General features: G+C 59.6%; 13 protein-coding genes across 27 annotated transcripts; 7 read left to right on the forward strand and 6 right to left on the reverse strand.

The window, feature by feature from the left end:
* Positions 1-11,472: 11,472 nt before the first annotated feature.
* CPLX2 (complexin 2) lies at positions 11,473-27,878 on the forward strand. Of its 2 annotated transcripts, XM_074838804.1 has the most exons (5): positions 11,473-11,680; positions 16,338-16,436; positions 25,514-25,621; positions 26,112-26,287; positions 26,395-27,878. In XM_074838804.1, the coding sequence occupies exons 3-5, from the start codon at positions 25,591-25,593 to the stop codon at positions 26,590-26,592; spliced, it is 405 nt and encodes a 134-aa protein (XP_074694905.1). In that variant the 5' UTR covers positions 11,473-11,680; positions 16,338-16,436; positions 25,514-25,590; the 3' UTR covers positions 26,593-27,878. The 2 variants fall into 2 exon arrangements, with proteins under 2 accessions (XP_074694905.1, XP_074694906.1); XM_074838805.1 differs by lacking the exons at positions 11,473-11,680; positions 16,338-16,436 and adding an exon at positions 23,228-23,268.
* A 1,164-nt stretch (positions 27,879-29,042) lies between these two features.
* On the reverse strand, positions 29,043-32,760 carry THOC3 (THO complex subunit 3). The gene is made up of 6 exons (XM_074838286.1): positions 32,530-32,760; positions 31,841-31,997; positions 30,771-30,975; positions 30,258-30,419; positions 30,067-30,167; positions 29,043-29,746 (listed from the first exon to the last, which is right to left on the reverse strand). Exons 1-6 carry the CDS (start codon positions 32,710-32,712, stop codon positions 29,583-29,585), a joined length of 972 nt encoding a protein of 323 aa, XP_074694387.1. The 5' UTR covers positions 32,713-32,760; the 3' UTR covers positions 29,043-29,582.
* Positions 32,761-32,768: 8 nt separating this feature from the next.
* On the forward strand, positions 32,769-40,902 carry SIMC1 (SUMO interacting motifs containing 1). 9 transcript variants are annotated; one of them, XM_074838281.1, is made up of 11 exons: positions 32,828-32,959; positions 33,835-34,059; positions 34,572-35,366; positions 35,604-35,824; positions 36,437-36,551; positions 36,901-37,046; positions 37,494-37,673; positions 38,156-38,284; positions 39,229-39,385; positions 39,467-39,551; positions 40,522-40,902. In XM_074838281.1, the coding sequence occupies exons 2-11, from the start codon at positions 34,048-34,050 to the stop codon at positions 40,740-40,742; spliced, it is 2,061 nt and encodes a 686-aa protein (XP_074694382.1). In that variant the 5' UTR covers positions 32,828-32,959; positions 33,835-34,047; the 3' UTR covers positions 40,743-40,902. The 9 variants fall into 9 exon arrangements, with proteins under 9 accessions (XP_074694385.1, XP_074694386.1, XP_074694384.1 ...); XM_074838282.1 differs by lacking the exon at positions 32,828-32,959 and adding an exon at positions 33,592-33,747; XM_074838284.1 differs by lacking the exon at positions 33,835-34,059 and having other exon boundaries at positions 32,769-32,959; positions 40,106-40,662.
* A 1,737-nt stretch (positions 40,903-42,639) lies between these two features.
* KIAA1191 (KIAA1191 ortholog) lies at positions 42,640-50,527 on the reverse strand. Its single transcript, XM_074838439.1, has 7 exons — positions 50,356-50,527; positions 50,083-50,273; positions 48,611-48,737; positions 46,801-46,925; positions 45,405-45,511; positions 44,950-45,086; positions 42,640-44,487 (listed from the first exon to the last, which is right to left on the reverse strand). The coding sequence occupies exons 1-7, from the start codon at positions 50,381-50,383 to the stop codon at positions 44,279-44,281; spliced, it is 924 nt and encodes a 307-aa protein (XP_074694540.1). The 5' UTR covers positions 50,384-50,527; the 3' UTR covers positions 42,640-44,278.
* Positions 50,528-50,743: 216 nt separating this feature from the next.
* On the forward strand, positions 50,744-54,155 carry ARL10 (ARF like GTPase 10). 2 transcript variants are annotated; one of them, XM_074838275.1, is made up of 4 exons: positions 50,744-51,519; positions 52,093-52,255; positions 52,450-52,625; positions 53,082-54,155. In XM_074838275.1, exons 1-4 carry the CDS (start codon positions 51,334-51,336, stop codon positions 53,256-53,258), a joined length of 702 nt encoding a protein of 233 aa, XP_074694376.1. In that variant the 5' UTR covers positions 50,744-51,333; the 3' UTR covers positions 53,259-54,155. The 2 variants fall into 2 exon arrangements, with proteins under 2 accessions (XP_074694376.1, XP_074694375.1); XM_074838274.1 differs by lacking the exon at positions 50,744-51,519 and having other exon boundaries at positions 51,702-52,255.
* Positions 54,156-54,427: 272 nt separating this feature from the next.
* On the reverse strand, positions 54,428-57,170 carry NOP16 (NOP16 nucleolar protein). Its single transcript, XM_074838843.1, has 5 exons — positions 57,017-57,170; positions 56,749-56,863; positions 55,993-56,056; positions 55,132-55,238; positions 54,428-54,867 (listed from the first exon to the last, which is right to left on the reverse strand). The coding sequence occupies exons 1-5, from the start codon at positions 57,121-57,123 to the stop codon at positions 54,724-54,726; spliced, it is 537 nt and encodes a 178-aa protein (XP_074694944.1). The 5' UTR covers positions 57,124-57,170; the 3' UTR covers positions 54,428-54,723.
* A 141-nt stretch (positions 57,171-57,311) lies between these two features.
* On the forward strand, positions 57,312-58,096 carry HIGD2A (HIG1 hypoxia inducible domain family member 2A). Its single transcript, XM_074838302.1, has 2 exons — positions 57,312-57,509; positions 57,749-58,096. The coding sequence occupies exons 1-2, from the start codon at positions 57,395-57,397 to the stop codon at positions 57,913-57,915; spliced, it is 282 nt and encodes a 93-aa protein (XP_074694403.1). The 5' UTR covers positions 57,312-57,394; the 3' UTR covers positions 57,916-58,096.
* Positions 58,097-59,746: 1,650 nt separating this feature from the next.
* CLTB (clathrin light chain B) lies at positions 59,747-66,735 on the reverse strand. 2 transcript variants are annotated; one of them, XM_074838902.1, is made up of 6 exons: positions 66,448-66,735; positions 64,666-64,712; positions 63,287-63,404; positions 62,870-62,981; positions 62,390-62,443; positions 59,747-61,924 (listed from the first exon to the last, which is right to left on the reverse strand). In XM_074838902.1, exons 1-6 carry the CDS (start codon positions 66,629-66,631, stop codon positions 61,753-61,755), a joined length of 687 nt encoding a protein of 228 aa, XP_074695003.1. In that variant the 5' UTR covers positions 66,632-66,735; the 3' UTR covers positions 59,747-61,752. The 2 variants fall into 2 exon arrangements, with proteins under 2 accessions (XP_074695003.1, XP_074695004.1); XM_074838903.1 differs by lacking the exon at positions 62,390-62,443.
* Positions 66,736-67,327: 592 nt separating this feature from the next.
* FAF2 (Fas associated factor family member 2) lies at positions 67,328-83,294 on the forward strand. Its single transcript, XM_074838901.1, has 11 exons — positions 67,328-67,571; positions 74,717-74,785; positions 75,222-75,356; positions 76,066-76,142; positions 77,291-77,429; positions 78,711-78,796; positions 78,877-78,968; positions 80,400-80,577; positions 81,498-81,669; positions 81,893-82,036; positions 82,506-83,294. Exons 1-11 carry the CDS (start codon positions 67,509-67,511, stop codon positions 82,686-82,688), a joined length of 1,338 nt encoding a protein of 445 aa, XP_074695002.1. The 5' UTR covers positions 67,328-67,508; the 3' UTR covers positions 82,689-83,294.
* Positions 83,295-84,509: 1,215 nt separating this feature from the next.
* On the reverse strand, positions 84,510-103,695 carry RNF44 (ring finger protein 44). Of its 4 annotated transcripts, none has more exons than XM_074838506.1 (11): positions 103,534-103,695; positions 90,748-90,928; positions 90,139-90,261; positions 89,468-89,635; positions 89,099-89,275; positions 88,735-88,896; positions 88,532-88,656; positions 88,289-88,376; positions 88,031-88,152; positions 87,828-87,927; positions 84,510-87,560 (listed from the first exon to the last, which is right to left on the reverse strand). In XM_074838506.1, the coding sequence occupies exons 3-11, from the start codon at positions 90,199-90,201 to the stop codon at positions 87,498-87,500; spliced, it is 1,068 nt and encodes a 355-aa protein (XP_074694607.1). In that variant the 5' UTR covers positions 90,202-90,261; positions 90,748-90,928; positions 103,534-103,695; the 3' UTR covers positions 84,510-87,497. The 4 variants fall into 4 exon arrangements, with proteins under 4 accessions (XP_074694607.1, XP_074694610.1, XP_074694609.1 ...); XM_074838509.1 differs by having other exon boundaries at positions 90,139-90,355; positions 103,534-103,681; XM_074838508.1 differs by lacking the exon at positions 103,534-103,695 and adding an exon at positions 93,904-93,992 and having other exon boundaries at positions 90,139-90,355.
* An 806-nt stretch (positions 103,696-104,501) lies between these two features.
* CDHR2 (cadherin related family member 2) lies at positions 104,502-115,079 on the forward strand. The gene is made up of 33 exons (XM_074838327.1): positions 104,502-104,659; positions 104,840-104,918; positions 105,390-105,448; positions 105,855-105,920; positions 106,012-106,151; positions 106,421-106,474; positions 106,717-106,806; positions 107,421-107,510; positions 107,839-107,961; positions 108,039-108,182; positions 108,326-108,401; positions 108,605-108,711; positions 108,790-109,020; positions 109,112-109,267; positions 109,463-109,630; positions 109,901-109,962; positions 110,056-110,296; positions 110,402-110,638; positions 110,917-110,986; positions 111,074-111,688; positions 111,954-112,025; positions 112,312-112,361; positions 112,475-112,626; positions 112,838-112,940; positions 113,021-113,109; positions 113,330-113,404; positions 113,524-113,601; positions 113,687-113,747; positions 113,851-113,975; positions 114,126-114,239; positions 114,408-114,485; positions 114,585-114,645; positions 114,855-115,079. Exons 3-33 carry the CDS (start codon positions 105,403-105,405, stop codon positions 114,972-114,974), a joined length of 3,894 nt encoding a protein of 1,297 aa, XP_074694428.1. The 5' UTR covers positions 104,502-104,659; positions 104,840-104,918; positions 105,390-105,402; the 3' UTR covers positions 114,975-115,079.
* Positions 115,080-115,235: 156 nt separating this feature from the next.
* GPRIN1 (G protein regulated inducer of neurite outgrowth 1) lies at positions 115,236-121,537 on the reverse strand. The gene is made up of 5 exons (XM_074838357.1): positions 121,409-121,537; positions 120,959-121,058; positions 120,454-120,581; positions 118,787-118,881; positions 115,236-118,584 (listed from the first exon to the last, which is right to left on the reverse strand). Exons 1-5 carry the CDS (start codon positions 121,535-121,537, stop codon positions 117,165-117,167), a joined length of 1,872 nt encoding a protein of 623 aa, XP_074694458.1. The 3' UTR covers positions 115,236-117,164.
* Positions 121,538-124,091: 2,554 nt separating this feature from the next.
* Positions 124,092-131,127, forward strand: LOC141929154 (glutamate dehydrogenase 1, mitochondrial-like). The gene is made up of 11 exons (XM_074838319.1): positions 124,092-124,191; positions 124,690-124,745; positions 125,245-125,308; positions 125,926-126,020; positions 126,227-126,406; positions 128,061-128,198; positions 128,372-128,509; positions 129,215-129,295; positions 129,765-129,980; positions 130,321-130,383; positions 131,011-131,127. Exons 1-11 carry the CDS (start codon positions 124,131-124,133, stop codon positions 131,125-131,127), a joined length of 1,209 nt encoding a protein of 402 aa, XP_074694420.1. The 5' UTR covers positions 124,092-124,130.
* The last annotated feature ends 766 nt before the right edge of the window (positions 131,128-131,893 follow it).

A 131,893-nucleotide genomic window follows, 5' to 3' on the forward strand; every position in this document is an offset into this window, starting at 1 on the left:
ACTCCAAGACTAGAAAACATCTCAGCTTATAAATCATAAAAAAAATCGATATTGAAGATATTTCTGCCTAAAGAAAAAATCTCTCGGCAACCTTTGCTGCCTGCAGGTCCCATCTGCCCCTTCTCCTTGCTTTGGGACTGAACAGGGAAGGGAGGCAGCAGTGTCGTGTCCCGACCCCGAGCTGGCTCTACCGTAGGGGACAACATGGGGACCCTGCCCCCGGCTTCCCACCAGCCTCCAAGCCACAGAGAACCGCAGCAAACCAGCCATGATGAGCAGCTCTCCTCGGTGAGATGGCAGGGGCTGCCCTGCAGCGCTCCGGCTTTCGTGCATGTGCATTTATCACACGTCGGTTCCCCTTAACCGTGAAGAGAGGGTTATCCTCCCCCCCAGGACAGAGCCGCCGTCCCCCTCCCAGCGGGCTGGGGACACAGGAGATTGACACCGAGTGGTCCCCATCCCGCTACCGGGCCGGGGTGGCTGGGTGGGAGGAGAGAGGCGAGTTTGGCTAATCCAATTGGAAGCTAATTGTGTTTCATTGAGGTTTTATCTCTGCAACTGGCAACACGCTCCTTCAGGAGATTTAGTGGGAAGTTGTCTGGTCCCTGCCAAGAAGGCTGTTTTTTTCGAGAAAGCACATTATGCATCAAAGTTGAAATTCAAATCCCTTTTCCTCCATTCCCAGAGTATATTTATGAGGCTCCAGATACTCCTCGGTGCATCGTGGTTTGCGGGAAGCCCCCAGACACTGCAGGAGCCCAGGACCAGCTCAAAGAGCCAGCTTGAACTTTTTCTGCTTTATGATTTTCCCCTTTGCTTAAATTGTTGCTGGGTGAGCAGGGGACTGGGGGCAGGCAAGTCAGCTGCAGGCAGGGAAGAAGCCGCTGTCTCTGCACAGCTCCAGGGCTGGGGACAGACCCACAGTCCTCCCAGGGCTTTCCCACCCGGGGCTGCTCCTCTCCATCCCAGTCCTCATGCAGTTTATGCCCCCCGAGCCCTCCCCGAGCCCCCCGCATCCCCTAAACCAGCTGCAGCCTGGTGTCTGCAGTCACATCCTGGATGGGGCTGGCAGCAAATCGAGTGTTTTTTCCCTAAAGATGCTCTGGTTCTCCTCCCTTCACGGGGGGGGTTAGCAGTTTCCAAGCACAGCCACGCCAGGAGGTGAATCAGCCCAGCCTGGAGCCTGCACCCCCAGGCAGGGATGTGCAAGGGGGGGACACAAGGGCGGGCACGTATGGGAGTGAAGAGGGGGCAACACAAGACCACAGCCTTCTCTCAGCCAAACCCTTTGGGGTGTAAACCCACCCGGTTTGCTGTGGGCAGGCAGGGAGAGGGGGCAGGTGGGGGACTCTTTCTCCCCCCTGCCCCGGCAGCCTGTCTCAATGCGTCAGGACAGGCCCAGCATCTGCAGTAGCTGGAAAATCACGCTCCATTTCCAAAAGGGAAAGGAAAGTGTAAATCTCTCTCTCAGACACACATTTGTTCCTCTGCAGCGAGAAAAGTGGCGAAAGCTTTAATTTCCGAGCTGGGAGGGAGAGACAATGATACATCAGCAGCACCCCGGGTGCAGAGAAAGAAAACATCAATTCTGGGATTACACCAGCGGCCACTGAGATTTCTCCCCCCCTGGCTGTAACCCAGAAATACCGCAGGTTTCCCTGCTGGCTCTGCAGCTCTTACCTCTCCACTGTGTTTGGGGGAGATTCAGACACCTTCATGGTGGTGAGGATGGTTACGGCACGAGTGTTTGCCTAGATGTGCTGCGCTGGGGGGGAGGCAGTAATTCCCTCCCCCGGCTGGATTTTGCATTCAGAGATGGTCGGCCACAGCACTCGGCTTTCCCCAGAGGTTCCCTTCATAACAGGGAGCAAATTCCACTTATCTATCAAGGGGAGATTTGCATTTTAAACATCCCAACTCCAAATATCACCCAGTTTGATCCCCTAAGCTGAACAAATGCAATGGAGCAGGGAGGTGGCCGGGGGCGGCTCACTGGCGTGGACCACAGGGAAGAAAGGAAAAACCCACAGTTAAAAGCATGCACGGATGTTTAATCTGGGCTCAGGTTGAGGGTGGGAGCAAACATGGCAGTGACCTTTCCTCCCTTCCAGGACACGGGGGAACAGGTATTGGAGGCTTCAACCATTAAGGATTACGGATTTCGTGTCTGAGATTTTGTTTACACAATAAGACTTAAGTGATTGCTGCATGGAGTGTAGGTGGATTCTCCCCGATGCCTGCAGAGGGATTAGTGCCTATAAGGCAGCCAGAATGAGCTAAAAATTGGAGAGATCAAAGTGCAGGAAGAGGAATCCCACGTTCTCAGGGATGGGAGGGGAGAATGAGGCCAGTGGTCAAGCCTGAGACAATTATGGCTGCTGGCCCTGGAGAGCCCAGGGAAGGGCGTGGAGCGCTCCTCACCCTGCAGCTGCAGGGGTGCCAGGGGGCATCTCAGGGAGTAGCCAGACCCCGGGTGTTTTCCATCCTCTCCTGGAGCTGCAAAACCTCCTCCCTGGCCAGCTCTAATCCCCAGGAGAGGGATGACCCCAGTCCCTTCTGAGCTCCCTGTGGCCACAGGGCCATCTCTGAGGAGCGCAGCAGAAGAGGGGTGTCCCACCCCAACCCCCTGCTGCAGCGCTGGGGCATGGGGGAGGCTCAGCACTGTGCCCTGAGGGGAGGGGGCCCTGGTCCTGCTGCACCTACAGGGTCCCCCACGACCAAGGTGACACTGCCCCGTGTCAGCCCATGCCACACAAGGAGGGGACACACTCGCCTGTGCCCCTCGGGGCTCTGCCAAAGCCCCAGCTGTGCAGCGCCCAGCCTGCTCTCCCTGCCTGCCTCTACCACCCAGCTGAGCAAATGAGCCTTCTCCTCTTCACCTTATTAAAACCATGAGCTGATTCAATTAAAATGAGGCACCAGCTCTTCTCCCCAGAAGGCAAATAGGATGAATGTTTAAGGCAAGGAGTTTTCTCGCCCTCAGCGCCTTGTTAACCACTCCAGCCCCCCTGCACACAGGGCACTGCCTCCTGCCAGGTCCTTCCCTGCCACCCACAGCAGCTGCCTGCACCTAGGGTCAGGGAAATGCACCCAGGGTGGGAACATGATGCATCTTCCAGCACTGCACTACAGCATCTTGGCCCAGGGACCAAGAGCCCAGCAGGGCCATGCACATGGAGAACCAGCCCAGGCAGGGCAGGCCCAGAGCTGCCTCCAGTGCAGGCAGCCTGCAGGGGTCTCTGGTCAGAGCAGCCCATGGCAGCAGGGCTTATATATCTGCAGGCAGCGCCTTTTCCTCCTTGGCATCTGCAGTGACCGAGTTTACACCATCACTCAGTTTTTTGAGAGGCAGAGGGTGCTTGCGCCCACCCGCGCAGCCGCCCCGCATCCCCGAGCCTCTCCCGCACTCAGGCATGGGACACAAGTTTTATCCTCACCCCCGTCTCGAAACCCGCAGGCAGGCAGGCGCTTCTTCGCCACAAATGAGTCTGAAACGGTTCGGAGAAGGACTAATTCCCTCCCTCCTTAATGCATGGAAGCTTCTTACGCTAAATCTATACAGACACAATTAGCATTATTCATATTCCATATGCTCCGCTCCCTTGTGATGAATATTAATCTGTTCCCTGCTCCCAGGCATTGGAGATAACGGCGTTGCACCGTGCTGTGCTGCGGTGGCAGAGATGGTCTGAAGGAGCAATGCTGCAGGTGGAGGCAGTTTCACCCTGCCTTGTGAAGGGGACACTTGGTGTTTTTTGGGAGGGGGACTTTCTGCTCCCATTCCCGCTGAACTGGTCCCCCCAGGGCTGCCCCAGTCCCCCCAGGGCATGCAGTGGCGTCAGGCAGTTCAGAGAAGCCCTGGCCCTCCCTGCAGATTTGGGAGGTGGGGTAGGACTGAGGCAGATCACGTTTCCCAGCCTTTCTGAGGCCGAGAAGTGGTCACAGGTGTTGCAGGAGCTGAACTGCTGCCCCTTGGCATTCCCCAGGACATGAGTGGCTCTGCCAGCAGCCCCAGGCATCCCTGCTGCGGCGCTCGCCCGTGTCCCCAAGGCCAGCACAGCCAGGCGGCTGTGGCACCTAGGTCCCTGTCCCAGCCCTGGTCCCACCTCTCTGCACAGCACCTCTCCCATAAAACAGGCCATGGGGCAGCAGCATCCACCGGTGCTGCAAAAGTAGCACAAGAAGGGGGCAGAGGAAACGATGCAGTAAATGCAGTTCATCCACACGACTGTTGCTGTCTTGCAGGGACATGGGGGGGAATTTATGATTCAAGGAGCTTTTTCAAACCAGGTGCCATCCTGCACGCAGGCAGGGCTGCATGGACCATCCCCAGCCCTGCGTCCGTCTGTCCGTCCTTGCCCTCCATGTGTGGCTCCAGGCCAGGCCGGGGGTGCTGCGAGCAGGGGGCCTGGGGGCTGCGAATTGAAATGCCATACGCGTGGTGGGGGTGGAAAGGATACAGGCCAAGAGGCACTGCGTCGCTATACATCCATTTGCATGCTTAATCCGCTGCTGGGGAGTATAGCGTCAGGTCCCCCATCTGCTCCGCATCTCGCATCATTAGCTGGCTGGTTTCCGAGGCGGCTCTGAGCAGAGGTGGGAGTCGAGCAGAGAGGGGAGAAGAGAGGCTGGTCCCAGCCCCGTGCACCATCACGTCGGCAGCCCGGGAAGCTTGAGGGGATCCGTCCCCTTGCTGGAGCTGGTGGACAGCACATGGGGAGCTGGGGAGGGGTGTAAGTGAAGGGGGGTCAGTCCCTATGGCTCTCTGGGGTGATGCTGTGCTCCGAGCTCCCTGCAAGTCGGGGGTCCCAGAGTGGCGGGTCCCCTGCGGGCAATGCAAGGGGGACAGGGCATTTCCTCACCTCTCGCAGGTGCTGCCCGCACTCCAGCTCTGCCCAGGGGGGTGCCTGGGGCAGCGATAGTCCCCGTAGCTGGTCCCTCTCCACAGGCAAGCCAGGAAGCACCCACAGCCACCAGCCCATGCATAAGGGAGAGCTCAGCTCCACCACACGGATCCAGCTACATCAACTCACCCGGGGTGATGGCACTGGGGCACAGCCCCTTTAAATCCCTGCACTTGTAGACCGGGCTGGGACACCGTAAAGGGAAAAATAAGGCAAAGAAATTATTTTCTTCTTGCCGGCAAGCCTGGAGAGCTGCCCGTTCCTCAGCAGCGTGCTGCCAGCCCTCCCACGCACCGCACGGCAGAGGACTGCAGAGGCCAGCATGGGCTGGGGGATGCCGGGGGGGCCGGGGAGCAGTGGGGCTCACCCATGCTGGACACCCCGGCTTGCTGGGTTGCCACAAGGTGGCAGGACCTACGCAGCCCCTCTCGCCCTGGGACGCGCAGCACATCCCTCTGCTCCATTACCTGTCCCAACTGTCCCGTTCTCCAGGGCTATTCCCCATCTCCGAGCTCTACAAGGGCTCAAACTCACCCAAAATCCCTGCTAAACTCCCCAGGTTGGGGCTGCAAGAAGCCACCCCAGCCAGCTGTGCTGAGCAAATTGGGGTTCCTCAGCAAGCGGTAATGATGCTCAGAGGGATGGAGGAGCTGGGGGATGAGGAGGGCTGGGGAGGGGAAGCCCTGCACCCCTCCAAGGTTACTCCCCTTCCGCTTTCACGCCTGGCTGGGTTTCTTCATTACTTACTCAAGCTATAAATTGTCTAATTTGGAGCACACCATTTATCCCTGATGTGCACTTGAGCAGTCAGATTTTGTTTTCAGGTGTGTAATTAATTTTTTTAACATGATTTCTCTCCTAGGAAACTGCAAACAGTGCTGGCTTTCGGGGCTGGGTGGCTCGGGCAAGTGTCAGGGCAGGGAATGGGCAGGAGAGGAGCTGAGGCTGGATCCTGGAGGATGTGAGGAGCTGTGGGGCTTTGCCGCAGCTCCCCATGGTCCTGCTTTCCAGCCAGAGCCCCATCCTCCAGCACAGCCCTCTGCCAGCTCCAACACTGCCACGCTCCCCATGGGCACCAGCGAGGGCTTGTGAGGGGAAGCAACAACCCTTCTCCCTGTTTCCAATTCAATCTGATGGGAATTACCATTTTTATTAAGACCTAACATGTCCTCAGCTGCTGGGAATGTGATTTGCTCCTGGAATAAGATTACAGCGACTCCTGAGGAGCCCTCATTGGCATCCGTGTCACCGTGATGATGGTCTCATCCCTGGCCAGAGGCCCTTCCATCGCCGGATGCTCCCAGGCGTCTCCGCTTGGGCATGGTACGGGGGGATCCCTGCAGATGCACTGCCCTGACCTCTTTCCCCTCAACTGGGATGTTCGCTGTTCAAGGATGACACTGGGCTATTTTTGCATTGCCCATCACCTCTCGCAGGCCAGGCACAAGGCGGGATGGAGGAGAAGCAACAACCGAGGGTGGGTAACTTCTGTCCTCACTGCACATCCCTGTGCCCAGCTGTGTGCGGGTCGGGGGGACAGGGGTGCTCGAGCGCTGCTCTGCATCCCGAGCCAGAGTAATCCTCCTCCGATGAGCAGCACAGAGAATCACCTGCTGTGAATGTGCAAGTGCATCTTCACCTCTCCTGCTGCCAGGGAAGTTGTTATATGATTTTTGCTGGTGGTTTTCCAGATGAAAGGAGGTGAAAATCACCTGGACAGAGGCAGGCAGGAGAATCTATGGAGGGAGCACTTTGGTGCTGACTCTGTGCAGGTCCTGACCCCCTGCCCCACGAGCCCCCTGGGCATGGGGTGGCAGCTTGAGGGCATGCAAGATGCTTCTGTGCCACCCCCATGTGGGGATTCAGGCTGGGGCTGATGCTGCAGGATTTTGGAGGTGGCTGGTGCAGAGCAGCCTTACGGCTCTGCACCAGCCGCCCCCAAACTTCTGCAGTGTTGGCCCCCAAGGATGCTCTGCTCTGTACAGGCTCAGCCAGCAACAGGGCTGGGGGGACTAGAGCTGGTGACACCCCTGGGACGGGTCCCCTGCACTTCTCTGCTTGATGTCCTGCCAGCACAGCAGGTCCCACCGGCAGCAGCTGCCTGCAAAATAAAGCCACTGCTGCAGCCCCCCCCCCCAAATGATCCTCCAGGAGTGGGTCTGGCAGCGCTGCGCCCCGAGCAGTAGATGCCACCATGGCCACCACAAAACAGGCAATGACCTCCCAAGGGGGATGCCACCACCCAGACCCCCAGGACCACGAGCCAGACACCTTGGGGATTTTTTTCCTGCATGTTTAATTCTCTGTTGTGACTTTTGGGAAGGGATGGTGCAGTCCCCGGGGGTCGTAGGAGGGGGCTGAGCGCTCTGCTCCCGCATCCTGCTGCCCTTTGTGCTTTGAAACTGCCTTCCAAGGAGCTGCTTAGCATTCAGAGCAGGTGCCCACACCATTTCAGGGCAAAAACTCTCGTTTGCCTTCAAAAACACATTGATCTGCAGTCTGACATAAAGGGCAGCGCCTGCCCTCCAAAACAGGACAGCGGGCACATGGGGGCCTGGCCTGGCTTTCCTAAACACAAATGGGATGAAGGGACCCCGGTCCATACTCCATCCCGCAGCAGCGCCCCATCATCACACCAGAGCCACTCGCCCATCACTGCCCGGCTCTGCAAGCCCCTGGGTTCAAAGAGAAAGGCATCAAAGCTCCAATTTCTTTGATTTCCCTTCGCTCTTTTTTATCCCCCTCCTCCCCCAAAGGAGTTCAGCTCCCAGGTACTGCCTGCACAAGAGCAGAAATGAAAATCCCAGGGAATTGCTGCTGCCCCTGAGAAATTCTTGACAGGGGTCCTGGCAGCTGAGGCGAAGCCGGTCACTCACTGCCCCATGTTTGGCCACCAGCAGGACCGTGGGCAGGCTCCATCCTGGCTGCCCCCAGCATCCCCTCCATCACCTTCTCACCAGGAACTGGCACCTTTTTCCGCAAGGTTTGGTGCCACGTGAGTGTTATAAGCTCATCTGCCTAACAGGAACAGCTGATTTATCTGCCTTCCCTCTCCTGATAAGGGCCTGGCTGCAGGCTCGCCAGGCGGAGGAGGTAATACTTAAATAGCTTCTTTTCTTATACTTCCTGTGGGGATTATAATGCCTGTCTTGAGTCCACCCCTGTGCTGCCAGCATGGGAAAAATCCCCACAGTGGCACCGTCAGCAGCACTGTCACCAGGCAGGATGGGACCGTGTCCCATGGCACTGCAGCCTGGTCCCTGGCACCACGGGCTTCCCTCTGCCACCTGTGCACAGCGGGTACATCCCCCCAGGCACCTGCGGTGGCACAGGCAGAGCCATGGAGCTGAGTATCTCCTCCTGCATTGCACACACCAACGCAGCCACTGCCAGTTGCCACGAAGTGTGAAACCTGTCACCACAGGGAGCAAATTTCCTGAACGCCACAAGCTCGGGGACCTTTGCTCCTAAGAGTTTGCTTACGACTAATCGCAGCTACCCCAGCACCAGCATCCCCAGCCAGAGACTGGTGTCGGCTGTCCCTGCAGCCTCGGCAGAGCCGCCAGCTCCCCAGTGCCCAGTTGCAAAGCTCCAGGCTGTGGTACACACCGTGGCTCTTGAGGATTATAATCCTGCAAGTGCAAAGAAGCGGGTCCCACTTCAACCTGCTATGGCCAGCTCCTCCTGGCCACTCCAGGGAAGTAACAGGGCCAGTGGCTCCCACTAGCAGGGTGAAGGCTCAGGAGAAAAACAACTATTGATCATCCCTGCGAGTTCGGCAGCAAGGCATGCACAACCCACGGCTGTGATCGAAAGTGCTGGGGGAGGCATTTGCTCTTGCTCTCACTGTGGTTTGTACATCCATCCGGGGCTCCGGGAGGAAGCCTGTGCCACGCCACCATCCAGCACATCTCCTGCACAGGTGCATCCCCTATGGTGCATCCTCCACTGGGCTCTCCAAGCCAGTATTTCCCTCCGTAGGATTCAGGAGAGCGGACATGCTCACTCGTGCATGTCAGGGGTGAGCAGGCAAAGGCAGGCATCCCACGACCAGAGCCTCTCCATTCCCTCGGTTCCCACTCTGGTGGCATGGAGACAGCCCCAGGGACCCAGGGGTGGCAGGCAGGGCTCCCTGCTCAGCCAGGGATATCAGAGCCGCACTCCTGGCCCGCTCCCTTTTCCCAGGGCTGGCTGCCCTGGTGCTCCACAGGACAACCAGCCTTGGCGCAACGGGAGGAATGGGATGAAAATGAGAGATTGCCGTCCCTCCAGAAGAGGATGCTGGCAGGGAAGACAGAACTACACTTCCCAGAGTGCTCCTGGCCCTGCCTGCTGCCGGGGGAAAGGCTGAGGGACCCAGCCACCAGCTCCTCCCTGCTCCTAAATGATTCTCCTTATTATTTATTTGTGGTTTTTCTGCACTTAACTGTCTGCCTCGTCCACTTAATTGGGGGATTATTGCCACTACCTGCCCATCCGCCAGAGCCCAACTCATTACTGGGGCTTATTTATTAGCAGCAAGGCAGCAGAAAAGCACCCTGCAGCTCCCTCTCCTCCGGCACAGGCAGCTGGACGCGATGGAGGAAAGCGAGTGGGGCCAGTAATGGTGGGAATGGCCACGGTTCGGCCAGGGCCAGGTCAAAACCAGCCTCTGCTGGGCACCAAGGCATCACAGCAGCCTCCTCCAGTGTCTGGCGTCAGCCCAGGACACCGCTATTCTTGGCAAAGCACGGAAGGAGCAGTGAGAGCCTGGCTGCTCCTTAAAAGTGCTCCCTGAGCTCGGGAAAGGTCAGTCGCACAACGCTGTCCTTTCACTCGCAGCGAGGGACCCTGTCTCCTCGGCACAGTGGCAGCTGAGTGACAGCCATGTGGCAGGGTGATGCCAACAGCTCGCAGGAGCCCACTGCAGGGAGGCGAAGGGGCTGATGCCCCCTGAGCCCAGGAGGAGCTGGCAGCACCCTGCAGCCCCTCTCCAAACTGCTGCTCCCATTTCAAGGCAGGAGAATCCAGGAAGAATGTGGGACAGCAGAAGCAAGCCTGCATATTGAGCGCTTTGATAAATAAAACATGGCGAGAAGGCAATTGGAGCTGCCCACTTGGCTGCGGGCAGCTCTGCAGCGGCTGCATGGGGGGAATTCACAAGCGGTGCCACCCCGGCCATCAGGCCGCCAGCCCCAGTGCTGCTGCTCTGCTCGCATCCAAGTTTTGCTGCCTCAGCACTGAGGGGGATTGATTTATTCATCAGCCTCTCCATCCCGCAGCAGCCCTGCAAGAAGGAGTGGTGCAGTGAGCTGCTGTGTGATGTGACGAGCAGCACGGCAGGGAGCAGGGAGGGCTGACCTGGAGGTGGCTCCCGCCTGACCCGCATCCCACCTGCCATGATGCCTGATGGAGGAGGGACTCCCCAGGGTGAGAAACATGAGCAGCAAACTCCCCCAGGGCCCCGCTGCTGAGCCCTCCTCAGGCACTAAGGCACAGCCATCCCGCACCCCTTTTTCAGGACGGAGAGGCAGGACCCCTTTTTTCAGAGGGCGATCAGAGATCCCCATGGATCAATTGCAGAGACAAGTTGCAAAGCGAGGAGCCAACCCCAGACAGCACCGACCCCAGAGTAACCCCAGGGCTCGGTGGGAGCTGTTCTGCACACCCACAAACCCAAAGCAAAGCCCAGGGGAAGGAGTGCTTTGCCTGCCTGCCAGGGAAGTGCAGGCAGCAGCCTGCGGAGAGGGGCCTGTGGGGGGCTCAGGAGTCCTCGTGGCCACGCTCTGCACCAAGGGCTGGGCGCTGAACACCAAAGTTTTGGCTTCTTAAAACTACTGGGGGCAAGTTCTTGGTCTTTGCCCCACTCCCTCCTTCTGCCGTTCCCTGCCCCACACAGCAGCACACGGGCAGCCTGCCCACATCCCCGGCGCAGCCCCCGGCTGCAGCCCCTCCGCTCACTCCACTCCCCTCAGCTTCTCTGTGAGCCCCGCGGACCCCAATGGGCCCTCAGCTCTTCATCACCCCCCCCCATCACACCTCACAATAGACCCCAGGCAGGGGCTGTGTCAGGTGCAATGGGGGTCTCTGATTTGGGGAGCACCCCGAGACACCCGGAGATGCCCTGTCTAGAGACGCCTCCTCATCTCTGGGGGGCTGGTAGTGCCATGGGAGGGGAATCACTGACCCTGGGGGAGAGAAGTGCTGGGCCCTGGGGGGAAGATGAATATGGGAGGGAGTTGCTGGGTGAGGGGGACTGGTGGGTGGGATGGACAAGTACTGGGGGGAATTGCTGGGTACTGGGGAGATGGAGCTGGCCAAGAAATGGGGGGTACTGGGAGGCATGGCCAGGTACTGGGAGGTGGCTGTTACGGGCACTGGAGGTGCAAGTGCTGGGGCTCAGGGGTGTAGCCAGGTACTGGGAGGGATGCCTGCCTACTGCGGGCAATTGCTGGGTGCTGGGGGGGGCATAGCCGGGTATCGGCGGGGGTGGCTGGAGGAGCAATTACCGGGAACCGAGGGGACCGGCCGGGCAGCGGGGCCACAATCGCCGGGTACCGGAGGGGATCGCCGACTGCGGGGCCGGGAGGCCGGGGCTGGGGGCTGCCGCCGGGGGCGCGGGGCGGGCCGGAGGCGGGCACGGAGCCGGCCCCGCCCGGGAGGCCGTGCGGCGGAGGGGGAGTCAGCACCGGGGGCCCCCCCCGTACCGCTACGGTTCCCGCCTCCCTTCCGGCGGCGGCTCCTTCCCTGCGCCGGGGGCGGTCGGGGCGCACCGGAGCCGCGCTGAGCCCAGCCAGGTGGGTGCGGGGCCGGGTGCGGGGCCGGGGCCGGGTGCCGGGCCGGGGCCGGGGGCGGGCCCGCCGTGCCGCAGAGCCCGGGGGGGGGGCCGGGCACGGGCACGGGGACCGGCCCGCCGAGCCTCCCGGGGCCGCCGGCTTATGTAACGGGGCGGCGGCCGCGGGGATGCGGGATGCGGCATGCGGGGAAGGATGCGGGGAAGGATGCGGGGAAGGATGCGGGGCGAGATGCGGGCTGCGGGTGGAAGATGCAGGGCTGAGCGGCGCGCCCCCGGAGTGCCCCTCCGCAGGGCTGGGGTGTGGGGGGGACACGCCGATGTGGAGGGGATGGCAGGAGAAGGGCTGTCACCCTCGGACTGTGCTTTGCATCCCCCCCTCCAGCCCCTCCGTGCCTGGCCGTCCCCTGCGGGGGAGCTCTGCAGAGCGGGGCCGTGGGCAGGGAGAGGAGGCAATCTACTCCCCACCACCACCCCCTGCCTGCACCCGGGGAGGCTCCGCGCAGCCTTTTGCTGTGGGGAGCTCCTGGTACCCACCGGGCTCTTCCCACGCCTCCCCATCACCGGCTCCTTCCTCCATCCAGCTCTCCGCGGCTACGTCCGGCCACTCGTGGAGCATCCCAGCTGCACAGTCCCCCGGGCTCCAACCCCTCTCCTCACTGCACCGTCCCTACGAGGTCCCTCCTATACCCCACGCTCCAGCCCCTCTCCCTGCCGTGTCCCCAGCGCCGTGGCTGCAGCACACAGGGCAGGTGGCTGCCGTGATCCAGGCCTGGCAGCACGCGGTGGCACTGCCACCCGCATGGCACGAGCGTGACCGGGCAGCTGCTGCCCGAGGCAGGCAGTGCGGTGAGTCAGAGCAGCGAAGCAGTGCTGGCACCTTTGCTCAGGACAGGGCTGATGGCTCAGGGCTTCTCCGCACAACCAGCCAGGCTCTGTGGGCAGTGGCCGAGGTTGGTGAAGGAGCCGGAGTGATTTGAATCAAGCTGAGGTGCTGGGTTTGGCAAATAGAGGATGAGGAAGGTTGGGCCGGGCTCAGGGTGCAGAGAGATGTCCTCCCTACCAAGCCTGCTCTCGTGCCCTTGAGGCCGCAGGACCCCAAGGGTTGCCAGGACAGGCTCCAGCATGGCCAGGGGAAGGAGGGAGCTCAGCCCCCGGGTGTCAAACCCTCACTGTCCTGCGGAAACCGGAGATGGCTCAGCTGAGACAAACCAGCACAGAAAAATGTCTGATAGTCTCCCTTGGCTATGGGCTGGGTGTTTGTTTCTTCGATTGCATCACGTGATAACATCATCAGTATTGAAATGACCCCAACCAGACAGAGCTATTAACACCTGGCAGCGCTGGAGGATGATTGCGGTTCGCACCTTGGCTCTTCCCCGGGTTTCTGCAGAGGCTGCTGCCAGGCGCAGCCCACCAGGCCCAGTGCTGCTTGTTGGGAGCTGTGTTGGGAGCCGAGGGGAGCCACAGTGAGTTGCCCAGCACGGTTTAAACACTGCAGCTTGAGAGGTCCTAGCAGAGGTCTGGTACTGTGGAGAAACCCTCCATGGAAGAGACGGTGATCGTTGGCAGCATGGCACAGCTCCGTTCCCACCACTGGGCACCAACGTGCCCCCATGGCCCAGAGCTCAAGAGGTCTGGTCTGGTAGGGGGGCATGGTCACTGCAGCCCGGGCTGCTGCTTCCCACCAGCACCGAGACCAAGCCCTCGGGCATCACGCGCTGCCTGAACAGCCAGGGCGGGACCCCCCTGCCCAGAGCAGGACCTTCCTGGCGGCCGGAATCTCTGCCCTTGCCCGCAGCCTCCATGTGTTCCTGGCCAGGCCTCCCCATTTGTTCTTATGCCAGCATCATCCTCGAGTTTAAATGATCTTTCTCCCTCCCCAGTGTTTACTCGCCGGGTGTATTTATAGAGAGCAATCAGGCCTGCTCAGCCAGAGTAAACAAGCTGCGCTCCTGCGGGCTGCTCTCGCGTGAGCATTCTCTGCTCACTTGTCCCAGGAGCTTTCCCCTCTGCCTCTCCCGGCTCCACAGAGCCTTCCTGGCTGCGGAGACCCAGACTGCCTCATCCAGCTGTGGGCTCTCCGGGCTGTGCCTCCAGGCTCTGGTATCTCTCTAGGTCTCCCGGTGCCTCGCCAGCAGCCACTGTCACCTTCTCTGTGCCGTTCTGCACCACAGGTGCCTGCTCCTCCTGTAAGCAACCAGGCCAGCCGGTCCATCCCTCCCTAGCTGGTGCCACCAGCTCCTGCTCTAACACTCACCAGAGGTTCAGAAACATCGCTCATCTCAGCCAAATCCCAGGCCCCTGTGATGGTGCAACCCAGACCTTCCACAGCCTGTGGCAAGATGGATTCTGCAAGAGGCATTGAGATTTTTGAGACTGAAGGTCTGCTTTTTGAAGGCAGGGCAGGTTGGCTCAGGTACAGAGCCCCGACTGGGAAATGCCTCTGGGGGCTGCCCGGTGCAGTGTGGCACCCCAAGCCCATTGAATCCCTGTGTGAGAGCCAGGATGGTGCACTGCCGGCACTCAGTCCAGTTTGCAGATATTTTTCCCTAGCATCATGGCTCTGAGCCTTCCTCCTCACCCCAGTGCCCGGACATGAAGCTGATGCCAGCGCCGAGGCAGGTCACAAGAGCATCTCCCTTAGGCAGAAGTGCTTTGAGATGTGGCCCAGAGTTTCCCAGCCCATGCACCCCACTGCTGCCCTTCCCGAGCCCACCCTCCTCCACAGACATTTGGACAGGCTCAGCTATAAAAGCAGGGTGCCAAGAGCCAGAGCTGTGGAATTGCTAATGGTCTTATCTCAAGTATTAAGTTTTCCCTGGATCCTGTGTCTTGTGTCCAGACCTCAGCTGGAGAAAAGCATCCCTGCCAGCACCTGGGAGCGCCACAGTCCTCAAAGCTGGGGGTGTTCTGGCACTGTCACCCTGCTCTGCTCTTCCCTATCTCCGCTTTTGGCTGTGGTTGGTATCTGGTTGCCTGGACAGGCAGACAGACAGAGCTAGTGCAGCTGTCCAGGTGAGATGCATCTTCGTGGTACTGGCAGGCTCTGCCCATTGCAAGGCAGGAAAGAACGCATTTTGGTCTGGCCCATTAAAAAAACACCCTGCAGGGATCAGAGCAGCACCCCCCGGGACCCTCTGCACCCTCTCAGGTGCCTCTCGGACCCTGCTCTTCCCACCCTCTGGGGTTTCAGCAAAGAACGGCTGATTTACACCCCAGGCTATGGCCGGCAAAGCAGGGGACAGATCCTGTCCCAGCCCAGCTCATCTCCTTGGCACTGAGCTGCCCCGAAACCAGCCACCCCCAGGCACGTGTCCCTGCAGCACTCTGCAGCCCATCTTACCCCACTCCCAAACCTTCCCACATCCCAGAGGAGGCAGCAGTTGTCCCCAGTAAAGGTCACCTTCATGCTGCTGCTGAGCCCTTTCCAGGCTGAGCTTTTAGCGCTGCATTTCCCAGGGAATCAGTCACCATTCCAGGATCTCCTTGGGGGTCCCACTGGGGACCCTTTGCCCCTTCCCGGCAGCCCCCAGAGCTCGGGGTCCCCGGGGTGAGCCTTTACCCTCCCCAAACCCAGTGCTGCGCCTGGGGGCTGGCAGTGTCTCCTGCCCCCGGGGCTGGGATGAAGCATCCCAGCTCTTTAATGCTTTTAAAAATGCAGGCTCCAGCCATCCCAGCCCCTGCTTCTCCAGCATCGCTGTTTGCCTGTGTTTCCCCCAGCTCCCCTGGGTCATGTATTTATCTCCAATTTGCCAAAACCTCCCTCCTCCTTCCCCAGGGTGGAGGAAAAGCCTTTGCTCGAAGTCAGGGTGAATTTGTAACTTCCCCAGGAACCTGCTCCTCGAGTAGCAGCGCACAAATCACACTCATGGCACCCATCGTGGTGGCACCGACTGCACAACAAGGGACAGACCACCCCAGAAACTGCCGGCGTGGCACCCAACACCCTGGTACCTGGGTCTCTGCACAGCCCCTCCCCAGGCGAGCGTCCCCTAGGAGCACCCCCTGCATCTCCCCGAGCATCACAGGGGGATTTAAAGGACATTCAGGGAAGGGACAAGATCCCCAGGCAGAAGCTTCCTGAGGTCCAGCAGAAGAGGGGAGCCCAGAGTGGGGCCAGACATTCTCAGATTGCAAAGTCTGAGCAAGGGCTTTTGTTTGGCGGCTTGTTTTAACTTGCCATTATGTTCTCCAAAGAAGAAATTCATCATTTACAAGCTGAGGAAGGCAGAGTTAATGTGAAATTTTAAAACCCTCAAAGAGTTGAGAGCCCTCTAAATATTTAATGAAGGCATCCAAACTGCCGGGTGTCTGCAGAGACAGGCAGGAGCCCTCTGCCAGCAGCGGAGGTGGTGTTCCTGATCCAGGAGAGGACCAAAGACCCCGACGGGCTGCCACCTCCTGCAGCCTGTCACCTTCTGCACACCCTGCTGGGCTCCCACCCTTGGTGACTCTTGGCAGCAGGTTGCTCCCACCCTTGAAGTTCAGGATGTGGGGGGGTGTGCAGACCCACCCTGGGCCCCCCAGGTGGGGAAAGAGGTCAGCAGGCAGTGGTGTGCTCCATCCGTCACCCATCAAGTGATGCTGCTATGTCTACCCTATCCGGTCCTGAGGCCCCACCGTGGAGCTGATCCTCTCGCTGTCGGTGTGTCCCGCAGGCCCTGCTCTCCCTGCGATGCCCAGCCGCCTCCGCGAGCAACTCGTCCCCCTGCATTAGGTGCCGAAGCCTGCAGACGCCCGGCGCTGCACACACCAAGGTAGGCAGCGCTGCCCCAGCTCTGCACGCCGCCGCTCCTGGGGGGCCCATCTCGTTCCCCGCGGTACAGGAGGCACAGGGCAGCCATGGGATGGATGGGGGGGTGCAGAGGTACCGCCCGGGGCTGCCTCAGCGGAGCCAGTTGGGCACCCCAGGATGGGGGATCTATCATGGGCACCCTGGTGAGACCCCAGTGCAGGGCAAGAGGCATCTGGACCAGGTCAGGACCAGGCTGAGGCCATGGGAGTGGGGAACAGCTCGGGCTCTGGGGCGGATGCTGGGCACAATCCTGCCTGAGGAACATGGCAGGTGACGGTGACTGTAAAGCTGGTGCAGGGCCAGGGGGTTTTTTTCTTTCTTTTTTTTTTTTTTTTTTGCCTTTGAAAGCCCCCAGATGGGAAAGGTATGAGCCAAACCCCACTGAAAGCAGCCAAGAATGAATTTTCTGGCCAGAGCCCCAGCAGCTCTTGGATCGGCGCCGTGCCCGCCCGGCGTCACGCCGCAGCGGAAACCCCAGGCGCAGGCAGGCTGGGGGAGGTCTCAGCCGGGGTGGACAGTGAGACCCCCACCCATCCCAGCTGCCCCCCAGTGCGGGGGTCTCACCCCTCCCAGCAACCTGAGCCAGGACAGTGCAGGCTCATCCCGCTCCCACCAAGCCACAGCTTGGCTGGAGCCCAGACACCCAGATGTCCCCCCCACGCTGCCACGGAGCCCCCCACCATGCAGCCATCTGCTGCTGTCAGAGGACAGGGTGTCCCCGGCATTGTGGCTCTCACCCAGCTCTGTTGCCCAGGGCACGGGGCATCTCAGCTCCCGAACGTCCCCTCTCATGGGGTGCGATGGGCCCTTCTCCCCCAGGAAGGCAGATGCTCTCCCAGAGCCAGGCTGGGAGTTTGAATAGAGTAGGACCAACCGTGATGGCATCCCCACTGCTCTCTCCCTCCCACTCTCCAGCCTCAGCAGTGCAGGGGAGGGGGTAAAGAACCCCAGGGTCTCTGCTCTCATCTCAGGAGCCCCAAAGAGCTTGCAGGATCTTTGAAAACCAATACCTCTCAGCACAAGGCTGAACCCCAGGGGAGCAGTGCCCAGGGTCTCATCTTTGAGGGCACTTTGGCTGGAGGGGGGGACAGGCAGGGGCTGCTGCTGCTCTGCTGTGGTCTGGATGCCCGGTCTTGAGCTAATCTTGCCCTTGTCCTTCGTGCCTTTCCCCAGCTGGTGCAATGAGGGTGGGTATAACCCCCCCGCAGCTCTCTGCAGGGAGCAGGTGCCCAGATCCCATCCCAACATGAAGCTAGGAGGGGACTCTCAGACATCTGCTCCCCGCACAGTCCCAACCACCTCCGCCATCAGCACCTGCACAGGCCCTGCATGTCCCTGCCAGGGACCTGGGGAAGGAAATCAAGATGTGCCCAGGCTGGCTGCTTCCCCAAAAGCGATGGCTGGGGCGGCAGGGAGGGATGGGGAGGCAGCGCGGGGGCTCTTGTCTGCTCCCCAAGCAGTGCCTGGTGTGCTGCGCCCAGCTCCGCTCTGCACCGGCCCCTGCAGAGCTGTGCGGGTGTGCGTGCCTGCCATAAATATTGATGGGGTGGACTTAGCGCAAGTGTGCCTTTATATACAGCAATTGGGATGTAAATGCTATAAGTACCTGCTGTGTGGGCAGGAGAAAGCGGAGTAGGTGATAGCACTGAGGCTGAATGCACAGTGGCTTTTTTACAGGGAAGGGGGATCCCTCCTGCGCGGGGTGGGGAGGTGGCAAGTGGCTGGTTGAGTAACCCCAGAGGTCATAAACCTGTTTGGGGAATCGGCCAGACCTGCAGTGAGCCTAAATCTTCCGGCTGAGACTGCAGCGAGCTGCCGCGGCTCCCACAGCCCGCTCCCCGCACAGCCACGCCAGGATAAACAGCGAGGGGCTGCAGTGCCTCTGTTTAATAATGCATGGCACAGAGGCACCGGACGCACGCCGGGAGCTGCGGGGACGAGGAATCACCACTGCAGCACTCGACCGGCGGGGTCCATCCCGGCGTCCCCCGGCGCTCATGGGACGTGGATACCTCAGGGCTCCAGGTGGCCCTGAGAGTGGGGCTGGGTGAGCAGAGCTCCCCGTTGCAGGGCACAGAGCAGTGGTGGCAACACCAAGGCGGTCGGTTGCACAGCAGCTGATATCCCAGCCACGCTGGATGCTTCTTAGCTGGAGCCTGGAGCTGGGTCCCTGTCCCTTTGGGCACTCTTGCTGGCAGATTCAGCCCCTCCATCACTGTTCCTCACACAGATGTAGGCGTAGATGGTCTTTTGGGGGAGCTCTGGAGGGCTGAGCAGCACTGGGAGCACCCCACCCTCTCTGGCATCCTCCTGGGACACTGCCATGCTGGGAACAGCTGGAAGCCGTGGACTCAGCCCCCTCCTCGCCCCATCCCTCCTTCAGCCGCAGCCACCCCGCCTCGCACACTGGCTGCCATGCCCTGGACCAGCAGATGAGTGCTGGGGCCCTGCAGGCACCAGTTCACAACCAGTTCCTGCAAATGGCCCCCCCGGGGGACACACGTCCCTCATTGCACAAAGTGCCGTGATCCGTCCCCACCGACCACCTGCTGCAGCAGCTCCCTGCCACCCACTCCCCAGCCCACGCTGCACCCCATGGCACGGAGCTGGGATGGGACGGACTGGGGGTGCCCAGCGCACCCCCCCTGCCCCCCGGCAGGAGCCTGGCAGGAGGGGGCAGATGGGTCTGCAGGAGCAATGCCGACAGGGCGGTGGTAGAGATGCAGATGGGTCTTCAATACTGATGCCGACGTGGCCGTGGTATTGATGCAGAAGGACCCGTGATAGTGATGTAGGAGAGCAGGAAAAGCCGCAGCAGCAGCCCGGAGCCCCTCTGGCTGCAGGGGTGCTTTGCTGTGCCCGTGCGGAGCAGGGCATGGGGAGGGCAGCAGGCAGGAGCCTCCCCCATCCAGCCAGCAAAGCCCAGAGCCAGGGAGACCCTGAGGCATGAGGCCAGTAGAAGTCGCCCTGTGACCGTGGCTTTGGCCTGTTTTCTCTGTCCCTCACTGGTGAGCTCAGGGGATCCTGCCCCCCCCAGCCCTCCACCGCCGTGGTGCTGCTCCCACGGTTGGGCAGAGCATCGCGGCAGAGCCCTGGTCAAGCTGTGACACAAGTCCACCTCCCTCCCCGCCAGCCCCAGGGCTTGTGGCACGCTCCCACGCCAGCCCCGCAGTGAGACGACCCACGTTCACACCCTGTGCCTGGCATGGGAGCGATAATGGGGGAGTGCTGGGGGGGGGCACCCATGTGTGCTGGAGCAGGCTGTGACTTGCTGCAGGGACAGAGCGGTGGCCCCGGCATCACCAGGGGCTGAACGTGGGCAGCTCTGAGCACCACACGCTCGCTCTCAGCACAGTGGCATAACGGAGTGACCCTGGGTCCCCCTCACCCCGCGCGGTGTCACCGGCGGGAGGGACAGCAGGGGTGGCAGGGGCTGTCCCTGCAGTCTGTACTCAGCCGCTGCGCTGGAGGGTCTGGCTCCAGCCTGACGCTACAGCACGCTGGTGCCTGTCCCCATCCCTGTCCCCGCCGGGTGCCAGCCCCAAGGGGCCAGGGCTGCTCTTCAGAAGCTGCAGCTGCTGCATGTTTTGTGCTGCCTCTTCCCCTTCTCTCCGCTGCTGTTTTTGTTTTGCTTAAGAGGCTGGGTTACGAATTTTAAACAGGCTCCTGAAAAACCCAATTACCTCCAGAAGACAACCTGATAAAAGCTGCCTAAGTGGCACTGTGGAAATCGCCTTGTGCAGCAGCCGAGGGAAAACCAACATAACAAAGCCTTTGGAAATGGAGTTAACCACTTTTAATCCCTTGGTGCGATGAGAAGGACCAATAATTATTTTCTGCAGAGATGGGCGGGGGGGGGGGAATAAGTAAAATAACTGTCCTGTGCTAATGGGCGGCAGCAGGCCGGGCTGGCGGTGCTGCAGGGATGGGTGCAGGTACTCAGGCACCCGCTTCCCTCTGCCCGGGAGCTTTGTGAGGGCCCGCGGAGGCTGTGACCTTGCAGGGTCCCCGTGTGGCTGTGGGGCCCGGGGACGATGCTGGCAGCAGGGTGGGCAGGAGCCGCTTGGGGTGTTGCTGGCAGTGGATGCTGTGGGCGATGCAGCAGCGGCAGCCAGCCCCGTGTCCTTTCCCCAGGCTCTGGCGGGGAGCGGAGCGAGGCGCTGCCAGGGCCCTGGCACCCACACCGGCTCCGTCCCTGCCACGCTGCCCCTGAAAGCCGGCACGGAGGTGACTTGCAGGACTTGGCAGGACTGAGAGCTTCCTCCTCCATCTGGCCACGGCGCTGCCCCCCCATCCCTCCCCATCCCTTCCCTTCCTGCCTTCCCCAGCAGCTCCAGGCAGCCACCCAGCAGGTGACACTGCCCAGGATGATGCCAGGGACAGCTGTGCCTAAGGAGTGCCCGTGCCGGGCGCAAGCAACTTCCCAACACTGAGAACATCCTCCAAACACCTGCCAGAGCCAGCTCGGCTCTGGGACTGCGGGGTTCCCTGGGCCCATCCCCATCCCGGGAGCCGGGGTGTCTGCAGGGCAGGAGGATGGAGGCGATGCCCAGGGCAGGTGACAAGCCCCTGGGTGCCCTTCCTGCGGGAGCCCAGCTGGCAGGGCAAAGCTGGGCGCCCACCAGCCCATCGGCTGCGGTTGTGCTGCCGGCACCGGCGGCTGGAGCGCCAGGGCGGTTGGCCACAGCTCACGTGAGCCTCATGCTTCCCGCAGCAGCAGGGACGGAGGCTGATTCGCCCACCTCCCCCCAGCCACCTCGCGTGGGGTCCCACGCTTGGGGACAGCACTCCAGGCCACTGAGCTCCAAGGTGGGCAATCCTGGCTTAGTGCTGGGCACTGGCACAAGAGACGGCCCTGCTGGCTTGGCCACAGCTCATACTGGGAGCAGTCCCTGGGCACGCTGGGAGCTACTGGGGGAGGATGTGCTTAATGAGCCGAGGCATCTCCAAAGATTGAAAGACTCAAGGACCCATCCCAGGAACAAAAGGAGGCGTTTGTCAGGCGCTGAGAGACGGGCTCGTTAATTCCTCCTGGCTGTCACACTTATCTGTAATGAATTTGTGCTCCACTGTATTATTTTTAATACAATAGGAGCGGTGCCGCCCGCCCACCGCCCGGCTGCCGGGAGCGCTGACGTCAGCGCCCGGAGCACGGCTGCCGCAGGACAGACGGACGGACGGACGGACGGACGGGCCAAGCGCAGGCCTGTCTTGCCACCCGCACACCCATCCCACCAGCTGCCAGCGGGCAGAGCGGGGCTGGGTGCGAGGGCAGGGAGCATTTTTTCCATGGAGGTGGAAAAAGGAGTTGTTGGTCGATGCCGTGGTGGAAGGAGGCTGAGGGCTCAGGGCTGGTGGCGATGGGGTGCGCTGGGGGGTATTTTGGGGAGTGGTGAGAGGGGGTGATGTGTTGTTCCTGTGCTGAGACCTGTCCGTGGCAGCGGCCGTGTGTCGGGGCAGGAGCCAGCAGTGGGTGCACACACACGGGTCTGTGGAGGTGCTGGGCTGGCACTTGCATCCTGGCTTTGGCCACCCTGACTGCCGGATGGCTCCCCACTGCTGCCCCACATCCTGCGTCGCCCCCGTCCTCCCCACAGCAGCCCCAGCGGTGTCCGGCAGCCCCGGCAGCACCTCCGCAGCCCGCATCGCCAGGCTTGTGGGGGCAGCTGCAGCCTGGCTCAGCTCCCCGCAGCCTCCCACATGCAGAGCCGGGGGGGTCCCTGAAACGACCCCACACCCAGACTCTCTCCAGCACTCTGCTGGGCCATAGCTGTAAGATTCCCTGCAGGGCTGCTTCTCCAGAGCCTCACCATTACACACCAGCTATCCCCAAAGCGTGGCTCAGAGCACCACTAATCTGATTTGCAAAGGGCTCATCTTGTTTCTAATAACCCAGGGCTGGATTAATTAGGAGGCGCCGGCTGCCCCTCTGCAGGGTGGCGGGGCTGGCGGTGGGGTGCACGCTCATCCCCAGCACCTCTCCGTGCACTGGGACGAGGATGGGGGAGCCCTGTCCCGCAGCCGGAGGGGGAGCAGGAGGGGCTCCAGGAGCCCGTTTCCCTTTGGGCAGACACAGGGGGAGCCGGGTGGGGTGGTGCCCCCCAATCCCTTCCCGGGGACCCCCCACTGAAGGGGATCCCGAGCTCCGTGGGCATCGTGGCTTCGACGCCACCGTGCAGCCCCTCCCAGCATCCCCTGCCTGAGCACCCACCACCCACCACGGGACCCCCCTGGGGGGGCAGCACCAAAAACCCAAAGCTGGGGCCTCGGAGTGGCGGGTGTTGGCGGGGGGGGGGCCGAGACGATTTATCAGGGACTTTAATTAAACTCCCGCAGCCGCCCTGCACCGCTGCGGAGGGGGACGGGGTGCTGCGGCTCGGGGTGCCGGGTGAGGGAGCAGAGGGGTGCGGGACTGGGGGGGCGGGGGGGCTGCTCCCCGGTGGCTCCGGCTGCTTAATGCCTCGTTTCGCCCATTAATTACCGCGGAGGTGAATCATTAACCCCGCGCAAGCCGCGCTCCCCCCATCCCTCCGCTGCAGGAGCACGGAGCGGGGGGGGGGCTCTGGGGGGGCCCCGTCCGCATCCCCGGTCACCGGGACGTTTCCCCGGGGGTCGTGTCCCGCATCCCACCCCACCGTGGGGGGGGGTGCCGGGCTGCGCGGTGTCGGGGCGGGGGGGGTGTCGCTCCGGGCGGGCCCACGCGTGTCGCCGGGGGCGGGCGGGGGCCGGGCCGCGGCGGGGCGGGGCGGGACGGGAGGGCGGAGCGGCGGCAGCGGAGAGCGGCGGCGGAGCCGGTGAGTGCCGCGCCGCGCCGGTGCTGAAGGGACAGCGCCGCCGCTGCGGCACCGGGCGGCCCCGGGCGGCGGGCGGGGCCCCGCGCCGCATCCACCGGGAGCGGGGGGGGGGGAGCGGCGGGTCCCCGCGGTACCGCGTCCCCTCCGCGACCCCCCCCCTCACCCCCCCGCCGTGGCTGCCGCCCTCCCCATGTCCCTGCGCCCCCCCCCCCTCCGCGTCCCCGGTGTCCCCTGCGCCCCCGGTGTGTGTTCCCCGTCCCGCGTCCCCCCCCCCCCCCACCGCATCCTCCGTGTGCCTGCGCCCCCCCCCAACTCCCCCGCGGTGCGTCCCCCGGGCTCCGCACCCTCCCCCTGCGGTCCCGGTGTCCTCCGCATGCCGGGTGTCCCCTACGTCCCGTGTCCCCGCTGTCCCCCGCCCTCCTGGCGCCCCCCCGTGTCTCTGCGTCGCTGCAGCCCGTGTGGCCCCGGTGTCCCCGCGCCTGCCGGTGTCCCCCCCCCCGTTTGCTGTGTCCCCCCGCACCGCCCGTGTCCTATCACCCCTCGGTGTCCCCCACCCCCCGACACGCTGCGTGTCCCCCCCCACGCGGTCCCGGTGTTCCAGTGCCCCCGTGTCCCAACCCCCCCCGGTGTCCTCTGCACCCTCCCTGCGGCCCCGGTGTCCCGGCACCCCTCCGTGTTCCCACGTCTCCGGTGTCCCCCGACCCCCCGCTGTAGCCCCGGGGCTCAGCACAGTACCTCCTAGAGGAGCCCCCCCCCCCCCCCGGTTTCGCGGGGTGCCCCGGGGCTGGGAGCAACAAACTTCCCCGGGTCCCGGTTCATGGAGCCCCCCCGCAGCCCAGCAGGGTCCCGGGGAGCTGGGGTGGGGGGACCCACGAGGCTGCGGCACCCACAGGGCGCGCGCACACACACACACACACACACACACACACACACACACACACACGCTGCAAACTGCACAGCCTGTAGCCTCCCCCCCCCAGGGCATACGGGGGGCACGGGCACACACACACCCCCCCCCCCCACACACACATACGCACACACTCACACACACCCCACACACACCCTGCCTGCAATCCCCCCCACACACACACAGAGCATGCAAACAGCCCGCAACACTCCCACACGTACACACGCGCGGCACAGTCTGCGAATTTGTGTGCACACCCCCCCCGTACAGCCTGCAAACCCACGGACCCGCACACCCAGCGCCCCCCCCCCCCCCCAACACAGCCTGCAACCGCCCCACACAGTGTGCAAACACACACCCGCAGCACAGACACACCCAGCGCACACAAACACAGCCTGCACACCTCTGCGCGGGCACCCCCCCGCCTTGCGAGCCCTTGCACACTCACCCACAGAGCTTGCAAACCCCCAAACTCACACGCGCGCACACTCAAAGCTTGCAAACAGGCGGCAAACCCGCACACTGTGTGGGCACACGCAGCTTGCAGCTCCACAAACTTATACATACACATCCCCCCCCCCCCCCCATACAAACGCAGCCTGCGGCCACCCACAAACACACCCCTTGGCCAAACACAGCCTGGGCGTCCGGCTCACACGCACACACAGCGTGTGCACACACACACACACGCACACACACGCTCCGTCCTGCACCCACAGTGCCCCTGCACGCCGTCACCCGTCCCCAGCACCCACAGGGATCACACGCACACACCGAGTCACAGGCGCCGCAACCCCTACAGCCCCCAAACACTGTCACACCCTGCCAACAGCCTCTTTGCCATCCCTCTGCAGAGCACACGCATTGCGATAGACACACGCGCACACACACACACGCAGCACCCCGTGTCTGACTGCGCTGCGCTGGGATCCCCAGCCAGGGTCTGTGTGTCCCCCCAAAAGCAGGGGCAATGTGGTGGGTGGTGACGTGGTGGGTCCCCATCCCACCCTGGGGTTCCCGGGCTCTTCCTGCCCCACTGAGGACAGTGCTGGGCTGGAAACCGGCTCTGGGGTCCCTGCCTCGGACCTTCCACAGGTCCCCAAATGCCAGCGGGGATGTGGGGAGGGGGCCGAGGGGAACAGGCACTGCCAGCAGGCAGATCTGCCCACCCGCTGCCTACAGACCCCAAAAGCTCCCTCTGCCCACGCTGGAAGGCATTTGGGGCTGGAGACACAGAGGGTGTGAACTGCAGCCCCAGGGACAGTCCTGTCCCTCGTGCCTGGGCGGTGGGGACCCTGGGCGCGGCGTCCCCCACCATGTCCCTCTCTGCCCGCGCAGGTGGCCCTGGTCAGTGAACCCGGACGGCAGTGGATGAGCGCTGGGCACTGGCCTAGCCACACGCACACACCGGCACCATGGACTTCGTCATGAAGCAAGCGCTGGGCGGTGAGTGGGTGCTGTTTCCCTCAGGGTCCCCCCTCCAGGAGTGACACCGGCCAACACCCTGGGGAGCGCGGTTGGAGGGACATGGTGGGGGGACAGAGCCATGGGGAGAGCCACTGGCAGTGGGGAGCTGCTGCAGGAGCCCTCCAGGGTTCCCATTCCCAGCGCCCGCAGCGCCTGGCTGGGGAATCCCGGCTCTCTTGCCACTAAGTGGGATTCCCCAGCGGGTCCCCTGGGTGCCAGCGTCGAAGGAGCTGCCGGCATCTCCCCCGGCTGACGCTGAACTAGGGCAGCGCAGCCAGCCCACGGCACTCCCTATCCCCGCAGCCACCAGAGCCCATCTGCAGCCGGTTCCGGCACGGGTGGCCCCGGGGATGTCCCCGGTTGTCCTTGCTGGGGGGCTCCGTGCCCTCCCTGGCTCTGCAGGGGCTTCAGCAGCCAGCACCAGGCTGCAGCACCCTTGGGGACCGGCTGGTGGTCTTGTGCTGCGCAGGGGCCACCAAGGACATGGGCAAGATGCTGGGGGGTGAGGAGGAGAAGGACCCTGATGCGCAGAAGAAGGAGGAGGAGAGGCAGGAGGCACTGCGCCAGCAGGAAGAGGAGCGGAAAGCCAAGCACGCCCGCATGGAAGCCGAGCGGGAGAAAGTCCGGCAGCAGATCCGTGACAAGGTGGGCTGTGACAAGGAGGAGGGTGGCCCAAGGCGGTGGTGATGGGCACGGGGCACAGCGCGGGCAGCACCCACTGCCCACCCTGCTGAGGGCCTGTGTCCTCACAGTACGGGCTGAAGAAGAAGGAAGAGAAGGAGGCGGAGGAGAAAGCTGCACTGGAGCAGCCGTGTGAGGGCAGCCTGACACGTCCCAAGAAGGCGATCCCGGCAGGCTGTGGGGACGAGGAGGAGGAGGAGGAGGAGAGCATCCTGGACACCGTCCTCAAGTACCTGCCCGGCCCGCTGCAGGATATGTTCAAGAAGTAACAGCACCGCCAACCCTGCCATGGGGTGCTGGGGCACGGGCGCCCTCTCCCCTCCGACCCCTCCATCAGTTCCCTTGGCCCCGGGGAGGGTCCCCACACACCCTCCCCACCCCCTCCTGCCCTTTCCCCCCCGCCCAACCAGACCAAAAACCCGCCCCGTCCCGTCCAGGCAGGGCCCCCCCACCACGCTGTGCCAAAGGGGAGCGGCCCTGGCCGGACAGGGCGAACCGGGACCAAATGCACTGATGTAACCTCGCGGCAGGCTGGAGGCACCCCAGGCCCTACCAGCCCCCCCGGGGTGGCTGCCCGTGCCCCCTGCCCTGCCCCTCCTGCCCTCCCAGGGAACCCTGGCAGGCCTCTGCTCGCCTGCCCTCGTCCCCAGCACTGCCATCCCGCTGCCCCGTTCCCAGCCCTGGGCCAAGCCCAAAGCACAAAGCCAGGCGCCCTGCCCGCAGCTCCCCCCCCCCCCCCCCATCCCCGGTCCCCGGGCACGGGGGTCCCCCGGGGCTGCCTGGTGTGCCCCAGCATCGGGGGGTTGGAGGGGACCCCCCTCTCCCCGCATCTCTGGCCCCATAGTTAAAGCCATATCAGTTAGACTGCAATACTTCAGCACCGGGAGGAGCAGGCGCCGCGCTCCGCCGACCGTGTACAAAGGCACGTGTGGGGCAGGGACCCCCCTGCCTCGTCCCCCCTGCCCTGTCCCCACCGCTCCCTCGTCCGTGTCTCGGCCCCGCTGGCCCCCGTTCTCGCATTAGTGTCTCTGTGCCAGGGTGCGCCCCGTCGCTCCATGCGTCCTCGTGTCCGCTGCTCACGCTCCCCCCCCACCCCTGAGTCCCTGCTGTCCCCGGGGCCACCCACGGCGCTAAGCCGAGAGCCCCCCGCCGTGCTGCTGGGGCCCCCGCTCTGCCCCCTGCAATAAAGCCAGTGTGGGGCCGAGGGCTGCAGGGCCAGTCCCGGGCTGGGAGTGCCCGGCTGCCCCCCACCCGACGCTGGACACACGGGTCCCCCCGGGCCTGGGAAGGGATCCCTGGGCAAGCGCCCCGGGAACGTCCCAGGAGCTGCTGCTTGCACCCCAAAGGGGGGACACAGGGGTATGCCCTCACCCCGGCCCAGCCCTTGCTGCACCGTGCTCCCCCTCCCCGTGCTTCCTCCGCCACAGCCCCCGGCTGCTCACCAGGGCCCTCCCCGGGGAGGCAGCGGTCAGCTGGGGGCCCCGCAGACATGCTGTGATCATCCTGCTCGAACTAGTCTTTGACAAACTAATAAAATAAAGGGATTTGTACATTGCTCTGGCCTCTTCTCAGCCATTGCTTCCCTGGGGCCCCGTGTCAGCTCCCTCACCCCTCCATTCCCCTCAGGGCTGAGACCTGGCAGCTCATCACACTAGAGGAGGCCACAGGTCCCAAGTAAGGGAGAAGGGAGAGGCCACACACAGCTCCCAGAGCTCTGCTCAGTCCAGCTGCCTCCCCACAGCCCCGTGCCCACCCTGCAGGCACCCTCTACGGGGTTGGGGACACAGTAAAAGGGACGGGTGCTGGTGGGCCCCCGTCCCACAGACATGGCAGAGGGGCTTCTGCCCCTTCCCCCCAACTCTGGGACTCCCCTCACAGAATGACTGGGGATTCCCCTGGGGTACAAGGGATGTTTTGGGGTGTGGGGGCAAGGCTGTGACGCACAAGAGCAGGGGCACGACGCTACGGGCAGGCCGTGGGTAATGGGGCACGTCATGTCCCCCAGCAAAGCAGGGCCCCGGGCAGTGCCCAGGCTTGGCACAGCCCTGGAGATCCTCCATCCAGAGCCAGCCTCGGCTTTGACTGATTTGCCATCATTTACCAGCAAAGAGCTCAGCTGTTACCCAGGCAGCGTCAGCAGAGCAGTCACCTGGAAAAGCTTCTGTCAGAAGAAAATACTAGGGTAGGAAATGATAGAGATCTTGCAGGCAAGGTCTCCATCACAGGCAGGGTGTGCCCGCACCTCCTCTGCGGTGACCCTGCGACCCAGCGTGCCGAGGTTGGGGGGGGGGAATGCAACCCCACGGCTCTCCCTGGGGAGTGGGGACAGGGGACGCACTACTCGTCACCCCAACCCACCCGGGGGCCGGTGGCGTGGGGCAAGCAGTGTCTTCTGCTGGGGCCACGGCCCTGCTGCACCCATGCTGGGGGGTGCTGCCAGGCAGGAGCAGGGTGATGGGAGCAGGACAGGGCCCCGCGGCTGTCCCCATCCTCTATGCAGTGTCCCTCGTGTCCCCTGTCCCTAGCGTGGGGGCACAGCGCCGCCTGGTGGGGTGACAGCGCAGGACAACAGGCGGGGACAGTGGGGACAGGCAGGGGGTGACAAGGGGGACAGCCCCCTGACACAGACCCCTCATCAGAAAGGACCTCACCGTGGCCAAGGGGAAGGAGGCAAGGAAAGGGAGAGCAGCTCAGCACCCCCACAGCAGCCACAGGCACCTTCGTTACGGAAGAGGATTTATCAAAATTAGAAAAAACCACCACACATACAAAAAAAAAAAAAAAAAGCCCCAGCTGGGGAAACATCCCCCAACTCACACCCCCCCCACCGTCCCCTCACTGCCCCAGTGTGCAGAAGGAACAGGGGATGTCTGGGAGGGGAAGGGGCAGGCTGTGCTCCCAGGGCTGCCCTCGTCACCAGAACAGAGCTCCTCTCACGGAGGCTCCTCCTCAGCAGTCACCCTCAGTGACTGACTTTCTTTGGCCACTCACCTTTGGAACAAGCCCCCCCACGCCCCAGGGAGGAGGCAGCAGCCCTCAGACGGCAAGAGGGGCCCTGCTAGAATCCCCCCCATCCTCCCCAGCACACAAGCTGCTTTTTTACAAACGCTCCCGAGAGCAGGACACAGAGCTGAGCCAAAGGTTGCAGCACTGCCAAGGAGGCAAGGAGGGGAGCCATCTCCTTACCCCGACCTACACTAATTAAGCACTCTCCCACCCCCGAGAGCAGGGAAGCACTGCCTCCCCCGGTGCGGTTTCATTAGGAGTCGTTGGGGAGCCCGAAGAGCTTGACGGTGCCTGCCTCCCGGCTGCTGTCGTATTTGCCATCTTTGTCGTCACAGGCGAAGGCCAGCAGCGGCCTCTTCGGGTGCCAGGCCACTGTGAAGGTGGGGGACTCGCACTGCACCTCCCAGAGCTTCTCTCCTGCATGGAAAAGGGGCCACGTCAGCCTGGAGAGCCTCCGGCCCTCCGCTGCCTCGTAGCACACACCAGAGCCAAACACCTGCTGCTTCCCTCCCGCGCAGGGCAGAGGAGGAACAAACGCTGCTTCAGCGCCTTTTAATCACCTGGTGACAAGGCACAGACATGACACGCACATCTACCGGAGACTAACGAGGCAGAGGCTCCCCCTCATGGCACTCTGCTCTTCCTCAGCAGACCCATACTCCCAGTGCCCTCCCAGCTCCACCAGCACTTCTCCATCCAATTCCCTCCTTGCTGTTCCCCAAAAGCAAAACCGTTACCTGTCTCCACCTCTGCAATGTCAATGAAGTGATCTTCTGATGCTGATGCCAGCATCTTCCCATCATGGCTAAAACTCAGAGTTCGTACAGGCCAGTCAAGCCTGCAGCAACAGAGCGAAGCGGGCAGTGAGCCATCTCCCGCATAGTCACCCGAGAGGGGAGGCAAAGAGCTTCGGGACAGCACTACCTACCTCGAGAAGCACCTCACACACACCAGTTCATCCACATCCCAGAGGCTGACTAACGCGTCAGCGCTGCCCGTGGCAAAGTACTTCCCCATGGGATCAAACTTGATGCAGATGCAGTTTGAAGGATGGGCGTTGATAGACTGAATGGGTTTCAGCTCTGGGTAGCTGCCAAGAGGAAGGGAGAGGGCAGGAAGCAGTGAGAGGGGCGTAGCGCTCATCTACAAGCAGGGCAGGCACGAGGCACAGCGGGGCTGCCAGCAAACCAAGCTGGTGCAGGGCCGTGCTCTCAGAAACCTTGAGTGCTGAGTGAATGGGGCAAAGCATCAGGGTCACTCTGGGGGAGCCCTGCCCAGAACTGGGGCAACCTCAGCTCCAGGCAAGTTCATTCCCACCAGAGGGCTGGGAATCACTGGAGTGTGGGACTTTGGCTCCCCAAAAGCAACAAAGGGGCTTGTAGACAGGTATCTGCTGCAGCCAGCCCAGCTACCCTGCCCACCCGCTGCCATGGGTGCCTACCTGAGGATGTTGATGCAACCGTTTCCATTAGTGAGGAAGAACATGTTGTTATCATTGTTCCAGGAGATCTCATTCACCTCAAACTTGAACTGCTCCTCAGCTTTGGAGCGATGCGTCTTGGCATCAATGAAAGTGACCACGTCATCCTTGTTCCCCACTGCAATGGTCTGTCCGTCAGGGCTCCAACAGATGTTGATGTTCTCCCCTGGAGGGACAGAAAGGCAGCAGGTCCCTCTTCCACCCAACAATCCAAAGCAGCCACGAGTTAAGCAGACAGGCAGCTTTTATTCCTGATCCAAGGCCACAACGTACTCCACTAACTCCAACCCATTCCCAAATGGGAAAGATTGCCCAGTCTGCAGTCTAACACACAAACCCTATACAGTAGCTGTCCAGCAAACACACAGTTATCGAAAATCAAACTTGACAGAACTGCAGCTTTAAGCCAACGTGACCACATCACTGCCCTTCCCATTTCAGACAAGATGGGACCACAGCAACCACCAAACAAGGTCAACTCAAAGATCCTCTGAATCCAGTAATCTTTGAGATCCAAAAAAAGCAGAAGCCAACAATAAATACCGATGAATGAGGGTAAGAATGAGGCAGGTTGCAGCGATGCCATCTTACAATGCCATTTCCAGCCCAGACAACTCAAAACTGGGTATTTCCAAGGGCAGAGATGGCATCTAGGTTAACCAGCATATGAGTTCAAGTAATTGTTGTCTGAATCCACACAAACTTCCACCACGGCTCTCTGCAAACATGTCTTTCCCCAGTCTCCAGCCTGGCAGCCCACAGACTCCAGAGACAAGTACAGAGGACATTTTAACAGTCAGCATCGTATTTCAGCAGTTTCTCCAGTCCTGACACCACAGTAAATCAGCCCTCACATTCACTGCTGCTCCTTACAGATGGATGCAGCACAAAGGTAAAAGCAGTCGGCAAAGACGCTCCGATTGCCAATACCCACAGGAAGGGTCCAAAGCACTGTGCCACCGCAGAATGGGTCCCACGCAGCTGAGGTCCTGCTGGGACCCCACAGCCCTCCCGGTAAGACAAGGACTCACCTTTGGTATTGACAGTGGCGATGCACTTGGTGGTGCGGACATCCCAGATGCGGATGGTTTTGTCCCCGGATGCCGTGACGAAGAGGTCAGGGTTGCTGGGGTGCCAGCAGAGCTGATCCACGCTGTCCCCATGGCCCCGGTAGTTGTTCTCCTTCACCTGGAGGGAAAGGACAGCCGTTCACAGGAGGGATGAGCCCACCTCCACCCATCTCCTGCCCCCAATCCCAGTATGCTGCATCCCGCTCCGCGGCCGGTTACCGGATGGGGCAGGAGCCCAGCCCAGAGCCCCACCGCCATTTCAGTCACGCTCCCCACCCTCGGCCAGCCGGGATGGAGGAGCCCTCCCCACCTCCCCAGCCAGCCACCAGCTCCAGGCCCGGCTCCCTGGCCCCGGCATCGGCCTGCGAGGTCCTAGGCGATGCTCCTCTCCCGGCACAGACCCGAGTACCCGCTTCTAGTCCTGGTACCGACCACCGGGGCCCACTCCCGGTTCAAGCCACCTGTCCGAGCACCCAGGCTGGGGGGGGGTAGTCCCTGGTATCGACCTGGTACCGGCCCGAATCACCAGACCCAGCCCAAGTGCTCCTGGGGTGCCCCGCTAACCCGTCCAAGTGGCCACTCCAGGCGTCCCCCAGTGCCCGGTAAAGAACCGCCGCCCCCCCCACCCGTTCGGTGCCGGGAGAGCTCACCAGCCGGTCCTTCTCGAGCAGGAAGACGCTGGCGGTCTTGTCGAAGGAGCCGGAGGCGAGTCGGCGGCCGCAGCAGCTCCAGGCCACCGAGTGCACTTTGGCGCCGTGCGCCGGGAACTCGCGGCTCCGCGTGTTGGCGCGGAACAGCTCCTGCATGGCCTGCACGTAGGGGGACAGCGCCATGGCGGCGGCGCCGCGACCGGGCCCGCCGCCGCGCCCCGCCCCGCCGCCGCGACTGACGCAGCTTCCGCCGCCCCCCTAGGCCCGGCCCGGCCCGGCCCGCGGCCCGAGCGCTGCTGCCGGCCCGTGGGGGGCGGAGCCGCCGCCGCCCGCCGCGAAGATGGCTGACAGCGTCGTCCTCATAAGCGACTCGGACTCTCAGGGCAGCCGCTCGCCGCCGCCGCGGCGGCCCCCGCGTCCGCCCGCTGCGGTGAGTCGGAGCGGCCCCTCGGGCGGGGAGGGGCGGCGGGGCCGCCTGCCCCTCACCAAGATGGCGGCGCTTCCGGGGGCGCGGGCAGGGACGCGAAGCCTCAGGGGCCGTGGAGGGGCGCAGCGCCTGTCCCGGGGGCGGCGGACCCGGAGGCCCGGTCGTGCGTTCCCGGGGAGCCCGGTCCCCTCGGTCACGTCTTTCGCAGGACGGCCCCAGCCCCCAAGCATCCCCCCCAGTCTCCCCCAGGAGGGCTCCTGTCCCCTCGGCCGCCTCCCGTCAGCAGAGGTCCGGTCCCCAAGCGTGTCCCCCCGGGGTTCCAGCCCCCTCGGCCGTGTCCCCACAGGAAGATCCCAGCCACGGAGTGTCATGGTCCCCTCGGCCGCACCTCGAGGAGGGTTCCAGACCGCCGGGGCTCAGCCCCCGGGCACCCGGTCGGGCGCAGCCCCCCTCGGCGGGGCGGCCACCGTCCCCCTCACCTGGGCCACCCCGCGGCCGGGGGGACGATGGGCCGGTGCGGCGGCAGCTCGGGACACGAAGGCGGCTGGCGAGGCACAGCCCTGGATAGAGGGGGAACGGTCTGTCCGCCCCCCCGCACCGGGTGCCGTTGGCCCCGGTTCTGATGCAGTTTTCAGATACCGGCAGCTCCGCAGCGTCCGGTGCAGCAGGACCGGCCGGAGCCGGGGCAACCTCCAGCTGTCGGCTCCACCGGCTGCCCGGAGCACGCCAGGCCTGCTGGGTCCTGCCACCTCCCCGGGCTACATGTGGCCCCTCCTTGGGAAAGGCAGCAGGTCTGAGTCAGGGGAAAAAAATGGATTTAAATTGTCCGCAAAACGTGTTCCTGCTTTAAGATGCTGAAGGTTTTTTTTTTTTCTAAGAGCAAACAGGCTCTGACCCTTCCCAGGCATGTCGAGATCCTGAGAAGTGCCGTGTCCTGCCTGCCGGTGGTGCAGACAGAGCTGCCTTCCCCTGCCTGCGCCTGCTGCCCCTCGGACAGGCACGTCCTTGGAGCTCCGGGTGCTGCATCACCTGGCGTGTCCTGGATGGGAGTCCCCAAAGTCCTGGGGCTGCTGTAGCTCTGGCTTGGTGCCATGGATGTGACGGTAGCTCTGTTCCCCGCTGCTTGTGTCCGTGTAGTGGGTGAGGTCGTGCTGCAGGGTGGGATGCTGAGGGTCAGATCCTGCACTGTTCCTGCACCCCAGCAGGGCTGGCATTTCCCCATCCCAGGAAGGCTCCCAGGCCTACTGTGGGTCAAAGCGAGAGGTGTTTGGAGCAGAGGACACAGCCATTTGCCATAAGGAGCCCCGGGGGAAGCAGGGGGTTTGTCTCTGCCTGGAGCAGGGAAGAAGAGCCTGGGCTGGGCTCAGGCTCAGCCGTGCTGCCGGGGCAGGCTGACACTAGAGCTTGGGGCTGCTTCCCTGCAGGCTGTCCCATCCCCTCGGCCAGGCAGTGGGGTTTTTGCCCCTGGTTTCTCTTCCTGGGCTGATGCCAACGAGCCCCTTTTCCTGCTTGGGCTGGGGCTACGGTGCCACCATAGCAGAGGTCCCTGGCAGGGGAGGACCGAGGCACCCAGGTGCCACTGTTGCTGACAGTGCTGACCTCTCTGTCCCCACAGGAGATCATCGATCTGACCTGCGAGGACACGAGCACAGGCCCAACGCCGTGGAGCATCCTCACCATCATTGACCTGACGGACGACACACGCAGCCCTCCCCACAGCCCCGGCTGTACTGACCAGCACCCCGAGCAGGCGCCTGCTGTCCCTGAGCAGGCACCTGCTGTCCCCGAGCAGGCGCCTGCTGTCCCGGCAGCACACACATCCCATGTCCAGCTCTCATCCACCACAACACAAGAAACGGAGGCAGTGGTGGAGCCGAGCCCTCTAACACCCTGGCACGGTGCTCCCACAGAGCCCAGTGCCACCACGGACACAGCAGAAAGCACGGAGAACTGGAGCTGCTACTCGCCCCCCTCCAACTGCCACAACTCCTCCTGCAGCCCGGAGCAGAGCTGCAGCAGTACCACTTCTAACAGTGACTTGGGCTCCCTGGCCAGTGCACAGCTGGACTTAGAGCCGCTGGTGCTGGCCCTGTCCCCCTCCAGCCTGGACAGCAGCAGCAGCAGCTCAAGAGATAGTGGCCCAGAGGAAGAGACTCCCCACCTCTGCCAGCAAAGGGAGCTCCCGCCGAGGCTGAGCCCTGCCCCAGCCGTCCCCACAAGCCCAGAGAAGGCCCAAGAGCCTTTGCTGGTAGCAGATGACTTATCACCACACAAAGCAATCCAGCAAGTGACCCCAGTCAGGACCAAGGCTGACAGCAAGGCCTGGCTGAACAAACTGCACTATTTCAGGAGGAGCGGAGTCCAGCACCTCTTTCTCCAAGGCATAGCATCCAACAGGGAAACACAGCAGGTAAACAGGGTTCAGAGCAGCTGCTGCCAAGCCCAGCCAGAGCCCGCTCAAGTAGCCCCTGTGGTAGAGGATGGAGCAGGGGCAGCCCCTGCTCTGCTTCCCCTTTTGGGGGAAGCTTTGCCAGGCAGTTGGGATCTCTGGTTATTGCAGTTCCCTTCATGGTGGACCCCATGTCACAGCTGGGTTCCTCTGTGTCAGGGGAGCTGGCTTTCACCCATTGCTTTGCCTTGTATGCAGCAGGAACCTGAGCTCATCCCCAGAGGGAAGCTGAGCATGGTGCACACCACCATGGAGGAGAACTTCCTCGAGGGCACCTTGGATTTCCTGAGCGAGTTCGTCTCCTGCCAGCACTGTCCCCCCAAAGAAATTATCTCCCACCTGATCAGACAGATGCTGTTGAACTCCCACCAAGGGGAGATCCTGAAGGACACCTACATGTTGCTGATGAAGATCCAAATGTACGTGTTCCCTTTGCCACGGTGCCCTGGGGCTGGCTAGGTGTTCCCAGGGGCCTGCCCAGCATAAAGGTCCATGATCCACAGAACAGGGAGCAATTTCCCCTGTAGTCCAGGGTGATCCTCCTGCCTCCTGGTATCCACACAGGCACACCCTGGGCTGTCTGAGGGTGAGTCAGGTATAGCCTGTGACACCAGGGAGCCCTCTAGGACAGAGGAGTGTGTTTGCCTTGCTCCTGAAGCACGGATCTCATTCTTCACTGCTGTGACATGGTAGAAATGCCTTCCCTGGGCTGCAGCAGGGTCCATGGGCTGGAGGTGGCTGAAGTGGTTTCCCTGCTGCCCTCAGGGTTCCCACAGAGAGGCACAATGTTTTGTGAGGCCACAACCCAGGAGTCCTGAGCCTCTCCATGGAGTACAGCCCCAGTGAGGTGCTTCCAAAAAATGAACATAGTCAGGGGAGGAGAAAGGGAGAGGGCAGAGATGGAGAGGAGAAGGCAGGGCAGGCCCCTGAGCAAGTGGGGGTGGGAAGGGCTGGGCAAGGGCAAGGGGCTGCCATGCCTCCATGCAGACAGTCAGGGAGTTCAGCACAAATGGACAGTGCTGTCCTTGCAGGCTCCATCCAGCCAACGCTGCCACAGTGGGATGGGACTGGACGCTGCTGAAATACATCATGGAGGAACAGGTACTTGGCACTGCGTGTATTACATCCAGGACACAGCACCTGAGGGTAAGCATTGCCCCAAGGCCTCACATGGCTGTGCTCTGCTGGAAAATGGGCCGGTCCAACATGTAGTTTTATTGCAGCCGCTGAGGGCCGCAAGTCCGAGTTGGATATCCCACATGCATTCGCAGTGCTCCCTATCCTGCTGCACAGCTGGAGGCAGGTTGTGTCATCTGAAGAAGGCACAGCAACACATAAAGCCCCTGTGGGTCACAGTGGTAGAACTGAGCCAGGCAGCCCTTTCTGGAGCTATTCCTCAGTCATACACATCTGCTTATTCCCAAGACAGACAAATTCCCTGGTGCTCCTCACTCTGTGGCTCTGCCAGGCTCATACTATCTCCATCTGCCCTCAGAAGAAGCCCCCTGGCTGGCTCCTCTTCCTGCAGTACGTGGTGCAGACCCTGGAGGACGACTTCCAGCAGAACCTGAGGTTGCGCCTGCTGCAGAAGTCAATTGCCAAGAAAGTGCTTTCGTGTGACAAGTGCTTCAACAATGTCAAGTAAGGGATGCCTCCTCCTTCCCCCCATTCTCTAACCAGATGCTGAGAGGCAGGAGCTCAGGCAACATTTGTTGAGACTCTAGGTCAGACTTTCCAGGAAACAAGTTTGGGAGACAGAGGGAGGTGTAGGGCCCAGGTATAAAGAACAGGAGCAGGTTTACAAAAGCAAACTAGCAGAGAAGATGCAAGTCATTTCCACCTGCAACCTAGTGGGTTTTTCCCAGGAATGAGGTCAGATTGGCATTGCTTGAGACAGGACTGAGGAAGAGGCAGGCCTGTTGACAAGTGTATATATCTGCTGCTCAGCACAGCTGCTCCCTAACCTATCCAAGTGGGTGGGATGTATTCTTCATCCTTGGGGTCTTTCCTCAAGCTGCAAGTGGATCTAGAGGTCAGAATGCAGCACAACTGGGCCCATCCCCACTAAAGTTCCTGTTTCTGTCCCAGGGAGGTGGTCGAATGGTTGGTCATAGCAGTTACGGGAGTCGGGTTCTCCAAGCCCCAGAAGCAGCCGCAAGAAACTACGCCCTGTTCAGCAGAAGCAAGGGCCGAACACAGCTCATCTGCACCATGTCAGGCCAGCACTGACCAGGCAGAGGTGGCTCCACCAGCATTCTTCACCCAGAAGTAAGCCCCAACTTCCTGCTGGCATCATCATGGGGCCCAAGTCAGGGAGGAGCTGGAGTGGCTCCCTGTCAGGTCAGGAAGCCAGGCTGTACCTGTGACCGGTTTTGCTGGGTCTCCTTTGGGGTAGACATAGATTTGGTGAGCAAGAGACTTTCTCACCTGGTAGGAAACTGGCTCAGTAAGCATACTTCTCTTGCATGTAGCATAAGGCTGGAGCTCTTGTTCCACAGCTCAGGCTGCCCAGTGTTGCTCCACCAATGCTCAGTAGAGCCACTGAGACCTCCCGAGGGCCCATCTGGGGATTAGCTCTGCTTCCAAGAGCATCAGATTCAAAAGCCACCAAGAGATATCAAATCTAGCCTACTATGTTCCCTACGTCCCTCACTGCAAGGCACGAGGCTGAACAAGGTGCCATCCCTACCGCTCTACTTTTGCAAGCTGAGGGGTAGCGTCTCCTAGTGTTGACTGTCTCTCTAACCCAGGGTGATGCTCCTGCTCCAGCGGATGTTGTCCATCGCAGTGGAAGTGGACAGATCTCCCAACTGCAGCTCCTGTAAGATCGCAGATGTGATATTCCCGTTTATACTGAATATTCCCCTGAGAAGCCAAAGGTGAGACAAACATACACAAGGCAGCATCTGCCTGTGCAAGCAATCTTATTCCCGATTTACATCCAAGTCTGGATGCATAAAATACCATAGGGTATAGAAAGACAGGCTCGTGTTTGACCCAGCCAGCAAACATATGGCTGTTGGACTGACAGATCCCATGGAGATAGAACAGCACCAGCTGAACCCATCTCCCTAGCTCCTGTGTTGCTGAGAAAAGTTGATTCTCCCACTTGTTAAAGTTGCAGGACCTTAAAACTGTAAAGAGGGTCTGAAAAGCAGCACTCTGCATCAGCATGGTCACATACTGGCAAACATCACAAATATAATGCAGTTCTTGCAGCTCTGCCTTGACATGCTTTTGTTTGCTTCTCTAAGAAATGCAGTGTCTGAAGCCAGAGCACAAGGGCCTGACTGGTTCTAGTGTAGACACGAGACCACTAGTCCCACAGACATTTCAAACCCATGTTTGCCAGCCCCAGCAGTCAGCCCTTTTGACCCTTTTAGCAGAACTTTCTCTAAGCACACATCAGGTCTAATCAAGCCAAACTAACTCTAACCAAGCTATCGCTCCTCCCAGGACAGATCTCCTAGATCCGGCTGGCTGCTGACCCCACTTCACACTTGCCTGGCTGTGCTCCCTGCCAGTCAGCAGGAATGGGTAACTTCTGCACAGGCTGCTGGGCAGGGTGAAGTGAAGCAGCTAAGCTTGCTTCACAGACTGTACCGACCTCGAGTTGCCACAGGTCAGACTTAAGGATGTAAATATGTCCATGGCCAAGCTGCATAACAACGGTCTCTATCACATCTGGTGGTTTTCCTTCCACTGCACTGCTGGGCAGCCCCTGCAGCAGATCAGCACCAGTAGGACACCACAAACATGGCAGAGCAGTTGTCCCAGGTCAGGCTGTGCTGTGTCCCTCAGAATAAATCCCTTTGTCTTCCAGGGAAGCTTTCTTAAACACCATGGAGAGCCAGCTCCTGCGCTGCAAACTGCTAGAGCTGCTGTTCCAGCATAGCTGTGAGGTGCCCACGACCTTGCCCTTGTCTCTAGCCAAGATCCTGTACTTCCTGAGCCACTCCTCTGTGCTGCTGCAATACCAGGTATCTGGTCCAACTTCCCCTTTGCCTTGTTTTCTTATGGGAAAACCTCTTCTAATAACCAGATACTGTCTTCTGTCATAGGATGAAACAGCAACATGGCAAAAATGGGATGAGATGCTGCAGTACTTGAGTTTGATGCTGACGAGTTACCAAAATGTAATACTGGGTAAGCAGCTTGTTCTGGCCTTAATAAACATGGTCTCATCAAGAGGCTGCAGTAGAACAGCCGAAGTACCCTTCCTCTTCTCTTCCCATCACTCTTGAACTCATGGCAACTGAGTCTTAGAAATATAATGTGCCTCTGTCTGTGCTAGTAACTATTCCCAGCAGTCAGAGCAAAGAAGTCGTGTCGCATCAAGCAGAGCGCCCAACTTGCTTTGCCAAGTTTAGCCCCTAAGAAATAGCCTACTTCCTAAAGGATCTGTCCCAGCACTGAGAATTACACAAGGGTGTGCTTTGCACCCACTGTTGTCTAAGTTGCACACGCAGTGGGTGGAAGAAGAGGGTGGTTTAGGAGGAAAAGCAGAAGGCAAAGGGATGATAAAGCCAGGATACACTCAGCACTTGGTAGACGGGGCAGGGAGCACCACCCACAGTAGCCATGGAAGGAGCAGCATTTCTGACCCCGGGAGAGCAGCAGTCAGAAAACACTCCCGAAAACTTTCTGAAGTCATTTTACCAGAAAGTTCTGAAGTCTCTTCCCAATTTCTGCTGCTTTAGCCCAGGGTTAAGGCTCTCATGGAGGAATGCAGAGGAAACCACCATCTCATGTGCAGAGTCTTATTCTCCATGAAGCCCTAGACGATTACTGTTGTTAAGCTCTTTGGAGACTCTCCTCTGCAGCTGGACAGCTGTCCAGTCTGTCACTAGCACAGGAGAAAAGGATGCTACAAGCCCTGCCCACTCCCCACTTCTTGGGCTCTCTCCACATGCAGACTGACTTCCAGGAGGGGACCTTCTTCCACCAGGCTAGTCTCGTGCAGAAGCATCAAGGATAACCATGAGAGGACCAAGCACAGTTGCCAACCGCTCCTCACCGCAGCTCAGCGCTGCCTGCCACTCGCTGCGATCTGTCCCTGAACAGGTCAGGCAGCCCACTGTGCGTTGCCTCTCCCCACCAGCATTTCCTCTTGCAGAGCACTTGCGGAGCTCGCTCAACGACCGGATGGACTTGATCGTTCAGAAAGCCAAGCCCAAGCTCCAAGACGATGATGACATCAGCCATCTGGACATTCAGCTGAAGATAGAGGACTTCATCAGCCGAATGCAGCAGGTTCTGGGGCAACCTTTTCCCCTGCAGATCATGGAGAAGTTGTGCATGCTTCGGGAGTTGTTCCTCATTATCACCGCTACCTGATGGAGACCACCACTGCAGCAGGAGGCACAAAGAGCTTGGTGGTTCTTTGGAAAAGTGTCTCATTTACATGGTCTTGGAATTTCCTTTTAAACTTGCTTCATCCTACAGTTTCACAAGGCACTTTGTACACTTTTAAAAAATAAATTATTTTCATATTTGCTGAGAGTCTTCTATCTTGGTGCCAGCTCTGCCCAAATGAAGTGCAGAGCTCTGTCAGCTGTACCTTGGGATAGCATTAAACCAACACAGCCATAAACTCTGACAATAGTTTGCACAGCAAGCAAAATGCCAAATTACCTGTTCAATATTTAGGAAAAGGTAATATTATTTAAGAAAAAAAGCAGGTGTCAGCTGCAGTGAGGGCACTCACAGTGCAGCAATCCCCAAGCAATGCTGCTCAGTCCTCAGGAGAGGAACATTTCTGTTCCCAATCAAATACATCTACATGACTTTGCCCGAGGTGATTAGCATGTCAAGAGGGAGGACTGGATAGCAGCATTAGCTGAAAAGGCTGCGCCTCTTCGGGAATGCAGGGAAGTGTCTGCACTGCAGGCAAGCATGCGTGATGAATATTCAATTCAAATACACTGCCATCAACGCAAATCACAGCTGAGGTCAGGCAGCAGTTAGGCATTTCTACAGGTCTCTTCAGACACTTCAGAAGCAACACAGGTTTGCAGTGGGAGAAAGATCCCTGTAGCTACCCCCCACCCCTTTATCTGCCTCTGGGGTAGTCAAGCCTTGGCAGGGTCCTAATGAGGAGACCAGAGCCTCACAGCACAGCAAGGCCTCATCCAGAAACCTGGCTTCAGTTAGCCCAGAACTGGAAGGGTCTGACCTGGGGCTCACAGGTTTGCTCCTTGTTCTTAAGGAAGCCTCTTCCCAACTGCCAGATGTAGAACAAACGACTCATCTGCATGACACTGCCCCTCTAATCCAGGGCTAACCATCCAGGGAAAAGTGAAGGTCTGTTTTGGGAGGAGTAGCCAGAAGCATTCCCAACAGTAACCTCCCAATACTCCCTGCTCTAGAAAGCTGCTCTCCCTCCATGGTATGCTCATTCACATATATTTTCCAGTTAGGTCCTTTTAACTGGATTAGACTTCTATAATTAGATTAGAAAAGAAGCCACATTCCAGCAAGAGGTCCATAGTTGTGGATGTTACTTTTTGATCTGTTGGTCATATCCCCAAGAATGATGCTGGAGTAAAATACAGAAAGTAGAATATCACACCAAGAGGCCACACTTTAATCCCAGTCTTTCCAGACTGAACTATGAGATTAGTCTGTGTAACCTAGACATGCAGCAGCAGCCTGTACCAGAGTACCTGGGTGCTTCAGGATCTATTTCATCACTTTTAGTTCTGCGAACAGTCTAGGAGCACAGGAAACACCAGTGTTCAGCTCAGACATCCCCAGCCCTGGACAACTGTGTGCTCTATCAGCAGTACCTGGGCAGCTACAAATGCTACAGCAGCACTCAGACCAGAACTTAGAGGAAGGCAAAGCAGAGGTGGCCACACCACCGGGAGCTGGGCACCTCCAGGCAAATACCAGCCTGGCTCCCACACTTGTGCCCACCTCCACCGTACAGGTGCACATACAGCACACAAGCTGCAAGAGAAGAAGTCTCAGGAACATGAAGAATCACCATTTGAATAGCTTAAGAAAACACAAAGATTTCATGTTTAGTTTCATCTGCACAAGCCCTAAGACAGGTCTGAGTCTGGCTTTAAACCTAGTTTCCCTGTCAAAAGGGAGTTTTACAGAGCAAACATTCTACCCTAGCACAAGTGTTGCCAGAGCCTTGTTAGGCAGAACCTTGACCCCATGCTCACTGCACAGCCCCACATTTCTTCCACAGATGCTTCGCCAGCACCAACACACACCAAGAACCTCCATTCACAGGATTTTATTTTCTTGTAGCAAACAAACAAAAAAATCATACACATTAGAGACATGAATACAGACAACAAATAAATTAATGTCAAATGAGTCACTGATTGCCAAGGTGCAAATGAGTGGTGACACTGAAAACTGCTGAGTTGGGTGGGAGACTTTCAACACAACACATCACTGGCAGTGTTGTCAAAGCTCAAGAGGAAGCAAAGCCACAAAACGTGCTTCTTCAGAGGGGACAGCAGCTAGCTGAGTGAGCCAACCCTGCCTCAGCCTCCGGGAGGAATGTTTGGTTTAAGGCAGCAGAAACCCCAGAGCTCAACGGTTACCAGTTGTTAAGTAACCTCTGTATAATGTCCTGGCAACAGAGAAGCTCCCAGTACCAGATGCAAGGCTGCTGCTGCCACCTGGCAGCTACAGAAAGCCTGCTGCTGGCTGAAGGAGCTCTGCAACAACCATGAGATCAAGAGAGAGGAGACCTGTTTGCCACAGGACAGATGAAGATTACAGAGCAATGCTGCCTATATCGCTTAAGGGATTAGATGGCAGCCAGGAGTTCCTTCCACTTCTCACGAAAGCAAGTGTTAGTTGTTCCCAGTAACTGGTTCTGACTAGACCAAAAATTACATATAGCTGTATCATAGCCAGGAGGGATGTTTAACCTTGATCCGCCCTCAGTCCTCTCCCAGCCCTGCAAAATGCATTTATTTAATGTTGAGGAAACAAAAAAACCCTATTTGGGAAGTGCCACTGGTGTCTAATACACTTCTACAGAATTCATAGAGGATGTTAGGGGGAGAAAGAAAGAAAAAAAAAAAAAAATCAAGCAGCACCCAGAGTGCCAGAACATCTGTAAGTCTGTCATCTAGGAGCCAGCAGGCCAGTGTTGTTTTGCAGAAAGGAGAGAGGATTACCTCATTCAAGCCACACCAGCTCTGGTCATTTCCTTGTTTTTGGAGAAACATGAAGAGTTGGAAGAGAAGCAATTCTTGCTTGTTACTGCCAAGTCCCATTAGATTCTGCTCCCGGCCTTTCTAGAAAGTGCCTCAATGGTCACTGCTCCACTTTTCCTTTAAAAAAATTCCAAGAACAAGTACCAGGTGTTGAACTATAAGGTCACATTGGATAGTAAGGGAGTGCCACATTTAAAACTGACCCACCACATTCCCAGAGCAGCTTCCTTCTGGCAGTTAATGTTGCAGTTTTCAGTCCTTGCTTGTTTTCATCATTTTCTGCTGGTGGTCTCCACATGCCAGACAGAACCACAGTACTGCAGCACTGAGCAGGACAACAATCAGACTACAGGTAGACAAGCCAGCCTGCTTGCACACCACATGCAGTCCTGTCCCATGGAACATGATTCAAGGTTTGACTGTGGTGTAGAGTACTGGGAAGCACGTCTAGTGCAGCCTAGCAGACCGAACTGGTGCAATACAGCAGACAGGATGGTTTACATTGGTTTAGTACTAGTGCAGGAGTTTTTCCAAGACTGGCTCTAGGAGGACAGTCTTAACTGTTTTTTTTTTCTGAGATGAAGAGCTGAAGGGAGACTTTCCTATTTTACTGCAGCACAATGGGACAGGGAAGCAGAACCTAAGACACCCTGTAGCCCACTAAAGACACCAGAAGCATTCTTCCTAGAACCCAGTAGGAGTGAGCACGTTCAGATCCCGAGGCTTGATATTATGGGAACGTGGAGATTGTTTCCTCCCTTCTGCAACTGGAATGTCCATTTTGGGGGGCTTGAAGGTGACTGGATCCTCTGGCATCCTAGTAGCCTGAGCACGCATTAGCTCCATTGGGGATGGCTTCTGGGCACCCTTATAGGATTGGATGGTAAATCCTCCTGATGAAGATAAAAATCACAGCACATAAGAGCTAGGAAAACTAGCCAAGTCCTTTTTCCACTGCTGCCAGGAGTGAGCAGTGTCACTGATGCCCAACACTGCAGAAAGCCTATGCAACACCCAGCAGCTTCATGTTATCTAAAGCCTATTGCATATCAGTGGCTGGCACCTCCAGGTCTCGTTCCACCAGAGAGCAGAGAAAGACTAAAAAGTTGTCACCTCCACACCCTGTCCTTCCACTGCAGCTCAGTGCAAGTTGTTCCTACTTTCGGATCCTTGGCACAGGTTTTACCTAACTGCTTTATATTTAGGCAAAGAAATTATATGAATAGCACACATTCACAGGGTGATCCTAGAAAGTAACAAGGCAAGCAGGATAAAGCTCCAGAAATAGCTAGCAAGTTTGTTGCGTGACAGTTCGCCCCTAGCTCTTGCACAGTGGGAGATTTTAGAGGACGTACCTGGATCAGTGGTGGATTTCTGGATGGCTTTGGGTCCAAAAAAGCTCCATCTTTCTGATGGCAATTTGTCTCCACCAGCTTCCATGGCAAAGTCTGGGCCAGGGAGAGAAGTCGAGGATCCCTGACTAAACCAACCCCTAGGGAAAAATCATTGAGATGTATAAAACACGAGAATACATACTTCAAGTGGCCCCACTGTGTCAGGAACTTTACATGTAATTATCAGGGGCAATTTAAACTATCTTAATAGGTTTGTTACCACCCAGGACGAAGATATGTTTGTTTAAGTTCCACAGGCTTTAAACATTTGAACCTATTCAATACAGATCCACAGCAAGCTCTGAATTTCACCCCACAGCCAGTCCCTCACTGGGTAAGAAGGTTATTTGTAGCAGCTCCCACCTCACCAACCTGTAGGAAACTGAAGGAGGCAGTGGTCTGCCAGAACAGAGTACCTGTTTTTATGCTTAGGAGAAGAATGGGGAGTGCTGCTTGGAGTGGACTGAGCAGAAGAAGTCTGTTTGTCATCTTTCGTCATCTCTCCACTCTGCATTTTTAGCTTCTGTTAGGAGAGGCAAGAGAAACACAGAAGCAACAAAGCTTAAATACAAGACATAAGGAATAAACAGCCTGTTTTATTGTCAAAACTGGACAATTGTTTATATCACAGGTGATAAAGGATTTAAATGTCACTTCACCTAAAGCTAAACCCAGTATTACAATACTTGCATACACCCCTTAAGCTTCTTTCCACATCAGATATAAGCATTTTGGAAGTCTGCTATGCTCAAGACACATCCTCCAGGCTAGAGAAAGCAAAATAACACCTACAACTTACTCTGCAATTCAGCATCACTACCCACCAGTAATGCACTGCTTAATACCAGCATTCATAGGGAGGCTGTAGATGTAGCAGAGCTAGGCAGTTCAGCTACCTGGTAACAAGCCCAGGTGTCACAGCAGCCATTTGTCTGCAGCACTTCTCAGAGCAACGAAGCTTTCAGTCCCACAAGTTCTCTAATGAAGGTGAGACCAGACCTTGTATAGAAGGTACAAGGTGTATGAGTGCTAGACCCTGAGAAGTAATTCACATACAGCAGGATGGAAACACTGCTCTAGAACACCGAGATGAACCGCATTTGAAAAGCATGCCTGGTCATAAAATAAACAGGAACTGGGCGTATGTGAACCAGGTTATTACAAGTCAGACAGTACAAATTGAACTTTGAAAAAGTCACTTGAAGGGCAGTTATAGTTCAAACACCGACACAGGCACCTTCTCAAAATGTTTCCTGTGGCTATCCAAGCCACACTAATGCAATTTGCCAACACTGTTATTGAAACTTTGACCTTGTGGGAGTACACTTGGAGAGTTCACTATTAAACTCCAACTGCAAGATTACTGGGGGCAACTGAGCTCATCAGAAGCATGTTGATTCAAGACTTTTGTCTTTATTTCCAGTAAGAGGCAAGCCCAATTTCATCTGCTAACTTCCACATCAGAAATACACGGTTTACATGTTCTCTTGGGACAGTTACACAGTCAATCACAGGGCACCAAAGGTACAGCAAGAAACTAGATTCTGTGTAGGGATGTACCCACTTGGAAAGACACTGACAGTCTGACATGGCTGTGGAATGAGATAGATTTCAGAAAAAAGTTTGTTTCAAAACTATAAAGGCTAGCACTAACTTTAAAATATAAGTAGGTAACCTTTTTTTACACAATGAGCTAAAAGCCTTCAGTGGAAGCAGTTTAAGCAGAGTTCTAGTGACGTGCTCCAAAAGTTACGTCACCAGATAGGCGTTAAGCTAGTACAACAGAGGAATTCAGTGCAAAACAAGCCTTACGTGGACTGCCTCAGCCACCCGGTGATACTTGGTCTCCTCAGTAGTGAGGCCTTTGTGGGGAGTGTAGCCAGCGTCTCTCAGCCCTGCCTGCTGCTCAAAGCGCTGAATGCTCTCCTGAGTCTGCTCTGGAACGGACAAGAGCACATATTCACACAGAAATGCCACCACAAGCAGTTCTAGCACACAAAGGCAACTTAAGCAACTGAATGTAAGACCCTTTTTTCATCATTCATACCTACATGTCATGATGAGTTGACAGAGGCAGCAAGATAAAGCTAAGGAGATACTCTGAATTGAAAACTATCCTGAGTCATAGGGCTGAGTCAGATCAACAATGATTTGTCCCAAATCACCAGATGTATTACAAATGCAACACGTGTAATTAAACCTATCTCACCCAAGAAGCTGCATCACTCCTAATTATAACTTTCTAAATCTAGGAGACCCCAATAAACTGGATATTAAGTGATCCTCTAGATTCAAGGCAGGTTTTTTTGGCCAACAAAAAAAACGAAGTTTTTCACCACCCCCACTATGTAATCTGACAGTCACAGCCTTGCAGAACAGGTGGTAGAGACTCCCAGTGATTCTAGATGAGGTAAAATAAGCTATTTCAGCCAAATAGAGAACCAGCATCTAATACACTGATATCAACTTCCATTCTGAAAAATATAAGCACTTCCCCCCCACTACCATCATAAGATGTTCACTCCCTAGTGGAACTAAGAAACAAGTCAAAAGGAATTAGAGCACAGAAAGATTACTGGAAAAGCCCAACGTCTTCTTTAAAACAGATAACACTTCCCATATTAATGTTATTTGCAGGGATAATGCACTGTATATATAAGAAACCTAAAGGACCTTTGTTAATTTCTAACCTGTGACTGAATGTTCTTCCTGAGAGCCATAGGCTGGGGCTCCTGACTTCTTATAACACAAGAAGATTTTTAGGCCATCATGGTTTTAACTAGATTAGTATTTTATCATTAGACTAGAACAGGAGCTGCTGTCCAGAAGAGAGCCTATGCTCCTGGACGTTATTTTCTGATATGTTGGTTGAGTTATTTTTGAGCCAAGACTGAAATAAGTGCAAATGTATAGCTATTCTAAAATGCTGGTCTGAAAAATCCAGAAGCCTTTACAAGCACAGCTTGGAGGAAAAGATGAAGCTCATATCCCAGCTACTAAGAGGCAGCAGGGACAGATTAACACATGAATAATTCCTCATTGCAAATGGGCATGTCTTCTCTGCACACATAACTGACCCAATTTGATTTTAAAGGATCATGCTTTAGGAGGTTTGTTTTTTTTAAAGTGTTACTGTTAAGAGACAGCTGCTGCTGCTATTAACTAACATAAATGCCAGCAAGTGCTCCATTAGCACAGTATGTCAGCTCTCCACACCACTTTGGTTAATTTTAGAGCTCTACCTGTCATTCAGAAATAGAAAGTTAATAAGCAAACAGAGCAGCAGCAGCCGCCGCCTCTGCACTCCAGCAACAAGGCGGCACAGACTGCCATGTCCTATCAGCAGATAATGTGCCCTGCACGCCTCCCCGTCACCCCCCTCCAGCGCCTGGAAACACGGAGGCACTAACTGTGGCCTATTCCCTAGTTCCTTGCTTCCTTCTAGAAGCATCCTCCAAAGAAAACCTCATACAGCTCAAGAGGAAGTCTGAAGGTTCAGGTTCAGGTCCGAACCCACAAGCTCTCCAGTAACTCCGGTAGTTACCTTGAGGTGTTACCAAGCTATAGAGCACACTCATGCCCACACCCCATTAGCCACCACATCAGAGGTGAGCATTCTTACTTGTAATGAGAGAGTTCATGATGATATGAGTGGCCTTGGCCTTCACCACAGGTATCTTGTTCACACTTTCAGTAGACGATGAAGGAGTTATGACAGGTGCATTCATATTGGCATCCCCTTCCTCAAGCTGCAGGGAAGAAGGAGGGGACAGTTTAAGATGAGAAAGTATCTCAGCACCTTGCCAGGACACATCTTTAACTACTCAAATGAGACAAGGCCAAGCTGCCCTAGCAGCTAGCCTACATCCCACGGGAGAAACCCGCACACTGTTCTCACTACAGTGCAGGAACATCTAGAGCTTGAACTTTGTAATTCTTAGCCATGGACAAGCAACTTGCATCCAACATCTGAAAATCTACCAGGCTCAGAGCCAACAAGTTGTTAGCCTAAGTATAAAAAGGTCAACAGGAAAGAAACCAGAACATATCTACTTCCATTTTAATAACTGCAAATCAGACTTCAAGGTCAACTGGGCAAGAGCACCCTTCCATGGACAGCTCAAACACAAGCTATTTACAGAACAGCAGTCACACAGATGAGAGGCTGGTGTTTAGATCTTGTTTTCCCCCCTCATTCCTTGTATCAGTTTCCTGCTCAGTGTATCTAGTGGTCACAGCTCTACCACTGATTATGAGACCCTAGCAACAAAGAACCAGACAATGAATGGTAGAAAACAAGAAGTCCTGTGAAACACAGACTTCCTCCTCCTAACACAGGAGTTACTGTTTCCTGACATGACAGTTTTCTTTTTGCGCCAAGCCACAACTTTAGGTTTTCTTCCACGAGAAAGATTTTAAAACAAAATAAGGTGAAAAGTAAAGGTTAAACTTAAAAGGATGCAGAGTTATCTACTTCCATTCAACATCATTTAACTTCACTTCAAACTTAGAAAACAGCCTCTAAAGTTAGAAGAGTTGGTCCTGCACTCAAAAGCATCCCCATAGTAATTTCATACAGTTTGGGTCGGAAGGGACCTTCAAAGATCATCTAGACCAGCCCCCCTGCTGCAGGCACAACATCTTTCACACAATCAGGCTGCTCAAAGCATCATCCCACCAGAGTCTGAACACTTCCAGGGAGGGGGTATCCACAACCTCTCCGGGCAACCTCTTCCAGTGCCTCACCACCCTCACCATAAAGAATTTACATCCAACCTAAACCTACTCTTTTGCTCTGGTTTAATTACACCTGGTTACAGCTTGAAGTTTCTTTACCCATAAGCAAGGAGGCTCACACAACACACCTATCTCAGCCATACCTCAGGGTTCTCACAACTGGGCCAGGCAGCAAAGCCAGTCTCTTGTCCCCAGCCCCTCCCGAGGGCTCCCAGGGCCCAGGAGGTCTCTGCTGCGGAGCCTGGGGGGCGCAGCTCACCCGGTGCGGGGCACCGGCCAGGCAGGAGGGCTGACGGGGGCACAGGGGCCGCTCCCAGGCCACGGCCAGGGCCACCGCGGCAACCGGCCGGCCCGTACCTTCGAGAGCTCCTGGTACTTGCGCTCGGGGATGACCGGCTGCTTCCAGAGGACGTTGGCGCACAGGTCGGCGGGCGGCGGCGTCATGGGCGCCGTGTCCTCCAGGGCGTCGTCGTAGCTGAAGGCCCGCCGCGGCACGCCGACGGGCAGCGACATCTTGCCCGGGCGGGCCCCGCCGCCCTGCTCCAGCGCTGCGAACAGAGAGGGCAGCGCTCAGCGCCGCCGCGGCCTACCCGGGCCGGTGGGGAGCGCGGGGGGAAGAGGGGGCCTTACCGGGAGCGTCCGGCTGCCGCGAGTTCATGGCGGCGGCAGCGCCGCGGCTCGGCTGAGCCTAGCGAGGCTCGGCGGGGGGCGGCGGGCCGGGGGCCGGCGGGCCGCGCGGTGCCATGGCGGAGCCCGCGCGGTACCGGGACTCAGGGCCGCAGCCTCCGCCACCGGAGGGGAGGGGCGAGGGCACCGCCCCCGCGGGAGCGCCCTTGTGGGCGCGCGGATCTCGCGAGAGCTGGTGGCGGCGCGCGGGGCACGCCGGGAGGTGTGGTTCGGGCCGGGGGGTGGGGCCACGCTGAGGGGGCGGGGTCGACCGGAGGGGGCGGGCCCGGAGGGCGGGGCTTGGGGTGGGCATGGCTGCCCGTCCCTGCCGGACCTCGCTGCCCGCCGCTGCCCGCCCTGGCACCGCACACCCGCCGCCTGCTCCTGCCCGCTCCCATCCCCTGCCTGACCGCTCACCGGCTCTGCCGACAGAACGTGCGGCCCCGCCCGAGGGGTGCCCAGTCCACCCATGGCCCCACAGCGGGGCTGGGGGTCCCTTGCTGCCCTTCTGCAACCGCCCCGAGGGCCGCGGGGGGCGGGCATGGTGGCTCCAAGGAAGGTCCCGCAGCCCCTGGCGCGGGGCAGGGACGCGTTGCGCCACTGGGGAGGACGGAGGACTAAGGTGTCCCGTGGGCAGCGGGTGCAACCGCTGGGCCTGTTGTGCTGGGTGTGGGGCCTGGGGGCGGCTCACGTGTCAGCACACTGGACGGCCTCCCTCCCCCCTTCTTCTCCCCACCATTTCTTCATATTTCTTCATATCCATCCATCCACCCATCCCTCCTTCTCCCCTGGGGTCGGAGCGGCCCCTTTAAGCGTGACCGTGACGTCAGGGGCGGGCACAGCTGGCTCCCGGCCCGCGGGCACAGCTGGCGGAGGGGGGGGCACAGCTGCGTGGCGGCCGCGTGCTGCCGGTGCCGGTGCCGGTGCCGCTGCGAGTGCCGCATGGCTCCGCCCGGCGCCCTCCGAGACCTGACGCTGGCCCTGGGGGCCGCCGTGGCCGCCTTCGGCTCCCTCCTCTTCATCGCCTGGAAGATCTATTTCCGCGGCATCGGCACCGGCATCGGCTGGAGCGACTGGTGGGAGCGGGAGCTGCAGGAGCTGCGGAACCGAGCTCCCCCCGGCGACGCGGTAAGGAGGGGACGGACCCTCGCCGGGACCCCCGGCCCATCGCGGGGCGGGAAGGACACAAGGTCGGGATCTCCCCGGGATCCCCTATACCGGGAGCCCCCTACCGAGGACGGGTCAGGGGGGCCGGGATCCCTCCGGGTTCCTCACACCCCGGAAACCGTGAAGCTGGGGTAGGAGCAGGGAGTCGGGATCGCCCCGGTGATCACCAGGCTGGGGAGGGCTCTGGGTGGCCAGTGGGATCCCTCTGAGCACGTGGGGCTGGGGAAGGGGGCACAGGGTCAGAATGCCCTTGGGATCTCACACCGGGATCCCCGAGCCGGTCAGCCTGGGTTTTCCAGGATATTCTGCAGGGTGATGGCCCTTGGGGACCCTCCTGCAGCCCATCCTGCTGGGAAGGGGTCCTCAGTCTGGACCACCCCTGGAGCCCACTGGGTTGGAGATGGGTGTGCAGAGGCTGGGGGGGCTGGCAAGGACCCCTTGCTGCCGGCTGGTCCCTCAACCAGCTGCCTGAGCATCGGGCTGTGGGTCCTGGGACCGGCCCCCCCCCACCCCACTCCCTGTGGCACCCCACAGCTGGACTGGCGGCAGGTGCTGGTGCTGGGGCTGGACGGGGCCGGGAAGAGCAGCGTCGTGCACTACATCTGCAGCCAGACGGCCAGGGAGCACATCGCACCCACCCGCAGCTTCAACTCTGCCCAGCTCTACGTCGAGGGGCTGGAGATGGACCTGCTGGAGGGTAAGGCTGGCCTGGCCCCGCCGTGTCCCCTGGGGCTGGGTCTGTACAGCCTGGAGGGTCCCCCCGCCTGCCGGCACCAGGCTGGGGTGCAGAGCATCCCAGGTGATGGGAGTTCTGTCTCCCTGGGGTGCTACGGGGAGGCGGCAGCCCCGCTCCTCCCCATACCAGTGCCTGATCCTGCCCGTCTCCCGCAGTGGGTGGCAGCCAGAACCTGCGAGTGTACTGGCCCCACTACCTGAGCCAGGCCCACGTGCTGGTGTTCGTGGTGGACTCGGTGGACAGGTCGCGCCTGCTGACGGCACGCCAGGAGCTGCACACACTGCTGGCCGCGGAGCCCCGGCTGCCCCTGGTCGTGCTGGCCAACAAGCAGGTGGGTATCCATCTGTCTGCCCGCCTGACCCCACAGCTGCTCCCGGGGCTGTTTCCAGCAAAACTGTCTATCCCCAGAGCCCCGAGGGGAAATCCTAATGCCCAGAATCTGCCAGCTCTTGCAAAATCTGATTTCTCAGGGCCTGTCTTCTTCAGTCTTCAACAGGCGGCGTTGGCTGCCATTACCAGTGTGACAGTTAACGAGTTTTAGGAGAGCACCCCGGTAACAGTGTGCAAAATCCCCAAAGGGAAATACATTCCCCAGGCAGGCAACCAAGCGCATGCCTGGTGCTGCTTAGCATTAGCTTGCGCCAAAGCCACACCAACGCAAGAGCGAGGCAGCCCTGCCTGTGCGTGATCCCTGCCAGGACCACACAGGCAGGACGGGCTCCTGCCAGCCGGCAGCGCTGCTCCTGGCGCTGGTCCCCTCCCGAGCAGCCGTCTCTCTCCCCTGCAGGACAAGAGTGATGCCCTGAGCGCGGCAGAGCTGCGGGAGGAGCTGGCCCTGCACACTCTCAGTGAGCAGCGGGAGCTCTTCCTCCTGCCCACCAGCGCGACCTGGGCCAGCCTGAGCACTGCCACCAGCGTCCTACGTGTGAAGAGCCTGTTGGTCACCCTGCTCTCCCAGCCCTGAACCCATGCTGGGGGGGGACAGGCTCCCACCTCCGGCACGGTTCCTCTTTGGGGTCTGTGGTGCAAGGATGGAGGTGGCTGGGTGGGTGCAGCTGAAGCTCAGACTCCCTGGTAGCAGGCTGACAGTCCTGGGGTGTTTGCTGCACCCCATGAGGTTTGGGGTTGAGCTGCGGCACAGCTGCCCTCAGGGAACACGAGCAGCAGGCTCTGCTCTCTGCTGTGGGGAGAGGGCAGCCGCCTTCGCCACTTCAGGGACAAAATCTCCCTTGGGATGGAGGCACAGGCACAGCTCTTACCTCCTGGTGAGTGGGAATGTGCAGCACAGGGCAGGGCCCCACAGCTTCATGGCAGCCCTGCAGGATATTAAATGAATGGGGCTGAATAAGCGAGGTAACCCTCTCATCCGCTGGCACAGACAGGCCATCCCAGGAGATGGGCTCTCCTTCCTGAAAAACTTGAGGAGTTACTGGTGGCGCAGCCCTGCCGGTACAGTGCGCACCAGTGGAAATAACCCGCTCAGGACGTCCCTCACTGGGGCTGAGCACAGCTCTCAATTCCCCCACTATTTAAAGCCCTGTTTAGGGGAGATGAAGGCAGGTATCAGGCAGCTCTGCACTGTCCCTTCACCCTGAACAGGGGTAAAGACACTGTTTGGTAGGAGCAGCACCCAGCAGGCATTTCCCCCCCTGCCTGGTCTCCCTCCCTCTCAGCTGCCCCAGGGAGAAGGGGAAGGAGCTGGGCTCAGGACCGCAGGAAGCCCTGCCTGCAGGCAGCAGGAAAACTGACTGTGGAGGCCAGGGAGCACATCAGGGACAGGGAGTACGCACCGGCCAGTCTCTGCTGCGAAACCTTTTGTACAGTCGCTTCCTTTTGTCAATAAAAGAGGCTGATCACTCTGCGCTGCTCTCCAGCTCCTTGGCAGGGAAGGGGCCCCCAACCCGCTCTCCCAGGCTGCGGGCAGGAAGGTTGCTCACGGAGAAGGAAGCAGCATGTGGCCCAGCTCCAACTTCTGCTGCCTACAGGGAAATCAGCAAAGGCTCAAGTGCTGCCTGCACCCCACGGGCCCCCAGCCCTGCTGCTGCAGAGGGTGACATACACCCGATGCCCATGTCCCACAGGTTGGCACCGGGAGCTCTCCGGAGTGGGACTGCGCCGAGCAAGACGTTCACACCAGTTTGAAAGTCATTTATTTTAACAAGGTGAAAGAATTGCTGGCTGCCACACAGAAAGGGAGTGGCACAGCACATTCAGTCCCAATGCCACAAGCCACAGCCAAGAGTTTTCCATGCCTGGTTATAACTGTCTCTGTCTAATGAAGGTCCTTCCTCCATCGCCAGAGGCTTTGCATAGCTCAGCTTGCAGGCACCGAGCCCGTGAGTGACTGTCACCTGTCTCAGGTCCTGCTTGCTTCAGAAAATGGTCATGTCAAGCCTGCAGTTGCAGGCAAACTTTAGGAAAAAGGGCAGTCACTGCACATCCATCTTCTCCTGCTTGAGTGATGCAACGAAATCCTTGTACTCCTCGGGATAGAAGTTCTTGTACACGTTGATCTTTCTCTTTATCTGCTTGGGAGTATCCTGGTAGTAGTTCTTCTCATCTCGAGCCATTTCCTGTGACAAAGGAGAGGGTAAGCCAGAGGAGTGGCCCCAAGAGCAAACACCAGCCCAGCCACACTCCAAAGGCCCACGCAGGCCGGCTGCGATCACTGCCTGACTCAGACAGGGATCTGGCCAAGGTTCAAAGCACTTCCCCTTAACAATCTGCTGATTGCAAAACAGGATCCAGGACAGAGAGGATTAGCGATACCCATCCTGCAGAAGAACCAGGAGTGAATTGCTCCAGGTGCTCCTCACTCTGGGACAGCCAGTACATACCTTGTAGTTCTCCCCGTGGTTCTGTATCATGTACCGCACGTAATCAATGAGGTCTCGTGAGAGGGTGTTTGACTTCTTCTCAGGGAGACTGGCCTCATATTCCATCTCTAGGCAGAGAACAGACACCATGAAGCAGGGGAGGGAAGCGAGTAGCACCTCAAGAGTTCCCCAGCCTCTTCCCAAGATAAGCCCTGCCAGTACTGTAGAAAGGAGGTGGCTCCTGCAGCACAGCTCGGCTGCTCACACACACAGGGCTGCTTCCCAGCACAATCATGCAGGGAAACAAACAGGACAACAGCCTGCTGCGTAGGTTGCGGGCTCCCAGGCCTGTACTGCAGCAACTCTAGCTCCCACCACGAAGAGTGGAGCCTTTCTGCCCAGGCTGCAGAGCAAGATTGCTCAGAGCTGCCCAGCCCACCACTAAAACATGCTGGGTACTGCAGCCACAGTTTCTTATCACCCTGGTGCCACACACCAGCACGTTTCAGAGTGTTAAGAGCCCTCTTGGGACTGCAGGTAGAAATACTGCGAAAAAGGCAGCACAGAAGGGTAAAGGAAATTCATGAGACAGAGGACACACAGGAACAGCAGAGCTGCTGTCCTGGCTCTTGGCTCAGCTCCAGCCTGGCTGGGAACCCGCAGCTGACTGCTGCCAGGGGGGTACTCCCCTACAAGCCCACAAGCCTGGACAAGAAGTAACACCCTTCCCTGCTCCTGGCACAGCACAGAGATGAGAGACAAAATAACCCACAGGGCCTTGGGAGAACCCCAAATGCAATGGCAGTGCTGCAGTTCAGCAGGAAACCTGCCAGGGCTGAAGGTGGTGAAGCACTTCTCGGGGAGGACAGAAGTGGCACTGACCGTTCACCACGTAGGGCTTCCGCACTATTTTCTTTCTTTGTCCATTGCTTTCCACTTCCATCCCCTGTGTTAAATGAGAAAGAAAGCAACTCAACAAAAGCCCATTTAAAAGAAAGCTGTGTCCCCATATTGTTGTTCCCAAAACTCCAAACTGCTTATACAACTGCTGCTAGGACCAGGAAATCTCAGCTGACTTAAACAGAGCCTTATCTGTGCCATTAGGCTAGCCCGTGGGCAAGCCTATTACTCAAGCAATACTGTGTGAAGAGAGACAAGTGGCAAACAAGTCTCTGCTGGTTTTTCACATGAGTGTGACATTTTGTGGGGCCACCTTTCACCTGGAAGCATTGCCACTGATGCAGGCAGGCCGGGCTGGCACTGCTGTACACCAGGAGGCTTTCTTTGTTATCAGAAGCAGCTTGGTGCAGCGTTCCCAACCCCACCTCCCTCTGGCAAGTCCCAGGAGACTGACTGATGTTATTTATACTTGCTCCAAAGCCCATTATTTCCGTGTGACACTCTAGCCTGTTCTCACTCCAGGATCTTGGCAAGAAAAGCTTATTAATAAAGATAAGAAACTCATCCACCTATAGAGACTGATCCAGACCTGCACTCCAAGGCAGGCTGCTCTCCACGCTGCTTTTCCCCAAGCCCGGCTGCGTGTCCAGGGGGAGGCCTGACCTTCCACCCCCCACAAAGGAGCAGCCCCAGCCGAGCCCCCCTTACCCTTCCTCGTCGGCCCACGGCCGCACTTACCAGCAGCTTCTTCCTGGGGATGGGGACGGCCTTGTTGGGATCCTCGGCCAGGCCCATCTCGGCCAGATTCTGCGCCACCGACTTGGTCGGGTCCCAGGCATGGCGGATATGCGAGCTGCGCGGAGACAGGCACCGGCATCACGGGCTGTGCTCACCCTCCCCACAGACAAGGTCCCCCAGGGGCCCACCGAGACCTTCAGCAGATCCCCACACGGCCGCCCTGCCCGCAGCCCGCGCCCCGCTGTGTGCCCACCCCCGCGGCCCTCACCAGGCGATACGCGGGGCGGCGCGGCGGCGGGCGCTGCGGTAGAGCCGCTTGCGGTTGAGGTTGTAGGAATACTTCTGCCGGCGGCTCTTCCCCTTCGCCTTCGGCATGGCGGCCCCCACGCTGCTGCCGCCGAGCGCCGGGCCGGGCCGCGCGGGGCTGGGCCGCGCCGCGGGGCACCACGGGAAATGTAGTCCCGCGCCGGCAGCGCCCCCTCTGGGGCACCCGCTATGGACTACAACTCCCGGTATGCTCCGCGGCGAAGGGGCGGAGCGTGCGGCCTGACAGGAGCGCTGTGCGTCCTTTGACCGCCGGGAGCGCGCGCCGGCTCCTGGCTACGGTAGCCGGGGAGGGTCGCGGGTGGTCACCTTCCCTGCAGTCATGGCGGCCGCGCCTCCCCCGCCGCTGGAGCCCAGCCCGCTGCCGGTGTTCAGCCAGGAGGGCTTCGGGGACAAGTTCCTGCGCAAGACCCGCGAGAACCCCCTGGTGCCCCTCGGTAAGCGGGGAGGGCGAAGGGCTAGGGCGGTGGAGGCTGGTGACGGGGGAGGGCCGTGAGCCGTGGGTCGGTCCCTCTGGAGCCCACCCTCAAGGGGCTGCCCCCAGGGGAGGCACGTCTCCTGTGTGTCTAACAAGCCAACAGCGCTCAGGTGTGGGGGGAGGCGGGAAGGAGGCATGAGCTCGTCCTCTCAGACCCTGCCCTGCTCCCCTGAGCCGTCCTTCTGTCTTTCTCCACAGGCTGCCTCTGCACTGTCGGCGTCCTGACCTACGGACTGATCAGCTTCCAGAGAGGCAACACCCGTCACTCTCAGCTGATGATGCGGGCACGTATCCTGGCCCAGGGCTTCACCATCGCAGCCCTCCTGGGAGGCATGGTGGTCACAGCCATGAAATCTAGAAAGTGAGATCAGGCAAGAGGGAAGCTGCGGCCGTGGGTGTGCGCCTGCCAGCCTGTGCCCCAGCTGGCAGGATGGATTCTGGCTTTTCTGAGAGACATTTGTGATGCCTGTGGAGCCAGTGTCAGAGAGCCTCTGTGTTCCAGAGCACTGGAAATGCAGCTAATACACCTCTGTGATTAACCTGAAATATGGGCTGTGCCATTTTTTGATTCCATGAGTGCTTATCCTCCTGCAACACTGGAGGTTGCGTCTCACTAAGACTCTCCACCCGTCAGACCTCTTGTCCCTGCTTGGTGCTGTCACAATCTGTTAAAGTTGTGGGTTGTGGTCTGCACTGAGGTGTGGCTTTAGTCAGGCGGTGCACCAACATTTGAGAAATGAGCTGCCCAGGTAGGAAGGAACAGCTCTGTTTATGGCTTGATCTTGGCAGGACAGAGTTCATAAGCAGTGGGTGAGTTGTTTGGGGAGAATGTGTAATCTGTTCAGTTGCAACTGGTGAGTAATAAAGTGAATTGGAGCAAGGTTCTGACTGATGCTGGATTGCAGAGCATTGAGAAGCCAGAAGAGTAAACAGCATAGTAAGGAAAGGGAGCAGGCACGGCTGTCTCAAAGCTGTGGTGATGCAAGCAGGATGGGAGAGATGTAACTCCCTGTGAAAACAAGTTGGGAACTCGCATTTCCAAAACGGGGCCTGGCCACGTTCTCTGGGACGCGCTGCTGTTTCAGCTGCTTTTGCCGGGGAGTCAGTTCCTGCGCAGCTCGCTGCTTCCTGGGAGCTGGAACTGGCTGCTGAGCAAGTGCCCTCTTCCCAGAGGGAGCTGCGCTGCCTGTGTCACGACAAACGCTGTGATGGGCAGCTCCAAGTCCCACTGTTGGCTTTGGATTGTTTGGATCGTACCAGGGGTGTTTTATGAGCAACGAGGCTTTGCCCTCCCATGTCAGGGCAGCAGAGCGAGGAGGAGATGGAGCCGTAGGCTCTGTTTGCTGTGTGGCTGCAGCGCTTGTACCTGCCTGTAGGCAGAGTGTGTCTCTGCAGGGGAAAGGGGCACAGACACCACTAACCCTGCTGCAACGCCGCCTTGCGCTGAGCTGCCTGGGGTGTTCCCAGGCTTTGCTCTCTGGGTGTCTGCATGTTGGTGCCTGCGCCCCGGCCCTCCCTGGTCTGTGGTGGCTTTGTGGCTTGGTGAGACTGCTTTGCCCTTAGAAACTTCTCTGAAGGACAGGGTGTGAGGCGTAAATGTGCTTCTTGCCTGCAAACAAGTGCTTGGTTTCTCCTGTCCAGCGAATTGTGCTGGTGAGCCTCGGCAAGGAGAGAGAGAAGGCTCTTCTTGCCCACCGGAGCTGACTTCTGAGATGTGAGGGTAGGGGATGAGCCATCGCTGGCACTGAGCAGGGTGAGCTTCGGCACCGGCGAGCCCGGGGCGCTGCCTGCCTTCCCTGGCTGGCTGCCTAGAAGCAGCCGCTTTTGGCTGCCTCGCTGGCACTTCCAGCCCAGCCAGCTTGGGGCAGGGGTGTGAGAGGCAGCCGGTGGGCAGACCTGCGAGCGCCATCCCTCAGCAGCCCTGGCAGCCTGGAGACGGGCGCAGCAGGCTGGGGAGCAGCTCAGCCTGACTGGACAAGCAGGAGCTCACAGGGGGCAAAGCAGAGCCCCCCAGTCCTGCTGCCACTGCTTCTGCCCCGGCCTAGCACAAACCCTCTGGCCCTTCCCCTTGCTCCTACTTTTTCCTGTAGGATGTGGTTCCCCTCCAGCCCCGTCCTTTCCGCAGGAGGCTCCGTGGCCACGGGCTCTATTAAACACACACGTGTGCTGCTGAAGCAGAAAGACAACAGTGCCCTGTAGGATTGGTGATGTCCGTTTATTGTAACAGGTAATTTGAACAGTCACAGATACCAAAGCCGAGGGGATGTAGAACAGCTGTGGGCACGGCTCCCCGGGAGCTGGCTGCCCCTGCCTGACATGGGGGGCACAGCAGCTGGGGGGCCCAGGGGCCCAGCTGCCTGCAGGGGCTGGAGGGACAGAGTGCAGGGGGGCTCCCCGCCCCTGGGAAGCAGCCCGAGGCGCTTCCCGCTGCGCTGCAGCGAAAGGTAGAGGCAGGCAGGCGAGTCCCGAGGTATCATCCTGCATCGGTGTCCATCCCACACCGCAGCAGAGCTGCCTACGCATGCTGGAGCGCAGGGGGACAGAGTAGGAGCGATCAGCCCTATGGACAAGGGGGCACAATCCCAGCACACACCACCCAGTGACTCCCTACACACCCATTTCCCTTCCCAGCCTGCTGCTGAGCCCGTGCCCCAGAGCCGAGGTGTCTGGTCACCCCACAAGGGCTGCAGCAGCAGGGCAGGTGACCTTCCTGACCTGTGGAGCTGTAGCTGCAGGGCAGGAGAGCGCTGCATACTTGCTTTTTGACTGAACAGGGCTCTGCAGTGAGGCTTCAGCAAACGTTTTGTGGGCTCTGCTCCATGTCCCCCCAACCTGCTGCTGCGAGCCCTTCCCAAGCCCCCGACGGGCCGGACCCTGGGCACAGGTTCAAGGCTGCCCGCAGCAGGGCATGTGCAGGCCTGCCCTTGTCCTGCTAGCCAGGAGTTTTGCAGGTTTCCGGGGCTGGTGCTGGCCCCGCCAAGCAGAGGAGAAAGCCAGTGTTTGGGCTGGAAAGCGTGTGCTGTGTGGGGTGGGGAGCTGGGCTGAGGCATCTTGCCATGCTGCCTTAGGCGTGTCCAGGGGAGGACTGAGAAAAGCCACAGAGCAGCTGCAGACAGATGTGTGGGTGGTTCTCCAGGGACAGCACAAGCCCCAGTACCAGAACTCTGCCCAATCCTGCTCTGGGCCCCTGGGTTAGGGAGCTTGGGGCTTAACTTGCCCCACAGCAGCTGGACTTTCCTACCTCCGCCCCTGCAACCACACAGCCTCCATCTCCCATCCTAGTAGGAGGGGAAGAAGCAGAGCAGAGCCAAGGGCCCCTGAAGGCTGGCACCCCACATTCCCAACTGCTGGTGGTCTGGGGGGAAGCACAGAAAACATCCTGCACGCTCATCCCGCAACCCCTTCCCAGTGCCCTGCAGCACCGTGCTGCCTGGCACCAGCAGCCCCACAGGACGGATGGAACACAAACACACTGCAACTGCTGCTCAGAGCCCCACCAGCTTTTTGGGGTGCACAACCAGGCTGGGGAGAGTTCTGCTAGGCATAGGGCAACTGCTGGCAGTCCCAGCCCAGCCTGGGTGCCTGCACTGACATTCCTCAGTCCCTGCTAGCCCGGAGCATCACGCTGCAGCCGTGCTCCCGGTAGGACCGGGCAGTGCGGAGCTGAGTCAGGGCTGTTCCTCCACCCTCGCAGCCCCGCACCAGCTCTGCTCTAAACCCCGCGGGAAAGGCATACGGCAGCCCGGGGTCCCACTAAGATCTCTGCCTCGGGGCTAGGACCCAGGCCCAGACACGGGGCTGCCATGCCTGCAGCTGCCCAATGCCAGGACAGCCGCAGGCAGGTTTATTCCCAGCATAGGGGTGAGGTGGGGAACACGGGGTCGGGTGTTCCCCCTCTCAGTCAGCCAGGCCCCTGGGCACAACCTGGCCAGAGGCTCCCCCACTAACTCAGCTCTGCCACCCAGTGTCGCTTCCCGGGGAAATGCCACCATAATAAATAAGTGTAAAAAGAGACCGATGCACCTTTTAAGCAAAGGAAAACCATGGGGAGAGATACAACCAGTGACTCGAGCACAGCCGAGGCGCGCACCAGGGAGCAGCGGGCAGGCAGGGTGAGGCCCCTCCGGGCTGACCCCATGAAGCCGCCCGGCTCGGTGGGCCTGGCCTTGCCCTGCTGCACTCCCGGCTGTGCCAGGCGGCAGCTAGCGGGACAGGGGTGTCTGTTTGAGGGAGATGAGCACCGAGCGCATCCGCGAGACATCCTTGCTCTGCTTGCTGCTCTTGGGGTTGAAATCACAGAGCTGGGCCACCTTCTCCCACTCAGAGCCTGGGCTTTCCTCCTTGGACTCCTTCAGGAATGCTTCCTCTGAGGCCCTGTGGAGACATTGAGGGTTGTCACTGGCGGAACCTTTTCCAAGGAGACCCTCCCCTCTGTCTGGGAACCCCTCGTGTCCCCCTTCCTGTCCCCTTGCTCCAGCTGATGAGCTCAGCATCCTCTGGAATCCAGAGACACACACTGCTCAAGGCTGCTGTTGGCTGCACTCACCCAAGACATCATTCATCCAGGGGCACTTCCCCATCCCCAGAGCCGTCCCCCAAAAGGCACAAGACCCCACAGTTTGCCTCTTCAACCAGCCCCTACAGGGGCATTTTCAGGAGCTCCACTTGCCTCCTAAGACTTCACTATTTGGAGACACTCAGCTGCATTATCCTTTCTCCAGAACCTTACCAGGGCCCAGTACCTCCCAGCATCCCCCCTTCCCTTGGCTGGGCAGCCAGTGCTGGGGCCAGGACCCCCAGACCCTGCGGGGCAGGATACGGTCTGTAAGAGGCACATACACATAGCCAATCACATCGGCGTCCGGCTGCTGGTAAAAGGCTTTGTCAGCGATCCTAGCCCCCGAGGCACAGAGAGAGAGAGAGCCAAGAGCGGACAGGCAGGCAGAGGGTTAGAAAGAGAGAAACAGAAAGGGGGTTAGCATTCTCCCGCAGAGTGTGACCCACTCATCACAGCGTACACGACACCAGGAAAACCTGCCGCTGACGGCAGGGCTGCACAGGCAGCGCCCCAACCCTGCCCCGATGCGAGGCCCAGGCCGGGGGCAGGAGGCACTGAGATCCCAGGGTGGTCCCATGGTGATCCCAGACAGGGCGGCTCTGCACAGTCACTGGAGCGGCTCAAAGCCCTGGGGCCTCTCCCCTTGCCTGGCAAAGCTCCGTCCCTGCAGGGCTGGAGACCCCCAGACATCCCAGGAAGGCAGATCTGGCTGCACAGCAGCTCCCATCACAGCCCACATGGCTGTGCTGACCCCAACATACCTGTTGTTTGCCCTGTTCTTCTCCATCTGCTCATTCTGACGCAGGTTCCACTCCTCCAGGTCCTTCTTGGCTTTCTCACGCCATTCCTGCTCAGTCACCTTCGATGCCGCATCTAAGGCCAGAGTGAGACAGACCCCATCAGCCAGACTGGCACCCGCTGGGTCTGCCGGGCAGCCCCTCGGCAGGCAGGACAGCTGCAGCCCCCCAGGTCTGTCCCCAGTCCCCACGAGTACTGTTTGAACGGCATCACTGCTCCAAGGACAGCAGAACTTTGGCAGGGGCACCCACACAGTGTGGGGCACGAGAGACACCTCTCAGGGATGCAGCAGGGTCACCCCCACGTGAGGGACCCCAAGAGCCCTGACTGCTATGTCACGAGGTGCCACAAGCGTGGCCACACACAGCCTTGGCTCTCACCCAGCTCCTCCAGACGCTTCTTCTGCTCCTCCCTCCACTTGCGGATGCTCTCAGGTTCCTGGGTCAGCCGGTCAGCCTTGGCTATGGCTGCGTAGGCATCGGTGGGGCCATTGGACTCCTGCAGGACATGAGCATCTCACCATCAGCAACCAGCTCTTCCCACAGCCCAGTCGCCTCAGAGGGCTGGCAGCAGGGCAGGACTCCACACTCCCAGCACTCAGACAAGCCAAGATAGGAGGTAGGGAGGGTGACAGCCTGGGACATCTGGGACAGTGTCCCCGAAGTGCTGCTCAATCTGCTGTCCCAGCTCCCAGCCCTAGGCCCTGTCACCCAGAAAGACTTCCACTCCTTGACTTACCACTTGCTGCCAACGCAGCTCTCGCATCCTCTGGGCAGCCCCATGGCAGAGGACAGCCACCAGCTTTGTGACATGCTCCCCACCAGGATTCCCCAGTCCTGACTCGGGCCAAGGCAGCCCCAGGACTGGCCATCATTACAGGCTTGGTCACAACAGACAGGGAGAGCCCAGGCGAGAGGCAGGGCTACCGCTCTCTGGGGAGACACTAGCCCACAGGCAAGAGCCTCCCTCGCTGCTCTGAGCTGAGCTGCCTGTATGGCTCCTGCCAGACCCAGCACCACGCTGGCTCAGCACTTCTCCTAACACCTTCCGCTGGCCAGCATGTCCAGCCCGACACCAAGCTCAGCAATGGGATTACAGCTTTTCTCCAAGATCCCCAATCTAATTAAGTGTGTCTCCTTTCTGATGCGATTATCATCCCGTAAACTAGGCACGAGCAATGCACATGCCATACAGCTGGGCACTGAGTGGGGTGAAGGGCTTGTCAGATGTTGGCACGGCTTCTCCTGTAGCAAGCAGAGCTGGGCTTCAGGCTCCCAGAGGATCTGAGACCCACGTGGGTGGCACCCATGAAACATCCTTGGCCATGAGGAAGTGGGTTTAATGGGAAATGCTGCTGAGTCAGCAAAGTAAGTGTCCCATGGCAGCCCTGTCCTGCTTCTGGCCTCTACCACAAGATGGTCCTGACTGCTCCGGAGGCCTCCAGGAGCTACCCAGGCTGCAGAGAGGGGGCTTCTGTGGGAAACAGAGGATTTTTCATCTGCTCTTAGGGCCCAAGCCACCTACAAACAGATTTGGGGCAGGTCAAAGCAGATGGGACCAATCTTCTCTTTAATGAGGGGTGAGAATGGAGCAGCCAGGACTCCTCCATGAGACCCAGACCTTTCCAGGAACACTATAGCTGTTTTGTGGCTGGATAGCAAACCAGTCAATCCTGGGGTCAGAGGGTTGGAGTGCTGGCCCCATACCCACCCAATCCCCCTTAGAACCACTGGGTTGGGGCAAGGGGCTGAGTTCTCACCTGAAAGACATCTCCATTGACAGTGGCTCCTCCATTCTGGAAACCAGCTAGAGAAAAAGAGAGAAAGAGAAACACAACTTTGGCAGCTGCAGGTGATCCCAGAGGGGCTGGTGTTCATGACACTGAAGCAAATCAGTTCCTGGGAGTTTGTCTGTGCCATTTCCAGCCCAGCACACCCATCCACAACAGCACCACGTATGTGAGCCAAGCCCCAAGGTCTCCTGTCCTTGGTGGGACTCAGACAGCACCTCTCTCTCCCCCAGACAAGCCTCTCCAGGCATTTATGTCTTTACGATGTTTTCACTGGTGTTTTATCTTATCTGAAGGTTAGGGAAACTGTTTCAGGCACGAGGCTGGACACAGGCAGGTGCTCTGACTGTAGAAAGACAACCAGACCAAGCTCAACCAGCAAGTAGGCAGGCAGAGGCTGCCGATGGACACAGACAGCTGACCCAGAAGCTGTCGGCCGAGTGCCCAGCAGTGCAGGGCTGTGAAGGGAAGGCAACCCTGCCAGGGACAGAGCCCACAGAAACACTGCAGTGTGCTCCACCAGGAGAGAAGGGCAGGCATGCATGCCAAGGTCCTGGAGAGCCTACCTGGGGGAATGCCCTTGGGAAGAGCTGCAAGGTTAGGGCTGGGAATGAGGCACCTCCGATGCCCACAGCTGGGGTACAGACCCATCTGTCCCCAGTCCCATCTGCCCCCCAGTCCCAGAGAACACTGTGAGCTGCACACCAGGGTCACAAAGCCAGCCCCAGGCAGGGAGCTCCACTGCCAGGAGAGAAGAGACTTTGAAAGAGGTGTACTCAAGGCCCTGAGCTCTCCTCAGTGATGACCACAGGGCTCCTACCAGCTGGCTAGGTGGAAGCACAGGCAGCCGCACAGCCACAGCATAGCTGAGGCAAGCACAGTCCCCATGGTGCTCGCCCCCATGGTGAGGCTCCGACTACACCCAGTTCCAGCCTGTCTGACTGCATTTATCACTGCGGCTGACAACACCTCTCCGAGCCCAGGTCTGCCTCCACAGCGGCAGTGTGGAGAGGTGAAACCACTGCTCCACAGCCCTGTGGGCCTGGGTTAGGGGAAGGAGCAAGAGTTTGGTGGCAAGAGCATCCCTATGTCCATGTGGAGAGCAGAGCCCTGAGCCCCTGCAGACTGGAGGCAAGAGATCGGGATTAGCACCTTCTACCTCCAGGGCCTGGGACCACAATGCCCCCAGTGGAAATGCACACCATTTTGCACACCAAAGGGCTCTCCTGTCTGTGGGGACAGTGACGGGGATGTCATCACTCCTCAGCTCTGCCTGGATGCCTCTCACATTGCCCTAGCTGAGGGCACTAAGACACGGAGATGAGGATCCACCCAACCCCGGGAACCCAGCCCAAGCACACAGGGGAGAAATTGCCCCACAGCTGGCAAGTCCCAGCTCAGGTTTCACCCCACATCCTGAGGTTTGAGAGGGAACCCCAACATCAAGCCCTTTGGGACCAAGCACAGGCCCCACAGAGCCCTTGCTGGGATGCAGGCCTGGTCCCCTGGGGAACCCATCGCCTGCCCACCAGGGGTGCAGCATGGACGCCATCACCCACTGGGGATGCTGTGCATCCCTCGGGGAACCCCAGTCCCACGGCGGGTGCAGCCTGGAGGAAACCCCTCCCCGCCCTCGGGGAAGAGGGGGCACAGTCCTCCTTTACACCCACGGGGGTGGCAGCTCCTTCCGTGCCCACCGGGCGCGCAGCCAGGCGGACCCCGCGGGCCCCCCCGGCGCAGCGCGGCGCTCACCCGGTTCCGGCGGGGCCGCCTGCCCGGCCGGGGCGGCGGCCGATTCGCCGTCGGTCGGCCCGAAGCCCTCGTCGTTCTCGATGCCCGCGATTTCGCTCTCCTGCTGGGCCAGGAAAGCGGCGGCCGGGTCCTCCTCGGCGCCGGCCCCCTCGGACGAGGAAAAGAAGCCGAAGTCGTCGGCCATGGCCGGCCCGCCCGCCCCGCTCCCGCTCCGGCTGCGCGGCTCGGCTGGGCTGGGCCCGACTGGGCCCGGGCGGAGCTGTCACTGCGGCGGCGGCGGGCGGGGCGGCCGCGCTGACATCAGCGGCGGGGCGGCCCCGCCGGGCGCGTCCCGCTCCCCCGCCTCCCGCCGCATCGGCAGCCCCCGCCGCAGCCCGCATCGCCGCTGCCGGCCGGAGCCGGTACGGGCCGCGCGCGGCCCCATCGCGGGCATGGGGGGCCGGGGCTGCTCGGCCGCCTCTCGCCAGGCTCGCAGGACCGTGGTCCCGGGGCGCCGTCCCCCCCCACGCGCGCACTCGTAGCTCTCCGGGGTGGGAGCGGGCGACCCCTCACAGCCACCATCTTGGCTTGGTGGCCGCCATCTTGGGTGGAGCCGCGCAGGTGGACGGGCGACCCGGCGGGACGGGAGGCGGCCGGGCAGGACCCACCCGGTGGCTGACAGGCCGCCCACCCAGCTCCCGGAAGGCTCCGGCTCACATCACCCCCTCGGGCTCCGCTCCCACAGGGGACCCGCTCCCACAGCCCAAGGCAGCCACCCCCCCAACCCCGGCCAGCTCCGGAAACGCCCGAGCGGCCTTCGACACACTTCGGAGCTCTCCGTGCGCCCAGCGGGAACACCCGCGAGCAGCGAGCCCCCTTAATAAGATTCGGGCATTTCCGGAGAGGTCCGGGAGCGCTTCGGCTTTCTCCGGAACGCGATCGAGCATTTCCGGTTGCGGCCGATAAACGGCCATTGGCTTCATAACGGTGTTCTGCGAGCGCGCGCCCCGGAGCGGAAGTTGCGGGGGGGAGAACGTCAGTTCCGGAGAGTGACGGAGCGGCGGGTCAGAGGCAGCGGCAAAATGGCGGCGCCTGAGGAGCGGGAGCTGACGGCGGAGCAGACCGAGAAGCTGCTGCAGTTCCAGGTGCCGCGTCGGGGGGGGCTGTGCCGGCCGGCGGGAGCGGAGGAGGCGGCGCACGGGCACGGAACGGGCTGGGCTGGGCCGCCCCACCGGCGTTGGGGTCCTGCCGGCCTGCGCCGGGCCGGGGGGGGTATGGGGCTCACTGAGAGCTGGGGCAGGCACCGCCTGGAGAGGGCCCGGTGGTGCGGAGGTGTCGGGCCGGGCTTGAGTGGGTGGCGAGAGGGGAGAGCCCCGTGGTCCCGGTCCTGGTGGGGGCAAGAGTACTTCCCGTGGGGGTCCTGTGTGGGGCTTGGGCTCCCCGGGCTGGGGTCTCGCTGAGGGGCCGGCTGGTGCTATGCATCCCCGAGTGCTTCATTAGGAATGGTGTTCTGTCATCGCTAATTGGCGAGGCAGGAAATAAGTGATGAGTAAACCCCATTAACTCTGTACGGGAAAAACTCCTCGGTAAGTCCCGGCCATTTTAATTAGGTGGTCTGAAAAATTCCATTTCTCGTCGTTAGTGGTGAATGGGAAAGCCTTTCCTGGTGTCTTGGGAGGGTTAGCCAGTGGGTTCTATGGAATGTGGTTTCTCAGAAGATTGTTTCTAACCCTCACAGTTTGGTAATGCCTACCGGGGGGAGGCCACTGGGGATTGTAATGATCTAATCTTGCTGTCTGCTGCATAGCATGGGCTGGGTCCCTTAACCTTTAGTTTGCCAAGGCATCAGGGCTGTGCAGCAGCTGAATAATTAAAGAAAAAAACCCCAATCTGTAGATGTGGTTTATTGGTGAGAAAGCAGTGCTGTGGAGTTGAAATACTAGGGTTGCTCAGTGAGAAGTAATTAAACATGCTGGCCAATGAAAATTATCTTCAGGTGTCTTGGGTTTGTTTTTGAATTGGATCATGTGGTGTTCCTTGGATTGCAGTTTTTTTACAGATATGATATTTACTTTCAAGAGTCCTTTGTCTGATTTTGTTGCTTCATGGTTTTTTAGGACTGTTTTGCATTTTTTGATGTGATGTGACTGTAGAGTTACAGGATTTAAAGGGACTTCAGAGGCATGTAGCCCTGCCTTCCACAGCTGAGATAGATGCAGGTGTTCCTCATCATTCCAGACAGATACTTGCCAAGCCTTCACCTCTGAGCCAGCAGGATTCAACAACTGTCTGAACTAACTAATGCATTACAGATATCCTTTCTAAATCTTTACTATAAATAAAGCTGTTAAGGCAATCTTAACTTACAGACAAAGGAGGCAGAGCAATGTTAACGATTGCTTTCCCAATGTTACCATTTCCCTGGTAAGTATATGAGGTTTAAGCCATTGCCTTATGCTGCACATATATATGTGCAAAAGCTGTCCTCCAGCTCCCATTCTCTTGCTGTAAGATATCATAGTGCTTATTAATCTACTGAATCTGGACAGATAGGACCAGCTGCACTCATCAGTGCCCCTGTTGCTATTTTCAAACCCCTGTGGGCAGCTGTGAAACTAAAGAATCCTGTTTCCTAATGCTACCTGGTGTTGCCATGGACAGCAGGCTAGGGGCTGGAGGGGAATGAGAAGGAGTCAGAAGGAAGGATTCATGGTTTAGTTCAGCTTCCTGTTGAGCCTTGATTTGAAGTGGAGGGAAATGCTTCTTAGACTGTAAAGGGGAGAATTTTTTTCAGTTAGAGGATGGCCACTGTCCAAAGCCTGATGTGAAAGCAGTAGTCCAGAAGGCTTGGATACCAGGATACTCTCATTCTTCTGTCCCCTGGGGTATATGGGATTAGCTTTTCACCAGGGCTGTGCTAATGACAGACTTCACTGGTGATTCCTTCTCCTTTGGTACTTCACACCTGGCTGAAAGGGGCTCAGGTGTGCAGTTGTCCTTGTTTCTTTGAAATGAGATAGAGTAGTAAATCAGTCTACCTGGAAAAGATTTTTTTTTTCTTGTTTCCTTTAGCTGGACTCCGTTAAATATTATTTGCTGTTTGGAGAGGATGGCTAAGTCTCACTAAAATAATTTGTACATTGCTTTTTCTGCAAAACACTGTTACAGTAAGCTTGTAAACCTTTTGGGGATTTCTGCTGTCTTGGCAGGGAGCACTTAAATGTTTTCAAAGATAACTACACTTTCATTGTGATGCACTAAGTAATTTGTACAGTATTCTGTGGTGGCAGAGCACTCTACTTCCACAGAAGGTGGCATGTCACTGCAATGTGAATAAAGCTGGAGAGCAGACTAAGAAAGGAGTGGAGGTAACAAAGATGAGGTAAGTAATAGCCCTCAGTAGTCTTAGTTAGATGGAGAGCCAGAAGGGAAGCACTGAGCAAGTGCTATAGACTGCTATTTGCCCAGCAAACAGCTGGTCTGGCTGAAGATGCTGTTGCCCTACACTGTTCATCTTACTTCTGCTGGAAATTGCTCTTTCCAAGGTAGAGAGGTGAATGTGTGCTGTCCTGTTTGTGTCCCAAACCATCAGGGTTACAGTTTAAATACACGCTTTGTATTAATTCCACTGATGTTTGCTTGATGCGTTTTGATAGTGCTCGTACAAACAGCTCTGCTGGCAGAATGCTCAAAATAGCAGCTCTCTTCCTATGGACAGGGCCGGAATAGGACAGTTCTCTGCCACCCTGCTGTGGCAGGTTAATGGAGTAAAAAAAAAGCACCGTTATGGAGAGATAATTGGGATAAACTTGCAATAAAAGCAACAAAGCACTTTTGCACGCTTTCAGCCTCCTTTTGACTGCAGAAGCATTGGCTTATAAAGGAATAAAAGCATCTAAATTTTTCATCTGTCAAGGCTTGGCTGTCTTGACATCTGTAGAGAGAAACTTGATGTGTACAGCTTATGCTGTGGAGATACAGTTCCATTTGGGAGACAGAAGAAACAGCAGAGCAGCTTTTGTAGGATCTTGGTATTGATCTGTGCTCATTACACTTGGGCTGATGTCTAATGTTATAATATGCTAATGTAAAGTAATGGAGTGTTATTTGCAAAGGAGAAAGTTACCACTCATGATACCATCTCTTAACTTCAACTGGGGAAAACAAGATGCTCAGGACTGAAAACATCTCTAATTTAAAGAGGAAGGAGGAAACAAACTCCAGGCATGTTACCTACTCAGTGTATTGCATATTGATCAAAGCCCTCATAAAGGCATTTGCTGTTATATGCAAAGAGAAACTGCCTCAGTAAAGGCTTTTTTCTGCTTGAAGTCAGATGTTCTTTACCCTTGGAAACATAATTCTCTGGAATTTGGCAGTGGGTTGGGAATTAAGAGCAGTGCCAGTTACAGTCCTGTGGATTTGCATCTCTTAGCTGTGTTTCAACATACAAGCGTATCTGCGGAGGGAACAGTTTCGTAAGTCCAGTTTACAACCTTTATCTGCTCAGGGGTATTCCTTCATCTTTTGAAGCATGGAATTTCACTTTCTATTACTTCAGTATTGAGATGATTTTAGCATTCTGAACAGTCTCAAAGGTGAGAGATGCAAATAATTGTATCCAGCAGCAGCTCTAGGGTAGGATTCTGCTTTGAGTAGTGTTTGGGAAGGCAGTGTTGAACTTTCCTGGCATTTGTGGTACTTAATGTTTTGTTTTCTAAATATGAGCCACTGCCTTGAGCTTGGATCTGTATTTATTTGAAGGTTTGAGGGTGCTGCTTTAGTGGGATTAATTTTAACTACAGGGGGCTTTATCTTTTTATTACTTACTATGTCTGTGTAAGGTGTATGCTCTTCGAGACAGCTGAGAGACTACAGTGAGTAGGAAACTAGCAGTTAGTGACTGATCTGAAGATACTGTTTGTTCTCTTAGTCTTAATGATACTTAGAACATGCTCGTTTGTCTGGCACATGAATAACACCGTTTGCAGCTAGCCATGGGATTCACCAGAAATGCTATGAGTGGTGCTGTGGAAATGATGCGTTTCAAGTTTCTAATCTATTTCTGTGACTAAGGTGAAGCAGTGGCCGTGAAAGGTACCGAGATAACAGTACGAGTTGTCATTAGGAGTGATAGTGAACAGTATTGGTGTTTAACAGCAAGTGTTCTATAACTGACAGTTGAGCTGCCTTCCTGCAGTTCCTTACTTCATGTGCAAGTTGTTCTGAACCCATGTGTCCTCCAGAACATCCTGGAGCTACATGTAGTGTGTCTGTCTTACAGAGCACGTCAAAGTAACGTTCAAAAAAGTGTTCAGTTTTAAAAGCTGCCTTCACACAGGCAATTTCTTTTTCCTGCAGTGTTTAATTGTGCAGCTTCACTGATCAGAAGAGTGGTGGGAGCACTAGGCATGGTGCTGCTGGGGTGGTTTTGTCACTTGTGCTTCATGTTGAGAACAACTGTATTAAGATGCTAAGAAAAAAAATGTAGATTCACCTCTACGGAGAAGTGCTGTTGAAGAAGGCTGAGATCTGACCAACAGTGTGCCTGTCGCTGTAATGATGGTCGGGAAGGGGTGAAGTTAGCTGCCCTGTAGTGTGTCTCTGAAGCTCAGTAGATCTTGCAAATGCTGCAGTGATTCAGTGCTCATTAAATGCTTGTTGATAGTTCTGCATGGCTGTTAATTTGGTGCTGCTTTCTGACCGAAAACTGCTAAAGCATTTTGCATAATTTAAAAAGGAGGGAATGTTCAGTCATGACACCCTGTTATTAGTGCTGAGCAATAATCCAGACATTTGGAGACAAAGGTGTGAATGAGTTTCTGAATCTTGTAAATTTTGCAAATGCCAGCAGAATTTCCAAGGTGTTAAGGAATGGTGATCAGAAGACTTTCAAAGCTTTGAAATACATGCATTGTGACTCCATTGTAAAATCAAATACTTGAGTAAATTGCAGGTGCCTTTTAAAATGTCCTTCTAAAAGGACAATGAAGTGCCTTCTGTAGGAGTTTAGGTTAAAAAAAAAAATCAGAATGTAAACCCTAAATTGTAAGTAGTGAAGCACATCTTTAAAGAAAGGTAGTTAAATTAAAATACTAAATTGTGAAGCTGAGTGATAAACAAAGGTATTCTGGCAACAACAGCTGACTTCACTGACCTTCATTTCTTCTATGAAATTCACTTCTGTAGTGCTCCCTTGCAAGGCTTGCTGCAGAATTAACTTTTTAATAAACATTTATACAGCACTGGGCAGTGACTTGAAGTGCTTTTTTCTGAGTGACTGCAATCATGTGGTTAATGTCAGCAATGCTTTGAACAGTCTGGTTCCATACAGTAGAATGAAGCAATGATTTTTACCAGTTAGACTGGGGAGGAGGTAGAGATCTGTGGAGACTTCGTCAGGAAAAAGCCAAGAAATGCTCAAAAGTTTGAACGAGCCCAGAGATTGAATAGGGCATTTGTCCACAGTGTGACTCGGGTGGAAATAGCATGTGGAATGTATGAATGGGGGCAGGGAAGGAAATAGGTGCACCATCCTTCTACAGTTAAAAAAACCCAATTGTGTTCATTCTTAAATGGTCAGCTTGTCAACACTGCCTTAGGGGCTTTTAAATGAAGCAAGAAATGGGGGAGATGACGAGCAGAATTAAATAGGATTGCTAACAATGGATTGGATCACAAGGTGCGATAGAAGCTGCGCACAAGGATTTATATTGTCACTGCTCTGTGTTGGTGCTCATCATAGGCTGCCTTCTGCAGAAAAGCTAAGCTCTGCTGTATGACAGACACGGGGAGCAAAAGTTCCCTGCTGCTTGCCGAACTCCCGCGTGGCTGAGATCTTCTCAGGTGCTGCGGAGAAGCGTGTGTGGAACCAGCCTTGTGTAGGTCGGCTCACAGAACCTCTGTAGGTCAGCAGGCGCCGGCTGTCGCCCTGTGTAGCAGCAGTCCAGAGGGGAAGCAGCCTACTTCACTTCTCAGCGTGTCCCTGAGCCGCCCAGGGAGGTGCACCCCTCTGTTGTGTTACACCAGTGGGCTGGGGAGGGGTCTGGAGAGAAATCCACCAGGTGAGGACGTGAAGCATCAAGAATCTGCAGAGTTCTCTTGGCAAGAATGATCTTGCTGGAGGGAATTGTCATATTTCAAAAGTCTCCTTGTATCGCCAGCACATTTTAATGTTGAATTTATTACACTGCTTGTGACAATTATTGTCATTGCTTCTGCCAACTTGGATACAAGCTTAATAATTGTTTCTGAAGGTATAAGTGTTTTCTTGGCTTTCTGTAGCCCATTTATAAAAAAACTTTTTTACTCCTTTTAATTTTAAAATAACAGCAGTTTCCTTCAAAATGGCCAGCATTGTTAATGGTGTCACCTGTAATGATCTTTCACTGACCAATTCAAAGGATTGTTGTTAAAAGGGTAGCAGCAACACATTTGTGGCTTGATGCTTTCCCATGAAAGTGTGTGCTTTGGCTCCATGTTGATAGGTGCAGTACACAACCCTGAAATATCTGTTCAAGCACCTTACAGTGAGTGGTGTGGGGAGATGTGTTTCTGTGGCATGGTGACAGGGATGTTCGCTTCAGCAAAGATTTGTCTCTATTCAAGAGGTGCTGACATGGCCTCCTGTGATAACAAATACAGTTGTTTGATCTCTTGTGCAGAAGTTCTGATTGGCACGGGTTTAAAATACGCCTTCCCAAACACTGACGTGAGAGCTCAGGGGCTTTGAGGTCTGCTGGTGTGTTTGGACAATGTTTTCTGGTTTGGGCCCTGTCTCTGGACTGCAGTTTTTTTACTGTAGAATTCCCTGTGATGCTGGATGACACTACCTTCATTGGTACCTGGCGTATTCTGGTTTTAGTCTCTTATGCTTTGCAGTGAGTGAAGTAATGGTCATCTTGGGTTTTCGGAAATGCTTTGCCTGTCTTAAGTTGATGCTTTGAGGGGACGTTTGAGGGCATCAGCCTGGCATATCCTTCCAGAGTGAAACCTGTGGGCAGCATTATGTTAGACTCCTGACTGGGCTGAGTGCAGTTGGAGTAACAGAACTTGGGCACTGCTGAGACTTGGCTAATGCTCAAAGAGTGCAAAGGCCTGTTTGAGGCCTCCTGTGTGTCTGTGGATTTGGGTTGGCTCAGGTTGCTCTTAAACTGAGAGCAAAGCACTTAAAAAAAAAAAAGTATTGTGGTAATGTATTGCAGTAATTCCTGTCTGCTCACGTGTTGCAAAGAACAGTAAAAATACAGCACTTCCCTGGCACTCATCTGTGTTTATTCTCCTTCTTTAGGACCTGACCGGCATAGAGTCCATGGACCAGTGTCGTCACACACTGGAGCAGCACAACTGGAACATAGAGGTACCACTGCAAATAAGATTTGTAGCAGTTTCCAAGTACCTGGGTTAAATGGAGTACTCTGTGGAGAAGGGGAGCCTTACAACTAAGATGCAATCCATCAATTCCTGAGTTTACACTAGTAGCTCTGTATAGCAATAGCTTGATACATCTGGAGAGCTGGTTTCAGAAGTACACAGCAGAGTTGTTACGGCTGTGAACAATCACTTGCCTGGCACTTTGTGTAACTCCCCGTAGTGCGTGTGTGCAGGCTGCCACGGAGAAGGCTTTCCAGGCAGAAAAGAGTATTGGAGGTTATGGTTTGTAATGAGTTGTGCTTATCCAGTGCTCTGGGGCTGTGGACAAATAATACCTACTGTTAGCGTCCAAAGTATAATAAAGGTATTTCTTGCCATCCTTAAATGTCTGAAACCTCTCTTTGCTCTTTCTTGTGTCAAAGGCAGCTGTACAGGACCGACTGAATGAGCAAGAGGGTGTCCCAAGTGTCTTTAATCCTCCTCCATCACGGCCATTGCAGGTCAATACAGCCGACCACAGGATCTACAGCTACGTTGTCTCAAGGCCACAGCCAAGGGCAAGTTATCTTACAGTGGATTTTTTCCTGCTTCTTGGGTGATTCTTTGTGAACAACAGAACTTGAAAACAGGGAAAGGAGTTGTTTTCTTTGTATGCTGTTATCTCCTTTCTAAATATTTTATCTTCTGAAAACATAATATTAGAGCTATTCCTTCAGCCTCTGTTACTGCTGTGGATATTTTCTCCCCAGTGTGATTCACAGTATGAGACGACCTTTGTGTCATAGAATGTCTTGCTGTGGCACAGTAAAGCTTTTTGATCAGTTCAGTAGGAACAAAGGACTGTCCCCTCCTCATGGCAGGGTGCCAATATATTTGTGTTTTTAGAACACCTCAAAAATTTATATTAACTTGAATACAGTGTCACTTGCATTAATGTTTCACAAACAAAATTGCCTGAGGACCTGTAAGACTCAGTGCTGTTAATCATTCTGTACAGTTAAGAAAATTAGCACAGAGCAAAAGCATTGCTGCTTGAATAGTCAGTGACACCAGTTTTTTAGATGTGTCACATTGAATTCTGAATAAACCAGGTTAGTCACTTAAATTTAATTTGATGTGTCCAAAGCCATGAAATATTGCTGAGCTCTTTTGCAGTGGTTAGAGCACTGATACTCCCATGTGTGCCTGTGATGCTGGTGGACACTTTGCTTTAGCAGGCCTGTTCCTGGCGTGGAGACTGTTCTAATTCTTTATTTGTAATTGCAGGGCCTGTTAGGATGGGGTTACTACTTCATAATGCTTCCATTCCGATTTACCTATTACACATTACTTGATATATTTAGGTAAGTACCTTTTTGTGCTGACTCATGTATTGACTGCGTCAAGGCACACACTAGCTTAGGTTTGGCTGTACCTCTGTCACTTGGATCTTTAATGACAGATTTTACATTTATTTGCTCAGCTGGCTTTATCTGTAGCCTTGTAAAGTTCCTACACTGTTTAGTAAGAAATAAATCTTATTGCAGCGAAAAAGAGCATCTTACAGCTTTATAAATGAAATATTTAATTGGGAGTTTTAACTCCATGTGGCTTAACAGTTTGAGTGCCATGCAAAGGGGATGCAAAACAGTGTCAAACTGTCTGGTATTCCTGAACAAACAACTTGATCAGAATCATGTCCTGTTGGGCTGGGCTGCAGGTTAACCTGCCTTAATCCCTGTATGTTATTTGGTAAAACCTAAACTGTAAACACCTCTGCTTTCTTCCCCTTTGGTGTCTGTTGCCTCTTTTCCCTTTACTGCTCTGAAGGGCTAGTTCATCTCGCCTCCTTACAGCATTGATAGAGGGGAAAGAAAATATTGGAAGGTGATAAATAGCCAGTGGTCATGCATCTGCATTGTTTTGGCCATTTCCCCTGTTGTATTACTTTTTTCCCTGTTAAAGATTTTTTCCAGAGTTCAGTGTAACTTCTATGCATCAATAGAACTAAACAATATTGATATCTGCTTTGCAGTTAAGCTTTTTCAGCCTCAGAGGAATGACTGTTTCTTCTGTTTTCATTGGACTCCTAGTGTAATATTCTCTTCTGCAGCTCTTTGCACTCCGGAATTGTTAGTCTTGGAATAGCAGAAGTGCAGTTTTTAAAGCTATCTGGACAAAACTGTGTGGCTTTAGTCTTTGACTAAATTCCTCAGACCTCATACTGTTGGTGTGGCTTATGCCTGATGCTCCAGAGGAAGTCAAAACTGTTAATCACACAGAATTCAGATACTTGTTGGTGCCTGGCATGAGATATTTGACTGGGGGGCTTCTGTAGCAGTGGTAGCAGTTTGGAGCAGGTGGCAGTTTAGGTCATGATTATAAATGTTCAAGGGTCCCAGCTCTGACTTTTTTCCTCCTTATGAATACCAGTGACTGTCTGTGGAAAAGAAAACCTGTTCTTCAGAAAGTCAGTAAGCTGAATTTCCAGTGTCCTTTGCTTCTTTCCTAGGTTTGCTCTGCGTTTTATACGCCCTGATCCTCGTAGTCGGGTCACTGACCCAGTGGGTGACATTATTTCGTTTATTCATATGTTTGAGGAAAAATATGGGAGGATACACCCTGTCTTCTACCAGGGAACTTACAGCCAGGTCAGTGTCACATGTTGGTGCATAGATCCTGGGGAGATGGAGAGTGGGGATTTTGCCAGACTGTATCAGGGCCTACATGGCAAAATCACTTTTAATTTAAAAGCCCAGTGTTTGTCCCCAAACTCTCTAACAGGGTAATGGAGAGCTAGTGAACAAGTGTATTGGAAAACCAGTGTCTGCCAGGCTTGATGACATGCCAAGCCTGCAAAGTTGGAAAGCAAAGCTGCTCTGACTGTTCCTCAACTGTCTGTATGGCTCTGTAGCCAACAGCTATTCTTTGTAATCCTGCCTTTGTTTTTATAAACTGATGTAGTATGCCAGAGTCTGTCCTTCTGTTGACCAAATTGGGATTGACTGCCTGGGTTTGTATTATAATGCAACTCCAGAACTTGGTGCAGGACCTCAAAATTGAGAGAGGAAGCCCCTGAAGAAATTATGGGAGGTGAGAGTCCATATGTTAGATGTGGGCTGATGGCTCTCTCTGTAAAAGAGGGACATCCTAGTGGGTGCTGCCTCTTCCGCACCTTCTCTCAGCCTAGCCAAGGGAAGGGCCTCCTGCAGTGCGTCCCAGCAGACAGTTGGATCAGCACTGCTTCCCAAGTGCCAGGGAAGAATGTGGAGTCTGTATCTGTTCCACACTGCACAGCGATGGAGCTCGCCGCCTCCGCAGCTCTTCTAGGCCCCTCTGTCTTGCCTGGAATCCAAACTTAAATAACCACGGAATGGTTAGGCTACCAAAACCCAGTGCCAGTAAAACAGGGAGCCTATTGTGCACTTATCCTGTGGTCTTGTTAAGAAATGCTCTCTGGTGGGTGGAATCCAGAGACTGTAGATGCAAAATGTTTTGGTTTTGTTTTGTTGGGGCCTGCAGCGTTATTGAGTTACCTTTTTTAGTAGTGTTTTCACTTGATGTGGTCTGAAGATTGTGTCCTGTACAGGCTAGAGTGGAAAGCTCAGCCTTGGCTGCTGCGAGTCTGAGGGGTGAAGGAGGGCTCTTCTCTGCCAGCTGAGTCTGGTGGAGCGGTGGGGGGTGTCAATCCACACAGTTGCCTACCTGGCTTCGCTCTGACTTCAGTGTTCTCCAGCGCCACATCCTGAAATGAGGTTTTAATCAGAAGGTCTGACAGGTTCATCCTCCACTGCTGCTTCATTAAAACCACACTAGTGGCAGAGTCATGGCCCGAGTAAATGTTGCTGAGCTGTGTCATGCAAGTCTTGTGGGTGCCACTTTCCCCTTGCCTAGAGACCTTGTAACTTTACCTTCTCTGCTCTTATGCCAAGGCACTGAATGATGCCAAGCGGGAGCTGCGCTTTCTGTTGGTTTATCTTCATGGAGATGACCACCAAGACACAGATGAATTCTGCCGGTAGGTAGGACAGTTTTCCAAATAGTTATCTTTGCACTTGAAATGCAACTTCATTCACATGATCTCTTCTCATCTCCTAGCAATACACTGTGTGTACCTGAGGTGATCACCCTCATAAACACTAGAATGCTCTTCTGGGCTTGCTCAACCAATAAACCAGAGGGATACAGAGGTGAGTGTGTCCCTCCTGGGCTTTACTTATTCCCTCCCATCTCTAGACAAAGCCAAATGCTCTTTGACAAATTTACATGTTTGAACACACAGTTGGTTTTTGTGCAGACAAGAGATTTCAGGATTGCATGGGGAAATACGTGTTGTTTTCCATGTAGTATCTTAGAGGGCTTGTTTGGATGCCAGGGAAATACCTTCTGCTCTTCACCTCCACTGTTCCATATGTTCCTGGGCAGTCCTAGTTGCGTGCTCTTTGCTGTGGGCATTCAAGCTGCTTTCAGTGCCTTGTTAATGGGAGTTGGTGGGTGTGTGCTGAGGATTAAACTGAGTGCAGAAACAAGTATCTAAATAGCTGTGCCCTTAACACCAGCTCATACTGTGCCTGAGGTGACACTTAGGTGCATTCTTTCCTTGAGACAGTCATCTTTACTCCACACCCAGTCTCACTGTCTCCTCAAAAGCCCACAATGAGATCCTTTTAAGTACTGTCTTTCCAGAGCTGTTGGTACCTGGCCTGCCATCGTTTTGATAGGGTTTCGCTGCAAATGGAGCCTTTTCCCAAAGTCCTGTTCAGGTTTTCTGTGTCACTTCTGACCCTTCCTGTTTCATGGCAGGAGAGGCCAGGAGTTCTGGCACTGAGTCGTTCTTGGCTTCATAGTTCAGCTACCAGCTCTCCACCCCTTGTAAGAATGGCTTTCTAAGGAGACATTCCTGTACTTACTGCTGTTTCATTGCTGCAGTGCTTTGGAGTCACAGCCTAGAAAGCAGAGCTGGAATGGATTGTGGCCTTTCATTTAATCCACGGAGTGCTCTGATTTAGTTTGGAGGGCTCCACTGGTATGACTCTCAAGTTGTGTGATGTACTATGCATGTTTTAAGGAGGAGGTGGTCAGCAGCCACGGGCAAACTGTAATTTAAAAGTCCCTGATCTGCTGCATTCCCTGCCTCAAGACAGAGCCTGCCTCTGGCAGAAACAACCTAATTTTCAGAAGAATCCAGGATGGACTCTGGCACCTTCCCCATGACAGTATCTTCCAGAGTCGGGCCATCCTTAATCATCTTAGCAAGTGTTTCCCTGTGCTTGACCTGTGCTTCTCTTCCTGCAGTTTAACCCAGGGCTTTTTTTGTCCCATTCTGAATGGACATTCAGAGCAATTTACTTCCTTCCTGCTTGAATTAAAGAACCTTTTTGGTTACTTGAAAGCTTGTTTTCTTCCCCCTCGGTCTCTACGTTCCAAGCCACTTCCTCCCTTTGCTGATTTTTAGGGTTTAGTTTGACAAAATGGAGCCTGAGACCTTTTCTGCCTTGGAAGAGATCGCAGCTGTGGGAGCTGCTTTCCTAGGCCCTTGGTGATGGAAAGGCTTTGTGCTGTACCCCTTGCTGACCTTCTGGATTGGGGCAGTTATGGTGATGTTCGTGCCTGTTTCCCAGTCTCCCAGGCTCTGCGAGAGAACACATACCCATTCCTGGCTGTGATCATGCTGAAGGATCGCAGAATGACAGTAGTTGGACGTCTAGAAGGCCTCATCCAGGCTGATGACCTCATTAATCAACTGATGTTCATCATGGACGCCAACCAGACGTACCTGGTGTCCGAACGTCTGGAAAGGTATGACAGGACCTGAGCTCCAGTAATGCAGACCTTGTGGAGGCAGGCTCTGCCCCTTCCTCCCTCCAGACACCACTGTAGGCAGGTAGCTCAGCATCTCCATTCTGAAACACAGCCCCTGGGCTCTCCTCTTCCCAGTGGGATCATTGGTCCATAAATTCAGGCCACCCTATAGCCAGGGAGCTGGATGTGTTGCCCACTACTGAAAGGTGGGTGTGAGTGCTCTACTGTGTTCCGCAGGTGGAGCACACCCTTAGCGTGCTGGAGCTTTGCAGGTAAAGCTGGGACAATAGCTGGTAGGAGCCAAGTGGGAGCAAAGCAAGGCAGGAGGAGAGCTGGCGTCCACAGCCAGCCGGTGGGCGAGTGTTGCTGCCTGGACTGGCTGTCCTGAATTCCAACTGTGTTTTTGGCAGTGCCTCGCAAGCGTGAGCTCCAGTCCCTGGTAACTGTAGGGATTTGCAGGCTTTGTCCAAAGTAGGATGCTACCTTCTGGTGTTCTGTCTGCCGCTCCCCTGCCCCGTGGTCTCTGTGGGGGACCCAGTAACACATTTTGATATCTCTGGTTTCTGAAACACACGAGGAATTACCTGAAGGAGATAAAACCATGAAGAGTCTCAAGTATGAGTCAGAAATCCTGGGCACTGCTTATGTGCTGTCTGTCCACCCTGTCAAGCTGCAGTGGGTGAGAAATCTCTTGTGTTCAGTTCATTTTCACTCAGGCTAGGGAAACAGTTTGTGCGCTGGGGACTGTGGAGACCGCTTGCATTTTAGGAGCTTGTGGTATTCTAAATGAGGCATTAGCTGATGTGTGTGCTCCTATGAGTTTGAGGCTGTACCTGCACCCTCAGGTCTGCCATCAGCCTGCCGTGCCCTCACTTTGGGGCCTGCTAACCCTGACCGCTCCCTGCTCATGTCTGCAGGGAAGAGAGGAACCAAACCCAAGTTCTGAGGCAGCAGCAGGATGAGGCATATCTGGCATCCTTGCGTGCGGACCAGGAAAAGGAACGCAAGAAGAAGGAAGAACGGGAGAGGAAGAAGAAGAAGGAGGAGGAAGTGCAGCAGCAAAAACTAGCAGAGGAGAGGCGGCGACAGGTGAGAGCAAAGTGACTGCTGGAGAGGCTGCTGTGCCCCATTGGACGCTCACCCTGTGCAGGAGCAGTGCCTGCAGCAGAGCTTTCTTGTCCGTTTGGAGCTGCTTGTCTTGCTCAGGGCTTGAGCATCCTCTGAGCCTCCTGGAGCAGCTGTGCTGCAGGGGACAAGCGCAAAGGTCAGTTCAGTGCACACCCGTTGCTCCTGCTCCATCCTTACTTTGCAGACGCTGCAGGAGGAGAAGGAGCGGAAGTCTGAATGCCTTCCTCCCGAGCCACATCCCGATGACCCAGAGAGTGTTAAGATCATTTTCAAGCTGCCTAACGATTCCAGGGTGGAGCGGCGATTCCACTTCACACAGTCATTGACGGTGAGCTTGGGGCAGAGCTGATGGGCTTCCCAGAGTAAAAGAGAGGTCGAGAGGTTCTCTGGGTGGCCCAGCAAAGCCTTGGTTCCATTGGACTTTGTCAAATGGTGACCTTTGCCAAGAGCCTTAGCAGTCAGTTATTCCTGGGTAAGGACGGTGTCATGGGGCCTGGTCCCACTAGCTTAGAAGAGAGATTAGAGAAAAAATGGAAGAAACTACTTCTCCTGAAAAGCTGAAACTTTTATTGCTCCCAACTAAATAATGGTGTAGGAAGTGCCAGAAACACTGTGTGGACTCCCCAGGTACTCTGTGACAAGTCGTGTTTCATGTATGCTAAGAGAGTGGCTGTCCCGTGTCTACAGTGCAGTGATGGTGCAAAATTGGTAACCTTTCCCCTCTGAGATGCCACGGATGCAGTCTGGCTGTGTCATTGCTCTCCCAGCTGGCAGTTATTCCTGTGCTTCTTTCCCAGGTGATCCATGACTTCTTGTTCTCCTTGAAAGAAAGCCCTGAAAAGTTCCAGATTGAGGCCAACTTCCCTCGCCGTGTCCTGCCCTGCCTCCCGACAGAGGAGTGGCCCAACCCACCCACGCTGCAGGAGGCCGGACTCAGCCACACGGAAGTCCTCTTTGTGCAGGACCTCACGGACGATTGACACTTTTCCAGAAGACACAAAATGGAAAGAGAAATTCATATTATTATTATAATACAATATTTTTTTTAAAAGACTGCATACAAACGAGGGATCAGAGACCACATCGCCTGTGCCAGCTGTGCTGTGTGTGTGCACTGGCGAGAGGAAGTGTGTGTGCGTCCTCACACACCCGTGTACACAGCCATCCCCTGCGATGGGAGGGCAGAGAGCGAGGGGAGCTGGTGTTGCCCCTCCGCCCTCCCTGGGGAGGAACAGGAATGGCAGCTCTCAGTAATTATTGCTTTTATTGACAACAATAATAATAAAACCCCAAGAACCTGATATCTTGTGAAGATTTGATACTCTGCTGCTCCTGACAGCCAGAAGACTGGGCAGCTGAATGTGCTGGGAGTGGGGTGGGGGGGAAGGGCTGGACAGAATCTCTTCAGCTTCCCTCTGTGTATAAATATCTTTCTTTTAATATTTCTCTTGCTTTGTAATGACCAAAGGAGAATGGGGTTGACTATAGTATTAACTTTTTGATAAAGAGCTGGTTCGATTCTTACCCGTGTGGGGTCTTGCCCAGGGTTCTTAGCCTGCGTAGTGTAATAAACTCTGCCTCTAGCATGTCTGTGCCGATGCTTTCTGCCTGTGCCCTGCCACAACCAAGCGCTGGGGAGGGTGTTCCAGTAGGTTACTGCTCACAGCACTGGGCGTACACTTAACTTCTGGCCTTGAGTTGGTAATTTTGGGCCAGGGGAGCTGCTGGTGTAAGGCAAACCAGAGTGTGTGCACCATGGGGAAGGCAGGGCTGGGGTTGGTGCTGTGCTGCCTGCCTGGGGCAGGAACTCTGGGCTGAGGCTGGGGGGAGGGAGATGGCCCTTCCTTTGCCCGGAGGGCTGGGGCAACCCTTCTGGATCAGGTTAGAGGTGGAAAGAAGACATGCAGGGTGGAGAAGGGTGGGTGTAAGCCCCCCCAGAGGCTTGGTCATGACTGTGGAGTGGGGCTATCGGCTCCTGCCCACAGCAAGAGGGGCTGGAGCCTGTTCTTCCCTTACCCCTGTTTTGGACAGGTAACTGTGCTCACTCGCCTGCTGCAAGCACAGAAGGGAGCAGGGAGATCTTCCCCCCCCATTGCTGAAGCCTGCAGGCACTAGTAAACCAGCCACCTTTCCTGGTGGCTCCAGGGCCTGGCATGGCTTCTTCAACAGGGAGAAGAGCGCCTTCCTCTTCCTCCCGAAGGAAGAGCTGTTCCCTTTCTGGCCACAGAGCCTTGGGGAGCAGCAACCTTGCTCTTATCCTTGGGGAGCCTGAGCTGTCCCGTGGAGGTGGATGTGTCTGGCCTGCCCAGCCTGGGGCTGGTGAGGGTCTCTGGGGCCAGGCTGGTTCCCCACCCAGCTGGGGAGTGCAGGGGTCACCTCTTCCCTGTGGGGGCACGGCCATGCTGGAGGGTTGGGCTGTAGGGGAGGGGGAGGCTGCTGCCCCCCCAGTGTTGCTGGAGCCCCCCCAGGAAGCAGTGCTGTCCCAGGACAGGGATGCCAAGGGCCTCAGGGTGGGAGCGAGGGGGACACAGACCCCCCCCTCTGGGGCAGCGGGCCCAGCCAGCTCCTGCTTCCACCCTGGGCTCTCCTGGTCTCCTCCAAAACCCCTCTGGGGCTCTTCCAGCTGCTGCACCCTCCTTCCACCTCTGTGGTGATGGCCTGGGGACCCCCATCCTGGACCCCCATCCCTGACCAGAGTGTTAGCCCGGCCTCAGCCCCCCAGCGGGGCCACCTGTGGTCACCCCAGGCCGCCTCAAGCCCTCACCCACCCGCACCGAGACAAGAGCGGGGGCACAGCGCACTGGTATACATCATACATTTATTAGTGAATATCCCTCTCAAAATCAGCCACAACATTAAAAAAAATAATGATTGCACTACTTGGTCAAGCAGAACTAGCAACTTTCATTTTAAAAAAAGTACAAATCTGTTAAAAATTTCAATCAGTATAATACACATATATATAATACAACATACTAGTTATGTTAAATGCTACAAAACCAATATGATTCCAATGGAATGGAAAAAAAACAAACACTTTTAGAGCTTTAAGAACCTTTTTTTCTATATATTAGCCTTTTTTCAAATACATACATGGGAAAAATGAGGTAACTGTAAAATGTGCAAGTAACAGAGCAAAAAAAATTATATATATATATTTATATATATATATATATATATATAAAAACTTTCTAACACAGAACACACGTCCTAGCACCTTCCGGGGAGCCGCGGGGGCCGCGGGGGTCCCACCGGAGGGCCCGGGGACTGGTATAATAGAACAGTAAACAGTCCACTATCCCACCACAGGAAATCATTGGTAAACAGTGGTATCTACAGCGCAGTCAGCAATCACAAACACCCTAAATAATTGTTTTTTAGTATTTTTTTTTTGTAATTTTTTCTTTTTGTTATTTTTTTTTTTTAAATGATACTTTTAGCTGCTCATTGGAATAAATTCTGCAGCACACGAGCTGTGAGCTTTCGAGTCGCCGTCAAAGGACCGTAAGGCTTTCCTGGCTCCCTGGGCACCGCGAGGGCGGGAGGGGGGGCGTCTCTGGGGGCGCGAGGCCGCCGCCGCGCGGCACGGGGACTCCTTTGGTTATCTGTCACTGAGCGAGGGACGGGGAGGGGGCCGGGGTCCTGCCCAAGGGGCACCGAGCCCAGCGGTGCCAGCGCCCGCGCCACGGCGGAGCTGGTGGCGCCGGGCCGGGGCCTCGGCCTCGACGTTTAGCATGGAGGGCGACGCCGGAGAGGCTGGGAAAGAGAGGCAAGGGGGAGCCGGCCAATAGCGACACGCCGCTCGCTGCCCCCCGCGCCTGACTGGCTGGGGGGGAGACCGAGGCCCGCCCACCGGCGCGCTGGGAGAGGCCTGCCGATTGGTGGAGGCGGTGCACGGCCCCTCTGCCAATCGGGAGCGGGCCTACCTCAGCGGCCCGGTGATTGGCAGCGCCCCTCTGGACCTATGGCGTGGCAGCGCGGGGAGCACCATCCCGCCCACCCACCTGCCGGGCGCAGCCCCTCGCCTCACACCCAGCCCCAGCGTGGCGGCCAGGGCCAGTGCCGGGGGCCAGCCCCGCCGCCTGCCCCCCGCCCCGCGGGGAGCGGCCCCCCCTACCCCCCCCACCCCCGTCCCCTTGCACACGCCGCCACCGCGGGCGCCCCCCATGCCGCCGCCTCCCGCTCGGAGGGGCGCAGACCCCGCGGGGACGGCCCTGAAAGTCTCACGGTCCTGCTGTGGCGTTGCGGACATGTGCAGTACAGTGCATGGCAGTATCAGCTGAGCACAAAAACCCCTCTCCCCACCCCCCTCACCCCACAGCCGGCTAGACGTAGCCAAGACCACGTTCCAAGCTGGTCAGACATGCATGCATATTTGTGAACATTTACATAGGGCTGGCGTCCGCTCGGAGGCTCCCAGGCGTCAGCAACACGCGCCGCGAGGGGAGGGCGGTCCTCTCACCACCACCCTCCCCGCCACCGCCTCCTGTCACCCTCCTCGCTAATTAATCATGCAAAACAACGGCCACGCGGGATTGCTGGAGCCGGGCGGCGGCTTCTCTCCCAGCCCCGCGCCCCGGCCCTGGCGCGGGCAGGGCGGGGGGGATATGGCGGCGGGGGGCTGCTCACAGCTCCCCCCGCACCAGCCGGGCCAGGGCCAGGGGTAGCACTGAAAATACACCATGAGGTTATGGATAAAAACGCCCCCCCCCGCTCTGGGGGCCGGGGGGCATCCGCCGCAGCCCAGCCGCCCCCCCGCTGCCCACCAGCCGGGGGGCACCACGCCGTGCCGTCCAGCCAGCAGGACGGGGACGCGGAGCTATTTTGATTTACGGCAGCGGGACAGAGAAACATCAGCGGGAGCCGGGCAGCACACCGGGGACACCGCACGCCCATGGCCGCAGGGACGGGGACGGGGTGTCCCCCCCCAGGCTTGGCTGCCTCACGGGTCGCCACACGGCCCCGGGGCGCTGCACCGCCGGGCACGGGGGAATGAACGGGGAGAGGGGCCGGGGCCGCGCCAGCACCATCCTCCCACCGGGGAAAGACCCCAAGCAGCCATAACCCTCCGGGGCTCCCCAGGGCAGCCGAGGCGGGAGAGGGGCCGCGCCGGGCTGCGTGCGGGAGCGGGGACAGAGGCGTTCCTGCCCCGGCCACGCTGCGGGGTTGCTGGTGTCCCACCTTGGCCGCACTCCGCCGGCCACCTCCTCCGGCTGCCCCCGGGGCCGGCCCGGCGCTCCGGCTCGGGGTGCCGCCGGCATCAGACCCGCGGCACTCCCTCCTCTCTCCTCCCCGCGTCCTCTGTGAGCAACGCCGAGGGGAGGAGCCGCCTGCACGCCACTGGGTCAAACGGCCACGGAACCAAAAACGCGACGGAAAAGGAAAGGAAACGGGAGAAAAAAAAACCCAACCTACCATGAAAAAAAAAAAAAAGTGACAAAGGGAACAAACACTAATTCCCTAGAGGAGTACAAAGACCTGGAAAGTGATGGAGCAACAACAGCGTCTTTGGAGCGCAGAGGGCACGGCCACGCGCCTCCCGCCTCCAGCACAACACGATTCGGGGCCCCGGGAGCGCAGCGGGCAGGCGTCTGGCCGAGTCCGTGCCCCGGCGGGGAGGAGGAGGGCTGGCCGGGAGCCCGGACTGCTCAATGCTCACCACATCCGAGGAGAGGCTCTGGGGAGGGGGGGTAAGCGCAGGGTCAGGCCCTAGCAGCGGGCAGCGGCCCCCGCCCCTGGCCCGGCGTCCTCGTCCTCTAGCAAATTGTGCGGCACAGCGCCTGCCAGCCTCAGTCTGCCTCCCGCTGCACCTCCGACGCGTCCGCCCGGCAGATGGGGCAGGTACGGTTCGCCTACGGGCAAGGAAAGGCAGGGGCAAGTGAGCGGGTACACCAGCTGCACCCAGGGCCCCCCCCAACCCCACCGCCAAGGGCTGGAAGCACCCCACAGTGTGCCACAGCCCAGGAGTGCCCGATCCAGCCCGGCACGGTGCTCAGCCCCTGCTCCCAGCGCATCCTGTGTCGCATGGCACCGAGGCCACCCGAAAGGCAGCAGCCTGTGCCTGCAGCACCCCACGAAGCCGCCCCACTCCCCGCAGCGGGCATAGGCACGGGCAGTACCTTTAACCATTTGTCGACACACTTGGCGTGGAACTCGTGGTTGCAGGGCAGGACGCGGAGAAGCTGCCGGGCCTCAAAGTCGCTGAAGCACACGACGCACCTGGAGAAGGCAGCCATCAGTACGGCCCCACCGCAGAGCCACGGCCCCCAGCCCCCCACCGGGCACCCCCCTGCCCCCCCGTCTGCGCCCCGGGCTCACTCACAGGGTCTGCTCAGACTGGTGGCTCTCAGGGTTGAAGCGGTAGGACGGGAGGTGCTCAATGTCTGCTTTGGTGAGTCCCCGCGGCTTGGCCTCCCCCAGCCGCTCAGCCAGGTTCAGCAGTGCCTGGAGGGAGATGCAGAGGCTGGCTCAGCTTGGCTCGTGCCCCGGCACAACACCCTTCCAGGCTCTCCCCACCCAAACCCCTCCCCTCCTGGCTCCCCCATCCCGTCACCCCACAGGGAAGCAAAAGCCGACACACCTCGTAATTCTCCATCTCCACATCATCCACGTCCAGGTCTAGGCTGATCGTGGGACCCACGGCCGTCGGCGACACAGGAAGCATAGAGCTGGTGGGTGGGAAGAACGGGGCGGTCAGAGTGGGGCCACAAACCCCAACCTCTGCCCTGGCATCCCCTGTGCCAACGCCGGGTCGCTGTGCCCCCCCGTCCGCAGTGTCCCCCCTGCCCCGCGTGTCCCACCATATCCCCCCCCCGGTACTCACAGGAAATAGGGCAGGAAGCTCGGGTAGTACGGGGGGGGCGGCGGAGGGGGTGGCGGGGGGGGCAGCGCCTGCTGCAGCCGGTACCGCTGGGTGTTCAGCCGCCGGGGCATCATGTGGGGGTATGGCTGTGGGGAGAGACGGGGCACTCAGAGCCGTGCCAGCCCCACAGCATCCCCCCACCCCTCCACAAAACAGGGACTCACCACGCCAAATGGCAGTTCTTGGTGCAGCGGGTCGTGGGGGAGGTAATGCAGCGGCACCGAGGGGGACAGCGTGGGAGCGTGGTGGGACGGGGGGTACGTGAAGCCCGCGATGGGGTGCTGCTCCCCTCGCAGGTCCACGTCATTGTCTATCCTCTGCAGAGGCTGTGGGGGAAATAGTTAGGCTGGGAGGGATGTCCCAAATTACACCCCCCTGGACACTAGCAGGACAGAGGCACCCTGGGCATCCCACACATCAACTCCAGCTCAGGCCCATGGGCGCTACAGAAGGACAAGACCCCAAGGTGGTCTTCTCTGGGCTGTGGGGTGCACTGTGTCCTCAACCCGTACCCCCACCCCAACTCACCATGCGCGGGTGCTGGGCTTGGAGAGGTACAAACTGCCCCAGGGGGGCCATGTGGGGCGGCTGGTGGGGGGGCACTGGCGGCGGGGGCGGGTGCAGGATGTAATGGTCGCTGGAGATGATGGGGGGGAACGTCTGGTAGGAGACGGGGAGCTGTTGCATGGCGCATGCCTGGATCAGCTGTGGGGGGAGCGAAAGAAAAACGGGGGTCAGACACCCACCGTGGGCATGGCTGCACCCCTGCCCCCTCCCCAGGGCCTCCGACAGACCCCGTGCCCCCAGAAATTTGCACTCCAGTGGGCTTGGGTACCCAGGCAACCCCCGGGCACCCACAGCCCAGGCTGTCCCCAGGTGTCCCCCGCTGTGACTCACCGGGGGCGGGAGGCAGCAGAGCGGGTAGTGCTGTCCACTGAACATCACTGAGCATGCTGGGAGCTGCTGCGTGCTGCACCCAGGGATGTGCTGGCCGGCGTGGATGGGGAAGCCTTGCGTCGTGACGGTGGTAACCGTGTAGGAGAGAGGGACAGGTCCCTGGTGCACCTGAGGACAAGGCACCGAGGGCACGGTCAGGGTACAGCCCCGGCTCAGCTGTCCCCGTCCTGGCAAGGTGGCAGCAGGGTGCTGAGCACTGGGACACAGCCACGCGGCATCTCTGTCCCACTGGTGGGGGGGGAGGGTCTGAGTGCAGGCTGGGTTCGAGGAGGGGTCTGGACCCCTCTTTGCTCCCTACAGGCTGGCACAGCCTCCAACCCAGAACCACCACCACGGTTGATGGTGACAGTCGTGACATAAACAACCATATGAGGGGGACTGTCCCCAGCCCCTGGGAGCAGGGACCACCCTGGGCACACCCAAGCTGACAGGGGGACCCCAGGGTTTAAGTGCTCGGAGGACAAGAGCACTGGCACCCTCAGGGCTGGGTGCTCCCAGCAGCAAGCGACTGGCCAGAGGGGACCCAGGGACGTGGCTTGGGACCACCACCCCAGACACCAGCCCGGGACCACCGCAGGGTCACCCTTAGGACTGGGGGCTGCAGCACCTACCTGGTCATGCAGATCCACCATGAATGGGTTCTGGTGGGGCGGGTGAGCGGCCGGGTGAAGCATTCGTGGCGGCGTGCTGGGGAGAGCGTAGGAGCGGGGCTCATCTACAGGGATGTGCGGCTGCTGGGGGAAGGCAGGGTGCAGCTGGGGCTCATCCTGGCCCAGCAGGGTTGCCAGAGGTCGGTCGCGTCGTCCCCACTGACGCCTGGCAGGGGGGCTGCGGGGCCACCGCGGGAGAGAAACAGAGCAGGAGTGACCCCCGGGCCAGGGGCACCACAGCCCCGGGCAGGGTGGCTGCAGGTGGGTCAGTGGCAGCCCGGCTCCCAGGGCATCGTGCTGGGCCAGGGTCCCTGTCTGGCTGGGGAGTTCCAGAGCTGGTTTCTCTGCTCACCCTGCATGTGGCCCCCCCACACCCCGTGTCCTCAGCACAACAGGGACCCCTGCTCCCCAGGGACCCATTGGCTGGGCCAGGCGGATGTGCTTCCCTGCTGCAATCTCCCCCCCATGCCCCCCAGGAGTCCGTAGCTTGCCCCAGCAGGACCATGGAACTGGTCCCGTGCCCCCACACACCATGGGTGACAGGGTTTCACACCACCCTGCACCCCGTACCTTCGCCGGAGGTGATCGGGGCTGCTGCAGGGTCCCCCCGAGAAACGGCGCTGGTTAAAAGGGGCAGAGGGTGGCCGCCTATTCACTGCCAGTTCCCATGGTCGCATTGGTGACGTCGGGAGGCGGATGGGCACGCGGGACCTCAGGCTCCAGGCAGGGTGAGACACCAGCACCTTGGATCCTGCGAGAAGGACAGGGGGTCACAGCACCCCAACCCCCGGGGCTGCAGGAGCTCCAAACCCTCTCCACGGCACACCCCAGCCCACTCCCTCACCACCTACTTTGGGAGAGGGAAGGGAGGAGAGGCACAGGGCGAGGCTGGGGCAGCCACTGTACCCACAGACATGCTGGGGGGATTGCAGCCCGCCTGGCTCCCTCCCCGTGGCCCCTCCACGCTGGGAGCTCAGCCACCCACACCACACAAGTGACTCTGAGCCACCCCAGCACCGCTGTCCCCCCACGGCTCAGCCTGCTGCTCCCTCCCCGCAGGGATGGTAATGCTGATGACTGGAGCTCTTGCTGCTCCGGGACTAGACCTGCGCTCACCCCATCTCCTGGGGCTGGATGCAGCCCTGGGGGGGGCTAGAAAGAGCCCACCCACCCCACCCCCCAGTTACCGTCCCTCCACTGCGTGGCCAGAGCCACCCCTCCATGCAAGACACAGACACCGAATGAGAGAGAAGCACTTGTTTTTGGCACAGAGAAAAGCAAGCAGCAAAGGGCCCTGTGGGCTGCGGCAGCGTCCCAGGCTGCGTGCCGGCCGACGGGGAGCCTGAACCGTGGCGTGGGGGGGTTTCCAGTGTGTCCTTGGCCGAGACAGCTCCAGTGCTGCTCCCCCGTGGGCTCCTGCACATCCTACTCTGGACTGACACTGCCGCCCCAGTGACAGGCACAGGGCGCTGGTGGGGGACAGGGGGGCTCAGTCTGTGCATGTCAACTCCCCGCGGCACACGGGGCACAGCCACCCGTCCCCGTGGAGCAGAGGGACAGGCATGAGCTGCGGCTGAAGCCCAGGCAGGCAGGTCTGCACCCCCATCCACCTCCAGAGGTGGGGGTCAGCGGGAACACAGCCCCTGGCCCAGCCCCATCTCCCTGCCCGCACCCAGCCTGCCTGGTGTCCCCGTGCCAGAGCACTGCAGCCTGCCTGGTGTCCCCATGTCATAACCCCCCAGCCTGCCTGGTGTCCCCGTGCCAGAGCACCCCAGCCTGCCTGATGTCCCCACACCAGAGCCCCCCTCTCCCCACACAGCTCAGCCCCCCCAGCCCCAGTCAAGGGCACTGCACAGAGCAGACATCTGCACAGGGGCTGCGCCTCCCCAGGCTCTGTCTCCCCTGGCCCCAAAGGGCTCTCCCCCAGTTCCGTGTGTGTTCAACCCCCCCCTCCGCTGCCCAGCAGGTCCCTCTGCCAGCCACCCTCGGCTTCCGCAGCCATGGCCTTGGCACTGCACCCCACGTGCCCCTAAATCCAGCCCCCCTGCAGGCTGGTGGTGTGCCCTCCCAAAGCAGCTCCTTCTTCAGCCCAACCTCCTCCTCAGTGCCAATGGCAGAGGCACACTGGGGCCAGGAGGGGCACCCCAAGCCCGGGGAGCGCTGCTCAGCCCCAGAAGGAGGCTGGGGGGGTCTCACCCCAGCAGGGAGAAGGCTCAGTGTCACACCTGGGTGACAGGCACCACAAACCACAGTGGGAAGTCACCAGGGCGAGCCCTGGGCCACACACGGGTCTCTCAACCTCACCCCCGGCTACCATACCATTTTGGAAGCTGAAAACAAAGTTCTCTCTCTGTTTTGGGGGGAAAAGGTAAAAAAAAAACACAAAAGACACAGGCCGAGCCCCCCAGGAGCCTGTCTGCAGCTGCTAATGGGGAAGAGGCCGCGCACAAGGACAGGGGTTTGCCCCACGGATGTTTTATTCTGCCCCTGACCTTCTACCCAGGTGCCCCACCAGCAGGCTGATGGCCCAGGCGCAGCAGTGGCCCAGGTTTAACCCCGCTCCCCAGGAGCCTCCCCGAGGTGTTACCGCTTCCAGCTCCACATCGCTCCACATCCTCACCCTCAGAGCACACATGGTACAAAGGCCCTTCGTGACCCAGCGGGCACCTTCCAGACCAGACACCCCAGCGATGGGCGTGGGGCCAGGGAGCGCCTCCGCAGAGGGACACTAAAGCCATGCAGGGGTTCGCCCGTTCGAGGGACCCCCGGAGCAAGGGGGATGCCCGCAGGCAGGACGTCCCCGACTGGCCGGTGGCCGAGGGGCAGGGGGCTGGCACGGGCCCCCCGTCCTGCCACAACCAGCACCCCTCTACGCACCCATCCTCCTGTCCCAGGCGGGCACACCCGGCTCCCTCCCTCGCCCCCGTGGCTAGGAGCCAGCGGCCACCCCGGGCAGGGTCACCGCGACCCCGCAGAGGCCACCGCAGCCCCGGAGCGAAGGGGACCCCGGGCCCCGCAGTCCCTCGGTGGGGCGGGGGGCGGGGGGAGGCGGCTCCCGGGCCCCGCCGAGAACAAAGTTAGCAGCGCGCCAGCGCTCACGCCCGGTACCATCTGCTCGGGCAGAGCCGGGCTCCGGGGCTGCCGGGGGAGCCGCCCGCCCCGCCACCGCCTCCCCGGGGCTCCTGCCACCCATCGCCGGCTCCGTCCCGGCACCCCGGGCTCCCCCGCCCCCGCAGCCCCTTTCCCCGCCGTTTCCACGCCAGCGCCGCCAACTCCCCCAGGAGCGGGGGGTCACCGCTGGCCCCGCCGCACCGGCAGCCCCTTCGGAGGGCCGCCCCGGGGACCCCAAACCCGAGCCCGGCCGCTGGGGTCTCCGGGACGGCGGCGCACGGCGGGGCGAGCGGTACATCCCGGAGCACCTCGACGGGTGCAGCACCCCGACGGGGCGCCCCACTTTGCAGCACCTCAGTGGGGCACGCCAGCCTGCAGCCCCCCGCCGCGGGGGCACCGCGGGGCCGGCAGCCCGCGGCCGGTGCCGGTGCCGGGCCGGGCGCGGAGCTGTGGCTTTAAGAGCGGCCGCTCCGGGGCCATGTGCTCGGCGCCAAACAAAAGCAATAACAAAGGCGGCCGCCGGGCCCCGCCGCCGCCGCCCGGGGCAGGTGCCGCCGGGGGTCCGGGGGGCCCCCCCCGCCCCGCTCCCGCCCCCCGCTTCCCGCCCGGACCTACCTGCACCGATGGCCTGGGCCGCCGCTCCGGTGCCGCTGCGGCGCCCCCGCCCCCTCCCGCCGCTCTTTGTTCGCCGACGCCGGGCCCGGGCCTGCCCCCCCGCCCGCCCGCCGCCGGCCCTCCCTCCCTCCCGCCTCCCGCCCCCCGCCGGGCCGGCCCCCTCCCCGCCGCCGCTGTTTCCGGTGCCTCTTTTGTTTTCCGCGGCGCGGGGCGGCGGGGCCGCCGCCGTGGGCCGGGGCAGCCTCCGCCGGGTCGGGGGGCGCGGGGGATGCCTGTCCCTTTAAGAACCGGCGGCGGGACGCACCGGACCGAGTCACAACACTCGGGAGGCCCCGGGGGCGCGCGCGGCTTGTGAAGGGGGGGGGGAACGGGGGAGGGGGGGGGGGGGGGGGAGGCGCGGCGCGCGCGCGACCCACGTGACCAGGCGTGTCACGCTCCGCAGCCATCTTGGAGGCGCGGGGCCGGGCCGCCACGCGGGGCAGCGCCGGGCCCCCGCCCCGGGGGGCGGTGTCCTAGCAACGGTCTCCACGGAGAGGGGGCCCCTAGCAACGGGGCCCGGGCCCGGGGGCGGCCCGGCCCGGCCGGACCGAGACACACATACACATACACACACACACACACCCCGGGCAGCGTCCACCCGGGGCGAAGGGACCCGGCCCCGGTACCGGCCGCGCCGCCTCACCCCGCCGGGCCGGGCACCGGGGCTCCGCGGGGCCAGGCCGAGGTGGCACCTTACCTGCGGCTTTGCCACCGCTCCCGGCCCACCAGGCCCCAGCCCACCGGGTTGGCAGCTCCGTAAGCCCGGTGGGGACGGGCAGCACCGTGTGCCCGGGCGTTCCTGGCCAGCCCGCACCGTGCCGCCATGCTCCTGCTGCCAGGTGGGCAGCAAAGCCCGGGCAAAGGGGAAGCTGAAAGCAGGAGCTCGGCTCCCCGCCACCCTCCTGCGCTGGGACGGGGAGGGGATGGAGAAGCTGCTCTCCTCCTGCTCAGCACATCCAGCCCTCGCCTGCACCGGCAGCCTGCCAGGCCCACGCAGCCCTCCCAGGGCATCTCTACCCAGCTCAACTTGCCAGGCACCAGAAAAGCCCCTTTTGCGTCAGAAAAGCCTCCTGCTCTCTCCACTCGATTAAACAAGGAGCAGGAAACTCCTCGGAGCATCTCCCGCAGGTCAGCAGAGCAAGTCACCCAGCTTGTCACCGAGAGGCTGTGCCGCTGGCTCCCCGCATGCCCCCGGCAGCACCGTTCAGCGCCAGTCAAACCCCTGCGCTCAGGAGAGCGCATCGCGGCAGCTTTGCTGAAAGCCAGATGCTGCATCCAAGCCAAACTTCCCCGGGTTACAACGCACACTTAGAAATTCCCAGGTAGGCAAGCGAGCCAGCCGGCAACCCTGATGTAATGCCTATAAAGCAGCCCTCCCCTGACAGCTGGGCTTTAAAGGCTAACAACCAAAAGGGAGCTAATTAATTTGTATCATCACCCCTTTTAAAGAAAACCTCAGATCGGTGGCAACGATTTAACGATTCAGTAGGCTCATCATTCCGATGAGCAGTTGGAGTCAGTCTTGCCCCTGCCCAGCTCCTTCCAGGCCCCTCTCAAGGCCAGTTTGTCGGCTCTCACCTCCTCACCCCGAATACAGGTGCCCAGGAGGAACCACAGCAGCCTCGAGGATTCCCTGGGACATGGAACATCCTGGGGTGAGCTCCCTCTGCCACAACTGTCAACAGCACCACAGCCAACTGCTTCTGTCCCCATGGTAGGGGACACACAGGACAGGAAAGCAGCAGAGCAGGGCATGGGGCAGACCTGTGACAGGGGCAGACCCATGTGCTTAAACAAGCACCCCAGGAGGAAACAGCCAAAGGACTGAACTGTCAGCCCAGACCTGAACGATCACCCTCAAGGTCTGCTTCATTCCTGCCTCTTTGCTTGAAGAGCTGGGGACTAGAGGGAAGAGGAAGACAACAGCACTCTGCGCTTTGACCTTGCCACTGCTTACAGGCAGAGGCAGCACCGCACCTTTACAAGGCTGCCAGGACACCGTCTGATCCTGGGCAGCACACCGAGGCCACAGATGGTGGATATCCATGCAGACACTCCCTCCCGACCCAGCGTCACCAGCTCCCACGCGGCCAGCAGCTATCGATGTCCTCAGGACGGCATCGGGAGAAGCCATCAATGGAGCACGGCTCGCCGGCGAGGCGCTGCTCCTGCTCCCTGCCCAGCCAGTCTGGACGGTTCCTGTGGCAAAGCCGAGTCCTGCCACGCCACGTGCGGCCGTGCCGAGCCTGCCCAGCCAGCTCCCGCGAGGACGGGGCACCGCACACCCAGCCGCAGGGTTAGAGCGCACGGAAGCAGCTCAGCCCACGCCTGCCCCACGCTGTCTCAGCCACACAGCCACGTGCACAGCCACCAAACATCACGCTGCCCCAGGTCCACGAGCTCTGCCTGGAAGAGCCACGTGAGGAGCCCAAGCGATGCCCCTCCGATGCTACAGCAAGGCTGGCCACAGACAGCAGCACTGCTCAGTGCTTCTGGGCCAGTACAAGGGGTCCCCAGTCCAGCCACCGAGACCAGTGACACCCCCGGTGAGCAGGACCGCCTGTGCCAGGCAGCAGCCTTAGACAAGCTCTCTGCTGTCAGGGGCTGCTCGGGCTGAACCCGGCTGCTCCGCAGCCAATGGGCAGCCCATCCTCTCCCTCACGAGAGCCAGGGGCCGGCAGAACCAAAGCCTCCCCGAGCCCTGGCTCCTGAAGACACCATCTGCTGCCGCAGACGCGTCGCCTCCCTTGCCCCAGATATAGGTCAGGTCTGTCACAGGATTAGCTGGGGTGATTCGAGTGGCGTGACCACGTCTCCGCCAGAGCCACACTCTGCCCTGTCCCCTCCCCACACCCAGCATGCCCACAGCTCGCCTCCACGCTCTCCTCCGGCCTTTCCCCAAGTCCAGGGAGAGGAAGAGGCCTCGGATCTTTCTCTCCCCTCTCCAGTGCCTGGAAAACAAGTGGGAAGAAACCAGCACCAAGCACCCAGAAGCTCCCAGGCTGCGGAGAGGGGCGATGCAGCAGGAGTGTCCCCACCCTACCCAAGGCCTGACACAAGCACCGGGGGACATGGGACACCTCAACATCAGCAGCTAACACAGGGTGAAGCGTTTCTCCACTGGGGAGACGGTGGGGCGAGGAGCTCCCTCCCTGCTCCGCACACCCCGGCGGAGCCGAGTTCGCTGGCAGCGGAGGCAGGACGCCTCTGCCGCGATCACACGCCACCCACTCACACCCCCGGACTGACAGCACTCCCGTCAAACGCCTCCAGCCACACACACGTGGAGGATGCTGACATGAGGAGTAGCTGCACAGGCAGCGGAACTGATAACGCCCGGTTTCCTGTCGATCTCTCCCACGTGGATTCTCTGATGTCTAATAGCAAGGCTGAGCTGCACTGCAGAGGGAGAACTAGCAGCACCTTCCTCCCCAAGAGCCAGAGCCCGCAGCAAGCCAAAACCTTTGAGACAGCTACCACACCTGACACCTACCACAATGACACCATCCAGCAAGTTCAAAGCAGAGAGGAGGAGACTCGCAAATAAACAGTACGCTTGCACAAGCCTTCGTTTCCTCAGGACAGGGTAAATAATCTGCAGAGATATCTCCACCTTCCTTCATTTGCCCTGGAAACACCGGCGTGACCTGAATAGCATGACCAGAAGGCTGCTGGTGCAGCGGCTGGGCCCAGCTAGGGTACCTCTGTAGCTCAGCCACATCAAGCAATGGGTTGTGTCCTCTGCTCTCCTGGGTGGACTCTTCTCCCCCAGACAGCAGCACATTGAACCACACTCACTTCTGTCTGTCCTGGTGTCCTGCAGCAGCCAGTTACACAGCTCAGTTGCACGTAGGTAGGGGGAGAAGAGCGAATGCTGCCATGTCCGTTCCCAACCTGCTGCCTGGGCAGCCTCTCCGGTCCTCCCCTTCCTTCCTACCACAAGACATGACAGTTCAGGACTCTGTACTCCTTTTCATGTTTTAGTTCTCCTTTCAGACAGCTCTTTCCTAAAACAGACCCAATCTCTCCTCGGGCAGAGCCAGCCCCCTTCCCCATCCCTACACAGCATCCCTGTGAGTCCCCAGCTCATCTGCCACCTCTCCTCAAGCACCCCTCCGAGTCCAGCCCGCTCTCTACACACTGCGGACAGTGTTAATAGCATCTGCCAAGCGAGCGGCCAAGGGCAGGAGGGGCTGGGCTCCAGACACCTTCCCCACTGCTCTGCCGGCTGGGCTCAGGCAGAGCGGCAGTCTCTGGTGTCGTGGCTCCAGTGAAAGGATACGAGCAGAGCCAGAAGCTGGCTGGTGGATGGCAAAGAGCAATTTCGTTACTGCTCAGCAAAACGAAGCGTCTCTTGAAAGCACTAGTGACAGTCAGGAAGTTGGGTTGGGTGTTTTGTTTTGCATTTTAAGAAGCCTGCAGGGACACCAACAACCTGCGACGATCTTTTTCAGAAAGGAGCTCAGAGAAATCCATGATTTTCAGCAACCATTTACCCTCTTTTGTCCTTGATTTAAAAATTGCCAAGAGGCTGCTTACAAGATGCACCAAAACAGGCAGTGTCCACTGCCTTAAGTGTGAAGAAGGCTTGCTGCAATACCTCCCCAGTACAACACTCGCAGAGAACCCCACACCAGTGCCTGGGGATGGTTTTAAGAGCAAAAACATGACTTCCAAGCTGACAGCCCCTGTGCACAAAGCGCGACTGTGCGGTGACAACAGAGCAGCCTGGGGCACAGGAGCTGGCTGACCTCTGCTACTGCTCTCGCCAGCGGATTTTTATTGTTCACCACTTTCCCAAAGCGCAGGCACAGAGGGAAAAGCAACTAAGACACTCGGCTCAAAATGCAAACACAGCCAGGGAGCCCCATCAGCACAGCAGGGAAAAGACAACCTGCCAGTGGAGACCTCGGCTCAGCACTGCCAGGCTGGGGGGAGGAAGGACCAGAGCACAGGCCCTCCCTTCGCGGGGGTGACAGCAAGAGGTGCTGGAGCCCTGGGTCACCACGACACTGGCTCACCCGAGAGGAAGCAGCTCCTAACACACAGCATCACAGGCCTCTCCTCCGCTCTGCATGGTTGAGCTGAAATCCCTTATCCTGCTTTCCAGGGTAGCCAGCTCTAGCTCCGCAGCCAGCAAGGCCAGGTCTCCAGGGACCAGGCTGCAGCTGGAAAATAATATTCCCAAGGCCTGTCACGAGCGTTGCTTGCTGGGGACACTGCTCGCCTCGCCTTCTGCCATGCACGCAGCGAAGCGGGGAGCCCTCCCAAACCACCCCGCTCCAGAAAACCCAGACATCCCATATTGGACCCAGGCTCCCACTGGCTGCTCATGCCCTCCAGGAAATGCCTCCTGCCCTGAAAGGCTGAGGACTTGCAGGTGCAAGGGCAAAGGAAAGGGTAAGCTCCCTGGGGTGGCTCTGCTGCCCAGAGAGTTGGCCAGCTGGCTTCTCCCAGCACCCTTGCGAGCTGACAGCACGGATCCACGCTGCTCCCCTCCAGAACTGACCTGTCCCAGGGAGCCACGCAACATCCTCGTGCAGCTCCATGACCACAGGGCTCAGGGCCTGGTTGTCCTGAGTTCCTGGCATGCCAACGTCAGAGGGCCTCTGGGAGGGCTTCCCAGCACCAACAGCTTCCTCAGACATTTTAACAGCCTCTGGACACATCAGACTGGCACCCTATGGGCTGTGCCTGCCTGGTAGGTGCGCAAACCCCTTGGCCAACCATTCACCTACACAAGGCAGGTGACAAACCACGTTTCTCCAGCTCGCCCCGAGCAGGGAGCCAAGGGACAGTGGGAAAACAACGTGCACCAGCTCCTCGATTCAGAGATGAAAACCCAAAAGCATCCAAAAGCTCCATGCTTTTCTGCCGAAAACCAGCACCGTACCGCTTGCTGCCAGCTGCCCAGCCACCACCTCCCCAGCCATGCCCCGCGGCTGGCCTCACGTGACAGTGAAGTGGATGCACACAGTAGGAGTGGCTGTAGTGACAGCATTACAGCTTGTGTCCGACACACAGCTAAGCCCAGCAAATCCCAGCGCTCTGCAGCTCTCATTTACAAACCCCACACGCTCTGCGCAGGTACACAGGCTTCAGTGAGAGCTCGGTGCCCATGGCCCCGAGGAAACGACACCTAGAAGGAGACAGCCCAGCGAGCACGGGGCTCCCAAACTCTCTGATGTCCACCAGCGCGAGGACAGGCCCACACCAAGCCCCAGGGACAAGCAGAGCTCTTCTTACACCAGGCCCTGCTCAGGCTGGGAGCCCACTTCCCCAGGGCCAGCCCCTCTGCTATTTCAGCACAGCTACTCCTACCGGGGAAGCGAGGACACCTGGCAGGACAAGCAGGACTTCACCCCATCCTGCTCAGCTCTGACCGACTTCACTTCACTCCCCACTGCTGCCCCGGGGTGACAGGACTTCCCCAGCTCTGCAGACACCTGGAAGAAGTGCTGCGAGCTGAAGCCCAGGCCCTACCTGCCGGCTGGTATTTCATTCCTCTAACAGGTCCATAAAACAGGCATAATTAAATCTCCCCTAAACTCTCTTCCATTTAAAATAAAAATCTATAGTCCCTATTTCATTAGCTGGCTCTGGGTTTTACAGCTTGATCAATTCCCCTCGCAAAGCCCTGGTCCCAGGCACAGGCAGATGCAAACACACAGCGGGCAGCTTCCACGGTGCAAATCAATGGGGATTCGCAGAGTCTCCTCTCCCTGTTCTTTGTTCCTCGCTCACCAAAGGGGAGCCACACGGCGCGGCAGGTAGGGACAGTGTGTTTCACCTCTCATGGGAACATCACTGCCATGCACGGCCTCAGAGGTCAGGTTTAGCGCCTGGCAGGAGCAGAGGCAGCGGCCATGCTCCCCCTCCAGTGAAGGAAGAGCGCAGCACGGGGCCCCAAAAACGCAGCCATGACCCTAAAGGCGAGGCAGCCCAGCACGCAGGCGGGGTGACGCCTCTGCGCTTGCTCCAAGGTGAAGAGGGACAAGGCTCAGCTCTCACGGCTGACAGCCGGAGTCAGAGCCCTCCGCCAGCATCAACTGGGAACCAAGAACAGCCACCACCGCTCTGACCTCCCCGCGCCTGAAGCGGAAGACGCTCATCGCAGCGCCCCAAGCGCATGGGCTCACCATTTCCTGCCCTTCCCAGCCCTCTGCTGCTGCCCTGTCACACACCGCCTTCCCCCTGCCAGTGTGCCAGGCCGGTGGCTGGAGCAGCTGGGGCTCCAGATGGCTCTCGCCACCCATGCAAGCCTCTCCCTCTGCTGCAGTGGGGAGCTACCAGCTCCTGGCAGCAGATGGAGGGGCCACAGAGCAACAAGAGCTGCACAGACAGCGGACGGAGCAGAGATCAGCACCCAGCACCCATCACACCATTCCCCTCCGCTCCAGACACGCGTCCTTCCCTCCCGCCTTTGCTCAGCCAGAACACAGCAAGATGCCACCATCCCCGACCTGCCGGTGCCAGGACACGGCAGGGAGGCAGCCCTGGGGGAAAGGCCTGGCAGCCCCGGCCCCAGCGAGCTCTGCCCTGGCTGCACAAACTGGCGATGGACAGATCACACTGCTGGGGCCTGAACCCCGATCTCCACCAACCCGCCTGCGGGCAGGCCAGCACGCTGCTACCTGCCGGGGGACATCAGGGCAAGTCACCAGGACACGGGAATAGCCACTGGCCAGAGTGCCCAGCTCCAAGCAAGGCCTGGGGGGACAAAGCCCTGCCACCCCACCGCGACTCCATGCACGGCTGTGCACATGGGGGGTGACACTGGAGCCTCCCAATCGCACCCAGGTGGCTCCCACCTCACCTCCCACACCGACACCTGCCCCGGCTCCGCTGGCGCCGCTGCCCGAGAGGAGGGGCACGGAGGGGTGCGGGGGGGCACGGAGGGGCCGCAGTTCACCTGCTAAACCAAACCCACCACCCGAGGGGCATGACACCGCAGAGCGTGGCTCCCGCCACCCGCCCGGCCTCAAAGCAAACACCCAAAGGTGACAAACAAAGGCACCCGGCAGGCACTCCGCATTAGCTGTATTTTTAGACACCGCTATGGAGCCGGCCTTATTATTTTCATTGCAACGTGCATAATTACCCACCATGCACCGCAGTGACATCAGACGCAGCCTGCTCCCCTCCGACAGCCGGCGAGGCCGGCGCCTGCTCCTCCTCCCGGGGCTCCTGGCCTCGGGGACCGACCTGTCCCCCCGGGCTCTGCCCTGCGCATCTCCCCAGGGCACGGGGGCACTCGGGGTCCCTGGGGAGTTGGAGCCGGCAGCAGAGCAGAAATGGGTGCAGGTGGCAGAGGGACGGGGCAAGGCGGTGACACGGGACAGTGATGAGGCCAGCACGGGGACACGCTCCAGACCGGCAGACACGTACGGCCAGCAGTGCCGGAGCACAGGGCCGAGGTGCCAGCCAAGCCATGCTCGTGGGTCGAGGGGCTGTCCCCGCACAGAGGGACAGCACCTGCCTGGCCACAGGCTGCCCGCAGGGCTCAGCTCCTGCCCAGGAAACAAGCCCTGGCGCACACCCCAGCTGCCCACAGCCCGGTCCCACACGTCCTCCGTGGGCTGCCACGGGCCCCGCACGCAGCTGGCATGGCCAGCACGCACCACAGGGTCGGTGGCACGACCTGTCCCACGGCCCCGGGTGCCACCGCCACTACCCCATCATTTGGGGCTTGTTTCCTACCTCTTCTCCACTTAAAACTTTCCACAGAGTTTCGCCACTTCCCCTCCCATCCCCTCTCACACGCCCGGGGCTCGTCCCCGGCCGGGCCCCGCTCACCGACCCCAGGTCAGGCAGCGGGGCCCGGGGGCTCCAGCAGCGGCGGACGGAGCGCCCCGGGGTGTCCAGCGAGTCGGGGACACAGAACCAGCCTCGGCAGGAGCCACCGTCTCACACCCGGCCCGGGGACGCGGGAGCCCCCCGAGAAGGGGCTGCGGCCGGGGCAGGCTCGGGGCAGCCCCCGCTCTGCCGGCGAGGCCCGAGGGGCGGCAGGACTCCGGTTCCGCCGCCCTCCCCGGTGCCCCAGGCAGCCTCTGCCGCGGACACGCCACCCCCCCCTCCCCGCGGGTCTCCCCGAGAACCGGGGGCTCCTCCCACCGGCGTGCGGCTGCCGGTGCACCGGGCCCTGCTGACCTTTACGGTCACCTCCCCCGAGCCCCGGTGCCCCACGCAGACACCACCCCCGCGCACCGGGCCCTGTGCTCGGCCCCGATGCGCCAGGCCCCCGCCTGCCCCGGCCATCCGCCCCCTCCAAGCACCGCGCACCGGGCCTGACCCGGCCCGGCCGCCCCCCCGCCGCGCACCGGGCCCCGCTCGCTGCTTCGCCCGTCGCACCGGGCTTCGCCGGACCGTGCACCCACCCCCCCTCGCACCGGGCCCTGCCCGCGCCCTGCACGGGGTCTGCCTGCCGCCCTCCCCGCTGCACCGGGGCCTGCCCGCCCTGCCCCCCTTGCACTGGCCCTACCCACCTCCTTCCCCAAGCCCCGGGCCCTGCCCGCCACCTCCTCCCGGTGCACCGGCCCTGCCCCGCGTAGCCCGGGCCCGCGGCCGCCGCCGCCGCGCCCCTTTACCTACCGGAGGCGCGCCCCCCCCGGCGCTCGCGGGCCGCTCGGTGCCTGCCCCGGCCCTGCCCGCCGCTCAGCCCGCTCGCATGGCGCGGCGGCCGGGCCCACCGGGCTCGGTGTCCGTCCCGGTGCCGCTCCCGCTCCGGCCTCGGCCCGGCCTCAGCCCCGCCTCATGGCGCCCCCGCGCCCGCCGCCCCGATGGAACCGGCCGAGCCGCGCCGCCCCCCGCGCCGCCACGATGGGCGCGCCCGTCCCTCTCCCGCCGTATTGCGCCCAAGAGCGGCGCCGCACAAAACCGCCCGGCGGGGCGCCGCGACCGTAGTGCTCCGAGTGGCAGGGCACGACAACGCTGGCCCGGGGGTGTGCTGGGGAAGATGTCCCGGGCCAGCCCTCGGGAGGCGTGAGGGTGTCCCGGGACAGCCAGGGGCAGTTTACAGAGGGGTGTCCAGCACCAGCCCCCGGGGGCTCAGGGGGTTCATCCTGGGCCAGCCCTGGGGGCTCCAAGGGTACCCCAGGCAGCCCATGGGGTGTCTCTGGGGGTGTCTCAGGGCAGCCTTCGCAGGGGCTGGGGGGATCCTGGACCAGACTTGGAGGGTCTGCTGAGTCCTCTGTAGCCCCTTCTCTGCAGGCTCCCTGACCCAGGTGTGGGGTGAGATGGGGACCTCGGAGCAGGGTGGGTATCTTCGGGGGGACCCCAGAGCTTCCCAGACATCCACACCACACGGGTTCCCCAGGGAATAGGGGTGAAGGGGCCCAGGGCCACAGACGCAGGGGTCCCACAGGCCAGGACTGGCAGAGCCCCCCCACCACCACCTCCCAGCCCTCTTCTGCCTGAGCGGAGCTGCACAATCTGCCCTTGTCCCCAGTGGGACCAAAGTAGGTCAGGAAGGCTGGGCTGAGCTCCCGTGGAGGGGAGCGGGTGGCAAGGGGGTGCAGAGGGCCCCAGGAACCTGCCCCAGTAGCCACAACACTGGGTTGGTGCCCTCCCCCTGTCCTGGTGGGACCCCGGTGTCCCCAGCCCAGGGGATGTGGGGCATTTCCCCATCCCCTCTCCGGTCCTGTGGGGTGTTTCAGGATCCCTCTGCATCGCCACAGGCACTGCATCCCTCCTGGGGGCCTCAGTCCCATGGCTGCAGGTTGGGGTGGCTGAATCTTGGGGGATGGCACCCGGTGTGGGAACCTGGGGGGCTGGGTTTGGGGACTGTGGGGCTGGACTGGGTGGAAACTGGGGGCTGAGAACAAGGAATAAGGAAGATGAGAGAGGGATTCCTCACCCCTTAATTACAGTTAATAATTGATGGACTTGTTTACTGCAGGAGGCAAAGGTCTCTGGTGGTGTCAGGGTGTGAGCGCAGACCAGCCCGCCCGGCAGCATCCCCAGTGACGCAGCCACAGGTAAGGGATGTCGGCCCCTGCCACAACCCCCCATGGGCGTTGTGGTCCATCGTGGGGGGAGGCGGGGATGTCTGTCGGCTGTGGGGCTGCCCACAGGCTGTGGCACAAGGAGGGGGACACTATGGTGGTGTCACGGATTGCTCTTGGGCTCCAAGTGCTGCTTGGGGTGGCTCCGTTGAACCAAGCGATGGAGCCATACCCAGGAGAGGCTCCTGGGGTCCCCAAGCACCCCCATGGTCTCCAGCACTTGGAGGCCAATCCTGTCCCCCCATGTCATGTCCCCCAGAAGCTTGTGCCCAGGGGTGTAGAATGGAGCCTGGTTCTTACTCACCAGCCTGGCTCAAGAGAGGGGACTGTCCCCACCAAAGTCCTTCCTGCCCCGGTGGCTGTTTCCCAGGAGGGATTTGGGGTGGCTGGTGGGAGTAGGCAGCCGTCAGCCCCAGGTGCTTGTTCTCTGGTGTGTGCCCACAGGCTCGCTGGCAGGATGGCATGGCACTCGTTGCTGCTGCTCCCCTTCCTCCTGGTGACAGGTGAGGACTTTGCTCCGCAGCTGGCAAGAGTGGGCAGGAGGCATTGGATGTGCTTTCAGCCCCCCCAACACTCATTCCAAATTCCCTGAGGGCAGCTGGAACCCCCAAAACAGCTGCCCACCCTGCTGGCACCATGGAGACCCAACGGCAACCTTGCTGCCCTGGGGCAAGGCAGAGCGGGCAGGGGGCTGGGCGGTGGGGATAGCAGCCAGCACGGGTGCTGCAGCTGGAGGACAAGCGTGGGCTGGAGGTGGGATGTGGGGGGGGTGGTGGGTTCCCCTGCCTCCTCTGGAGACCCAATCCATGGCTGGGAGCTGGGGCTGGAGCTTGGTGGGTGCTGCTAGGGGTGCAGGGTGCAGGCAGAGCCCAGTACAGAAGTGGTGCTCAGCACAGCTCGTCCTTGTAGTTTCAGGCAACACAGCCCCCTTCTTCAACATGACCATCGTCTATGTGCCTGAGGACCTGGAGTTGGGTGAGTGGGACAGTCTCGGGGAGGCCCCGGGGTGCAGGAGGAGCGGGCGGGGGGGTCCTTGGGCAGAGGCTGACACTGCCTGTGCCCCCAGGCCAGTATGCTTTCCAGCTGAAGGCTATTGACATAGACGGGGACCCGCTCACCTACAGCATCAGCGGGCCAGAGGCCTTCTACTTCTCTGTCAATGCCCAGACGGGCAACGTGACGCTGAGGAACTCCCTGGACCGCGAGGTGAGGGCAGAGACCACGACAGATGTCCCTGCCCGAGCTGGGGGGTCTGGGGTGACGGGGATGGAGGGCAGAGCTGTGAGTCCGGTGGGAGAGCTGCTCATGGCGGTACTGGGGGTCACTCCCTGGTCCCGAAGCCCAGCTCCGGGTGAGAGAGTTGTCTGGGAGAACCATCCCCCGCAGGGCTGGTGGCTGGGAGGGTGTTGGGGCTCAGCCATCCAAGGATCGAGCTCTGCCTGGCCCAGACCCACCCCTGCTTTGTGTCCCCCCAGCTCCAGGCCAGGCTCACCATCACCGTCGGAGTGTTCGATGGGATGAACGATGCAGTGAGTGCCAGGGCACGGGCTGGGTGCCTGCAGCGGGTGACGGGGACAGGGAGGGGAGCAGGGTCTCAGTGGGGCCGTGGATGAGGCTTGGTGGGGAAGGGGGCTGGAGGTGGACTTCGCCCAGGGGTGGGTGGTGCTGGCTGGCTTCAGAGCCAGGGCGGGCACGGGGTGCTGAAACTGCACCCAGCTCTGCCAGGCACCATCCCCCACACCCATCCTGCACCCTCCCTGACACCCGATAGGTCTCCAGAAAACTCACAATCATCGTGGAGGACCGTAATGACAACGCCCCAGTCTTCCAGAACCTGACGTATAAAGCCTCCATCCCTGAGGTATCTCCCTGGGCCTCCCCGGCTCCCCCAGGCAGCAGGACAGGGGTGCTGGGTGGCTCCTGTGGTATGGGTGTGCCAGCAGCAGGAAAACAGTGTGCTGGGAACGGAGTGACCCCACGCCTGGGTGTGCAGTGACGGTGTGTCTGGGCGTGGGGCGATGGTGCAGCCGACTGACTCGGGAGCGCTCTGTGCTGGGGCAGTTCCCGGCCAGTGCCTCTCTGCCAGTCTGAGGCACTGGGGCATGGCTGGGACTCTGCCCCTGCCGTGAGTTTCTGATCAGGGAGTGCCCGAGCTGCCCCTCAGCCCAGGCCAGGGTGAGGCCGGATCAGGGTGCAGATGGGGTGTGGGGCTGAGCTCGACCCTCTTTGAGCAGCCCCAGAGCTGGGGTGTGGTCTCTGCCCCCAGGGAGCCCTGGGGAGGGTGTCAGGAGGGATCCAGCCTCTGCCCAGCGTAAACAAGGGCAGCAGCTCATCCCTGCTTGGCCCATCGCACTGGGCAGCCCCTGGAGCCCTGCGGGGCTAGAGCACCCCAGAGCAGAGGTGGCAGGGGCCAGGCCCAGCACCACCACCCCTGCTCTCCCGGGTGATGCCACCACCCCCTCCCCGTGTGCCCAGACCACAAAAATCGGCAGTGTCATCTTCACCGTGTTTGCCAACGACAGTGACACCGGGAACGCCTCCAAAGTCACCTACAGCATCGAGGAGGTGAGCACAGTGCATTGCAGAGTGGGGCATGCCATACCTGAAACCCACCCCTGAGCCACCCCCGTGGGACAGAATGTGCTGGGGTACCTGGCCAGGGGCAGCCCCATGGCTCTGGGGGAGCAGGGGTAGGTGTTGGGTCAGGAGGGCTGGCTCTGCACCCGCTGGGCAGTGGGTGCAAGGTGCTGAACGGTTGCAAGCTGGGGACAAGCCAGGTGGTAGGGGTTCCCCATGGCCCGTGGGCCAAGCCTGGCAGAAGGATGGGGGTTGAGCTCCCATCTCTACGGGGGCACCTCTGCCTTGGTGACACAGGGTGATGTCCCCTGCTCAGGTGATCCCAGACAACACGGAGAATCATTGGCTCTTCTACATCCTGGCCAACGGGAACGTGGTGCTCAATGGCTCACTGGACTATGCCAAGAACACCTTCTACCAGATCAAGATCCTCGCCAAGGTGGGGGCGAGCCAAGCTGGGTGTGCAGGGCTGCCAGGTAGAGGTGCCATGGGACTAATGGGCACTCTGCTCCCCAGGACGGCGGGGGGATGCTGCACAACGTGTTGACCTTCCATGAGACCTCAACCTACCTGTCCCTGACCATCGAGGACCAGCCCAACCTGGACCCACGGTTCCTCAGTGAGCCCTACTCTGGCTCTGTGCCTGAGAACTGCGCCTTGGTAAGGAGCCCACCTGCCCCAGTGGCATGTTCCTACCCCTGGCCCTCCCTGGGGGCTCTGATGGCCTGGGGTTTCTGGGTCACCAGGCATGGGGGCAGCTGGAGACATCACAGGTCCCTGCCGTGATGGCCATGTCCCCACAGGGCACCACTGTGTTGACCGTCACCGCCATGGACAGAGACACAGGGGTGAATGACAAAATCTTCTACAACATCACCAGTGAGTGATGGGGCAGGGCGGGATGGGCAGGGCATGAGCAGTGGCAGGGTGGGATAGGCAGGGGGAATGATCAGGCAGCAAGGGGCACCACAGGGACTGGTTCTGGGCTCCCAGGTGCTGCCAGCCTGCCGCGCTGGCAGAGAGAGGGCCAGGCTCACATTTCCCAGTGGCTGCAACTGATTCCTGCTTTCCCCTCGCCCTAGATGCCAGCGTCCCCTTTGCTATCAATGCCATGATGGGCGTCATCACTGTGAGCGGGCCCCTGGACCGTGAGCAGCTGCCAAGCGAGGAGGTGCTGCTGGAAGTCACAGTGAGTAGGAGGCATCAAAGGGAACTCCATTCTCTTCCTCTCCCTGGGCCCTCCAACCCACTCTCTCCTCCTGCCCAGGCACGTGAGAAGAACCTGGATATCCACAACAAGGTGGCCCAGGCCAGCACCCTGGTAAAAGTCGTGGTAACCGATGTCAACGACAACAAGCCCAAGTTCTACCACTGCTCCCTCCCCAGCTGCAACTTCTCCACTGGTGCCCAGAACAACTTCAGGGGCAGCATCATAGAGCACTCCTCCTCCAGACTGCCTGTGTCCAACCTCAACATCGTTGCCCACGACCCAGATAAGGTGGGAGCCCGTCCAGGGCACTGGGCCAGGGTGCAGGTGTCTGTCCTGGCTGCACCACCCACTCTCACTCCTGCATGTCTCTCCCCAGCAGAGCATCAACAGCAATTACGAGCTGTACCTGCAGGGTCCGAATGCCACCGCCTTCACTGTCTCCCCCCCAGAGATTGTGGGCACAGGGGAAGTCCAGCTCCTGGTGCAAAACCCATCTGCTGTGGACTACGAGATAAGCCATGTCATGGTGGTGCAGGTGGGATCCATAGGGCTGCCTCGCTGTGGGGAGAAGGGGGACACAGCCCTTCTCCTGCAGGGTTCAAAAGCCAAAGCAGAACATGGCTCTGCCCTGGCAACTTGTTTGGTGCAGGGGAGCTGAGCTGGAGTGTGACAGGTCTCTTTCTCATGTTTGAGGACCCATGTGAGACAGTGTCTCTTCTCTGTGCTGCAGATCATTGCTAATGACATGGGGAACCCCACAGACTGCTGCTCCACGGCCACCGTGACCATTGACCTCATTGACAGTAACGACCACATCCCTGAGTTCCCCCGGAGCACCTACAACCTGAGTGTGATGGAGAACAGCCCTGCTGGCACCATCATCTCCTCAAACATCACGGTCAGGCGCTGGGCAGGGGGCGGGCACAGCTGATGTCCCCCAAGCAGGGTGCTGGCCATGCCTGGCACTGCTGGTGCAGCTCACGTTGAGGGCACTGGTCTCTCCATGCACACAGGAAGGAGGTGGTGCCAGCGGGCACACAGGGTGTGGGACCCCATCCCCATCATGGCCATGGTCTTGGGGTGCTCACTGCCAGTGGCTGGTGCCCCAGACTCATCACTGCTCTGGGGGCTGAAGCAGGTTGACCAGATGCTTCCTCCTCTCTTTTAGGCCTACGATCCGGACAGCGGTGCCCTGGGACAGATCACCTACCAGCTGCTCCCGGAGAGCATGTACGTAGGGGTGCAGTCAGCCACAACCGGGACATTGTCCTGGCGAGGGGGCTCCAGGCCTGAGCCCTGGTGACTGCTCTGTGTGTGCCGTAGCCGTAAAATCTTCACGGTGAACGCCACGACCGGGGCAGTGCTGGTGCAGAATGGGAGCTTACTGGACCGGGAGACTCGCTCCATCTACTATGCCAACCTCCAGGCCAAGGATGGGGGCAACCTGGTGGGCACCACGGTGCTGGAGATCACCGTGCTGGATGACAACGACATGGCGCCCATCATCACTGGCTCCTACTTCATCTCAGTGGAAGAGGGGCAGAACATCAGAACACAGATCCAGGTATGCACTGACAGAGGCAGAGGGGATGACGGGAGGCTGTTGGAGAGGAGCAGGGACTGTCCCCGAGGTGCCAGACAACACCATTCCAACCCCTGACCTTTTCAGGCCATCGACAACGATGAGCCTGGCAACCGCAACAGCAAATTGGGCTTCAAGATCTTGCCAGGACCATTCAGCGACAACTTCACCATCAACGCAGCCACCGGTGAGGTGCGCAGCAAGGAGCCGCTGGACCGTGAGGCCTTGGAAGATGAGCGGGGGCAGATTGTGGTGACGGTGGAGGTGTACGACCACGGCGTGCCACAGCTCAGCACCTTGGTGAACGTCACCATCACTGTGGGGGTGAGCCCTGGGCACCAGCAGGGACATGCTGGGGCCATCCAGGACTTGGAGCTGGGATGGATGGGCAGGGAGGGGACATGGCATCCCTGGCCGTGGCAGGGGCACCGTGTCCCCAGGCTCTCTGTGGGGGCAGAGGGAATAGTTGATGCAGGCAGGCAGGAGAGGGCTTCTGTGTCTCCTGCCTGCGGGCAGGCAGGTGTCCATGCTCCTGTCCCCAGCCTGCTGTGGGGCACCCCATTTTCTGGAGCAACTCCAACCATGGGCTTTGTCTCCTGCAGGATGTGAACGACAATGCACCCATGTTCCTCAACCAGTCCTATGAGTTCTCAGTCTTTGAAGACTCTCCAGGTAGATGTTGCGTGGTCAGGCTCGTGGGACCAGCGGTGTCCTGGAGTCACTACCCACTGGCTACTGAGTGTCTGTCTCCACCTGCAGGGTCCTTTGTGGGTGAGGTGGAGGCCACAGATGCCGACCGGACAGAGATCAATTCCCGCATTTCCTTCCTACTTCAGAGGGGCAGTGGCTCCAGCAACTTCTTGATCCGCTCATCCTACCTGGGGACAGGGTACTACAGTGGTCAGCTGTCCATGGACCCCGACATGTCCCTGGACTATGACAGCCTGCAGCAGAAGTTCTTCTCCTTGGTGGTGCTGGCGGAGAACACGGCCGCAGACAACGTGGGGGACACTGCCAATGTCTCGGTGGTGGTCCACATCCTAGACATCAATGACGAGCCCCCCACCATCCTGCCCGATTCACTGCAGGACGTGCATGTGAGCGAGAATGGCACACAGCAGGGTCTGGTCCGCACGCTGGCTGCTTCCGACCCAGACACCAACCACTCGCTGGTCTTTGAGGAGCTGGCGGTCGCCTGCTTCAAGGGGGCGAGCAGCGCCGGGGAGGTGTGCTGGGACTGGTTCATGCTGGCACCCAATGGCTCAGTGCTGGTGAACAGCTCGGACATTGACTACGAGCTGTGTGACAGGGTGGTGCTCACGCTGCGGGCTGAAGACCTGTACACCGAGAAGGGCAACCGCTACAGCCAGAATGGTATGGCACCCACTCCCTGCTCCTTCCACTGCCACCGGGCACAGGGGGAGGTGGGACCTGCCTCTCCCACCTCCCAGGAGGAGCTGTGGGGAGCAGGACAGGAGCCAGGTGGTTTGGTGATAGAGGGAGGGTGTCCCCAGCTCTTTTGGTCCCTGCCACAGGGACCTGAGCGTGCTGGGAGGACAGGACTCCCAGGGGAAACAGAGGAGGATGCTGCAGGGCTGCTCTGTTGGTGACCAGAGCTCTGCTTTTGGGGCATTTGTAGAAACCCTGAGGATCCTCATCACCGATGTGAACGACAACATGCCCGTCTTTCTGCCCATCTCAGAGACCTTTGGTGAGCAGCCAGGCCTGGTGCATCCTCTGGGCTGCTCTCTGCACCCACACATGCTCTGCCATGCTCCCTGGTGGTGGGGACCTTCCCCCAGCCAGGGCAGGGCTGTGAGAGGTGCAGGGACCAGGCTGGGGTTACTCGATGCTTCCCATGAAGGCTGTGGGGCCGAGGGCAAGCAGGGGGATGCTTGGAGCTCTGCTGAGCCCCAGGGCTGTACGGCTATGAGGTCTGCAGCAAGTCTGGCTGCACATCAGCATTACCGTGTTGTCTGTCTGTCTGTCCCCGGCAGTGGTTGTCCCCGAAATCTCTCCTGTGGACCTGCAAGTGGCTACCGTGAAGGTGAGGAGCTGTGTGCATGCGTCTGTCAGCCTGAGGAGCCAGGCTCTCCCGTCCCCGCCGTGGGCAGGCAGTGCCTGTTCCCATCCACGCTCTGCCACGCTTTGTCCCTGCAGGCCACGGATGCTGACTCAGGGCTGAAGGGAACCATCACCTTCTTCATCATCAGTGTGGTGCTTGTGGAGGACAACGGGGTCAGCCGGCCCTTTGAGAATCTCTTCAAGGTGGTGACAACACCTGAGCAGAACAGCTACGTCGGGAGCATCCAGTGAGGCCATGGGTTTGGGCCAGGGCTGGGGGAACGTGGCTCAGCTCCTGCCTGCTGCAAGGCAGAGTTGCAGGCAGGGCCAGCACAGGCTGGCAAGGGTCAAAGCCATCCTGGGGTCCTGTCCTGGGCATGCAGGCAGGGTGAAGCTTGGGGGATGGTGATGCGCTCCTGGGGATGTCCCATGGCATTGCTGATGTCCCCGTCCTCACAGGGTGGCCAGCAACCTCGATGGCTCACTGAAGGGCGAGTACCAGGTGACGGTGGAGGCTCGGGACGGCGAGGCACCAGTGCACACAGCACAGACCGTGCTGAACGTGAGTGTCACTCCTGTGCCCCCATCCGGGGACACCCTGTGCCCTGCCCAGCCCCACCCACCCCTGCTCTCCCCATGCAGATCTTTGCAGTTGATCAGAGCTACCGCGTTCGCCTCCAGTTTGTCACAGCGGTGGATGAAGTCCAGAGTAATTCTGAAAGCATCAAAGCGTAAGGGGTGCTGGGCTGGGGAGGGGGGGTGCATGGCTGTGCAGTGAGGGACACGAGCATGCAGGCCAGGACCCACCAACCGTGTCTCCCAGCTTCACAGACCATGAAGGGGACAGAGGCAGGCAGGTCCCCACTGGAGCCAGGGGCTGCAGGGGGTCCAGCTGCTTCCCGTGCAGAGCGGCAGCACACCCAGCCCAGCCTCCCTCCCTCCTGTTCCTAGGGCCCTGACCACCGCGACCAAGGCAGGGGTCTACGTGGCGGCCATCCGGAGCATGGAGGACACCCGTGCTTCCCGGTGAGTGGGGCCACGCAGGTGGTGGGGAAGGGGACATTGCAGTGGCATTGGAAGGGGGTCACCCTGGGGCAGGACACCATGCCCTGTACCCTGCTCACCCCATCTCTCTGATCCCACAGGGTGAAAGCCAAGTCGGTGATGGAGGCGTACTTTGTCTACAGCAACGGCACTGCCCTGGACGTCAACCAGCTGAGCGTGTGCGTGCCGGGGCGGTGGCCACGCATGGGCACTGCCACGTGCCCAGACTGGCCCAGCCGCTCACCCCTCCGCTTTCCTTGGCAGGCTCATACAGTCCAACCCGCTGGTCCTGGCTGAGCTGGTGAACCTGGGCCTGGCCGTCATCGTGAGTGGGGCCGGGCAAGGGGCTGCGAGAGGCCACCAGCCCCATGTGGGGCTGGGGGAATTCTGCCGGCCAGGGCTGTGCCCTCACCCCTGCTCTGTACCAGGGCCCCGGGGAGGTGGCAAAGCCCACGAAGGAGACGGAGCTGATCGGCATCATCGCAGGGCTGGCGGCGTTCCTGCTTGTCTTCATCCTCATCATGACCCTGGTCTTGGTTCTTACCACCAAGAGGTACCGCACCCCCTCCTGCCTCCCCCCACCACCCCCATCCTCACCAGCACCACCAGACCCATCCTTACCCTCCATCCCACTCCTGCCCACCCCATCCCACAGCCAGTTCCCCCCTGCCCCTCTCACCCGCCCCATCCCTGGGTGTTGCAGCTACAAGAGGAAGCTGAGTGCGATGAAGGCTCTGAAGGTGGCCACGACGTTCAGCCCTGCCATGGCACAGCAGGGAGCTGGCATCCCTGGGACTAACCAGTACAATGCAGAGGGGTGAGTGGGGGGCTCCCTGTGGCAGGAGGGGAGAGCCCAGGCATGTCCCCACACCCCAGGGCTGTGGGGCTCGCTGTCACACCCCTCCTGCCTGGGGGACACGGCTGCCCTGGGCTGACCCTGCAGCCCCACGGGACAGTTGCTCACCTGCCACCCATCCCTGGCCAGGGCCAACCCCATGCTGAACCTCTCGCTCACTCCCTCCCATGACCTGGGCTTCCACGAGGACTCCATCTCCGTGGCCAGGTGAGCCCTGTGGGCAGGTCCCGAAGGCCATGGGGCTGTCACCCTGCGTCCCCACTCTGTCAGTGCCTGAGCCCCCTTCTACCCCCCCACTCTCCACAGCATGAATTCCCTGGATGAAAACACAGTAAACGCACCCTGGGACAACAACCTCAAGGCCAAGGTGAGTGTGCAAAGAGCTGCTAGTGCCCAGTAGGGAGTCCTGCCACCACACCCCACGTCCCCTCCTCTCTGCTGTGGTCCCCAGGCTCCTGGACCCCTCACGTCCCTTCCTCTCCATCCCCTGACAGCCCCCAGCTCCCAGGAAGGACAGGAGTGTCCCTGTTCCCTATCTCTGTCCCCATCCCCTCTGACCACACTCTCCTCCTGCAGCAGGACGACATGCAGCTCACAGACTCCAACAATGAGGAGGTGCTGGTGGCCGCCCTGAACATGAAGGAACCCAACAAAACAGTGTACATCAACACCACCTTCACCACCACAGACTTGTGAGCAGGCGCACGGGGTGCAGCGGGGCCAGAGCGGGACTCGGGCAGCTGCTTTGCTGATGTTGAGTTCAGAGGTTGACAATAAACCTGTCCCATGGGGGTCACAGTGTCCTGTGGCCATCAGCCTGCCTGCCCAGGGGGCTCAGTCAGCTTGGGGTCATCTCACCCAGCATGAGGTGCTGGTTTTAGTCCAGGCTGGTGCCAGAGGGGAGGTGAGTGCCACCAAAGGGCTTGGCCTGGCTTCTCATCCCTGGGACCCCTTCCCTAGGCTGCCCCACTGTCCCCTGGCCCCACTCAGCCCTGTGGGAGGGAGGTGAAGGCAGCCCTGCGCAGAGGTTTGTGCAAGGTTTTATTACCCAACATCCACGTTGACAGGTTGGTCCTCCCGCCCCCCTCCTCCCTCCCACCCCCAAAAAAAGAAATGAAGATGAAAAAAAGATGTAGGTGATGAAGCCGCAGCGCCGGTGTGCCGCAGCTCGCAGCTCGGCAGCGTGGGGCTGGAGGTGGGGGACGGCCGGGGGTAGGGTGGCAGGTGGATGCCCCAGGGCTCCTGGTCTTCCCCGAGTGGTGGTGGCACGGCTCCTGTAGCCCAAGGCACTGAGCAGAGCCGGCTCCCGGTGAGCGCCACGGCACAGGGCGGGCACTGGCCGCTGCCAGCTGATGCTTCAGCAAGCCCTTCGCAGCCCACCCCCCCTCCAGAGGCAAGAGACAGCCCCACAGGGCAAAAAACAAACCCAGGATGTACAATGGGGGCTTGGGGGGGGCCAAGACTTGCCCCTTAAAGAGGGGAAGCGGCTGCACTGATGCCCCCGGTCCCTCAAGCCCTGAGGGGATGGGACAGCTCCCCAAGCACCCCCCATTTGCAGCCTCCTGCCCATCAGGCGCTGGGCACAGGCCTGGGCCCCCCTCGCTGCGGCCCTGCGGGGCTGGTCCTCTGCACAGGGCCAGGCTGGAGGGGCCAGGACCCACGTCTCAGCAGGACACCGCGGTGCTGCCGGCACAGGGATGCTCATCCAGCGCGGGGATGCTCAACCCCCTGCACACCAACCCTTCAGTCCCAACGCTCTTCAGCCCGGCGGGGCGCAGGCAACGCAGGAAAAGTGTTTGAAAAGAGGGTCATGGCCCCGCAGGCCACCGGGGAGCAGGTGGATCCAGACAGGACGCGCACGGCTGAAAGTGTCTTTTAAAAAGCTCCAAAAATGCAAACACGGTTCAATAAAAGCCCCCCTCCCCCCCATCCTGTAAAACCCCAGCTGTAAAAAGTGGCAGCGCTTTGCAGCCATCACATCCCCAGCTGCCATCAGAAGAGAGCAGCCATCGGGGCCAGAGAGATGTAGAGAGCAGCACGTGGGGCCTCTCCGGCACCGGGGTGGCTGGACGGGCCCGGCGGCAGGACAGGCTTCATCCCCACCACCAGCCATGGCGAGGATGTGCCCTGGGCTCTGATGGCAGGTCCCCAGGCAGGGGGAGCTGGGGGCCATGGGGACAGACTCCCCAAGCACTTCCAGCCACAGTGATGGGGAGGAGCGGCTCTCCCATCTCTCCCATTTGAAATCTGTCCTGGTGCCCCACATGGCCACATCCTCTGAGCTCTGGGGCCCCCATGGCAGTGGGGCACAGGACAGAGCTGTGGTGGGCTGGGCTGAACACTCCTGCCCCGGGTAGCCACGGGGACCCACGCGTGCACGGCTGTGGGCTGCTCAGAGCATGGCTGAGCCCTGGGCAGGGGAAGCAGTGTCACAGCGACGCACCAGTGTCTCTCCAGCACGGGGAGCGACGCTGCTGCCTGGGGTGCAAGCGAGGCCAGAGCTCGGGGGAGCCAGCAGTGACCTGCCCATGCCCACCCTGAGCCATCTCCACACCCTGTGCCCACAGGCAGGAGATGCCTCAGGCTGGAAGGAGCCACGTGCTTCCTCATGCTGAAAAAACCCACCAAGCCCAGAGATGGGGCACCAGCCTCATGTCCCAGGGCACCTCCATGGGGCTAGGCTGGTGGGGGGACCCCGGGCTGGCGGGGGGACCCCCGGTGAAGGAGATGCCTTGCCCCAGCGTGCAGTGCTCCATCACCTCCTGCCCCAGCCCCCGGAGCCCCACACGCTGGCAGCGGGCATCTCAGGACGCCGGGGCAGGGATCCCTCCGCGCTTCCCCCGAGAAGCCCTGTGGCACCCCCACCCCACCGGTGCGAGCAGCAGCTCACTCCGTGGCGGGGCCGGCGCGGGAGCAGCACCGGGGCCGCCGGACGTTTTGCAGCAGAGCCCGAAAGATGCTGGGCTGCCTCTTGGCCTCGCCTTTGCGGGGGGCTCCCTTGATGGAGCCGGTGCGGGTGCTCTGGGGGGTCATCACCACCTGCCGCCCGTGCTCCTCGATCTGCTTCTCCAGGTGCTTCTGGATGGCCATGCCCAGCACCTCCACCTCCATGGAGGCCCCATACACCTCCCACGTCATCCCCTTCTCGTCCCAGCTCACCTCCCGGATGGGCTCCGGAGCCTCCTCCACCACCGTCCCTTTCACGTGCACCTCGGGGTACGAGGCCTGCGGGGACTTGGCCACTGGTGTCATGGGCCCGGTGGCCACTGAGCGGGTCTCCACGGGCATGGACACCTGCATCTCTGCGTCCTTCTTGGAGGGCTCTGGGCGTGGGGGAGCAGCAGAGCCTGGCTCTCTCTTGGGGAAGGTGAAGGCAGCAGCCCCGCCCAGGGGGCTCATGGGGCTCAAGGCCACCGACACCAGGGACGCTCGGCTGTCCACTTGCGTCCCCATGTCCTGTGTCCCGGCATCCTGTGGTGGGGTCACCTCGAAGGAGTAGGACTCGCAGAGCAGCTTGGCTGTCCGGGGCTGCTGGCTGCTCCCGGCATCCGCACCCTGGGCTGGGCTCCCCTCGGCTCTGCCCTGGCCCAGGGTGGTGGGGCTCAGCCCTGCCTCGCCTCGGCTCCCGCTCCCCACAGTGCCGGTGCCAGGAGGGTCCGCTGTGCCCCCCTGGGGGTGCATGGGAGCCTCACCACCCCTCGGCTGGGGTGCAGCACCCAGGGATGTCCCTGTGCCACCCTGGGGCTGCTCCTGGCTTGGAAGCTCAGCTGCTCCGGCGCCCACGGCAGGCTCCACGAACACCACATGTTTGGCAGGAGCCGGCGTGCTCCCCACGTCCTTGCTGGGCGCCTTGAGGCAGGGCTCAGGCAGGGGGGGCACAGGGGACATGTTCTCCATCTGGGTACCGGGGACCCCCATCCCTGCAAGACCACAGGCAGAGGCAGTGCCACCTGGTCCCCCGCAGCTCCCCATCGCTGCCGCCACACTTGGCTCCACGCTGGCGTCCGGGAGAAGCGTGCTGGGAGACGGTCCTGTTGACGATGGCACCTTCTTCTCCGCCACTGGGCTGGCCGTGGTGGCCTGGCTCTCCGGCTCAGCCACGCAGCAGGTCCTCATGGCACGGTCCCCTGCGGCACAGCCAGAGCCGGGCAGGCACTCGCCAGCCGGCAGGCAGCCGGGAGAGCTGGCGCCGGGCTCGCAGGCGTCCTCGGCCCCGGCCTGGCGGCTCAGCAGCTGCAGCCCCTCGGGCTCCTTAGCACTGCCCATGCCCGGGAAAGGCTTCTCCCATGCTAGTCCTGCCGTGGGTCTGCAAGAGAGAGGATGGGACAGTGAGAGGGGAGCAGCACATGGATCCCCAGCCCCTGTCAGTTGCCAACTGTTTTTCTTCACACCACCCATGACAACAGGTTGGGCAGCTGTCCAGAGCACCCACTGGCCCCGGTGCAGCCTGCGTGGCAGCACCCGGTGCCCAGCCCCACGGGAAGGGAGGAACGGTGCCGGCCACCTACCGTAAAAGCCAGCCTTCCCCCGGCGCGGCCCGACCGGGAGCGAGATCCAGGAGCTGCTGCAGCTGCCGGAGCGGGGGGACGTGGCGCAGGCACCCCTGCGGGGAGAGCAGCAGCTGGGGCATGGTCCCCGGCACCAGGCAGGGAGCCTGGGGGGGCTCAGCACCCCCCGCCTGCCAGTGGGGAGCTGGGCACAGCATGGGGTGACAGCAAGCCAGGCCCGGGGGCCGAGGGGTGGCTGCAGGGCAGCCCGAGCCCTTCCCTTCACAAACTGGGATCAGCATCCCCAGAGCTGGGAGTGATGCGTGTTCCCCAGCCACGGGAACCCCCAGCTCAGTGCCTACACCCCACGTCGAGGGTGCACCGAGCTGCCGGCCACGCTGGGCAGAGCTGGCTGCGGGCAGGCACCCCGACACGGGGTGGGGGGACACAGGTTCGTGTCACCCAATCGGCCCCAAACCCTCCCCGGCGCCGCGGGGCAGCCCTGCGGCAGGAGCACGGCGGGAAGCCCCCAACTCTCCGGGAGCCCCCCCAGCTCTGCCAGTGCCAGCGAGTCCCCCCGGAGCTGGGAGCACACGGAGTAGGGCACTCCACGCCTCCGGCCACGGCCACTCGTGGGTCCCGGGAAGGGCAGAGCCGAGCAGACACGGCTGGAGTCGAGCGAGTTCCCCCCAAGGGAAGCGGCAGGAGCAGGGACCAGGCTGGCACCGACCCCCCCGCGGCCGCCCAGCAGCGCCGGGGCCCCGGAGGCAAGAACACCGCCCCCCCGCCCCGTCCCTGTCTTCCCACGCAGCGCCCCGTTCCCCGGGGGGCCGTGCCGCCCCGCAGCCCCGACCTGCCCCGCCAGCACCCTCCGTCCCGGGGGGGGGCTGTGGGCGCCCTGCCCCGGAGGAGCTGCGAGCCCCGGCACACGCGTGTGCACACGCACAGGCACGCACACGCCAGCACATGGCCACGGGCACACCCGCACGCACGGACACGCGTGTGCACGCCCCGGTTCCCCGGCCGAGCCCCGGACAAAGCCGCTCCCCCCCCCCCCGCCCCGACAGCCCCAGCCGGGGGGAGGCCGCCCCCGCCGCCCCGTCCCGGGGGCCCGCGGCGCCGCCGCGCCCCGCCCTGGGGGTGCCGGTACCGGGTCGGGCGGCGACGGCAGCGCCCGGCCGGGCCCCGCCACGTGCGCCCCGGGGCCGCCGTTACCTGGCGGCGGCAGCGGATCCTCCCGACCCGTCCCGCTCCGCTCAGCTCCGTCGCGGCGGCGGCAGCGGCGGCGAGCATGCGTGGGGCGGCGGCGGTGGGGGCGGTACCGCGCCCCGGGCCGCTCCCCCCCGGCTGCCGCCCGCCCCGGCGCCACCGGGCAGCGGTGGGGAGGCGAGGGAGGGCCGGCGGCCGCGGGGAACGTGGGGGTCCCGGCACACACACACCCCCCTCCCCTCCCGGTGTCGTCGCTGTTACCGCCCCGGGAGCCCCCCCCATCACCCCCCAGCCCCCCCGACACCCCCCAGTATCCCCACCCCGTATCCCCCAGGGACGGTCCCGCCGGCACCCCCCGGTGCACCCGGGCACAGCAGGACACGTGGTCGGCACCGGCCTGGTCAGGGGGTCCCCAACCCTTAGCGTGAGTCCCGTGAGCGGGGGGGTGACAGTGACACAGAGCCCGGTCCCCCTCCTACCTGGTGATGGAGATGGCCGCTTCCCTCCCAGGCATCACCGGGGCGGGGGGGGGCTGCACCCCAACCAGCCCGCGGGACGGGGACAACGTGCCACCGCGGCGGGGATGGAGGTGGGCTCCCGCGTACCCCTCGCCCAAGGGTGGGGGAGGACGGGGAGGGGAGAACGTCCCCGTCTCCCTCCCAGCAGCGCTTGCCTCTGCTCCCGGGCTCAGGCTTTGTCTAACTCCTTCCCACGCGCTCCCGCTCGCGCTGCAGGGGGGAAGGCGGCCTGCTCGCCTCGCCTGCATCCCTGCATCTCCCCCAAACCCTCCAGCATCCCCCCAAACCCCCCCCAGCTGCTCCCCATCACCCTATAGGATCAGCATCCCCCCCCCTGCCCCAGGGATGTCAGCGCCCGGGCAGGAGCTATAGATCTATAGAGTCGAGGAGGAGGGTGTGCTAACATTAACCCCAAGACACGGAACCCCATCTTGGGGCTAACGTTAGCACACACGCCCCCCCAGACCTATAGATCTATAGGGTGAGGCCAGTGTGATGGGAGCTGGCACACCTGGTTGCTTGGAGACAAGGGAGGTTGGAAATGCTCCTTCCAGTAAACAGCCAGGCTGGAACAAAACCCCGAAGGCTAAAAATAGGGAGGCAGGATATGGAAATAAAATAAAAAGCGTTGCTTTACCCACCCTGGGGCAGAGCAGGGCACCCCCATGTCACCGCCAGGCACCCTGATGGGGGAATGGGGTGGATGGTGTGGGGGTGCATTGCTGCACCCATCAGCATGTCCCCCCCTCGAGGTGTTTGTCCCCACCCATATGGTCCTGTGTGCTGGTCCCAGTCTGGCAGCATTGACTGGGCCCAGTTGCCTGCTTGCAGTGGGGGGGAGCACAGTGTGGGGCATAGGTCTGGGTTTATAACCCACACTGCATGTGTGGGATCAGACCCCAGGCTGGGCACAGACCCTGGGGGGCACAAGGGACACCACGGGCAGGATCACGTCCTGGCAGAGGAGGGGACTGAAATGTCCCCCATGCCCTGGCTGGGACTTTGCCACAGGGTGGGGGGCTGTGGGGTCGCATCCTGCTGCCATTTGCTTCTACCCGCTGCTCTCCACTCTGCTGGCAGCTGCTCTCCCCATCCCCATCCCCATCCCCATCGGCATCTCAGCACCCCACACGTCCCCTGGCCGGGGGCGGGTGGGTCGTGGGGAGCATCCTCCCCTCCCCACAGGCAGCCTTCATCCCAAGCCGGCTGCCTCTCCCTCCTCCTCTCCCCACCCGGGCACTTCGGGGCTGGCAGGAGAACAATAGCGAGGAGGATGAGTAAGATGGTCCCCATTGCCTTGGCAACGCACTCCCGCGCTGCCGGCGCGCGAGGAGTCAGGCAGCTGCCTGAAAAGCGCATTCTCTCTCTCGGCGGAGGGGGCTGCCGGCACAGGTAGCATGGCAGCCCCCTCCCTCGGCACCACGGCCCACCTCCCACGCCCGCACGGGCAGCGCCACGTGAACGCGCCGGGCTCCCCCACAGCCGCCAGCACGCCGCCGGCGTCCGCACACGCCGGTGCAGGCAGACACACGCGCCCGGCACACGGCTCGGCCCAGGCTTGGCCCCACGCCATGCGGCTCGCCGGTGCCCGGTTGTGCCGGGGAGCGATGGAACGCAGCTGACAGGGTCTGGCTGGGAAACGTGTCCCATCCAGGGCTGCCCGGTGGGCAGGCGATGGGTTTCCTGGTGCCGCTCACGGCCACGCCACCTTCATGCACGGCTGCCCACGTTATCTGCGGGCAGGGCGGTTGGGCTCTGGAGCTGACGGGGTGCTGGCAAATGGGAGCAGCAGAGGATGCTCAGGGGCACCGGGCTGCCATTGCCACCTGTAGCCGTGTGCCCCACACCGCCCCCGGGCTCCCTCCCCAGGACAAGTTGTGCCGCCAGCAGAAGGACCCTCGGCATGCCCAGAACTGCGGGTGCCTTGGGATGGCAGCGAAGTCAGACCCAAAAGCACCAAGCGCCCTAAAAATAGCTCTGCCTTCCCAGCCACCTTGGCGCGGAGGTGCTGGGAGGGGCCTGATCCCTGCCAGCACCCTCCACCCTGGCTGCCCCAACACGCGGCCCATGGCTGGGGCTCACCTGCCCGAGCCCTGCGGGGTGGGAGGGCCCCACGGCCGGGACACCGCAGCCCAGTGGCCAAGCACATCGCCCTGGGTGCTGCTGGCGCAGGCAGGGCCCCAGGCGCAGGCAGGGACACACCCCCAGGGCTAGCTTGGGGCACAGGGAGGGACGGCCCCTACTGCTGGGATGGCGGCGTGGGGCTGCGCAGGCGCCGGGAGCTGGGCGAGCACCCCAGGGTCCCCCAGCCCCACCGCCCCGCTCCCCCCTGCACCCCCGCACCCCTCCGCTGGCCCCGGCCCTTGGGGCCATCTTCTGCCTGTGCAGACCCCGCCCCCATCATCTTCCCACCTCCCATTGGCCACAGAATCAGCCAATCAGAAGAATCTTGAAGTACCCACCCTGCCCATGCCCCGCTCCACAGCGCCCCCCCACGGCCACCCCATCGGGGATCAGCCAATCAGAGAGCCGTTTGCTGAAGGGCGTGCCCTCAGCCACCCAGGGCACCCCTTATTGCCCGCTGCCAGGGCGGCAGGGCGGGGGCAGCCATGTTGAGGGTAGCAGGGAGGCGGCTGGGCCGGGGGGGCCCCATGGCAGCGCCGGGGTGGTGCCGGGGCACGGCCGGCCTGGCGGGGAGCAGCCACAACGACCCCGGGCTGCTGGCCATGGTGGAGGCCTTCTACGGACGGGCGGCCGCCATGATAGAGGCGGAAGCGGCCCAGCGGGGCGGGCTGCCCTGGGTGCGCGTGATCCTGGAGACCATCCGGCGCTGCAGCCACGTCCTGGAGGTGGCCTTCCCCCTGCGCAGGGACAGCGGCGCCTGGGAGGTGGTGCGGGGCTGGCGGGCCCAGCACAGCCAGCACCGCCTGCCCTGCAAAGGGGGTAAGGCAGGGAGCCACGGCCCCGCTGCACACTTCTGTATCCCGGCCCAGCAGCGTGCGGCTTTGCTGGGCTCACCCCCGCCCGGCCTGGGGAGCGGGGAGGCTGAGTGGGAGGCATCTGCGTTAGCGCGGTGCTGGTCAGGATGTGTACAGAGGTGCCCAGGAGGACGCTGTCCTTGAATGCATCCCACAGAAGGACAGGACGCACCTGGGGGAGGCAGCTCTGCCAACCTCAGCTGCAGCCCAGCTGCTCCAGCTCGCACCGGAGCACAAGAGCTGCATGGCTGGCAGCCAACCCTGTGTGCGTTTGACTCCTCATCCTAAATACCATACACTCGCTGCCCTCAATATACCTCAAAGCAGCGACAGTTGTTCTGAGCCTGCTGGGTCCCAGCCTCCTGTCCCTTCGCCCTGAGCCTGAGGCTTTTGCTGTGCTGCAGCTGCACTGTTTGAGGCGCTCGCCACAGCAAAGGCCTGTGTCTGTGGGATGGCTGGCTGGTAGGAAGCTGCTTTTCATTCTGTGGTGATCTGGAGGAACAGGTCTAGCTGAACGATTGCTGATCACCTATTGTGACTAGATGCTGCTGTTTCAGAAGAGTCAAAACCTTTCCTACAGTGTCTCTGTGCCATTTGTGGTAAAAAGGCAGGGACTCTTCACTTTTCTCTCCTTTCCCAGGGGTTCGTTTCAGCAGCTCAATGGGTGCCGATGAAGTAAAAGCCCTGGCTGCATTAATGACATACAAATGTGCCATAGTGGGTAAGTACAAGAGGAATGTAAAGCGTGTGGAGACTTGGGCATGGGATGGGGCTGTGATACAGTGAGTCAGAAAAGCTTGTTAGGTGCTTTGAATATCAGAAGTGCTCCAGAAGTGCAGGATGTTCCTCTGGGCACGGATGTGTGAGGGCAAGGCTTGCTGCGGCTGCAGAATACGCCACTGGCAGTCCGGGATGTTTGTGTTAATCAGGGAGCGTCAAGCATCGTGCTTCTCAGATGCAGTCTCTGTGCCTGGGTTGTCATGGATTCAGCTCTGGCTGGTGGCGTTTGTGGCAGGCTCAGGGCCCGTATCCTGTCCTGCCTTTGGCTCTGCTCCGCAGAGGCCGCATGGCATTAGAGAGGAGCCATGTGTGGGGTCGGGAAGCGCTGGCCCCATGCCTGGATTCGCCAACAAGGTCACGATTGCCGTAGTCACCTCCTCCCCCGGGAAGCAGATGAGCTGGCAGAGAACATCTGTCTGCCTTACCCGGTCTTTTCCAGATGTTCCTTTTGGTGGTGCCATGGCGGGTGTGAGGATTGATCCAAGTAAATACTCGGTGAGTTCACTCCTCTCCTTCCTCCGCCGACGGCCCATAACTCACGCTCCATTTGCACAGCCCTCCCTCTCCGTGTGTATCACAGCGGTGCACTCTGACAAGCAGGAGGAGATGTTTGTGGTGAGTAACACTCACCCAACGACTGTGAAAAGCAGCTTCGGGTGGGAAGAGGGGTGGGGAGCTCTGGTTTATGGGTCAGCGCATCTGGCCAGAGACACGCTGAAGGAGTCTGGAGTAGGGATGCTCCTGCCGCTGCCTGCTGTGCTGGGGGAAGGTACAAATCAGCGAGGGGTTGGAAGAGCAGTGAGCAAAGGCACCAGGAGTTCACACATCTCTTTTTTTTCGATCCAGGGTCCCCAGCTGCTGTGAATTAACTCCCTGGAGACGTCAGGGTGTGACCTGTACAGGCAGAGCAGGGCAGCTGCCGGATGCTGCACCATGGCTCTGTGATTTTTCTTGGGGCCTGTAGTAACAACTGTGTTTTGATGTTCTTGCACAGGAACAGGAGCTGGAGAAAATAACAAGGCATTTTACTGTAGAAATGGCCAAGAAGGGATTTATAGGTGAGAGTGGTTTTGTCCCAGTTCTGTAAGCAGTTGTGGCTTGCAGGCAGGGGAGCGGGCAGTGGCTGCCTGGCTGGGCAGGCACAGAGGCTGCCGCTCCCTCACTGCCTGTCAGCAGCACTCTCTGCCCTGGTGCTCTGCTGTCCGATCGCCATTTTGCGCTGCTTGTGCTGTGAATTTGTAGCAGAAGGAGCCTCCTCCAGCACCAAGCACTGTGGGGTCTGGCCCAGGGTGTCTCCCAGTTACTGATGGGCAGGGCCTCACCTGGGTGTTACCCTCATTCCTGCTGGCCTGCGAAGTCACAGGGAGGAGTGAAGGTTTATCCTGCCTCAGCGTGTGACAGAGAGCTCAGTGGGTGCTGGTCACAAGGCAAAGACCTTTACATTCCTCTTTACTTGAAAGTATTGAGAAGGAACACAACAAAGACCCTGTGAAAGCCAGTTATTCATGTCTGAGAGAAGCTGAGGAGACCCTGGGACATGGGCAGCACCACGCTTTGCTCAGGGGACTCCTTGGTGTGCCCAAGAGCATGACCAGCCTGCAGAAATCACCTGGCTGTACAGAGCAGAGAATCAAATTGCAAAGACAGGGTTTGACAGATTTTTCTACCTCCGCAGGGCCTGGGATTGATGTGCTGGCCCCTGATGTCAGTACTGGAGAGCGGGAGATGTCCTGGATAGCTGACACCTACACCCACACGCTGGGGTACCGGGTAAGCTCTGACAGTGCTGGTTTGGACCCTGGGATGCTGTGGGCACTACGAGGGTTTGTGCCCAGAGGCCCGTGCCAGTGAGTTGCTTTAGGTTTAGGTGAGGGTTAGGAGAGTGTGAGGGAAGCTGAGGCTTGGGGAAAGTCCTCTCTAGAGGACTTGCACCAGGTGAGACCTTAACCTTCTTTCTCTCCACCCCGGCCTCGCAGGACATCAACACCCAGGCGTGTGTGACAGGAAAGCCCATCAGCCAGGGAGGCATCCATGGGCGACGCTCCGCCACGGGGCGAGGGGTCCTGCATGGCATCGAGAGCTACATCACCAACACAGACTACATGGACTGCATCGGCCTGAGCCCCGGCCTGCCCGGCAAGACCTTTGTGCTGCAGGTGAGTGCTCAGCCCAGCCAGAGCTTTGAAGAGGACACTTCCTCGGGACCTTTCTGCCCCTCCTCTCCAGAACAGCTTTCAGCCTCAGCTCCTGCAGTGCTGCCTGGACATGATTTCCCAAATCTCTCCTCATCCTGTGACAGCTGGCACTCGTTTGAGCAGTCTTTCAGACCTGCTGTGTGTGGATCAGTTCCTAAGAGCTGATCTCTTAGAAACTCGAATCGGCAGTCCAGGGGTGCTGCACTGCTCAGTCGGCACAGGCATTCCCAAGATTTCTCTGTAGCCATCCTGCCTGAAAACGCTCATAAAATGGAAGCTGCGACTGACCCTCACCTGTGCGGCAGGTAGAGCGGCGAGGTGGCAGGACACAGGGGACTCTGCCAGACTGGATGGAAAAAGCCAACCCCAGCGACAATGTCACGTTTCTGTCACCTCCAAACCACTCGTGGCAAGCTGTCATGTTACCCATGGCAAAGGTCCTGCTTGTGGGTGCAGCCCCCGTCTCTTCTGGGTTCTCTGTGGGTCTGGCCCACGCTGGCCTTGCCTTGCCCAGCGGCCTGGGAGTCCGGTGGGACCCAGAGGGTGCCAGCCCTGCCTTTACCCTCTGCTCCCAGGAAGGAGCTTCCCTTCCCTGCAGCCCAGGGCCTGCTCACTGCTGCGGTGAGGTGCTTCCCCCTGCTGTAGCTCCAGGAGCTCCTGCTCCCGGCCAGGCACTGCTGCCCCGATCCACTGCCCGCTCTGCCCGCAGCTGCCCGTTTCCTGCTGAGGCCACTGCTCTCTGCAAGGGAGAAATAAACTGGAAACCACGCAGCTGAAGTCTTGCCTGTGGCCAGCACTCTGTGCTTTCCTCCGAGCGCTCGCTCCCCGACGCAGCTCCCTGCCGCGGGGAAGAGGCTTTGAACCGAGGCTGTACCGGCGCTGCTGCCCGCAGTGCCCTCGGGAACAGCCCTGCCTTTGCTCATCCCTTTCCTCTCCGCACATCCTTCTGCTTCGCTGATACGGCAGAGAATGAGAAGGCTGACGTCCTTGGCTACTGTGTGTATGATTTTGCTGTGTTTGGGAGCTGTTTTTGCAGTCTCAGGAACCACTGTTGCTTTTAGGAGCTTTACCAAGCTGGCAAGTGCTTTGGGGCACACGGTGCAAAACCATCTGTTCCCGTAAGGAGAGCTGAGCTACCCCCACAGCCCTGCCCTGTGCCGGTGCCGTGGCAGCCGATCACAGCCCCTCAGCGTGAGGTGCTGGAGAATTGCTCGGATGTGCCTAGACGCTGTGTGGTGCCCACCAAGGGACTGGGTTTCTCACTGGATTTGTTTTCTATCAAGATCAGCTCTTAGAAACTGAATGGCATGCTGTTCTTGGAATATCACGTCCAAGAGCTCTGGAGGTGATAAAGACAAGCTGAGCTGGAAGTCCTTATCCCATGGGTTCTGCTTTTCACAAACCTCTAACGAGCCAGGGAGATCTCTGTCCTTCCACGTCCTAGTCACCATCCAGCCAAAACATTCACCAAGAACTGCTAGATCCGGGGTTCCTATTTGTGCTTCTCAGCTCAGGCTCCTGGGAGGGGGCTGTTACCAGAGCAGCGGGTCTGTTTGCAGTGTTTGTCCCCACAATTCCCCTCTGCCCAGACCGTCTCTGCTCTGTGTTGCTGTAGGGCTTTGGCAAAGTGGGGCTGCACACCATGAAGTACCTGCATGAGTACGGAGCCCACTGCATCTGTGTTGGGGAGACAGATGGAGCCATTTACAATCCCAGAGGCATCAACCCCAAGGAGCTAGAAGACTATGAGCAGGTGAGTCGAGCCCAGTTAACCCAGCTCCTGTTCTTAGGGGAGGGTAGTCAGTGCCTGTCTCTGAAACACCCACAGAGAAGGGGGCTGCCCCTCATCTCCCGCAGAGCCCAGCTTTGAGGGCAGTGCTCAACACTGCCAGTCTGGGCCCAGCAGGACTCTCCTGCTCATTCCAGGGTCACGGCACCATAGTTGGCTTTCCAAAAGCAGAGTCCTACAACGGCAGCGTCCTGGAGGTGCCCTGCGACATCCTCATCCCTGCCGCTATTGAGAAGCAGCTCACAGGGGAGAATGCACCCCGGGTGCAAGCAAAGGTACAGAGCACTTGCGCTGCACACTCCCAACAGGCCCTGCATTGGTGTGCGAGTGACAGCAGCCCAGCCAAACCTTCATTTTTGGCACTCAGCACCCCAGGGATGTGTCCCATCACTGCACTGATAACTTGCCCGCTGTGCCAGAGGGACAGAGCGTGAGGCAGAGGTGGCAGATGGCATAATTTAGGGGAGGAGAAAAGCCTAAGCCCTTCCCTTTGCAGGCAGGGAGCAAGGATCGTTGGAGTGACCTTTGCTGGCTCTTCTGGCATCCTCAGTCTTCATTGCTCTATCAGATCCTCCTCCCAGGGCAGAGGAGATGATACCCTTGAAGGTACTGGATGTCACAGTGTTGACACTGAAAATCATAGGCAGCAGATAAGAGTGAGCAAAGCAGAGGACTGCTACAAATACCAGCTTCCTCCCTTCACTGTGAGCTCCAGGGACCGAAGGACAGGGCGTACTGGGGCCTGGGACTCTGTCACAGCCAAGGTCTTTTGCAGGCTGAGCCCTTAATCATTCTGAGCGAAACACGAGCTCTGAGCTTTTGCTCATCCTGAACAGCTCCAGTGGGGAGGCGAGTGCCCGGACCCCTGCCACCAGAAACGGCCTGGTGGGGGAATTGCAGCACCAGGGGAAGCAGCCTGGTGCTGATTTCTTCTTTTATTTCTTTCACCTATGTCACCTCTGCTCTGCTTGTGCTCTCAGATCATTGCAGAAGCTGCCAATGGCCCCACTACACCAGCAGCACACGAGATACTCCTGCAAAGAAACATCCTGGTCATCCCGGTATGTCCATATGTTGTCAGCTGCTCCAATGTGGATCTAGCCAGGCTCTGGGACCAGGCAGCGCTGATGGTGCTGTCTCAGTCAGCCTGTTCCCTGCCTTGCCCCCAGCTCCTGAGCACTTCTCAGATGCTGGTTTCCCTTCTGAACCCTCCTGGTTCTTGGCTGCAGCAACGATAGACCATGGGGCTCCTGGCCAGCACCAGGATGTCCTGCAGCCACTGGTGGGCCAACAGCAAACTGTGCCACATCAGACGGGGTGTCAGAGCAGCTCGTGTCTCTGCTCAGAGGCAGTGCAGAGCCACTGTGGCTCTAGGATTTGGCCATCCAAGTAACCTCTGGCCTGTCCCTGAGGGCAGCACCCAGGGGTATGGGGAGGGACCCAAGGCAGAGGAGGAGAGATCCCCAGATCGGTCATGGGTCTCGGGGTCACCCTAAGCAGCAAATCTGAAGTATGTACTGCCCTTGGCAGGACGTGTATGTGAATGCAGGTGGTGTGACTGTATCCTTCTTTGAGTGGCTGAAGAACCTGAACCACGTTAGCTACGGGCGCCTCAGCTTCAAGTACGAGTGGGACTCCAGCTACCACCTCCTGCAGTCAGTTCAGCACAGCCTGGAGCAGTGGTTTGGCAAGTCCAAAGGGGAGATCCCCATCATCCCGTCCCCACAGTTCCAGGCCCGTGTGACTGTAAGTGCCTATGACTGTGGAGGGTTGTCCTGGCTGACCTGTTTCCCATTCCCAGATGCTCCTGTCTGCTGTCTCCATGCTGAAAGCTGAGCTTTGGCACACACGGAGCCCCCCATGCACTCATCCCACTGATGGAGGGGATGGGATGGAGATGCAGTGTGTGCTGGTACCATCTGAGGGTGCTGCTGGGGGCTGCACGGGGTCCCTTAGGAGCCATGTGCTGGATCCAGCTGCACCTGTGGGGGTCCTGCGCCAAGCAGAGGGGCTGTGTTTGATAAATGGGTTTGGGGGGCCAATCTGTAGCCTCTCCCACAAAGGATTCACTTGTTCTCCCCCTCAGGGTGCCTCAGAGAAGGACATTGTGTATTCAGGACTGGCCTATACCATGGAGCAGTCAGCCAAGGTACCTCCGAGGGCTCTCTGCCTCACCCATCCCTGCTCATGGGCCCCTTGCCTTACTGCAGAGGCTCTGCGCTGTATCTGAGGGGTGCCCATGCACAGCACCCCATCGCCACTCCTGGCAGGGCAGCACGAGGCCCAGTGGTGGCTGTACCCATGCTTTGGGCAAAGCCTCGTGCTCTGCTGTGTCCCTTGCTGCTGCTGGGTCCCTGCCCCTCTCTCCGTTCCCACAACCCCCTGTGCCCCATTTCCAGAGTTGCTCAGATGAGCCGGGGGTGCAGTGCTGGGGGGGGGACTGTCTCGTGCCACCCCTCAGGGGGGCTGCTGTGCTCAGCAGTGAGTGCCTGGAGCCCACCCATGGGCGCAGGGCCTGTCCCCAGGGGAGCACTGTAGGGCAGCAGTGGGAGAAGCAGCTCCAGACCCGCTCGTAGGTGGCTCCAGGTCTTACAGAGCTGCCCCCTTGGTCGTTTGGCGTGGGGGTGACCTCTTCCCCCTTGGGTGCTCCTGGGCCCTTGGCCTGGTGCTCACCTGCGTGGGGCTGCCTGCACCCTCCTCACTGAATCCTCTGCGCCCCCCTTGCCCCCAGACCCTCCCAGCACACACCGCTGTCACAGCTCTCCTCTCTCCCTAGCAAATCATGACCGTGGCTGCGAGGTACAACCTGGGCCTGGACCAGAGAACCGCTGCTTACCTGTGTGCTCTGGAGAAGGTGTTCACTGTGTACAATGAGGCCGGTTTCACCTACTGACCCAGCACCCGGCAGGGCTGCCCCGGGCCTCGCTGCCAGCCGCACGGTGAGAGTCACAGTCCTGCTGCACAGGGACACCATGTGTGGTGTGGAGGGGACACCCTGGTCTCTATAAATGGTTGGTTTGAGCACGTTCTCTCTCTCTACTGCCTGGCTCTCAGCTCTCCTGGGCAGGGGACTGTCTTCCCCCACACCCGCCCTGCCCCAGCCCCTTTACAGCCTTCCGGACACTGGAGGAAGCCGTGTTGATGCTGTTTTGGGTCTGCTTGCCCACAGCTGGCAGAATTGGATAAAGGAAGGAAAATATACAATTAACTCTAGGGGAGGGGGCAGCCCACAGCACAGCCAGCCCCAGGAACAGCCGTCTTGGTCCATTTAATAATGCACGGTGGGCGCTGCAAGCACTGCTGCAACTGGCACAGACACGGGGAGCAGAGCCAGGGCAGGGATTTGCAGGCATCAGCAAACCTGTTGTGTGTCCGTGCTGACTGCTGCAGCTTCGCTCTTTGCCGGCAAAGCTGGCGAGCCAGCAAGAGTGGGGGATTTAATCTGATATTCATGGCAGGGAGAATCAGTCCAGGCTCTCACCCCAGCCCATGCTGCAGCCAAGGGACTGGAGGCTGGCTGGGGACTTGGGCTGTGTTGGTGGCCCTGCCCCAGGGGGGGCCAAAGGCCCAAGGACAGCACTCTGGGGTGGGCACAGGACCCCCTGCTGTGGTGGGCATCACTCTGCGGTGCGTGGCAGCCAGCTGCCCTTGCGGTGGTC

The sequence above is a fragment of the Strix aluco genome, chromosome 13, assembly GCF_031877795.1.
Source record: "Strix aluco isolate bStrAlu1 chromosome 13, bStrAlu1.hap1, whole genome shotgun sequence".
Classification (NCBI taxonomy): Eukaryota; Metazoa; Chordata; class Aves; order Strigiformes; family Strigidae; genus Strix; species Strix aluco.

Bases quoted from the DNA above. Each gene is read 5' to 3' on its own strand.
- CPLX2 (XM_074838804.1), top strand. From the start codon at position 25,591: ATGGACTTCGTCATGAAGCAAGCGCTGGGCG. The intron at 25,622-26,111 runs GTGAGTGGGTGC...TGTGCTGCGCAG, and splicing joins CATGAAGCAAGCGCTGGGCG to GGGCCACCAAGGACATGGGC. The intron at 26,288-26,394 runs GTGGGCTGTGAC...GTGTCCTCACAG, and splicing joins GGCAGCAGATCCGTGACAAG to TACGGGCTGAAGAAGAAGGA.
- THOC3 (XM_074838286.1), bottom strand. From the start codon at position 32,712: ATGGCGCTGTCCCCCTACGTGCAGGCCATGCAGGAGCTGTTCCGCGCC. The intron at 31,998-32,529 runs GTGAGCTCTCCC...CTTTCCCTCCAG, and splicing joins TGCTCGAGAAGGACCGGCTG to GTGAAGGAGAACAACTACCG. The intron at 30,168-30,257 runs GTAGGTAGTGCT...CTGTTGCTGCAG, and splicing joins TGTGTGAGGTGCTTCTCGAG to GCTTGACTGGCCTGTACGAA.
- SIMC1 (XM_074838277.1), top strand. From the start codon at position 32,870: ATGGCTGACAGCGTCGTCCTCATAAGCGACTCGGACTCTCAGGGCAGC. The intron at 35,825-36,436 runs GTACGTGTTCCC...CTGTCCTTGCAG, and splicing joins TTGCTGATGAAGATCCAAAT to GCTCCATCCAGCCAACGCTG. The intron at 39,386-39,466 runs GTATCTGGTCCA...CTTCTGTCATAG, and splicing joins CTGTGCTGCTGCAATACCAG to GATGAAACAGCAACATGGCA.
- KIAA1191 (XM_074838439.1), bottom strand. From the start codon at position 50,383: ATGAACTCGCGGCAGCCGGACGCTCCCG. The intron at 50,274-50,355 runs GTAAGGCCCCCT...CTCTGTTCGCAG, and splicing joins GCGGCAGCCGGACGCTCCCG to CGCTGGAGCAGGGCGGCGGG. The intron at 44,488-44,949 runs GTACGTCCTCTA...TATCTTCATCAG, and splicing joins GAAATCCACCACTGATCCAG to GAGGATTTACCATCCAATCC.
- ARL10 (XM_074838274.1), top strand. From the start codon at position 51,874: ATGGCCCTTGGGGACCCTCCTGCAGCCCATCCTGCTGGGAAGGGGTCC. The intron at 52,256-52,449 runs GTAAGGCTGGCC...CGTCTCCCGCAG, and splicing joins GGAGATGGACCTGCTGGAGG to TGGGTGGCAGCCAGAACCTG. The intron at 52,626-53,081 runs GTGGGTATCCAT...TCTCCCCTGCAG, and splicing joins TCGTGCTGGCCAACAAGCAG to GACAAGAGTGATGCCCTGAG.
- NOP16 (XM_074838843.1), bottom strand. From the start codon at position 57,123: ATGCCGAAGGCGAAGGGGAAGAGCCGCCGGCAGAAGTATTCCTACAAC. The intron at 56,864-57,016 runs GTGAGGGCCGCG...GTCTCCGCGCAG, and splicing joins GCCGCCCCGCGTATCGCCTG to CTCGCATATCCGCCATGCCT. The intron at 55,239-55,992 runs GTCAGTGCCACT...TTCTCTGCCTAG, and splicing joins GAAGCCCTACGTGGTGAACG to AGATGGAATATGAGGCCAGT.
- HIGD2A (XM_074838302.1), top strand. From the start codon at position 57,395: ATGGCGGCCGCGCCTCCCCCGCCGCTGGAGCCCAGCCCGCTGCCGGTG. The intron at 57,510-57,748 runs GTAAGCGGGGAG...CTTTCTCCACAG, and splicing joins GAACCCCCTGGTGCCCCTCG to GCTGCCTCTGCACTGTCGGC.
- CLTB (XM_074838902.1), bottom strand. From the start codon at position 66,631: ATGGCCGACGACTTCGGCTTCTTTTCCTCGTCCGAGGGGGCCGGCGCC. The intron at 62,982-63,286 runs GTGAGAGCCAAG...CTCTGGCCTTAG, and splicing joins GAAGCGTCTGGAGGAGCTGG to ATGCGGCATCGAAGGTGACT. The intron at 61,925-62,389 runs GTATGTGCCTCT...ATGTCTCCACAG, and splicing joins GCCGATGTGATTGGCTATGT to GGCCTCAGAGGAAGCATTCC.
- FAF2 (XM_074838901.1), top strand. From the start codon at position 67,509: ATGGCGGCGCCTGAGGAGCGGGAGCTGACGGCGGAGCAGACCGAGAAG. The intron at 75,357-76,065 runs GCAAGTTATCTT...TTGTAATTGCAG, and splicing joins TCTCAAGGCCACAGCCAAGG to GGCCTGTTAGGATGGGGTTA. The intron at 82,037-82,505 runs GTGAGCTTGGGG...CTTCTTTCCCAG, and splicing joins ACTTCACACAGTCATTGACG to GTGATCCATGACTTCTTGTT.
- RNF44 (XM_074838509.1), bottom strand. From the start codon at position 90,854: ATGCGACCATGGGAACTGGCAGTGAATAGGCGGCCACCCTCTGCCCCT. The intron at 88,657-88,734 runs GTGAGTCCCTGT...CTCTCCCCACAG, and splicing joins AAGAACTGCCATTTGGCGTG to CCATACCCCCACATGATGCC. The intron at 87,928-88,030 runs GTGAGTGAGCCC...TGCCTTCTCCAG, and splicing joins CACCAGTCTGAGCAGACCCT to GTGCGTCGTGTGCTTCAGCG.
- CDHR2 (XM_074838327.1), top strand. From the start codon at position 105,403: ATGGCATGGCACTCGTTGCTGCTGCTCCCCTTCCTCCTGGTGACAG. The intron at 107,962-108,038 runs GTGGGGGCGAGC...TCTGCTCCCCAG, and splicing joins AGATCAAGATCCTCGCCAAG to GACGGCGGGGGGATGCTGCA. The intron at 113,405-113,523 runs GTGAGTGGGGCC...CTGATCCCACAG, and splicing joins GAGGACACCCGTGCTTCCCG to GGTGAAAGCCAAGTCGGTGA.
- GPRIN1 (XM_074838357.1), bottom strand. From the start codon at position 121,537: ATGGCAGCAGGATGCGACCCCACAGCCCCCCACCCTGTGGCAAAGTCC. The intron at 118,882-120,453 runs GTAGGAGGGGGA...CTCTCCCCGCAG, and splicing joins GCGGCCATCTCCATCACCAG to GGGTGCCTGCGCCACGTCCC. The intron at 118,585-118,786 runs GTAGGTGGCCGG...TCTCTCTTGCAG, and splicing joins GGGGAAGGCTGGCTTTTACG to ACCCACGGCAGGACTAGCAT.
- LOC141929154 (XM_074838319.1), top strand. From the start codon at position 124,131: ATGGGTGCCGATGAAGTAAAAGCCCTGGCTGCATTAATGACATACAAA. The intron at 129,981-130,320 runs GTAAGTGCCTAT...TCTCCCCCTCAG, and splicing joins AGTTCCAGGCCCGTGTGACT to GGTGCCTCAGAGAAGGACAT. The intron at 130,384-131,010 runs GTACCTCCGAGG...CTCTCTCCCTAG, and splicing joins CCATGGAGCAGTCAGCCAAG to CAAATCATGACCGTGGCTGC.